This window comes from Equus asinus, chromosome 23 (assembly GCF_041296235.1).
Source record: "Equus asinus isolate D_3611 breed Donkey chromosome 23, EquAss-T2T_v2, whole genome shotgun sequence".
In the NCBI taxonomy this organism is placed as follows: domain Eukaryota; kingdom Metazoa; phylum Chordata; class Mammalia; order Perissodactyla; family Equidae; genus Equus; species Equus asinus.
Window position 1 is genome coordinate 17213208 of NC_091812.1, and position 116003 is coordinate 17329210.

Genomic DNA, 116003 nt, shown 5'->3' on the forward strand with positions numbered 1-116003 from the left:
GCCAGTGGACCCCAGGCTTCCTGGTGACTCCAGGAAAGGCCAACCCTGGGGCTGCTGCTGCTTCTGAAGGCTGATTATTTGGGGCAGAGGAGGAGATGTGAAAAAGGAGAGAGAGCCTGTGAAAGGCAATATACAACTGTGGAAAATGTCAAAAAAGAGAGCTGTACAGCACTATGAGAGCCAGCCAGGAAGATGGGGTGGCTCTGCCCTGAGCAAGCCATGTTTAAGCCGAGAGATGAAGGATAAGTAGCAGTTTCCCAGGCGGAGAAAGATGGGCACAGCATACCACCCAGCAGGAGCAGCTCTTGCCAAGGTCCTGCAGGCACGCGCCAGCAAAACCGAACAGAGACGTGACATCACGGCTGGATTCCAGGGGAAAAAGGTTAAAATTCACATTTTAAAAAACGTGTATTAGAAAAATATTTAAATAACATTAAACTTATACCATTATATTGAGGTTATAGGAAATAACCTCAATGCAAAGGTATATACTTACAATATTTAAAAGTATTCAATTTAGAGACAATATTAGTGCCATGTGATTTATAAGAAATATATAAATTTGATCACTCAGATGGCTGAAATATATTTCTCAGATATATTTGGTCTTCATCCACAGTTCCTGGGTCACAGCTCTCAAAGCCCTTGGAATTTCCTGAGTGATAAGAGCAATGGGAGCATCTTTTGTTATACTATTTGGTCTCGTCTTCAGTTCCCACAAGCTCTTCAGGGCCATAAAGGTGAAATGGGAGTCTTGTTTCCATTAATGAAGGTGACTTTTGGACCCAACCAAGGGTGGGGCTGGTTGCCAGGAGAACCAGCCACGTGATCCGAGGACTGGAACTTTCCAGTCAGTCCCACCCTGATTCCTGGGGAGGGAGCAGGGCTGGAGGCTGAATCAACTGCCATCGGCTAATGACTTAGTCAATCCTGACCACATAATGAAGCCTCCATAAAACCCAAAAGGACAGCTCGCAGCTCCTTCTCAGAGAGCTTCCGTGCTGGGGACCCAGAACAACTCCACGTGCCACCGTGCTGGGCCCCAGCTCCCGAGAACGGGGGGCTTTTTTGGGGGGATCTCGCCCTAGTATCGCTTCATCTGGCTCTTGATCCATATCCTTTGTAATAATCAGTAATCTAGCGAATAAACGGGTTTTTGAGGTCTGTGAGCCATCCTAGCAAATTATCCAACCCGAGGGGGCGTGGGAGCCTCCTGTCCGCACCCGGTTGCGGAAGCGCAGGCAACAACCTGAGGTCTCTCGGGCCTCGGAAGTGAAGGGCAGTCTCCGGGCCTGAGCCCTCACCTGCCGAATCCGACGCCCCGAGGTGGGCAGTGTCAGACTCGGGTTGAATTCTCGGACCCCCTGCTGGCTGGTGGGGGGAAGCCTCTATAGACACGGTGGAATCGGGTTCAGGAACCCTGTGCAATTAGTGCGGATGGTTAAAGAAAACATTTGTTTCCCTATTCACACTTCTGACCCAAAATGTGTGGGGTTTCCACACCAAGTAATTCTCCAGTTCTCTGCAGACACCAACTGGGTGTCTTATCATTTACTTCAGTTCTGACACTAACTACCCGTTAGTGCAGACCCCACAGATGAAGGCTCCACCCCTCAAACCCGCCCCTACTTCATGGACCATCGCATGTCCAGCCGCCCACACCTGTGACCAACTATAAATTGAGGGTTCCCGTGACCCCCTCCCTGGGTTTGATAATTTGCTAAAATGGCTCACAGACCTCAGGGAAACACTTTGCTTATTATCATTGGTTTATTAGAAAGGATACAACTTAGGAAGAGCCAAATGGAAGAGATGCAGAGGGCGAGGTCCGGGAAAGGGGAGGGAGCTCCCGCGCTCTCCAGGTGCCGCCCTCCCAGCGTGTCAGTGGACTCCCCAGACCCTGCTGTTCAGGGTGTTATAGGGAGGTTCCAATAGGTGCACGTGGCTGATTAACTCATCGGCCATTGGTGATTAGCTCAATCTCCACCCCTCCGCTCCCCAGAGGTGGGGGGATGAGACTGGAAGGTCCAATCTTTTAATCACATGGTTGGATCTGGCAACCAGCCCCAACCCAAAGCTCTCTAGGTGGCCCGTCCCCAACCAACAGTCACTTCATTAGCAGAAAGACACTCATCATTTCCGAGATTCCTAGTGTCCGGAACCAGGGACTAAGACTGAATATTATAACCAAAGGTGTTCCTATCATCCCTGTAACTCAGTCAATGGGAAGGGTTTTAGGAGCTCTGTCAGGCACCCGGGGTGGAGATCATGTATGTATCTCTTACTGTGTCACAGATGGCGTGAATACACAGAAGAAAGCAGGCTCGTGACTGTACACGAATGACCGAAGTTCAGGAAATGTAATTCTACTCTGATCATTAGATATAATTTGCCATAGCATTTTTAAAATAAACTTTTATCTTGGAATAATTTTAGATTTATAGGAGAATTGCAAAGACAGCGCAGAGGGTTCTTGTATACACCCCATCCAGTTTCATTTCCCCTAACACCATCTTACATTACGCTGGTACATTTGTCAAAACTAAGCAACTAAGCTGGTAGGTGACTACTGAATACCCACTGCCCTTGCTTCACATTTCCCCGGTGTTCCCATTGGTGTTCCACTACCTCAGCCAGGGCACCATGGTGCATCTCATCATCCATCATGTCTCAGTCTCCTGCGGGCTGTGACAGGTTCTCAGTCCTTCCTTGTTTTTTGTGACTTTGCCCATCTTGAGGAGTACTGTGAGATACTCTGTAAAATGTTCCCCAATCTGGGTTTGTCTGATGTTTTCTCTTTATTGGGCTGATGTTATGGGTTTTCAGAAAGAAATCAGGTTAAACACATTATTCTTCAGTAATAAGAGAATGGTGAAAAGTTCTAACACCATAGTAACAAATGGATGTCTTTATGGCCTTTGAATTAAAAGGGATCAGAAAATGACATCCCCCAATTTTTTATTCCACTTTGGCATAAAGACTATTTTAAGCTGAAGGGAACTGAGAAACAGCAAATGCAGGAAAACTCCCTGCCCTCTCCCTTCTGCCTAAAAGTAGGGCATAAAGTTTCCCTTTGTGACAGTGTCCTTCCTCTCCTTTTTGTACTAGGAAGAGGACATGACGACTCTTATCACTGGAGAAAGCACCGACTTGAGTCTGCATGAGAAACCTTACCTCCTATCTTCCATCAGTCTTCCCCATATACTTACCTCCCAGAATTTACCGCTCCTAGTGATGAGGATTTTTAGGCTGCTTAATTTTAAAACGGTTTAGGATGAGGACTTTTAGGCTGGTTACTTTTAAAACTACAGATGAGAAGCAGGCTCCAAGGAGTGGAATTTGCTTCCTTGTCCCTTTGTTGGGAAAGATTTACATTTCTAAGGGAAACCTCTATCTGTAAAGATGCCTCCCTCTCTGTGCCAGGAAGAAGGGGGATGGCCTTATCTCTAGAAACTCTTAATGCCAGAGGCAAGAACTTAAGTTGGTTGCTGTCTGGCAATCTCATGTAACTGATTTAGGGTGGTGGCTTCTAACCTTTCTAACCTTTGCTTAATCCGATTTGATTCTTGTCTAAAAGTCATGGGATCACCCAACGACCAGACCCCACCTGCACTGATACCATTTTAACTTTTTTCATGTTCTTTCCTTTGTCTTCGTAAAGAGATGGCTCACATACCTATGCCTTAAATTTAGCCCTAACCCTCAACTCGGGGCAGCAGCAGGAGCTCTGACTGCCCGTGGGTCCTGTCCCCACGCACCAGCTCTGCCTGCCCATGGGTCCTGTCCCCATGCCAGTGTGGGCAGCAGGGGCAGCAGCAGGAGCTCTGACTGCCTGTGGGTCCTGTCCCCATGCCAGCGGGGGCAGCAGAAGCGGCCGCAGAAGCTCTGACTGCCCATGGGTCCTGTCCCCATGCTATTCTATACTATTCTCTAAATAAAAGAGCACTACTGCCAGATCTTGAGAGTCCAAGAAATCTTTCTTTCGACTCCTCGGCTCACCGACCCTGCATCACTAGAAGCCAAAACTCCCTTTCCTTTGTCTCGTCACTTCTCCACAATTTATTGCCCTTTGTTAAAATGATATAAAAGCTCCCAGGATTAACCACTTTTAGGGGTTTTCACTTATTTTCTGTGACAGTCCCCATATGTATACAAAGTAAATCTTTTCTCCTGTTAATCTATCTTTTGTCAGTTTAATTTGCGGCCCCCAATCACAAAACCTAAGAGGGGAGAGGAAAAGATTTTTTCCTCCCCTACAGAATCCAATGCACCTTTAAGGAAAATCTTTCAAAGCTTGCTACTGAATCAATTACTATGACAAATAAAAATGGCAAGTAATAGGATATATTGGAATATATGAGGAAGCCATTTGGTGTAAACCTAATTCGGCCTGACCTTGTCTTTCCAAAAGGGCCTGACCGAGGCCGTTGAGCATGCATTGTATATCTGCTTTAGAGATTCCCTATGGCAAGAGCAAAAGGCCCTTGAGATAAAGGTGCAACTTCCCTCCCCCTCCTAACGTTGGCAGCTCCTTAAGGATTAAGCATCTTTCCTTAGGCTAGAAACTGATTGCTGCGCTCACCTGTGACCACCCAGCTTGAGACAATAGACTTGCCTCCTGCTACGCCCACCAAGATAGCCGACCCACTACCTGCTGTGTCCATCAAGTGCTGTGCAGACAGGGCAATCGTGTGACTATTGTGGGAGGGACATTTCAATCATATGTGAAACACCCTGTTTGAGGGTATATAACCACCCTTATACCCCCACTTCTTTGGAGTGCTCTGTTCCTTTGTGGAAAGATTCTCCCAGGTTATAATCCTAAAATTTAAGCTCAGAATAAACTCACCCAAATTTTCATTTATAGATTGGTTATGGATTATTTTCGTCGACAACTACAACTGATACAATTTGGTAACTGTCATTAATTTTCACACTGTTGTTTTGTAATTTTCTAAACAATAATTCACAAGCACTTAAAACAACTAAATCATATAAGAGATCATAAAATGTGTGAAAAAAAGTAAAACTTACAAGTTAGTTTGTTGTTAGTACCATCAAGTCGATTGCAACTCCTAGCGACCCTGTGTCCAGCAGAGCGGAACTCTGCCTGGTCTTTTTGCACCATCCTTTCCCCTTCCAGGGCTATATCACATGATGCCCTGTGCTATTCATAGGGTTTTCATGGCCAAGTGTTTCAGAAGTGGGTGGCCAGCTCCTTTTCCTAGTCTGTCTAGTCTGGAAGCTCCACTGAAACCTGTCCACCATGGGTGACCCTGCTGGTATCTGAAATACCTGTGGCAGAGCTTTCAGCATCACAGCAACAGGCAGCTGCCACAGGATGACAACCGACAGACGGCTGGTGTGGTTCCTTGACAGAGAAATGAACCGGTCCGCGGCAGTGAGAGAGCTGAATCTTGACCGCTAGACCGCCAGGCCTGGCTTACAAGCTCAGCAGCAGCAGGCAAATCCTTACTGAATAATGACTGGAAGGAAAAACATAAGTTCATTGAGGCTTTGTTGTCAGTCTTATGTCTAGGTAGCAAGTGCTGTACTGTTTAGAGGCTATCTCCCATTCTTGAAGAAGAAGCTCACATTTGTGGGGATCGTCCATATGAAATAGGGGCTTATGACCTTTTCTTTCCCAGGGGCGACCAGTGAGGAGGGGTAGAGAGCAAGCATCAGGGACAGAGGGCAGGGGGACCTCCGCCTCCCCCCATGCAGAAGCTGAGGTCAAGGTAAGGGAAAGCCATTTTTATTCAAACCAGTCGTCAGTATTAAGCAGACATTCTGAGACTTCAGAGGTATCAGGATCACCTGGAGGCAAGGACTTGGGAGCAGGTGTTTACCTGGAGGCCATCCCAGGAAGCAGGAGAGAAGGGGCAGGGAGACTGAGACAGGGTAGGACGACCCACAAATCTAAGGGCGGGTTATCCAGATCCCTCAGTTCTCCTGGTATCTCTGGGAAGCTGAATGCCTTCCAGATTTGCCCACTGGAAGGATGCAAGACCTGGCATCGTCCACCAATTAGAGCCCATTGGCTGAGAGTTGTTTTGGGTGTTAACTGTCCTGCACTTCCAAGCCAAGCCAGCCCCTGTGGCCTGTGAGAAGGGCCTGGGGCAGAAGGTGGGTGACTGGGTGGTGATGTTGGTGAGGCTGAGCTCCCTTGGGACTGTCCAGCAGAGCCACAGGAAGGCAGAAGGGGACCCATGGAGCGCAAAGCAGACATCAGAGGTATCTGCCACCTGGCTGCAGGCACGGGTGTGCACAATGGCCAGGCAGGTGCTGCAGGCTCTCCTTGTAGACCCTTAGAAAGAGCTCTCTCTATGTGCACACCCATGTTCATAGCAACACTATCCACAACAGCCAAGAGGTAGAAGCAACCCATGTGTCCATCGACGGATGCACGGATAAACAAAATGTGGCATGTGGAATACTATTCAGCCTTGAAAAGGAAAGAAATCCTGAGACATGCTGCAGCATGGGTGAATCTTGAGGACATTATGCTAAGTGAAAAAAGCCACAAGAAGACAAACGCTGAGTCCAACGACGCACAGTAACCGTCGCTCAGGGTCGAGCGGGTAGTGAGCCTCAAGAGCCCCTTTTCTCAAGTTACATTGTTTGAAGGCACCTAAGATTCCTCTCTTTATAGTTCTTTATATCATATTTAACAAAGCCCCAAAGTGTGGTCCCCAGGACCAACTGCACCAGCAACTCACTAGAAATGCAAATCCGAATCCTTGGGGCGGGGCCCAGGAATCTGTTTTCACGAGCCCTTCAGGTGACTCTGATGGGCCACTGACATTTCTGAAGCCCTGCCTCCATGTCGATACTGGGATATGCATTTGTAAAAGAGACTAGCCCATCGATTTTTCACCGCAATTAAAAAACAGAGCATCATGGTTGCCTGCCATTATATTTACCATAAAATGTTACCATCCTTTATTCAGAATCAGGATGAGTTGCTCTGCTCTCTTTCCAAACCACAGCTAGCAAAAAGTCTCTCCTGTACACTTGCAGGGCACCTCAGCAGACAATAAACCATTTCATAGTATAATCCAAGCCAGGAGGCATCTAGGACAGCTCTTCAGAAAGCCTCTCCATCCTGAATGTGTATTTCTTCAGCTTGTCCTCTGTGCCCCTGTCCCGCTCTCCTGGTGAAAGCCGTGCCTACAGAAAGAGAGACGGGCGGGGCAAAGACGACCACAGGGGCTTCACCCCCTGTCTGTTCACATAGTCCTATGGACCACGGGTCAAGAAAAGCAAAACATTCATGCCCACTGCTTAGTAATTCCCTCCTGAATCTCTCTCCCACTTAGAAATGAAGATAGGATTTATACTCATAATAGCAACAAAATGAGAGACAATCTGAATAGCTGACATTCTGGGAACAGCTGCCTAAATTACGTCTACACAGCCACACAATGGAGTAGCATGACGTCATAAAATGCTGTTTACAAAGAGTTTTAGAAAAGTGGTGAAATGCTTATGACGCAGAGTTAAACCACAAAGCAGAATATGAAGTTGTGTGTACGGCGTTATTTCAGCAACGTGAAAAAGACCAAAGAAGCCCACTGTGTTGAAATGGTAACAAGGGCTGTGTTTGGTGGAGAGATGAAGAGGGTTTTCCAGCGCTTCTTTAAACTTTCTGTACTTTCTCTGGAAGAATAGGCGTAAGTTCCACCCCCTGCAGGAAAATGTACCCTGGAATCATTTCTCTTTTTATCCGTTGATTCAGGAAACCCTCCTGAATGTCGTGAGCCTCTCTGCTCACTGGCTGTGCTTACGCGGTGAACGCTGGTCATGTTGTGTGGCTGCCCAGCATCTCTCAACCCCTCATTCTCTTGGAGGACCCACCCCAGGGAAGAGCCAAGCACCCCGCTGAGGCCAGGCCTTTGATCCGGTCTCTCCAGCTGGAGCAGGAGTCCCTTCAGAAGACAGCAACGCCAGGAAGCAGGCGCTGCTGGACTCCGACTGGAGAGGGCGACAGCAGAGGCGTTAGCTTTCGGCGTGCAAGACTCAAGATACAAATGGACAGTGTCACAGAACTCTGACCCACAACCTCTGCACCACCAGCCCCCAGGAAGCCAAACCACAAACTTCAGCAACTCGGCCCCAAATAGTCAGGACTTGGTCAGTAAGTACCAGCTTCCCCAATTTCTGCCTCTGTTTCCAACTGAGGACCAACCTGAGAAAGCCACACATGCTCCTCTAACCAGTCACATGGGATGTCGCGCAGCTCCAGTGGGAACACCTGCCGCTTCCCTGTTCATCGCCTTACAGCCTCCCCATTCCCCTGACTGCCAAATGCCAGTGATGGTGGCTGATGCCCTTGCTGCAGTGCTTTGAATAGATAGCCCCTGCTTGTTCTCCTTTGCGTGGTCTTCATACATTTCCACCCGGGAGACGGTTGGGATAGTGCCCAGTGACGGCTCTGTGAGATGCAGAGTCTGGCCCAGCAGAGGGACAGTGGCATCTTCATTGGAGCATCCTGTGGTGGGTCCGACCCCTAACTCTCCCAGTCTGTGAGCCACCTAATACTCAGTAATAAATTCCTTTTCTGCTTCCCTCAGCTGGAGGCAACTCTGGTGCTCCACAACCAGGAACTCTGACTGACAAAGTCTAATATCCCAAACTGTCTGCCTTTTGGGACAGACATTTGATGTCTCTGTAAGATCTGAGTAGTGCAGTGACACAGAGCGTGTGTGTGTGTGTGTGCGTGTGTGTGTGAGAGAACATGCTGGACCCACACCCTCAGCAGGCACCAGGCCAGAGAACGCGGCCTGAATGTCAACTGCCAGCAGCTGCGTTGTTTACCTCAGGGCTTCCATTGGGGCAGGCTGGAGGTGTCAGGGATTTTATGTCCCCAGGGAGCAGCTCTCACCCCATGGCTGACAGGGGTTGGTGAAGAAATACCCACCCTGCACTCCCTGCTCCGCGGGAGAGCTCCAAGCCTCCGTCTACTCTCTCCCAGACTTCCCAGGGGCAACAGGCTGGCGTACCTGTTACTGGCTTTCTTCCCTGGTCAGGTTCCGACTCCCTACAGGGTGCCTGGGATCACCTCCCGTTGAACTGCTCCACTCACATCCTATCCTGGGGTTTGCTTCTGGGGACACACAAATCTTCACAGATTTGTAAATTTTCTAATGGTTTCCTCCATGCCAGTTCTAACCTTTCCTAGGAATTTCCCCTTGTTTTAAGTACCAGTAATGTTCAATAAGTGTTATTAACTAATCACTCATGTTATGCACTTCAATTATACCCAGTTTTTCCAATGCACCAGTGATCATTTTGCAGCTGGCAATATTTCTCAACTCCTGAACTTAACCTTTCTTTCTCTCACCACCAGAAGAAGCAGTGGTACCCACAGTACTCTCTAGGTCAGGGATTACAGACTCAAGAACCTTCCCGGATCTTGTGTGGAGAGGGCACATGGAAGATAACAGAGGTGGAGCCAGGATAGCCTGAGAAGCATTCAAACACAAATTGTATGACCCCGCCTTGCTGACAACTGAGCTTGGCCTGTAGGCCACCAGATTCCAGCCACTGGGTTTAGATCTTTTGTACACAGCCTTTGTTTCGGTGTTCACTGTTGTGTATTCCCAAGGGCCATGCCTAACAGCTGTCTTACATCATGGCACTGGGCACACAGTGCCCCGCAAGCATGGATCATGCTTCTGGAACTGCAGTCTTGAATGCAATTACCAATCTGATTTACCCTGAGAGTCAAACATCGTGCTGAATGTGCCCCAATGCCCCTCTTACAAATAGCTCTCTCAGCCCTACAAACACACAGGTGTCGCTGAGGAAGAGGCATGCGGTCAGCAGCCATTTGGGTTTGCCCGGGACTGTGAGGGTTTGGGGTCTGTGAGGCTTTCAGTGCTAAAACCAGAAAAGTTTCAGGCAAACCAGGATGAGGTGGTCATTCTAGATGTGGGCTTCAGCAGGCACATGTGTGTGCATGCCCCGCCCTGCATCCTACCCACAACTGACTGGACCACAGCAGACCGAAGACGAAGCCAACCCCTAGGGTGGGCCGAGTCAACAAGGTTCTCTCTTTCTGGAACTGGAGAGAAACAGCGAATTAGTCAGAGGATGCTGGACCCTTCAACTGAAAGGCCAGGAGGATCGAGGGCTGAGGTGGTCCCGTGGCATGAAAAAATGGACTGAAATCGTGAAGAAGCAGAGAGAGACAGCTCATCTAAAAAAAAAAAACAGTAGAAGCCCACAACTAATATCATCCTTAATAATGAAACACTGAAAGTTTTCCTCGTAATATTAGTAACAAGAGAAGGATGTCTATTGTTGCTACTTCTGTTCAGCACTGTAATGGAGGTTCTCACCAGGAAAGGAAAAGAAATGAGGCATCCACACTGGAGAAAAAAAAGTAAAACTCTCTATTCTCATGTGACATAATCTTGTATATAGAAAAACCTAAGGAATATACAAAAAAAAAATATTAAAACTAATACACAAGTTCAGCAAAGTAGCAGAAAACAAGATCAATACAGAAAAATCAATTGTATTCCTACACACTATCAATGAACAATCTGGAAATGAACTTCCATTTACAATAGCATCAAAATGAATAGAATACTTAGGAATAAATTTAACAAAAGAAGTGCAAGACTTGTACACTGAAAACTATATTATTGAAAGGAATCAAAAAGAAGACCTAAATAAATGAAAGACATTGCAAAGACTTAATATTATGATAGTAATATACCCCAAATTGATCTAGAAATTCAATGCAATCAATCCTTATCAAAATTCCAGGTGGCTTCTTTGCAGAAATTGACCAGCGGATTTAAAAATTCATATGGAATTGCAAGAGACCCAGAATAGCCAAAACAATCTTTAAAAAGAACAAAGTTGGAGGAATGACATTTCCTAATTTCAAAACTTACTACAAAGCAACTATAATCAAGACGGGGTCGAACTGGCATAGGAATAGATACATAGATCAATGGAATAGAATTGAGAGTCCGGATACGCACCTTCACATTTATGATCAATGGGTTTTCTACAAGAGCACCAAGACAATGGGGGAAAACCTGTCTCTTCAACAAATGGTACTGAGACAACTGAGTATACACACGTAAAAGTATGAGGTTGGATCCTTACCTCACATGATATACAAAAATGAACTCAAAATGGATCATAGAATTACATGCAAGAGCTAAAACCATAAGATGGAAGAAAACATAGGAATAAATCTTCATGACCTTGGATTAGGCAGTGGTTTCTCAGATAGGACACCAAAAGCACATGTGACAATGGAAAAGTAGATAAATTACACTTCACAAAAATTTAAAAATCTTTTTGTGCTTCAAAGGATATCATTGAGAAAACAAAAAGACAAATGATGGGATAGGGTAAAATATTTGCAAATCATATATATGATAAATATATGTCTCTAGGATATATAAAGAATTTTACAACTCAATAATAAAAAGTCAAATAACTCAATTAAAAGTGAGCAAAAGATCTGAACAGATATTTCCCCAAGAAACATGTACAAATAGCCACTAAGCACACGAAAAGATGGTCAAAATCACTAGTCACTAGGGAAATGCAAATCAAAACCACAATGGGATGGCTAAAATAAAAAGGACAATCACAAGTGTTGACAAGGATGTGGAGAACTAGGAACCCTCATACACCGTTGGTGGGAGTGTAGTAGGGTGCAGTCACTTTGGAAGACAGTCTAGCAGTTCCTCAGAAAGTTAAACATAGACTTGCCATAAGTCCCAAAATTTCCACTCCTAGGTATGCATCCAAGAGAAATGAAAGCATATGTCCACCCAAAAACTTGCACACACAGAATGTGTACATAGAAGAATTATTCATAATAGCCAAAAAGTGGAAACAGCTCAAATGCCCATCACTGACGAATGGACAAACAAAATATGGTATATCCATACAAGGGAACATTATTCAGCCACAAAAAGGAAGAAAGTACTGATACATGCTACAACATGGATGAACCTTGAAAACACACTAAGCGAAATAAGCCAGTCATAAAAAACCACATGGTGTATGATTCCATTTATATGAAGAACCTCAGAACAGGCAAATCTAAAGAGGCATTCCGTTCAGAAATGAGACTCATGGTTGCCGGGGCTGAGGGGAAGAGGAGGATGAGAACTCACCACTGACGGGTACGGCTTTCTTTCTGGAGTGACGAAATATTCTGAAGTTAGATAGTAGTGACAGGTGTATAAATCTGCAAATGTGCTAAAAAGCCACCTATCGTATCCTTCAAAAGAGTGGATTTTATGGTATGTGAATTGAGCCTAATAAAAATCAGCAGCAGAAGGCCGCCGTTCCTGGTGAAAGGGAAGTGAAGGGGCACGCGGTGCTCGTGCGTGGGCCCCCTCCCTGCACCAGGTCCGGCGGGTTCCCACTCCTAGGACATCGAGAGACTGCATGGCGAGTCCCTTCCATAAAGCCCCTCTGTTCAGATGGGCTTCTGTCTCTTACCCCCAGACCATTTCTGACCAATGCACGCACTGTTTCTGCCTTGCTCTGTGGCCGTGTTGCTCCTCACGCCGGGGAGGCCCAGGCCACGGGGCTCAGGCTTTGGCTTGATAAAGAAGCAGCCAAGTCCCCATCCTTGCAGACCCAGAGCGGGCTTGTGGATATGGTGCAGAGACCGCAGGAGAGACACGACTGAGTCCAAAGGGGTGTTATCAAGCCTTCCCTGAAGATCAGCAGCTTTCAAAAAACGGATGCTCACTTGAAGGCTTTCTCGCATCTACGGGGTAAAATACAAATTGGTGCTACAGATTCCCGATCCGTTTTGCCTTGAAATCCGACGTCCTCCGTCTTTGGTGTTGGGTCCAACCACGAATCATCTAGGTGAACATCTGTCTGATTTCCCGCTATCCAGCAGGACTCACTTGAGTATGACTATGTAGTCTTGTTGCATGTGACCTCCTCAGGAAGAAACCATTATTTGAAGATGTACCGTGTGACTTGGGACAAGGCTCTTTAAAAGCTAATTTAAAATGTTTGGCTTGCAGAAGTAACCTGTAAAGCAAACCCTGAAAAAATACCCCATTTCCTCAAGACCCTCTTGATGACCTTATTTAGTTCAGCATGTCTTTTGTGTTTTGGGAGAAAATCGACTTTATGCTAAAGACAAATCATTTTGCAAATTATGCCTTGATTGTAGGAGACAATGCCTAGTTTTAGGGAGGGGGCTTGTTTTATTCAGACATATTCAATTTAATTAAAATATGAATGCATAGCAGCAGGGAAAAAATCCAAAGCTCCTTTTCCTTTTATTTTTCTTTTATGTGATGAGCTAATCATTCAAAATCTTACTAATATGATGTGCAGCACAGAGGATGGAGGATATTTACAAGCACCCCTTAGGGATGAACATGCCTGTATGTAAGACATGCCTCCCACCCGCAGCCCCAGCCCCAGTTTGTCCACCTGCATTCAGGAGTTGCCCCTCTTAGAATTTACCGTTCCCCATGCTGAGTCAGACACCGCTGAAATCCCCTATGAACAGCTGTGCAGTATCTCTTTTGGTACTTCTCATACTGTGTTGTAACTTATGAGAATGTAAGCTCCGTGAAGGCAGAAAGTATCCCTTTTCTTCCTCTGTGATCCCAACAAGGAACATGGTTTGTGACACAGGGAGGCATTCCATGCACGACTGTTCAATGAATGCTTACATGAAGGACTTACCTTCAAGAAGATTTTCTCTCTGCTACTCCCCAGAAAGGTTTTATTATAGGGCTTTCAGGTGATCTATTTCCTGCTACTCGTGTGCCCCACATGCATGGTGAGATCGGATCATATGTTCTTCACAATGAAGAGCAGCAATCCCAAAGAACAGTGCATGTTCTGCAGCTAGTCCACGAGAGATCATTGACTGGTCAGCTGCAAAATGGGAAAAGAAGGGCATGAGTTGAGTTTTTCATCTTTTTTTGTTTTTTGGTGAGGAAGATTTGCCCTGAGCTAGCATCTGTTGCTAATCTTCCACTTTTTTTTTTGTTTGAGGAAGATTAGCCCCAAGCTAACATCTGTGCCCATCTTCCTCTGTTTTGTATGTGGGTTGCTGCCACAGCATGGCTGACTAGCGGTGTATGTCTGCTCCCAGGATCCCAACCGATGAACCTAGGCTGTGGAAGCAGAGTGAGCCAAACTCAACCACTCCGCCATGGAGCCAGCCCCCAGGGGTTGAGTTTTCATGGAGCTAAACTGACACTTTTTTTTCTAAGATAAGGTGAGACACACACACACAATATAGGTGATATGTACATAACAATATAGGACATTGATACACACTATATTTTTATATGTAATATTAATGTGTATTGATGTTAACATATATTAATATCCTATCTTGTTCAGAGTAATGGCCAACTACTTTTTGTGCCAAGAAAGGCCCCATATTCAATGCCTTGAGGAGAGAAGCTTATTCGTCGCCCACATAATTATCCCGTGGTGAGTAGACCAGGTCAGTGGGGCCGCTCTTCTCCATGCCGTTGTTCAGGAACCCCGGTTCATCTCACCATCTCACCCCCTCTCCCCCTCGGGTGGGATGTCCTGTCTACATGGTCAAACCTGGGTTATGGAAACACCAAAGGAGAGAACTCCAGGGCAGGCCGTCAGTCCTTCAGGTCGGAGACGACTCAGAAGCTGCACTCTCCTCCTCTTTACGGCCGTTAGCCCGGACTTAGTTCCAGAACCACCGCCAGCTGCACAAGAGGCTGGGAACACGCGCTCACTCTCGGCAGCTTTGCAACCGGCTTAAACTCTGCTACTGTGGAAGAAGGAAATGACCCACCATGGGTGACAATCAGCAGTCTCTGCTGTGAGGGCAAGCACAAATCTAAGAAGTAGTTGAATTTCCCCTGGTGCCAAAGGGAAAGAGAGCTCTCACCCTCCCTTTTTCTTAGAGGTTTCTTCTAGGAAACCTGTAACTGTAAGTCCTGTCTCCGTGTCTTTGAGATGGATGCAAATCTTTTAAAAAGCTGCATAGGCCCTATGCCAGTTTTCCATCACAGGAGCGTCTTTCCTGGGGGCCTTGGAGCCATCTGTTTGGAATGCGAACATCAAGGAGGAGGGCAGCCTGTCTTCTGTCTTCTGTCTCTGTGGGAGTCAGCCTTGGTGCTGACTCCAAATTGTAACCTCCTGCTTGTCAGAAAGATCTGAGAACTTTAATCTTTCCTTGGCGAGAGCCAGTTCACACGTATGTAATGGACTGTATCTGCCTGGCTGTGTAGAAGGGTGGGCTTTCTTTCTGTCTTTGCCAGCTCTTTAATGGGCTGCCAGTAATACACCGCAGTCTGGTTTCATCCTTGTTCAATAGTAAAACGGTTTTATTCTTTTTTTAATAACTTGTAGAGAGGATTTTTCTAAGTTGGCAGGAGATCTTATTTTTAATTATTTCCCCAACTCCACTACATACCCTTATCTGGTAAAATAAAAGTTCTCAATCCTGGTCAGTTCTTCAAACCACACCGGCCTTTGACTCCCGAAGCCCGGAAACCCTTCATGGAGGTTAGGTCCAAGTTTTCCTTGACTCGGTGCTGTTGGGGAGGAAAAATGCCTTTTCCTCCTAACCTTCTAAGTTCTCAGCTGGTGACCCTGTAACAAAAGACATATTAACAAGAGAAAAGCGTGCAAATTTATTTAACATAAGTTTTACATGACATGGGAGTCTTCATGAGTAAGCAAAGACCTGAAGAAGCGGTTAGGCCTGAGTGTTTCTAGGCTAGGTTTGCCAAGAGTGGAGGGTGGTGGGAAAACGTGACAGCACAACGGGACACGAGGTGAGTGCAGTGAACTGGGGAAACAGCCAGGCCTGTGGTTCAGCTCCTCCCGGGGGGCCCTCCGTCTGTGGGGGAAGGGTGCCCCTCTTCTCCGGGAATAGGGAGGGCACATCTCACATGGAAGTTGTATGACCTGCTTCAGGTGAAGGCCAGAAAATCCTTCCTGCACACACTGTCTCTCAAATTCCTTCAGCTTGAAATATTCAGTAAGCCAAGGTGCCATAGTTTGGAGGAGCAGGTCTTGAACCCCGGCAGTGCGGAATTCTATATATGTGAATATATTTTGCATGTGTGTGTACATGTATTATCTGCATCTCCAATCCAGCCGCACAGCTACTCCTGTCTGTTCTTCAGCAGCTCCCCCAGGTCCTAGCTCTGGTCATCTTTAGCTTCTTTCTCATTTCCAGATTCCATTCCTGCCATCCCAGAACCTTAGTCTTTGCAGGCCCAGCCAAGGCTCTGAAAATGCCAGGAGAGCAGCTGGCCTCTGGGCACATCCCCAGGCCTTATATGCAAGAAATACACACTTGCGTGTAATAACAATAAACTCATCATTACACGATTATAGTATTTTATTACATAACCTATGACTCTGGGGGAGGGGAAGTGCCCCCCTTCCCCTCTTGGTTCTTAAGACTGGTTGAACAATTAAAATGACATAAGCCAGGTTAACAGGAAAAAAATCAAACAAAGTTTAATATGTGCACACAGGGAAGTCACATACGCATGAAAAATTCCATAGGCGGTCAGGCAGAATCAGACGCTTATGTCATTCTGGACTAAGGGCAGGGGGCAGGATCTGGGCCTTCAAAGAGAAAGGAGGCAATCCACAGGAAGAGGAAAAGAGTGAAAGTTTCATAAACAAGTGTTTGTTGGGCCATCTACGGACAATGGGACACGGACGGGACATTGCTCAGAGGCCTTGCCAGCCCTCCCTGTCCACCACCCCCAGCTCACGTTACACCACAGCTGTCTGTGGGAGCTCCTTCCTGGGACAGGCCTTCAATCTCAAATTCTCTGAAGCAGTTAGGAGAAAGGTCAAAGTTCCTTCCTGAGTCCTTTGTTCTTAAAAATCATCAGCCCAAAATAATCCTCAAGCCAAGAGACATACTGTGGGGTGGCAAATTCTGCTCTCCTGCAACAGACACCATTTATGGCACTGGTGACACAGCAAGAATATCAACTCAGAGCTAGGCGTAATAAGTAGTTGACATTGCTCCTCTAAGAGAGTCTTGCAACCACGAAGATTAATTGTGTTGAGGTTCCAAGGTTTGCCGGGGGTACAAGAGGTTTAAGACACCCTGGTCTGGGGCTTCCTGTGGGGTGGGGTACTTTACCCTAGACCTTCCGACATTGCTGCCACCCCCTCGAGCCTGTCGCCCATGAGGCGACCCTGAAGCGGCCCTCAGTCAGTGCTCTCTTCTTGCCGAAACCTGTGTTGTTAGACTTGATCCCAGTAAATGGAATTTGCATCCCAGCTCTGACTGAGGTTTCATTCTCACCCACTCTGCGTTATCAGTGTGGGCCCTAAACGCAGCCACTAGTATCTCTACCAAAGGGAGGGAAGAGGGAGATGTGACACACGGAGGAGAAGGGGCTGTGAAGACGGAGCAGAGAGACATTTGGGGAGGCTGGCTTTGAAGACTGGAATGTGGCCACAAGCCAAGGAACACAGCGGCCCCAGAAGATGGAAGGAACAAGGAACAGATTCTCCCCTAGGGCCCCAGGAGGGAGCACAGCCCTGCTAGCACCTTCATTTCCACCCAGTGATAGTGATTTTGGACTTTCGGCCTCCAGAACTACGACAGAATAAATTTCTGTTGTTTCAAGCCACTATGTTTGTGGTGATTTGATAGAGAAACCACAGGAAACTAATCAGACTGTCTTAATCGATTTTCTTATAGTCACACAATAAAATACTTTTAAACTCATTATAAACGATCATGGAGAAACACACTTGGTGATGTGAAGATGGTTAATCATATTATTAAACAAAAATGCCGCGCCCACCACTGCAGCGGCCCGGGTTTGCTTCCTGGTCACAGAACCACACCACCCATCTGTCAGCTGCCATGGTGGGGCGGCGTCCCTCATGGAAGAACTAGAAGGACTTACAACCAGGATACACAGCCGTGCACTGGGGCTTTGGGGAGAAAAAAATGCCAGCTACAAAACAGCATAATTAATTTGGGCGCATATACAGCCAATCCCCATTATGTGCAGATTCTATATTTGTGGATTTGCCTACTTGCTAAAATTTATTTGTAACCTCAAAATCAACACCCATGTCATTTCACAGTCATTTGCAACATACATAGAGATGCCAAAAATTGAGGTGGCCAGATGTGCGTGTTCCCAGCTGAGACCAGACAAGGAGACGCTCTGCCTTCCTGTGTCAGCTCTCAGGCTGTAACCAAATGTCCTTTTTGCAGTCTATTTAGGGCCACATTTTTCACATTTCTGTGCTCTTTGTTGGTGATTTCACTGTTTAAAATGACTCCAAAGTATGGTATTGAAGTGCTGTCTAACGTTGCTAAGAGCAAGAAGGCTGCAATGTGTCTTACGGAGAAAATACATGTGTTAGATAAGCACTGATCAAGCATGAGTTACAATGCTGCTGGCCACGAGTTCAGTGTTAGTGAATCAACAGTATATATTAAATAAGTGGTCATTAAACAGAAACACACATAAAACATGGCTATGTATTGACCAGTTGACGAAAATGTTATGCTCAAAGCCTCATAGGAGCCTATCCCTATCTTTCCTCTAGGAGTAACGTTCAGTATTCTGTAATTCAGTGTTTGTGTTGCCTTCATAGACCATAGCCACTGTGAATAATGAGAATCAACAGTACATCCATTTCAGTGAATTTTACATGATGCACACCTATATGCAAATGCATAGAAAAATCTGAAAGAATATGCACAGGCACACAGTCATTATTTCTAGGTAATGAATAGAATTATGGTCATTTAAATTTTCTTGTTTTTGCCAACCTGCATTTTCTAGTTTTTTCATGATAACTGTGTATTACTTGAATCACAAATATTAAAACAGACTCAGCGCATCTTCACACAGAAAATGTCTTCAACATCTTCTAGTATTTGATTGTTTTCATTGTATAATAAAGCATGAAAGAACAAAGAAGTGAGGTTTCTTGTTTTTTAAAAGCCAGAATATGAATTTCCAGGGTAGTAGGCTGCTCCCAAACTTTAACCCACTTCATCGCTACTTCCTTTTACCTCCACCCCAGATCTTCATTGTATGAGCATATCTGGAAGTTTATCATTAACCACTTACGCTGATTACGACTGAACTTGTGATTAAAACCCAAACCACATCCTTCAGTGAGTGAATGGATAAATAAACTGCGATACAACCAGAAAAAGGAATATTATTCAAAGATAAAAAGACACAAGCTATCAAGCCACGAAAAGACATGGAGGAAACTTAAACGCATATTGCTAAGTAAAATAAACAGTCTGAAAAGGCTACATACTATATGATTCCACTACTATAAGACATTCTGGAAAAAACAAAACTATGGAGACAGTGAAAAAATCAGTGGTTGCCAGGGGCTGGGAGGGAGGGAGGGAGGGAGGGACAGGCAGAGCATGGAGCATTTTAGGGCAGTGAAACTATTCTGGATGAGACTACAACGATGCATAACATGCCATTATGCGTTTTTCAAAACCCATAGAATATACAATACCAACAGTGAACTCTAATGTAAACTATGAACTTTAGTTAATAGTAACATATCGATGTTGGTTCATCAATTTTAACAAATGCACCGCACTAATGCAAGATGTTAATAACAGGGGAGAGTGGGAGAGGAGAGGGTTATGGGAACATTTTGTACTTTCCAGTCAATTTTTCTGTAAACCTAAAACTGCTAGAAAAAATAGTCTACTGAAAACAAAATCCTCATTCAGTTTCTTTTGGAAACTGTAAGGAAACGTGTTGGTTTGCACAAAACCAAAAGGTAGCCATGACTTTTATCCCATCAGAAGACTTGGCTACTGAGTTTCCCAGCTGAGGACAGCAACATAAACTTCACAATACTTTTCCTCTGTCTGATGGCCATTCCTTTTTCAGATTGAATATTAGACGCAAGACCTTCCTTTGTTGTTTTATTCCACATTTATGAGATTTTTAAGAATATTTCGTATTTTTCCTTTGTGTTTCTTAAAATTAACATGACTTTGTTTGCCTCAAATAGCCTTCCCATCTTTAACTGTCTTTTTTTTCTAGCTAAGATCTCGTTACGGTTGCTTCTGAATTATTATTTTTTTTAAAGATTGGCACCTGAGCTAACATCTGTTGCCAATCTTCTTTTTTTCCTTCTTCTTCCTCTCCCCACAGCCCCCCAGTACATAGTTGTATATTCTAGTTGTGAGTGCCTCTGGTTGTGCTACGTGGCACACCGCCTCACTGTGGCCTGATGAGCGGTGCCAGGTCTGCGCTCAGGATCCAAACTGATGAAACCCTGGGCCGCCGAAGCTGAGTGCGCAAACTTAACCAATGGGCCGCCCCTTGATTTTCTTTTCCTATCATCCAAAAGGCATTTTTGCCTTTTCATCCAGTTATGGTTTACAGATATTTATAATATTGTAAGTGGACATATGGTGGAGGGGTTTAAAATTTTTACTGCACCAATGAACATTCTAACATTACCGCAAATGAAAAATAGAAAACATCCTGAGACTCTCAGGGAAAAACCTTCCCATTTTCATTTTTCCATGTTACTTTTTATATATTGTAATCATTGCATAAATACAATGTTGCATTTTCCTTACAATAATTTGTACTCATTTTCATGTTTTTATATAGTTTTGACAATTAAAATTTTAAAGGAAACATATTTCAAGTTAAAATAACACAATTAATTATTACTAGAAATGGATTGTTTTTAATTTTTATATTATAAATAAAAAGTATAAAAGTGTTTGTGATGCAGCTTCTCATTTTTTTAAAATGATATTACTTTAGAATAAATGTCTAAAAGGATCACTGACTTTTTAAATTTTCCTGATACTGCAGTCCAAAAATTCATTTATACCCAGAACTACATTTTATCTTGAGGCATATTTTTCTTCAATACATTGTGGACTTTATGTCTCTCATTAGATAAAATTGAAAAATGCCTCACATCAAAAAACTACTGAGATATATCAATGATTCAAGGGTAAAAACAAAAATCCAAAAAGGAATAAAAGTAAACATTGAAGAACATATTAATAATCATGGAGAGGAAGACCTTTTTAAGCCTGAGGCAAATAAATAAATAAAACAATTGATAAATTTGAATCACTGAAAATTAAAATCCTCTGCAGAGCTAAGGAAAAAATGCAAGCTGAGAAAATATATTTGCAACACACAATGACAGTCAATAACCTAACTTCTTTAGTACAAAGAGTGCTCATAAAGCAATGTAAAAGGACAAATAGCCCCATAGGAAAATGGGCAAAAGATCAGAAAAGATAAGAATAAAAGTGATCAGTAAACATATAAAAATGTTCTCACAACACATAAAAACTCATAACTAAAGGTACTCACAAGTCAAAGATCTTTCATAACTAAAGAAATGCAAAGTAAATCAATGAAATTATTTATATTTACCTGACTGACATAGATAAGGTTTGGTCACATTCAGGGTTCCTGTGTAAAATGGTACAGCTTTTTTTTTTTGAGGAAGATTAGCCCTGAGCTAACTACTGCCAATCTTCCTCTTTTTGCTGAAGACGACTGGCCCTGAGCTAACATCCGTGCCCATCTTCCTCTACTTCATACGTGGGACGCCTACCACAGCATGTCTGCACCTGGGATCCGAACCGACGAACCCTGGGCCGCCGAAGTGGAATGTGCACACTTAACTGCTGTGCCACCAGGCTGGCCCCATGGAACAGCTTTTTAGAATGCACGTCTTCTTTGACAAATATCATAGCTTGAATTTCCCACAAAGTTGAAATTTAAACCTATTATGCTAATTACATACATAGAAAACTGCACAGAGAACATCTGGAAGGGCCCAAACCTGGAGTTGAGGTGTTTCCCCCTGAGGCTGGCGCGCGGCGTGGGGAAGACAGCTGGAAGCTTGACTTCAGCACTCATTGAACCTTTTACAACAACATGAGGTAAATTCACCATTTGAAAGAAAAAGGAATAAAGATTAACACACAACCTTGAAGCCTCGAAAAAACAACTAAACCAAAAATCTTTTATATACAACTTACCAACTTGTGAAGAACACATATTTTGTCAAATATTTGCTCTTAAAAAAAGGGAAGAAACACTCAGATGTTACCAACAGAATAAAAACAAACACCAATATAGTTATGATCAGCTTCGGTTTCAAGATCCTGCGTTTGAACCCGAGCTTTATCACTACAACTCCATGACGTTGGCCAAGTTAGGACATTTCTCTGAGCCATGTGTCAACTACAATAGAGGTTAAATAACAAGGGAAGCCTGAACCGAAACCCTTGCTCTGCTGTTCACCATCTGTGTGTCCTTGGGTTAGTGACTCAACTTCCCTGTGCCTCAGTTTCCTCATCTGCAAAACGGAAGTTACAGCCTCCTGGGTTTGTGGTGAGGACTGAGTGAGTTAACACATACAAAGCATTTAGCACAATGCCAATCCCATATTAAGGCCTCAATAAGTGATGGCTATTATTACCTCCCACGTAGTAACTACAAAAATTTAGATTCTGTGCATCAAGCACTTTGCACAGTACCTGGCACATCACTCTTGATACCTGTTATTACCCATCAATTCGAGATTAAGCATATTTTTTTATCGCGGTAAAAAACACGTAACATAAATTTACCACCTTAAACTGTTTTTAAGAGCATAGTTCAGTAATGTTAAGCGTATTCACACCGTTGTGAAACAGATCTCCACAACATTTCCATTTTGCAAAACTGAAACTCTCTACCCATTAAACAACTCCTTTTCTCCCCTCCCCCAGCCCTGATAGCCACCCCTGTACTTTGTTTCTATGAATTTGATTACTTTAGATGCCTCATAATAAGTGGAATCACATGGTATTTGTCTTTCTGTGATTGGTTTATTTCGCCCAGCATAGTGTCCTGAAGATTCGTCCATGTCGTACCCTGTGACAGGATTTCCTTCCTTTTTAAGGCTGAATAGCATCCCCTTGTATGTATGGACCACATTTCATTTATCTATTCATCCAATGGAGGGTGCACTTGCTTTCCTCTCTTGGCTATTGTGAATAGCACTGCTGTGAATACGGGTGTGCAAACACCTCTTCCAGACCCTGCTTTCAATTTTTTGCATATAAACCCAGAAGTGGGATTGCTGGATCATGTGGTAGTACTATTTTTAATTTTGTGAACCTCCATCCTATTTTTCCTAGCAACTGCACCGTTTTACATTCCCACCAACAGCGCACAAGTGTTCCAACTTTCCCACATCCTCACCAACACGTGTTATTTTCTGTTTTTTAAACAGTAGTCATTGTAATGGCTATCAAGTGACATCTCGCTGTGGTTTCAGTTAGCATTTCTCTGATGATTAGTGATGTTGAGCATATTTTCATGCACTTATTGGCCACTCAAATATCTTCTTTGGAGAAATAGCTATTCAAGTCCTTTGCCCATTTTTTAATTAGAGTATTTGATTTTTGTTGCTGTATAAGTTCTTTATATAGTCTGGATATTAACCCTTTTTCAGATAGATGATTTGCAAATATTTTCTCCCACTCCACAGGTTGCCTTTTTGCTCTGTTGATTGTACCCTTTGGTGCGTAAAAATTCTTCAGTCGATGTAAGATTAAGCTTTGACGTAGGCTGACTGCTGGCTCCTGAAGGACCACCACCAACGTAACCTGTTGATCAAGCAAAATCAGGTCTCTTGCTTGTGGCAGTAGAGGAGACTCTGTGACTGCTGCCATAATCACAGCGGCATCTCAGAATGGGGAGGGCAAGCTTACGGTTCTGGAGATCTGGTTTAAGACCTTCAACGCAGGTGTGGGACTTGGGAGAGCTTGCCAAAGTTCGTTATTTAATACACTCAGTGAGATTGGAGTTTGGAACTGAGCCTTAGGGAATAATCAGTAGTTTGATAAACCCAGTTGGTCAATCCACTTTTCTGAACAGGGAGCTATTAGCTTGATAAGAGCTTGGGGAGCCTGTCATTCAGGTAAACGGATTTTCAGGAAGTTCCTGAAATAAACCATTAAGTTATTTGCAACTTTATCTTCCTGGGCTAGAATTTCCTGGGAGAATAAAGTCATATTAATATAGACAGTATTTTTAATTAAGCTGTGAGACTGTGGATGGTTTCAAATCAGTGTCCTTTAGTGCCTTTGTCCTTAATAGTTGGCTTTTAATCAAAGCAACCCTTTCAGGAGCTTATGAAAACCAATTAAACTGAGCTGTATATGTGGATGGCATTGAGGACTCACCTGGACTCTCCTGGGGACCACAGCAAAACCCAACTAGAGAGATGAAAATGTTCATATATCTCAAGAAAAACTTGTGTGTGTGCCCAGAAATGATTTGTCTGTGGTATTTAATAAAGCTAGCAGCTCAAGTGATAAGACACTGGTTGTGGTTTATTAAAGCACAGATGCCACACACCTTTGAGACAAGTGTCCCTGGGAACTTTCCTCCCATTTCTGCCTCAGGCGCAACGCTAGCACTGAGCTGTCTCCCTTGATCTAAAGCCAGGTTTGGGGACCACGTGGCCAGGACAGACCATCTAGTGCACTGCAGCAACAATGCTTGAAAAGACACCCTTGAGGTCTCAAAACAGCTACATTTATATGCCTTGCTCACAGCTCTTCGTTATTGCGTCTTCCTTGTCATCCTCCTGCCTCTCTGGCGAACCTACGAAGACAGTTTCTGCTCAAGCCATCCTTGCAGTTGGCCTTGGTCTGTGAGATTCTGATGTTTTGCCCAGACGCTCCTTCTGCGGTGCGCTGAGTCTGCTCTTGCTCACGCAACAACTTGTCTTATTTTGATGGGTCTCAGCATCCCTGGGTCTTTGCTGTTTTCTTCTCCATCCAAACACAAAACTGTTTGCTCCTTCTCTTGGTTTCATTTCTCGTCACTTGTTCAGTTTTCTCCTCTGCCCCCTTTATGGAGTGCCCCCACCACCCTCAATAACTGTAGACGTGTGTTCTTACAGTGGACATCCATATATCTGATGGCTGGAAACTATACCATACTAATATTTGTAAACACTGATTGATGGAAGCGGGCATTTGAGAGGAAAATTTCCGTCAGTTCACAGAGGGATCACCTTGGTGAGCCCTCTGTGCAAGTCATGCAGATGTAAATAAGACAAGTTCCTACACAAAAGTAGATGCTTCAGACTGAGATAGTTACCATTTCATCTAACTGATCCTGTCCAAAGGCAGTTCGTGTTATGGGCAGAGGGCAGCTCTGCAGAGGTTGTGGGGATGCTAAGTCATTTGGAGGGTGGTCCTGGCAGTGGTGGTGGTGGTGGGGGGGGGTTCCTTGGAGTAAGGAGAGGCACTGGCCCAGCACCGAAGCAGCAGGGAAGGGCAAAAACAGGTGAGCCCTGTACAGAGACGTGGCCTGTGGCCTTCCAGAGCTGAGATATCTGATATATGTGTGAAGTTTCACTTTTCCATATTTTTAATTTGTGGCTGGAGTTGCTTATGACTGACAATCTCGTATTCTTGGTGCCTTGTAGAAAAAAGAGAAACAGAGGGCTGCACCCTGTTAAAAGATAAACTGAGGCATCTTCAAATTTTAGGAATTTATTTGAGCCAAAATCAGTTCAAATAGGGCAACACCAAACCGGAAGTGGTTAGAAGTGCTCCCCGGATGGGAGCTGAGGAAAAACTGTTATAGAGAAAAGGAAACGGGAAGGAAGCAAGGAAGGTACTGATGGGCTGCAGCTTAATGCCGACTTGGCTGTTCGCGATTGACGGTCCGTGGTTTCCCCTTCCTACGCTGAGGCATTTACAGCCTTAGATCTTGGTTGTTTCTGTAGGGGCATCAGAGCCGCCTCAGTCCAACAGCCTCCCTGTTTAATTAATTTAACAGCCGTACTTTGGAACGAAGAAAACCCACAGTATAAATAAGGATTAAGTTCACTTGCAAGTGCTAGAAAGACGAAAATGAGGACGTTTAAACAAGATAGAAATTGTTTTCTCTCTGAAGTAAACAAAATCCAAAGATAAGCAGTTCAGGACTGGGAAGGGGGCCCGGCGACCATCAGGAACCTGGGTCCTTTTACTCTGCTGCTCCACCAACATGTGACACCGACCCCTGGTCGAGAGTGATTGTCTGAGTGGCAGCCACTCTGTTCACATGCCGACTCCCAGGAATGGGGAAGGAGGCGAAGAGAGGCACTCCTCCACACTCTGAGACACCTCCTCAAGCCCCACAGCACACTTCCACCCACGCCTGATTGACCAGAACATACTCACATGACCACACTGCAAGGGAGGCTGGGAAATGTAACTTTTTTTGGGGTGCCCAGGAATTCCGTTAGAGATCAGAAGTTCTATTAGCAGAGAAGGAGGAGAGAGTGATATCGGCGTGTGCTAGGCAGAATAATGGACCCCAAAGGTGTCCACGTCATAATCCGCAGAGCCTGTGAACGTTACCTTACCTGACAAGATGGACTGTGCAGATGTGATTAAGTTAAGAGTTTTGAGATGAGGAGATTACCCTGGATTATCTGGGTGGCCCAGGGTCACCACTTGCATCCTTAAAAGCAGAGAGCCTTTCCTCACTATAGTCAGAGGGAAATGTGACAACAGGAGCCGGGTCAGAGTGATCACCACCACCGGCTTTCAAGATGGAAGGAGCCATGAGCCAAAGAATGTGGGTGACCTTTAGAAGATGGAAAAGGCAAAAGAAACAGATTCTCTCATACAACCTCCAAAAAAAATGCAACCCTGCGGACACCTTGATTTTAGCCCAATGAAACCCAAATCAGACTTCTGACCTAAAAAACTGTAAGGTAATAAATGCATATTGTTTTAAGCCACTAAATTTCGCTAATTGTTTACAGCAGCAATAGGAAATTAATGCAGGCACACAACCAAAATCTCTGCTACAGTCGCACAGACATCAAAGTGGTGCAGAGATGGCTAGAAGTGGGAGAAACCAGAGTGCAAGTGACAGCAAGCTGTGGCAAGCACCACGCAAGGGATTTCCAGAACTTCACACACTCACCCAGAATCCTTAGCAGTGATCCCTGGAGAGGGTCCTGGGCTCTCTGCAGACATGCAGGATGAGACCTGCACAATTGTTATCTAAATGTTGGAGGAAAGCATGACTTCCCCTTCTTGGATAACACAAAGCCAGTTATGTTATCCCCTCTCACCCATCAAAAATCTGCATTCCAAGGAAAAGAACCGTGACGGGATAGAGCCTCGCTCCCTAGAAAGCTTGGGTGATGTGGTAGAAAGTTAAGATTAAAACGTCCGGGGTCAGCTCCGGTGGCCTAGTTGTTAGATTCAGCATGCTCCACTTCGGTGGCCCAGGTTCAGTTCCTGGGTGGAGACCTACACCATTCGTCAGTCAGTGGCCATGCTGTGGCCGCGGCTCACATACAAAAAGAAGGACACTGGCAACACATGTTAGCTCAGGGTGAATCTTCCTCAGCAAAAAAATAAATAAATAAAAATAATAGATAAATAAAAGGCCCAGATTTCATTCATTCATTCATGTGACATACATTCATTGAATACCTATAGGGTGTCCATAAAGTCAGGAAACACAAATGACACTTTGTTTTATTCATTTATTTTTATTTATTTATTTTTTGGTCTCAACACTTTTACTGAGGTCAGAATAGTTTGTAACATTGTGAAAGTTCACTTGTACATTATTATTTTCCAGTCACCGTATATATGTGCCCCTTTACCCCTTATGCCCACCCTCCATCCCCTTCCCCTCTGGTAATCACTACACTGTTCTCTTTGTCCATGTGTTTGTTTATCTCCCACATGAGTGAAATCAGGTGGTGTTTGTCTTTCTCTATCTGGCTTATTTCACTTAACATAATATCCTCAAGGTCCATCCATGTTGTTGTGAATGAGACGATTTTGTCTTTTTCTATGGCTGAGTAGTATCACGTTTATTCATCATCTTGTTTATTCAGTCATCAGTTGATGGGCACTTGGGTTGCTTCCACGTCTTGGCTATTGTGAATAGTGCTGCAATGAACATAGGGGCACGTAAGTCTCTTTGAATTGTTGATTTCAAGTTCTTTGGATAAATAGTAGTGAGATATCCCAATAGTGGGATAGCTGGGTCATATGGTATTTCTATTTTTAATTTTTTGAGAAATCTCCTGTTTTCCATAGTGTCTGCACCACTTTGCATTCCCACCAGCGGTGTATGAGGGGTTTCCCTTTTCTCCACAACTTCTCCAACATCTGTTATTTTTTATCTTGATGATTATAGCCATTCTAACAGGAGTAAGGTGATATCTGAGAGTAGTTTTAGCACTTCCCTAATAATTAGTAATGTTGAAGATCTTTTCATGCACCTGTTGGCCATCTGTATATCTTCTTTGGAAAAATGTTTGTTCATAAACTTTGCCCATTTCTTGATCAGATTGTTTGTTTCTTTGTCATTCAGTTGTGTGAGTTCTTTATATCTTATGGAGATCAATCCCTTGTTGGATACATTGTTTGCAAATATTTTCTCCCAGTTGGTGGTTTGTGTTTTTGTTTTGATCCTGGTTTCCTTTGCCTTGCAGAAGCTCTTTAGTCTGATGAAGTACCACTTGTTTATTTTTTCTTTGGTTTCTCTTGTCCAAGTGGACATGATATTCAAAAAGATCCTTTTAAGACCGATGTCAAAGAGTGTACTGCCTATATTTTCTTCTAGAAGTTTTATGGTTTCAGGCCTTACCTTCAAGCCTTTGATCGATTTTGAGTTAATTTCTGTGTATGGTGAAAGATAATGGCCTACTTTCATTCTTTTGCATGTGGTTGTCCAGTTCTCCCAACACTGTTTATTGAAGGGACTATCTTTTCTCCATTGTATGTTCTTAGCTCTTTTGTTGAAGATTAGCTGTCCATAGATGTGTAGTTTTATTTCTGGGCTTTCACTTCTGTTCCATTGATCTGTGTGCCTGTTTTTGTGCCAGTACCATGCTGTTTTGATTACTATAGCTTTGTAGTATATTTTGAAGTCAGGGATTGTGATGCCTCCAGCTTTGTTCTTTTTTCTCAGGATTACTTTAGTTATTTGGGGTCTTTTGTTGCCCCATATGAATTTTAGGATTCTTTGTTCTATTTCTGTAAAGAATGACATTGGAATTCTGATTGGGATTGCATTGAATCTGTAGATTGCTTTAGGTAGTATGGACACTTTAACTATGTTTATTCTTCTAATCCATGTGCAAGGAATGTCTTTCCATTTCTTTACGTCCATCATCAATTTCTTTCAGTAATTTCTTATAGCTTTCATTCTATAGGTCTTTTACCTCCTTGGTTATATTTATTTCTGGATATTGTATTCTTCTTGTTGCAATTGTAATTGGGATTGTATTCTTTTTTTTTTTTTAAAGAATGGCACTTGAGCTAACATTGTTGCCAATCTTCTTTATTTATTTAAAACCTTTTTTTTCTTTTTAAAGATTAGTACCTGAGCTAATATCTGTTGCCAATCTCCTCTTTTTTTCCTTCTTCTTCTTCTCCCCAAAGCCCCCCAGTACATAATTGTATATTCTAGTTGCAGGTCCTTCTGGTTGTGCTATGTGGGACGCCACCTCAGCATGGCTTGACAAGCAGTGCCAGGTCCATACCCAGGATCCAAACCAGTGAAACACTGGGTGGGTCACCAAAGCAGAGGATGCAAACTCAACCACTTGGCCACGGGGCTGGCCCCCAGATTGTATTTTGAGTTCTCTTTCTGTCAGTTCATTTTTAGAGTATAGAAATGCAACTAATTTTTGTAAGTTGGTTTTGTACCCTGCAACTTTGCTGTAGTTGTTCATTATTTCTAGTAGTTTTCTGATGGATTCTTTAGGGTTTCCTATATGTAAAATCATGTCATCTGCAAACAGCGAGAGTTCCACTTCTTCATTGTTTATTTGGATTTTTTAAATTTCTTTTTCTTGCCTAATTGCTCTGGCCAAAACCTCCAGTACTATGTTGAATAAGGATGATGAGAGTGGGCAGCCTTGTCCTGTTCCTGTTCTCAGAGGGATAGTGTTCAGTTTTTCCCTATTCAGTATGTTGTTGGCTGTGGGTTTGTCATATATGGCCTTTATTATGTTGAGATACTTTCCTTCCATACCTATTTTATTGAGAGCTTTTGTCATAAATGGATGTTGGATCTTGTCAAATGCTTTCTCTGCGTCTGCTGAGATGATCATGTGGTTTTTTTCTTCATTTTATTAATGTGGTGCATCACATTGATTGATTTGCAGATGTTGAACTCTCCCTGCATCCCTGGTAAAAATCCCACTTGATCATGGTGTATGATCATTTTAATGTATTGCTGTATTCAATTTCCAATATTTTGTTGAGGATTTTTGCATCTATGTTCATCAGCAATATTGGCCTGTAATTTTCCTTCTTTGTATTGTCCTTGTCTGGCTTTGGTATCAGGGTGATGTTGGCCTCATAGAATGTGTTAGAAAGTACTCTGTCTTCCTCAGTTTTGGGGAGTAGTTTGAGAAGAATAAGTAATAAATCTTCTTTGAATGTTTGGTAGAATTCTCCAGAGAAGCCATCTAGTCTTGGACTTTTATTTTTGGGGAGATTTTTGATTACTGTTTTAATCACTTTACTTGTGATTGATCTATTCCGAGTCTCTATTTCTTCTTGTTTCAGTTTTGGGAGGTTGTAAGAGTCTAAGAATTTATCCTTTTTTTTTCTAGAATGTCCAATTTTTTGGCATATAGTTTTTCATAGTATTCACTCATAATCTTTTGTATATCTGTGATATCCATTGTAATTTCTCCTCTTTCATTTTTAATTTTATTCATTTGAGGCTTCTCTCTTTTTTTCTTAGTGAGTTTGGCTAAGGGTTTTGACTTAGGGTCAATTTTGTTTATCTTCTCAAAGAACCAGCTCTTTGTTTCATTGATCCTTTCTACTGCCTTTTTTGTTTCAATTTCATTTATTTCTTCTTTAATTTTTATATTTCCCTCCTTTTGCTGAGTTTGGGCTTTGTTTGTTCTTCTTTTTCTAATTCTGTCAGTGGTGGTTTAAAACTGCACATTTGAGATTTCTCGTTTGCTAAGGTGGGCCTGTATTGCTATGAATTCCCCTCTTAACATCACTTTTGCATCCCACATGAATTCATATGGTGTGTTTTCATTTTCATTTGTCTCCAGATATTTTTCTTTCTCCTTTAATTTCTTCAATGATCCATTGATTATTCAATAGCCTATTGTTTAGTCTCCACATCTCTGTCACTTTCCCAGCTTTTTTCATGTGGTTGATTTCTAGTTTCATAGCATTATGGTCAGAAAAGACACTTGATATGATTTCAATCTTCTTAAATTTATTGAAGCCTGCCTTGTTTCCCAACATATGGTCTGTCTTTGAGAATATTCCATGTGCACTTGAGAAGAATGTGTAACCTGCTGTTTTTGGATGGAATGTTCTATATATATCTATAAAGTCCAACCAGTCTGGTTTTTTGTTTGATTTCACTGTTTCCTTGTTGATTTTCTGTCTGGATGATCTATCCATTGATATAAGTGGGGTGTTGAGGTCCCTTACTGTTATTGTGTTGTTGTTAATATCTCCTCTTAGGTTTGTTAATAGTTGCTTTATGTACTTTGGCGCTCCTGTGTTGGGTGCAAAAAATATTTATAAATGTTACGTCTTCTTGGTGGAGTGTTCCTTTTATCATTATATACCACCCCTCTTTGTTTATCTTTATCTGTTTTATCTTGAAATCTACTTTGTCTGATATAAGTATCGCAACACCTGCTTTATTTTGTTTGCCATTGGCTTGGAGTATCATCTTCTATCCTTTCATTCTAAGCCTGTAATTGTCTTTGGAGCTGAGATGCATTTCCTGAAGGCAGCATATTGTTGGGTCTTATTTTTTAATCCATCCAGCCACTCTGTGTCTTTTGACTGGAGAATTCAGTCCATTTACATTTAGAGTGATTATTGATGTATCAGGGCTTCACACTGCCATTTTATTGCTCACTTTCCAGCTCTTCTGCATTTCCTTTGTTTCTCATCTTGTGTATTTTGGATTACCAATTTGGTTAGGTAGTTTTCTTTGATAGTTATCTTAGTTTTCTCCTTATTTACCTTTTGCATCTGTGTTCTAATTGTTTGTTTAGTAGTTACCATTAGCTTTGTATAAAACATCTCATAGATGAGATAGTCCATTTTCTGATAGTCTCTTAGTTCCTTAGATTAAGCCAATTCCATCCCATTCTTCTTCTCCTTCTAAGTTATTATTGTCACATCTTATTCCATCTTGTGTTGTGAGTTTGTGATTAAAATGACAAGATTATATTTATTTTTGGTGTTTTCCTTCCCTTTATCTGTAATGTTATAATTAAGGGTTTGCTAACCTGTTCTGATAAGAGAGCTGCAATTTTCTGATTTTGCCTATCTATTTATCTCCTTACTCAGGGTTTTGTAAACCTTTTCTTTTTTTTTTTCAGGTATGAGGGCCTTCTTGAGGATTTCTTGTGGGGGGGTCTTGTAGCAGTGAACTCCCTTAGCTTTTGCTTATCTGGGGAAGTTTTTACTTCTCCATCATATCTTCACTGGGACATTTTCACTGGATAGAGTATTCTTGAGTGAAAGTTTTTGTCTTTCAAGATTTTGAATATGTCATTCTACTCTCTCCTAGCCTGTAAGGGTTGAGAAATCCGCTGAAAGCCTGATATGGGTTCCTTTGCAGGTTATTTTCTTCTGCCTTGCTGCCTTTAATATTTTTTCTTTGTCATTGACTCTTGCCAGCTTTACTGCTATATGCCTTGGAGAAAGTCTTTCTACGTTGATGTAGTTAGGAGATCTATTGGCTTCTTTCACTTGTATTTCTAGCCTTTTTTTCAGGTTTGGGAAGTTCTCAGCTATTATTTCTTTGGACAAGCTTTCTGCTCCACTCTCCTTCTCTTCTCCCTCTTGAATACCTATAATCCTTATGTTGCATTTCCTAATTGACTCAGATATTTCTTGGAGAATTTCTTAATTTCTTTTTAGTCTTAGTTCTTTCTCCTCCTCCATCTGATGCATTTCTATATTTCTGTCCTCTAAATTGCTAATTTGCTTCTCCACAACATCAGCTCTATTGTTTAGGGAGTTCAAATTTTTCTTTATCTCATCTATTGTGTTTTTCATCTCCAATATGTCTGATTGATTCTTCTTTATAGTTTCAGTCTGTTTTGTGAAGAAGTTCATAATTTCATTGAACTGTTTATCTGTATTTTCTTGTAACTTGTTGAGTTTTTTAATGATAGCTATTTTGAATTTCTGTGCCTTCAGGATTGACTTCTGGGTACTTGTCATTTTCCTTCTTGCCTAGGGACTGAGTAGATTTTTTCATACTGCTCAATGGCATGGATTTGTGCCTCCACATAGTGATAGTATCTAGTCACAGCTTCCACCAGCCACCACTGGGTAGGAGTCAAGAGCTGTGTATTCTGAGTCTGCCATGATCCACGGCATGCTTGCTTCAGCCACTGGCTGCTTATCTATCTGTGCAGCACTCTGGCCTCCTGTTTGAGCTGGAGTGCCTGGTGGGAGAAGGGGGTGCATTCTTTCACCTGCGTGATCCCAGGGCATTCTTGCTCGGTCCTTACTATCTGCTCTTCTGGGGTGCTAGCTTGATGAAGACACCCCCATGATAGCTTATTCACTTCTGTGTGGGGCTTTCCCACAGGCTGTGAGGGAACTTGGAGAGTGAAAGTGTTCCCATCTAGGGCCAACCCTCCTCCCTTTCCTCTCAGAGTCTCAAGCGGTCCCGTGGTTGCTGCCATTCGAGAAGGACAGAAGATTCCCATCACCTCCTTCCACTTCCTGCAGGGGGGTCAAGCACCTCCACCCTCAGGCGTATGGCTGCATGGGTCTCTCAGACATCTTTTGTGTTGTGTGAATGCCCTCTGTTGGTATATGAATGTCCTTTTTGTTGTATCTTAGAGAGGAGAGGTTAAGGGGAGAGCTCACTCTGCCATGATGCTGATGTCACCAGTCATATTGCATTTTTAACAAATTGAAGATGTCCTTGATATCATCATGCATATTTACATATATTCCCAGACTTGTGGACACCTGCCAAGCACCCTAGAAAGCAGTGAACCAGATAGACGTGGGCCTGCTCCCACGGAGCTAGAGTCTATCAGGAAGGCAAACATCTCCACAAGTGATGACGATAGAGAGGGACGAGGGTTACTATGGGTCCACACTCACTAGTTCAAATCCTAGTTCAGCACTCACCACCATCTGACCTTGAGCAGGTAACTTCACCTCTGAGAGCCTCAGTTGTAGAAAACAATATCCAGGGATTTTGCTAGACTTAAATGAGTTCACACAAATATATAAACCACTTAGAATAATTCCCAGCACCAGGAAATGCCCAATACATTTTAGCTACTATAATTATTACTAGCCACTTACTACATAAAAGAAAGACATTTATGGAGGATTAAAGCACATTACAAAATGTACAGTGCTTTTTGGGTTTAGTTTCCTTTGTCTATTGTTTACTGTCTGTCTCTTCTTCGCTACATGTAAACTCACAACGGCAGGAATCTTTATCTCTTTTGTCACCAATATATCCCAAGCTCCCAGAACACTGCCTGGTATATAAAAAACTCAATAAGAGTCGTTGAATTTCTTGAGAGAATAAATAAACGAATGAGTAATCACATCAGTGATCTTAGTGTATTAGTCTGTCTGGGCTGCCATAATAAAATACCACAGATTGGGTGCCTTAAATGACAAAAAGTTATTTCTCACAGTGCTAGGGGCTGGGAAGCCCAAGATCAAGGTGCCAGCTGTTTTGATTCCTGGTGAGAGCTCTCTTCCTGGCTCGTAGACAACTGCCTTCTTGCTGTGTCCTTACATGGCAAAGGGAGGGAGGGCGGGGAGGGAGAGAGAGAGACACTCTCTGGTGTCTCTTGTTACAATGACACTAATCCTATCAGATCAGGGCCCCACCCTTATGATCTCATTTAACTTTAATTACTTCCTAAAGGCCCCATCTCCAAATATAGTCACATTTAGGGTCAGGGCTTCAACATATAAAGTTGGAGGGCACAACCCAGTCTGCAGCACTGAGTGAGTGCATACATGTTTCCTAGATCCCTTGTGGCTTGTTGCCTCTTCCCTGCAAGCTTCTTTGAGCTCTGGCCATCTCATGATGCTTGCACTACCACCATCATCATCCTCACCTTCATCCTTATGATCAGCAAGATGTGGTTTTCTTTCTAGGGAGATTCTGTCAGGTTCCCTTGACTGCAGCCTTAGAGAGTGAAATACCTAGCATGACCAAGAAAGAAGAATCTTCCAGACTTTTACAACAACCAAGAAGAGGCAGATCCACTAAGCCTGAACTTATGTTCTTCAATGACCTAAGTCCTCAGGTAGAGAAAACCTGCTGCTAAGCTTCTGTCTTCTTTGAGTGTCTGCTGAACTGCTGAAGGTCACAAAAAATTCATATTGCATTCAATATGCAGGTACTGTTCATGAACTCCAATAGTTTATTTTGTATTCATGGTGCATTTACTCTTTATAGGGCCTTGTTAATAAATTGTTTCAATGTGCATTTATGTTTATGAATTTATAAATACTTCAAATAATGTGATGATTATTGAAAGGTATATTGCCAAGTCTTATGTACATACTGATTACCAATGTCTAAATATGTCAGTTTTGTTTGAAGGTCAAAAACTATCTGTAATTTATAATTCTCAAAGCTCTTATCTCTAAAGTGGACCCTTGCCTAGAGGAATCAAATAAAACAAGACTCCAAAGACTAAGTAAATCGTCCCTGTTCTTGTGACAGCTACTTAATCGGTAGCAAAACAAATAAACATAAAAGTTAGACAACATATAAAGCTTACCACCAAGAAAATAAGTCACAAACGAGCACAGCACTTTCCTCCAGGCTAGATCTCATAGACACACACAGCATCGATTTCAAAATCATTTCAGAAGAGTCTTGGAAAACTGCCCTGCCTCATCCACAGGTTCATTAGCTTCAGGGTCCCAATCCCAGTGGGAGGCTGACCCAGATCACACCTATTTCACAGCCCTGCAGGCACTCAGTGGGCCAAATCGAAAGCCTCAGGCGTGGTGGCAGCCAGGCCAGGAGACCCGAGGGCCACTCCAGTATTTCGACAGTCAAGCTAACAGTGGTTGTTATGGAGACAGCCAGTGTTCTTCACGAATGAACAGCTGTTCCTTCTCTCTGCCCAAGGAATCGATGCCTGTGTCTGGGGGCCCAGCTGGCTCCTTACAAAGGCCCACACTGCCAAAGAGGGGCCCCAGAAGCAGAAGTGACGCAGCCCTTCTCAGTAGACATCCATTGAGCTCTTCTATAGAAAATGCCTGACACAAGCCTGTTTTCTCCCCTCCTCATCCCCAGCCCAAACATGGCTTGATTGTTAAAATGACCATGAAAAACTACGACTGGATTTTTGCCCTCTCGGTGGCTGCATACACTGATTTCTCCACAACTTCCAAAACCCCTTCTAAAGGAGGTTGTGGAAAAGATTCCAGAAGACAAACACTCTGCAAATGAATCCAAATACAGAGGGGTGTTATCACAGACCTCAGAACAGCCTTTCAAGCATGCAGAGTTTGTCCCTCAGGCACCACTTCTCTAATTGAAAGGATGCTTATTGTTGCTGAGCCTTTGTCGCTTGCTCTACAAAGTTGAAGTTGGTGAATGCAAGCTTTGCACTTTGTTCTCAGTTTGTATGTGCTATTTGCAGAGCAGAACATTACTTTGCTGTGGGGGATCAGCTATGGAGATTGGAGTCCCTGTCCTCAATAAACTCGTAATCTCTTGGACCCACAAAGTCAACAGTAAGATGGGGTGGAATAGAAAAGCGGCACCTATCTGATACTGGGGCTGCCAGGAGCAAGCCTGTGTAACCATAACCTCAGAGCCGAGCAAACGGAGGATGAATCACTCACATGCATGGCTTTAAAGCACTGAGGTCAGGACCGTGCAGCCATTAAAAAGAATGAGGCAGATCCATATGTGCTGAGAGGAAACGAGCCCCAGACACACTGGACACTGACAAAAGTAAAGAGCGGAGCAGTGGGTATGATGTGTTCCCACCTGTGGAGAGGCAGAAGGAGAGGATGGGAATATGTGGAGAATAATCTCAGACACGTTCCCCAGAAACCGGCAACAGAGATTTCCTTTAGGCACAGAAACCGCGTGACTAGGAGTTGCGGTAGAAGGTGGGGAGTGGAGTTTACTTCTCACTTTATCTTTAATTTGTTACAGCATGACATTATCTTTTGAATTTAACTTAAAATAATTTCTAAGACACCTGTAGATAGCTTTCTTCATTTGGGGTAAAGAGAAGCAACATTGTGTGTGTGTGTGTGTGTATTCAATGCAATCCCAATTCAAATCTCAGCACGCTTTTTTGTAGGAATTGACAAACTGATTCTAAAATTCAAAGGGCCTAGAAGAGTCAAAACAAGTCTGGAAAAGAACAAAGGTAGAGAGTAGACATTACCTGATTTCAAGAGTTATTATGAAGCTGCGCTATTCAAAACACCATGATATTGGTGTAATGGCAGACAGATAGATCAATGGTACAGAATAGAGCGCACATGCCTAAAAACTCTGGAAGGCTGTACAAGAAAGTGATGGCAGTGACTGTCTTCTTGCAGGCTGGGAGCTGGCTGAATGAAGACCAGGAGGGGATACTTTTCACTATCTGCACATTCAACGTGTGAATCATGTGAATGGATTACCTACGCAGAAAATGAAATTCAAAAAGCATTTATGCCACTTCTTAAAGTCCAGGCTACGTAACTTTCCAGGAGTAAATTATCAGAAAGCAATACTTATCTTCCATACGGGTAAGAAAAAAAGAAATCGAACTGTCCATCAGATCGATTTAAACCAAGGTTTGCATCCTAGGGCTCTTGGAGTTTCCAAAGACAGTGAGTTATTTCTAACAATATTAGAAAGGTCGTGTCTGAGAAAGGTGGTGTTCAACACTATGCCTCGGTCACATCCAGTCCGAAAGTCAAAACACCATCGAGAGAGGCTGAATTTCTGTTCCCTCTTCCATCTGAGACCTCAGTCTCAGTCTTTTTAAGGCAGCTTTGTTGAGGTTTAATAGGCAAACAATAAACTGTACACATTTAAAGTGTATAATTTGATGTTTGACATACGTACTGAGAACTGCAAAAACTCAACACGAAAGAGTCCATCCGACCCCCAACATTAAGAGACTTGACCAAACTCAGCATGGCATTTAGTAGCCTAGGGCCGTGTCCCTGGGATGACCCAAACCCCCTTAAGATCTTGCCTGGGAAAGCTCAGGCTCCCAAAATAATTTACTGTTTGTTCTAGCCAAGACCTGATAAGCCCCTGACCTCCCTTTTCTTAGAGCATTTACTTTAGAAACTTGCAATTGTAAATCATTTCTCCTGTCCTTTTGACATGTACATATATGCAACGCAGGAATGTCTTTCTCATGGGCCTGAGAGTCTTTCCTTTAAAATGTGACCATCAGGAAAGTCTCTTCAATAAACGGAGTTGGGAAAACTGGACAGCCACATGCAAAAGAACAAAAGGAGACCATTATCTTACAGCACACACAAAAACTAACTCAAAATGGATTAAAGAATTGAATTTAAGACCCGAAACCATAAAACTCCTAGAAGAAAATATAGGCAGTACATTCTTTGATATCAGTCTTAGCAATATCTTTTTGAATACCATGTCTACTCAGGCAAGGGAAACAAAAGAAAAAATAAACAAATGGGACTACATCAGATTAAAAAGCTTCTGCACAGCAAAGGAAATCATCAACAAAATGAAAAGACAACCCAGCAACTAGGAGAAAATATGGGCAAATTATATATCTGACAAGGGGTTAATTTTCCAAATATATAAAGTACTCATACAACTCAACAACAAAAACAACAAACAACTTGATCAAAAAATGGGCAGAGGATATGAACAGATATTTTTCCAAAGAAGATATCCAGATGGCCAACAGGTACAGGAAAAGATGTTCAACATCACTAATTGTTAGGGAAATGCAAATCAAAACTACATTGAGGGGGCTGGCCCCGTGGCCGAGTGGTTAAGTTCGCGCACTCCGCTGCAGCCGGCCCAGTGTTTCGTTGGTTTGAATCCTGGGCGTGGACATGGCACTGCTCATCAAACCATGCTGAGGTGGCGTCCCACATGCCACAACTAGAAGGACCCACAACAAAGAATATACAACTATGTACCTGGGGGCTTTGGGGAAAAAAAGGAAAAAAAAAACTACACTGAGATAGCACCTTGATGCAGGCTCAGTGAGCTAAGGAGTCAAAAGAAAGATTCCTTGGACTCTCAAAGTCTGGCAGCAGTGTTCCTTTATTCATTGAATAGCATGGAGTAGCATGGGGACAGGACGCATGGGCAGTAAAGAGCTGCAGCATGGGGACAGGACCCATGGGCAGTGAAGAGCTGCAGTGTGTTGAGGGTAGGGCTAAATTTATAAGGCATAGGTATGTGAGTTATTTCTTTACAAGACAAAGGAAAGATTATGTAAAAAAAAAAAAATGTCATTAATGGTATCAGTGCAGGTGGGGTCTGGTTATTGAGTGGTCCTATAACTTTGGATATGAATCAGATGGAATCAGGTCAAATTAGGTCAGGACATCCCATACTTCCCAGAGGATGATGCAGATCTTTATGTAAGGCAGGACACCTTGGGCTTTTCTCCCTGAGGCAACCTTGATCCTCATCTACCTTATACCCATCAGAATGGCTATAATTAACAAAACAAAAAATAATAAATGTGGGAGAGGATGTAGAGAAAAGGGAACCCTCACACGTGGCTGGGGGAATGCAAACTAGTGAAGCCACTATGGAAAACAGTATGGAGATTTCTCAAAAACTTAAAAATAGAAACACAATGTGATCCAGTTATCCTACTCGTGGATATTTATCCAAAGAACATGAAATCAACAATACAAAGAAATTTATGCACCCCTATGTTCATTGCAGCATTATTCACAATAGCCAAGACGTGGAAGCGACCCAAGTGCCCATTGACTGGTGATTGGATAAAGAAGATGTGGCATATATATATATACAATGGAATACTACTCAGCTATAAAAAAAAGACAAAATCATCCTATTTGTGACAACATGGATGGACCTTGAGGGTACTATGTTAAAAGAAATAAGCCAGACAGAGAAAGACAAACACTGCATGATCTCACTCATATATAGGAGATAAACACAGATACGGAGAACAGATCAGTGGTTACTAGAGGAGAAGGGGGTGGAAGGAGGGCAAAAAGTGTAAAGGAGTACATATATACAGTGATGGATAAAAACTACACTATTGGGGTTGAGCAAGATGTAGTCTATACTGATATATAATAACATACGCCTGAAATTACACAATGTTATAAACGAATATGACCTCAATAAAATAATTTAAAAAAAAGAAGAAGAAGGCCTGGGCCCCTGTTGCCCAGTCCTTGTGGGAGGGCAGGAGCCCAACTTCAATAAGCCCCAGTTAGCAGACACAGATGCCCAACCACACCCCTAACACCCTCCAGTATTTTTCCTTTGGCTCACCCCAGTGTTGGTTTTTTTTTTCACCCCAGCATTTAAAAGGCCTCCTGCCTTCTGTTCCTACAGAGCTGAGCTCAGGTTATGCTGAGGTCTCTCCCCTACTGCAGTGGCACTGAATAACGTCTGTCTTACCGCCTTTACCTAGCAGCCAACTTTGTTTCTCTCTGACAATACAGATCAGTGACACTATCCTCCCAATCAAGACAGTGAACATAGTCAACCCCCTCGAAAGTCCCCTTGGTCCCCATAGTGGTCCGTTCCTCCTGACCCTCCCCATCAACTCCCCATCCTGATGTGGGCTTGGCGAGTCAAGGAGTTGAAAGAAAGACTTCTTGGACTCTCAAGGTCTGGCAGTAGTGCTCTTTTATTCAGAGAATAGCATAGAGTAGCATGGGGACAGGACGCATTGGCAGTAAGAGCTGCAATGTGCTGAGGGTAGGGCTAAGTTTATAAGGCATAGGTGTGTGAGTTATTTCTTTACAAGACAAAGGAAAGATCATGTAAAAAAGTTGTTAAAATAGTATCAGTGCAGGTGGGGTCTGGTTACTGAGTGGTCCTATAACTTTAGATAAGAATCAGATGGGATCAGGTCAGGACATCCTATGTTTCCTGGAGGATGATATAGATCGGTATGTAGGGCAGGATGCCTTGGATTTCTCTCCCTGGGGCAGCCTTGATCCTCATCACTCCCATGCAACCAATGATGTGCTTTCTGCCCATATAGACTAGATTGCATTTTGTAGACTTTTTTCCCAGTTTTATTGAGATATAATTGACACACGTCACTGTATAAGTTTAAAGGATACAGCACAACGATCTGACCTAGACATACTGTGAAATGATTACCACAGTAAGTTTGTTGCATCCTTCATCTTATATAGATACAATAACAAGAAAAAGAAAAGGAAAATTTTTCCTTTTGATGAGAACTCTTAGGATTTACTCTCTTAACAACTTTCTCATATATCCTACAGTAGCATTAGCTATTGTCATCATGTGGTACATTACATCCCTAGTACTTATTTATCTTTAACTGGAGGTTTGTACCTTTTGACCAACTTCCTCCAATTCCAATTCTAAAAAAAGTTCAACTTTTTTACTATATATTGGATTATACAATATTGATTCTTTTTTTTGTCTGGCTTCTTCACTCAGAAAAATTATTTTGAGATTCATCCATGTTGTTGTGTGTGCCAATATCTTACTCCTTTTATTGCTGAGTTGTATTGCAGCACCTGCTATATAGATACACTGCCCATTGATGGGTAGTTTCTTGTCTTTGGCTACGACAAACCAAGGTGCTATGGACATTTGCATATAGATCTTTGCATGGATGAACATCTCCTTCTCTTGGTTAAATATCTAGGAGTAGAATTGTTGGATCACATGGTAGATGTATGTTTAACTTTTTTAAGAAAGTGCCAAATTCTTGGTTCTAGTAGTTTTCTCTTGTTGTTTTTTGGGGAATTTTTTGCAGATTCCATTAAATTTTCTGATGGAATGACCTGATGGATGCTCATGATCTGATAGATGCAAAGAAAGACAGTTTTACTTGTTCTTTTCCGGTCTGGATGCCTTTCATTTATCTTTCTTGCCCAGTTGCAACCTTAGTACAATGTTAAATGAAAGGGGTGGGGACAAACATCCGTGTCCTCTTCTGTTCTTGGCGGGGAAGGATTCAGTTGTTCACTACAAACGAGGATGTTAGACGGGCTTTTTGTACGTGTCCTCTATCAGATTGAGGAAGTTTCCTTTCATCATCAGTTTGCTGAGGGATTTTATCAGGAATGAATGCAGGATTTTGTCAAGTACTTTTTGCTCATCTGTCAAGATGATCATATGATTTATCTGTTCGGTTTTGGATTTTTAGTTAATACGGTGAATTACAATAATTGATTTCAAACGTTAAACTAACTCTGCATTCCTGGGAAAACCCCACTTGGTTACAGTATTCTTTTAATATATTGCTGGATTTAATTTGCTAAAATTTTGTCAGAAGTTTTGCAACTATATTCATTAAAGATATTAGTTTTGTGGGGGAGGGAAAAATTCCCCCTTCCCATCTTGATTCTACGGCTGGTCCAATAATTAAAATGACACAAGGCAGGTTAACAGGAAAAAAATCAAACAAAGTTTAATACATGCACACAGGGAAGTCACATACACATGAAAACTTCCATAGGCAGTCAGGCAAAATCAGACACTTATGTCATTCTGGACTAAGGGTGGGGGGCAGGGTCTGGGCCTTCAAAAAGAAAGGAGGTAATCCACAGGAAGAGGAAAAGAGTGAAGGTTTCATAAACAAGCGTTTGTTGGGCCATCTACAGACAATGGGACACGGACGGGACATTGCTCAGAGGCCTTGCTAGCCCTCCCCGTCCACCACCCCCAGCTCACGTTACACCACAGCTGTCTGTGGGAGCTCCTTCCTGGGACAGGCCTTCCATCTCAAATTCTCTGAAGCAGTTAGGAGAAAGGTCAAAGTTCCTTCCTGAGTCCTTTGTTCTTAAAAATCATCAGCCCAAAATAATCCTCAAGCTAAAGACACACATTTGGGGGTGGCAAATTCTGCTCCCCGACAGTCTGCAGCTTTCTTTTTTGTGACACCTTGGACTGCTGTCAGTATCAGGTTGATGTTCGCCTTATAGAATGAGTGGGGAAGCATTCCTTCTTACTCCTCTTCAACATTCCGGAAAGAGTTTGTGTAGAATTATTATTTCTTCCCTAAATGCTTTGTAAAATTCACCAGTAAAGCCACTGGGGCTTGTGTCTTAGCCCCTTCAGTTTGCTATAACAAAATAATAGACTGGCTGGCTTATAAACAATAGAAATTCATTTCTCACACTTCTGGAGTCTGGAAGTTTGCCATCAGGGTGCCCTCCATGGTCAAGTTCCAGTGAGAGCCCTCTTCCGGTCGCAGCCTGTCCACTTCTCATTTTATCCACGTGGTGGAAGGGGGAGAGAGCTTTCTCAGGCCACTAACGTCATCCACGAGAGCTTCACTCTCACGGCCTAATCTCCTCCCAAAGGGCCCACCTCCTAAACCATTACCTCGGCGGGTAGGTTCCAAGATGCGAATTTGGCGGGACACATTCAGACCATAGCAGCTTGGAGTTTTCTTTATGGAACAGTTTTTAACTACAAATTCCATTTCTTTAATAAATACAGGGCTATTCTGGTTATGCATGTTTTCCTTCAGTGAGGTAGGACAGTTTATATCTCTCAAGGGATTTGCTCATTTCATACAAGTTGTTGAATTTATTCACATTAAGTTGTTTACAATATTCTCTTACTATCTTTTTAACATCTGTTGCTGACACCCCTCTCATTCTTGATATGAGTAATTCATGTTTTCCCTTTTTCTCTTGATCAATCTGGCTAGAAGTTTATCATTTTATTGATCTTTTCAAAGAACCAGATTTTGGTTTCATTGATTTTATTTTTTTCTATATCACTAATTTCCAATTTGATATTTATTCCCTTTATACTGCTTCCTTGAGTTTAATTTTCTCTCTTTTTTCTAGTTTTTAAGGTGGAATCACATTTGAAATCTTTCTTTTCTAATACAGGCATTTCATGCTATAAATTTCCCCTTTTGCAGCCTCCCACAAATTGGGATATGTTGTGTTTTCACTTTCGTTCATTTCAAAATACTTTCTAATTTCCCATTTGATTTCTTCTTTGGTCCTGGGTTATTTATAAGTGTGTTATTTAGTTTCTAAACAATTGGGAATTTTCAAGAGCTCTTTGTTATTGATTTTTCTAAGTTGATTCCTTTATGATCAAACATACTTTAAATGACTTGAATCCTTTTAAGTTTATTGAGAATTGTTTTATGGCACAGAAGTGATCTATCTTGGTAAATGTTCTGGGTGCACTTGAGAAGAATATGGGGTTTTTTGGTTATTTTAGGTGAGAGAGTAAATTTGGTTCTTGTTTCTCCACCTTGGCTAAAAGCAGAATCTCAACAATTAGATTTTTAAGGAAGATGCACAATCTCCAATTTGCATTTTTCAGCCCAGAGGAATCACCTGAGGAGCTGTAACAGAAAGAGGTTCAGGTCCCCCATCCCTTCTGAGACTCTGATCTCAACGGTCTGGGGCAGGGCTGCCCACTAGAAGCAAAGTCTTGCAAGAGCTGAGAAGCTTAATTTGGTGCTTAGCCCCAGTTTTTATTCCAAGACATGAGGATCTAAAATTCAGCAGGCAGGGGATGGCCTGGTGGCATAGTGGTTGGATTCACACACTCCACTTCAGGGGCCCGGTGTTTGCAGGTTCGGATCCCAGGTCCGGACCTACACACCGACTCATCAAGCCATGCTATGGCGGCATCCTACATACAAAATCAGAAAAGATTGGCACAGATGTTACCTCAGAGGCAATCTTCCTCACAAAATAAATAAATAAATAAAAACAAATAGAATGTAGCAGGCAGAACCGATGCGCTTCTTCAGATTGGGTGCCAGTGCTATGACCAGTGACACAGGGCAGTATGGGGGAGGGGCAGCCCCTAATCAGCCACCCCAGATAAACACACAACCTAAGGAAAAAAACAACAGGCTTATTGTGCAAACACAGGTCAAGATAAGGCAAATCTAAATAAGAACAGTACAGATGATATTAGGAAAATTATTATTAATTTTGTTAGATGTCTTAACAATGACTGTGTGGAACAATTTTTTTTCATAGGCATACTAAAGCATCTGGGGCGACTTTGGGGCTATAATTTATTTTTAAGCAAAAGAAAAAAAAGGATTCCAGTCTTCTTTCTTGTTATAACTAAGTTATAGCTTGCATCAACAAGACCCAAGAAGACTGAGCACCACATGAACACTGAAGCAGGATGGAGGAAAGAGGAAAACGGCACACATCCCCTCCTTGTGAGGACATGTCCAAGGAATTACATACAGCACTTCCCCTTACATCCCACTGGCCAGAACTTAATCACATGTGCAGGCTTTACTGCCAGGGAAGCTGGGGAAATGAAGAATTCATTCAGGGTCATCACACGCCCCACTGATCTCAACCTTCTTACCTCTGAAAAGAATAGAAGAACAAATGACAGGGGACGTGATTAGTCTCCGCCATCTCTAAAACCAGCTGCCTGAACCAGTTCTCAAAAGAATGTATTGCAATGGGGTTAAAGAGATGATTCCAGCAGGATAGGTGGAATCTAGCTGGAAATTCCAGGGAAAGCAAACCCTAATTTCATGAGTTAGGTGTGAAAAGAACACATGTCCTTCTTTATTCAGAACTATTCAGACCTATAACACAGCACTTCTCCAACTTTAATGTGAAGACTAATCACCTGGGTGTCTTGTTAAATGCTGATTCAGGTTCAGTAGTTGGGGGTGCAATCCAAGATTCTGCGTTTCTAACAAGTTCCCAAGTGAGACCACTGCTGCTGGACTGAGGATCATACACAGAATAGCAATGGATAACACGGGTAATGTGTTGAATTGTGTTCCCCAAAAGATATGTTCATTGTCTAACCCTCAGTACTTTTGAATGTGACCTTATTTGGAAGTAAGGTCTTTGCAGATATATTTAAGACATAAATTAAGATGAAGTCATACTGGATTAGGTGGGCCCTAAATCCAACCACTAGTGTCCTTATAAGCAGAGGAGGGGACACACAGAGATGCAGAGGGGAAGAGGCCACGTGGGGATGGAGGCAGGGATTGGAATGATCAGCTCTAAGCCAAGGAATGCCAAGGATTGCCAGCAGCCGCCGGAAGCTGGAAGAGGCAAGAGGAGATCCTTCTCTAGAGGTTTCAGAGAGACCACGGCCCTGCCCACACCTTGAATTCAGACTCTGCCTCCAGAAATGTGAGAGAATACGTTTCTGTTCTCTTAAGCCACTCAGTTTGTGGTAATTTGTTATCGCGGCCCGAGGACACTAATACACACCGCTCGATTTGCCATGTGTTTGGGCTAGAAGATTCTCTCAGGGCTCAGCATTGTCAACATTGTGTCATGCTCCATTTCCTTCACTCCCAAGGTAGCATTTCCCAAAGTGTAGAGCAAACTCAGGATCTCCATTTAAAATCCAGATTTATGGGCACCACCCCACCTACGGAATCAATATTCCTAAAGATTGGACCCAACACTAACTTTTCAAACAGGCACGCCAGATGACAGGTTCTATAGTGCTTTCTTGAAGGTTCTGCCATATGGGCTGCCTCATCGTGTGATGTGGCTTCAAGGTCAAGATGCCTAAAAGCTGCCTCTCCACTCAAGATCTGCCCTGAAATCCCACGGTCAAGACCCCAATCCTTCAGCTATAGGGATAAGGAATAAAAAGCAAGTGCCTCTGCAATTGAGCCAGAGGCTTTCAACCTCTTCCCAGAGAAGAGCTACCTTGCGCTCACCCAAATTCTTACGTCTCTCTCTCAGAGCGCTTCATACAATGACAGTTTGACAGGTCTCTGTCCTAAGAGGTAACGGCAGGACTTGACTTGGACACTGGTTAATGCTGGGACCTACTGGGTGAGACTGTCTGATGCAAGCTCGTGTCAGTCATTTAAACCTTAGTGTGGAAGGGGCAGCTGTGGTGGATGGAAAGACCGGCCGTTCTGTTCACTCTGTCTACCGTCTGAACTCCACTGTCCTCTTCTGTATCACGGGGACTCTAATTCCTGCTCCTCTGGCCTGGTAGGGGCTGTTGTGGCCACCACAGGGCTACAGGGAGTAAGAAGCTACTCCTGAGAAAGGATGCAGGCAGGGAAGATAGAACACTAGCTCCCTGGTGGTCCTGGGCGAGGAGGGCCAGCCTGCTTCTCTGTTTTCTGAGGGCCTGAACTGTCTGGTGGTGTTTTGGAAACTGTATGAATTAACTGGGGCTGACTTAGTTGACTGCTCTTTTTAATCATTTGCTTGGGGGTGAGTCTTTCGTTCTAAGTAAAATTAGTTTAAATACTCAGAATAATCATCTCTATAGATTTTTTAAAAAACACTAAAAAATGCAATTTTCCTTCCCTATCTTTCTTCCTCAATCCCCAGCATCCACTATATTTTGAAGGAGTTTGATAAAGACGTAAAAAATGGCTGAAAGCCTCTGGGAAACTTAACATAAGGGGAAATAAATCTTTTAAAAACCAACCCAAGTGAAAAAAAGATCAGAACTGTTCTTAGCTTTCCGGGATGAGCAGGGGTTGACTGGAAGATTACACGAGGGAACCTCCCAGGGTGACAGTAATATTCTGTATCTTGATAGGGTATTGTGGTTACACAGGCAAATGAATTTGTCAAAACCCAGTGAATGCCACAATGAGTTATCACCTCACACCCGTCAGAATGGTTATTATTAAGAAGACAAGAAATAACAAGTGTTAGAGAGGATGTGGAAAGAAGGGAACCCTCGTACACTGCTGGTGGGAGTGCAAATTGGTGCGGTCACTATGGAAAACAGTACGGAAGTTCCTCAAAAAGTAAAAATGGAACTACCACATGATGCAGCAATCCCACTTCTGGGTATTTATCTGAAGGAAATGAAAATAGGATATGAAAAAGATATAAGAACCCTTATGTTCACTGAGGCATTATTTACAATAGCCAAGATATGGAAGAAAACTAAGTGTCCATCAAGGGACGAATGGAAAAAGAAGATGTGGTATGAATATTATTCAGCCATGAGAAAGAAAGAAATTCTGCCATTTATGACAACGTGAACGAATCTTGAGGATATTATGCTAAGTTGAAATAAGTCAGACCAAGAAAAGCAAATACTGTATGATTTCACTCATATGTGTAATCTGAAAAAACCACAGCAAATGAACAAACAAAACAAAACAAAAAAACAACCTTATAGATACAGAGAACAGATTGATGGTTACCTGAGGAGGAGGGGTTGGGCAGGAAGGTGAAATGGATGAAGGGAACCAACTGTATGGTGAAGGACGGTAACTACACTCCTGGTGGTGATCACTCTAGTGCACACAGTTAGTGAATTATACTGTTGTACACCTGAAAAAATAAAATAAAATAAAAACACTCTTTTGAGGTGGGAAACAAAAAACAAAAACTCAGAGAACGTCTGTGCATTTTGTTGTATCTAAATATTACATGCAAGTAAGAAATTGATCCACTGAAAGTTTCTTTTCTCCCTCATGAAAACACAACCTTTTGGCATATATGAAAGGACACCACGTCACTGAATGGTGGTCTAGTCTTATATTAGAAAGCAGAGCCTGACCTGAATTCATGTTTTCTGGCCACTAAGAGACCTTGGTCAGAAAGGCCTCCTGCTGGGGTCCACGAACTTGGAGGGCCATCAGAATATGAACTATGTCCAGTGCAGCATGACAGTCACCAGCCCAGCTTCTGCAGCCTGACCCATGTGGTTTCCGAGCCCACCTCTACTGCTTCCTATGATTGGAGCAAGTCACTTGACTTCCAGACCTGTACTCACTTATAAAATAGGAATAACAGTCGTATCTGTTTCATAGAGTTGTTACTGCAGGGACTAAGAATTCAGCACAAAGCGTGACAGATGGCAGTCGCTGGAAATCGTTGGCTACTGTCACAGATGTTTGTATTAGTATTTACCAGACTTCAAGGTCTGTGCTCTTTTTAAAACTTCGCTGTTTATTTTTTTTTATAAGAGTAGAGGTAGCAACTACTTGTTTTAGCGTGTAGTGAAGGAATGATGTCTATTTAATTCTCTATTGCCACAACCACTTTTAGAAAGGTGCTTACGAGTAACAAAACAGTCTTTGTTTTACCAACATGTTATGAGCTCAGTTGTGTCCCCCAAAATTCATACGCTGAAGCCCTAACCCCCCAGTGCCTCAGCATGGGACTGCTGGAGACGGGGTCTTTGAAAAGGTGGTTAAAGTAGAATGAGGTCATTAGGGTGGGCCCGATTCCAGCATGACTGGTGTCCTTATAAGAAGAGATTAGCACACTGACAGGGCCAGAGGGAAGACCACGTGAACACACAGGGAGAAGAAGGCCATCTGCCAGCCAAGGGGAAGGCCTCAGGAGAAACCAACCCCGCCCACGCCTCAGTCCCCGACCGCCAGCCTCCAGGACTGTGGGAAAATACATTTCTGCTGTTTAAGCCACCTGATCCGCGGCACTTTGTTATGGCAGCCCCAGCAAACTAATGCAAGGATATACCGACAAATAATTTATAAAAAGATGAAGCGTGATTCACAAACAGTTTGATTACAAGTGTACCACCTGCTATTTTTTTATTATTATTTTTAAGACTTTATTTTTTAAGAGCAGCTTTAGGTTTACAGCAAAATTGAGAGGAAGGTACAGAGATTTCCTCCTCACAACCTGAACAACCTCCCTCATTATAAACGTCCCCCACCAGTGTGATACATTTGTTACAAGTGATGAACCTACAAAGACACATCACACCATGAGTCCAGTTCACCTTAAGGTTCACTCTTGGTGTTGTATATTCTGTGGGTTTGAAAAAACAAATGACATGTACCATCATTACAGAGTAGTTTCACTGCCCTAAAAGTCCTCACTGCTCCACCCATTCATCCTCCCCCTACCCCAACTCCTGGCAACCACTGACCTTTTTCCTATCTCGAGAGTGTTGCCTTTTCCAGAACGTCACATAGTTGGAATCACACAGTGTGTAGCCTTTGCAGATGTCTTCTTTCATTTAGTGATATGCATTTAAGGTTCCTCCATGACTTTTCACTGCGTGATAGCTCATTTCTTTTTAGTGCTGAGTAATATTCCATTGCCTAGATGCACCACAGTTTATTTATCCATTCACTACTGAAGGGCAACTTGCTTGCTTCCAAGTTTTGGCAATTATGAATAAAGCTGCTAATAAACATTTATGTGCAGATTTTTGAGTGGACGTAAGTTTTCAATCCCAGAGAAGAAGTTTCTAATTTTAATGAAGTCCAGCTGATCAATTTTTTCTTTCACGGATCACGCCTTTGGTGTTATATCTTTAGAGTCATCACCATATCCAAGGTCATCTAGGTTTTCTCTTACTTGATCTTCTACGAGTTTCACAGTTTTGCATTTTACATATAGGTCTATGATCCATTTCGAGTTAATTTTCGTGAAGGGTATAATACCTGTGTTTAGATTCATTTTTTTTGTATGTGGATGTCCAGTTGTTCCAGAACCATTTCTTGAAAAGACTATATTTGCCCCATTGTCAAATATCAATTGACCACATTTTTGTGGATTTTTTTAAAATGCAACTTTATATAGAAAATAAAACCAGCTTTTGCTTATGTTTGATGAACAAAGAACAAGTCATGATACAAGCTCAGTTCCCAGGTTATGTTTCATATTATACAATTTATATTTCAATAAGTAGAATTTGTTGGTGTCCAGTGCGTTGTTTTAAATTCCCCCTGAAGATATGTTATTCTTAAATTTGATTAAAAACCTTAATTTTAGCTCAGAATCTACAAGAGTTACAAGTGCTACTGTAATTTCCCAAAGAAATACACTGGGAGGTTTCAAGAGTGTGTGCTGGGGTAGCACACAAGAGAACTCAGAGATTAATGACTGCTGGTATGTGCATTAACTGTTTTCTTATTTTCTGTATTCTTGATACTTTGGATCTGGGTCCTCAGTGACCAAGGAGACACTGCCCCTCCCACGGTTAACTAATTCCTTGAGATAGCAAAGGATTCCTCTTTAAGTGCACTTCAAGGTTCAGTGCAAAGCTGTCTGTCCAGAGCCCATGCCTCTGCCCCTCCATCTGGTTCTTACTCTATCAGCCACTGTCCACCTGCCCTAGTCAACCCAGGACCAGCAGCCAGACCACCAGAGACAATCCTATGCCCCAGGGCCCACTGCAATTACTCAAAATAGCCAGTCCTAAGTCTGCTTACCCGGCCCTGCCTTTCCTTTCCAGGGGAAACCACAATAAAGCCTCTTGTCCACAGTTGCCCCTCACTTCCTCTGCCTTCCACCAACCCTGGCACTTCTCTCTGTGGCCACCCTCCACCACCCCCCACACCCCCCATAGCATGGTGTGCACCCTCCTCTTGGGAATTGTGAGTAACAAACTGTCTTTCCATGGCAGTTGTCTCCTGATCTGTTGGTCTCACCATATCTGAATGAAAACAAAATCCCAGGTACATTTTAAAACAGGATGCTAACTCAGAAGGGTCTACATAGGAGGCCTTTCGTCCAGCCTTAGCCCAGATGGAACCACCTGATTGGTGGGTCTTTCACATATGTCTCTTTCCTCCATACTTCTCGCTCCATCATGCCCCAAATTCCAAGCTGGATCTTCATTCCTTCAATTTAGTTCCTCATTAAATGCAAATCCTAAAAGTAGAAATGGTTTATGCTTTAACATTCATCTCACCCTTCCATGAGAAGTGAGAGCAAGGCTGAGGAACTAGAGAGGAAAGAAGGAAAAGCTGCTGAGGTCGATAAATGTTCTTTTCTAATTTTTTTTCTTCCTGTTTTGTCATTGATGGCTAAGAAAGGGATTCTGGGTATGTGAACCTCAATTTTGACCTTACTTTTCCCCTCTTCTGCCTCTGTTTCTTTCCTGTTGTTTTGTTTCTGGGTTTGTTGGTTACCACTATAGCTAATTCAATAAAGAATTACAAGATTTCATTAATAAGTTGGAAAACAATATTTAATTAGCTACTACTGATCTCTAAATATTAATAATGGAAGTTGTAAAATTGATAAAATTGGTTAAAATCAAACTCATGACATACAAAGAATCAGTGAAATAGGCTTCTAACTCCAATTTGTAAATTATTTCTAGAAATGCATTTATGTATTTCTGACTACTTCTATATTTTCAGATGTTTCTTGTCATGGGAAATGAACGAGAGTGAGAAGGGGAAGCCAGGCCCTCACCACCCAGGAAGCATCCAGGGAGACGGACAATGTGAGCACCACGTGGGACTGTTTAGCCATCCCGGCACCTCTACATGGTGGTGGCCTCTTGGAATCCCAGTCACCTCCTTTGATGAGAGGGCTAAGTGTCTGATTTCACAATCTGAGGTCTTGGTCGATCTGAGACTTCAGGAGAAATGCCTAAATTGGGGCTGTGTTGATGTCATCAAGCATGAAGACAGAACACGGTTGTTCCTAATCCACAGGAGAAATAAGTCCCATTAACCTGGGTCTTAGAAATCATCATTTCATGACTCTGTCATTAGGGATGTCTAAATGAATCATTGAAGCTCTTGCCTTTTTCATTTCCTCATCTGAGAAGTGACCAAAGGGGACAGGACTAGTAACAAAGATTGTCTCCTTGACCAAACTCTGGTCACTCTAGTCAGGCTCTCACAACTCTCTTCTCAACCAGGCCCTGACTTTGGGGCTTCCAAAAGTCTTTGCATTGTCTAGTTTTAGCAAGAATCCTGCTAAGTCAGTTTAGCCGGAATCCGCCATTCTCCACGTCTGGTCACTCTCGATATCTGATGGGGTTCTTCACTCCTCACCACCCCAGGCGATGTCTGATCACCCTCGCCTCCTTCAGCAAGAATCCTGTGAGGTTGACTTAGTCAGAATCCCCGTCACTCCTGATGTTTCCTCTTGGTAATTTCCATTCCCTGACCTCCACTCTGCTCCTCGGCCATAAATGCCCACTTTTCCTTATCGTATTAGAGTTGAGCCTAGTCTTGCCCTCCTACGCAAAACCCGATTGCAGTAGCCCCCTTGAACAAAGTCTTCCTCCCCACCTTTGACAAGTGTCGGGAATAATTTTTTCTTCAACACTAGTCCTGGAATCTTAGACAATTCACACACCCGTCTTTAGGAGCCCCCTCTCCATTCTTCCCTCCTCGTCCTCCTTTGTCGTCTGCGCCTCCTTCCTTCCTTCCCTTTCCCAACTGCTCGATCCCTATGTGAACAGTGCTCTATGCTAGTGGAGAAAAAGAAAAAGATCTTTTATTTTTTTTTTTAAGGATTGGCACCTGAGCTAACATCTGTTGCCAATCTGCGTTTTTTTTTTCTCTCTCCCCCAACCCGCGCCAGTACATAGTTGTATATTCTAGTTGTGGGTCCTTCTGGTTGTGCTACGTGGGATGCTGCCTCAGCATGGCCCGATGAGCACTGCCAGGTCAGCACCCAGGATCCGAACCAGTGAAACCCTGGGCCGCCCAAGCAGACTTAACCACTCGGCAATGGGGCTGGCCCAGAAAAAGATCGTTTTTAAAAAATTATCAAAAGTCTTAGTGCCTTGATATATGTGTTTTTCTCTCTCTGGAGGGTTTGCTTAGAAATACGCATATGTATGAGGAAGAGGACGGTGTAACCACACAAGGAGAAAAAGAACTCATGGTGCTATATCAGGTGTCTGGAACAGTTTGACTTTCTCAGGGAGGCAACTGGGGGTAGGACAAGCTACGTCCGAGCCCCTCCAAGAGGGTCCCCTCTGCCAGCCCCTCTCCTCCCCTGGGTTAAGCTCGCTCTACTAAGGTATTCTTTCCATCATTTACTCAGACTCTCATGTCACTCTACTCTGACTCCTTTTCATATTTCCAACCGTAGCCCTGATTTATCCTTTTATGAAGGTTACTCTTCCTGGCACACTTGAAAAGCCTTCACGGCTTGTTACCACAGCACTAGGAGCACACTGCTGAAATCAGCACTAAGGTGGGGAGCACCCTGCCCCGACACAACACCAGCTCTCTGTCAGCCACCCCAGGCCTGCTAAGGGAGCCACTCTGCATTTCATCACTCATAGACATTAAAAATAGGAAATATTATCTCTTGGGCAAATTACTGCAGACCTCCAGACCTCTTCCCCTCCTGTGTATGATGGTAGTGAGTTTTTCTCTAACTCAGTGCAGTGGAAAAATCTCAAGATGGTTCTGACTAATCTCACTCAACACAGAGGTGCCCCGATATTTAGATCAGAAGGGCCTTCTGTTTCGCAATGCACCACCCCTCTAAGAGCTTAGGCCTACCCTGCTTCTCAGGGGGCTTACATCCTGGGCTATGGAAAGGGGACAGGTGAATTGTTTGGGACTGAACACAATTTCGTGGCTGACACAGCACAGTCCTCCTGGGCAGTGTGTGGGGGCTTCTGGCTGTGGAGGAAGGTGACCCTCACCAGACTCTGAGAAGGAAAACTGAGTGAGGCAGTCTGTGATCTACGCAAGAACAGCTCATTCAGATGGAGAGCAGTTGGCTGCAGACCTGGAGATGCCCCCATGAGCCCGGGTAGAAGTCGAGGAGGCTGATGGCCTCTGGAGGTGAAATCCACCCCCCATATTCTGGACCCCATCTAGACTTCATCAGACTCACCCCTGTGTCCAGTCCCCTCCCCCAACCCAGGGAATCCCTTCTAGATTCAGGTACAGGTACAAGCATTTAGGCTTCTCTCTAGGCATTTCTTCCAAATTTCTCTCTAAGTGCCTGTGGCCCTCTATTTTTCCAGGGTTTTGGAAATTCAAAGACCAATCATTGAAACTTTTTTCATTTCTGGCTTTTCCTGTGCTCTGTGTACCCTTAGGCAATGAACACAGAATGCCTAGATCAGAAGGCTGTAGACCTCTTCTCAGAATAAAAATTTTAAATTCACAAAAACAAAATAAAAAAGAAACCAATCATATTGAAATACAGTTGTCAATATATTAAAAAACAAGTTTGTGATATAGTAATACTTGTGCTTATTTATTTATACTTTAATAAGATCAAGTTCTTTGATTTCAAAGGGTTGATGTGCATAAATGTTATTTAGAGACATTTGATACAAATATAATATGTTATGAAAATATCTGTGTTTTCTGTTGGTTACAAAGTCATGGGTACTGTGCATAGTATGAGGTCTATTGCCTACATTAAAATGGAAGGAAATCCTAGATTTCAGTTAGAGGTTATGTCAAGAACTGTGAAGGGCTGAGATTTTGCCTTAATTGTGAGGACAACAAATTAGTGTGTCACAGTTGCATGAATGTTCATAGAAGACATGAGACTCCTGGGTCAGAGATAAAGGACAGTTTATTACCCAAGGCCATAGCAGTAGACAGAGTATCAACATTTGTGCTGGTCTTCTGAACCCCATTTCCCACAGGGCAATGTGAAGAGGGCCAGATGACACCTGCACACACAGTGGGCTATATTATATAATCTATGTTAACATGTAGTGGACTTACTGTTTTAAATGAGGTAACAAATATTTTTAAAATTTCTCAATTTTAGCTTCTAAAATATTGATAGTGAAACCCACATGATCAAAACCTCTTTGGGGTCATCAACAATTTTTAGGTGTGTTTATAAAAATTTACAGTCCTGAGACCAAAAATTTGAGAACTTCCAGCTTAGCTAATCAAAGAGCAAGGATGGGAGGGTAGGTAGAAGGCAGAAAGAAAAATTGGAAATAAAAAACATATTAGATAACCACCAAAAACATTTAAAAAGAGAGTGTTGAACTAGATGATACCTGAGGTCCCAACATTAGGATCCTGTGACATGGGGGGATAAAACTCTCTTCAAGACCAAAGTCAAAGACACTTCCCTGGAAGATGGCAACAGCACTGGGGAAGACTGGATCCTTTCAACAGCTTGGGGAATCGAAGGCTTAACTCTTCCTTCCAGTACAATACCACGTAAGATCCACCAAACACTCCTAGACCAGAGGAACAAGGAGGAAATCAGAAAGACTGAGCATTTATCCAAAAGAGACTGAAAGAAACATTAACTGGCTAGTTTAGGGTCCTCTCCTCTACTCCCCACCATTTCCTGATGGAAACTCCAGAGGAAAATGAGACCCATTATATAAAAGAAAGCAGCAGCCTTCTTTTTATCCATCCAAGTAACTGTCTATCATCCTGCATACTGTGAAAGGAGTCTCGGTGTCAGAGCAGGTGGAGGAGATGTTGACTAAGGCTCTGCATCTCTAGGAGTCCAGTGATCATCGGGCAACACACTGGTTGCCTGAGCAGAGAACTGAGCACAAACAGAGCCTCTGGAAGGTTGGGGGTGAGGGACCTGGGGAAAACCAAGAGCAGAAGAGCCCCAAAATAGAGACAAAAGTCACTTCCGTTACAATTTTGCATAGGATAAAAATAGAAGACAGGAGTGTATACAATTTAGATTTTTAGATTCTTATCTTTCTCCATTTTTAGTCATGGCCTCTTAGCACACATAAGACATTTTTTCCCCTTTTCCTTGGCTGCCAGCTTCCCCAGTTTTTAATTTACATCATGTGGTTTCTTCTGGAAGTATTGTGTGATAAACAAGAGACGCCAAGGTTGACGGTGGAACAAGATACTCTCAGCGAGGAGGAGCAGCTGCATCTCTTTCCATGCAACATCCTCTCTCCCGAGATCTCCATTCCTGCCCCTGGGCCCTGATCTACTGTGTCTTCTGTCTTTCCTGATTGATTTCCACTCACTGGCCTCAAAAAGGTGCTGGAAAATGAGTCAATACTAAAGTGTCAGTGCCCTGCTGGCTGTTGTGGTTATCTATTGCTGCATAACAAACCAGCCTAAATATAGTGGCTTAAGATAGCAATCATTTGACGATTATCACAAGGGTCCAGCATGCCAACTAGGCTCAGCTGGGCACTTCTCGCTTAGGGTCTCTCTTGCAGTAGCAGTCAGATGGAAAACTCAAAGACTGGGCGTAGGAGACCCAAGAGTTCAAGGGGGAATCACTCATACATCTGGCAATTGGTGGTAGCTGTTGGCTAAGACCACAGCTGGGGCTGCTGCCAAAACACCTCCAGGTGGCCTGGGTTCTCTCGTGGTGGCTGGGTTTCAATAGCGAACATCCCAGAGAGAGCCAGGTGGAAGCTGCGTCACCTGTTGTGACCTACCTAGCCTCAGCCTCAGTTCTGCTGTCTTCTGTTTGTTGGAGCAGTCATAAGCCCCTACCCAGATTTCTGGGGGGGAGACACAGACCCCATTCTCAGTGGGAAGAGCATTAAAGAATTTTGGGGCCAAAGCAAGTCAACGCTTTCTCTGTCCTCTATTTAGTCAAGGCTGGACCATTGAAACACAGCTTTACTAAAATACTACGGCTTCACTTACTATTGATGTAGGTAATCTACACCCGCTTTCTGTATAGTCTTTCTTGATTTTCCTAAATAGCTGTGACTTCTGCCTCCTCCACAGTTCTTTGAATTTCTCTTAGGATATTTGTGGGGAATGTTTGCTAGTTTTTTTTGCCTGCCAGCATTCTACCTCCTCTTTTTATAAGCATCTCAATCTCCTTTTGGGGGAATGTCCCATGGTGTGTAGCCTTGATGAGAATTAACGTCCACATCCCACTACAGAAAGCAGAGGCATTATCCCTGCCAGCCTGGGGGACGGGCATAGAATCAAATTCCTGCACCTGGAAGCTCCCTCCAGACACCGGTCTCTTGAGCAGCGTTGCAAGGACGTGGGGTCAGTTGGAGGTCCTATTTCTTAAAGATGCAGCCGTATGGCAGGTATACCACACCCATTCTTTCTGTTGTGTCACTTTTGCAGTGATTTCTGCTGCCTAGCTCTCTGTAGCATCTAGGTTTTCAAAATTGATTGGAAGTCAATGAATATGATTTCACTGATTCTCACCATTGATTCTGTGAGACACTGACATTTGTCCAATCAATTTCCCCTTTTCCTAAGATTTTTAGAGGCTGTTTCTATTGTCTGCCACCGAGAACTCTGATTCTGCACTGATTATCTCCTACTATGGATTACATTTAGTTCTAGTAAGTTCTAGGCTATGGAGAAAGGCTCAGAATTAAGAATAAACAGAAGAGTCAGGCCTTGGGAGGCACAGGAACCAGCCCTACAGATCTACACATCAAAAATGATGGGTGCCATCATTAAGATGAGAACACATCGATCCTTTCCAGTCCTCGGGTCGTCACCGTGGTCACTCCAGGAGCAGAGTATAATGGACCAGCTGAGGATAGGGGTCTGTGGTAGGCAGAATAATGGCCCCCCAAGACCTTCATGTCTTAATCCCTGGAACGTGTAAATGTTACCTGAAATGGCAAAAGGGACTTTGCAGATGTGGTTAAGTTAAGGACCTTGCAGTGGGGGGAGATCATCTTGCATTATTTAGGTGGGACCAATGCAATCACAAGGGTCCTTGAAAGTAGAGAACCTTTCCCAGCTGGATCACAGAGATGTGACTACTGAAGTAGGATTTAGAAAGATGTCACTGATTTTGAAGATTGCTGGCTTTGAAGATGGAAGAAGGGGTAACAAGCCAAGGATCGCAGGCAGACACTCAAACCTGGAAAAGGCGAGGACAGGGGTCTTCCCTAGAGCCTGCAGGAAGGAACGCAGCCCTGCTGACACCTTCGTTTTAGCCCAGTGAGATTTCTCACTTATAGAACTGCGTTGTTTTAAGCCATTAGGCTCATGATAATTTGTTAGGGCAGCAAATAAAAAATGAATTCAACATCCACCTCTTGAGCTGGAGAGGACATCACTTTGATTGACAGTCCTACCATGGCCGTATCTCTTGGAGTAGGTGGAAGGTTCCTCTGTGAAAATCAGGTGCCACTAGCAAATGGGGGAAAGGAGGCTGAACCGGAAAACATGGGTGCCCACTGCAACCACAACCACAGCCCTCTGCACAGCGTTTAATCAAAGTCTGTCCAAATGAACTTTTAGGGCCAGCAACTGATTAAGTTAAATATTCTGGATAAGAAGCCTTGATGAAATAGAAGGGAACTTTATAAGGAATGTAAATCCAGTATTTATATATGCAATATATATATTACCGCATCTTAAAAATTCCAAGTTTTGTCATAAAGATTCTCATGAAACTTGAAAAGGACTGATCCCCCCTCAAGTCAAGATGTAGTTAATTCAGCCAGCTGCCCCAGTACTTAGACATACAGACCTGTTGCATAAAGTGTTTAAGAATCATTGGCTTAGGGGCCAGCCCCACGGCCGAGTGGTGAAGTTCTCATGCTCTGCTCTGGCGGCCCAGGGTTTTGCTGGTTTGGATCCTCGGCGCGGACATGGCACCACTTATCAGGCCATGCTGAGGCAGCGTCCCACATGCTACAACGAGAATGACCCACAACTAAAATATACAACTATGTACTGGGGGGATTTGGAGAAAAAGCAGAATCACTGGCTTAGTTACTAATTAGTTGCTGCTAAATGGGAGACACTAATGGAGACCTACATAGAGGCAAATGAGATGGAAGTTATGGCCCACCCATCTAAGAAGGCAAAACATAACTAGGAGAGCCAAAAGGCGCAAGAAAGGGAATTTACTGTACCTGTCCAAAAATCCTGATTGTGGTCACTTAAGGTCACTAGAAGAGCAGAGCGAAGTGATGCAAGTCAAGTCATTGGAAAAGCCAGGGCTGATGTCCAACACACCCTTGGCTTTTGAATGCTTGGTCTGACCCGGCAGTGGTTTAACAGTGGGTAACAAATATGTAGGAATATAGTAGAATATTATTTTACAGGGTTCATGTATTGTCATTCATAACTCAGTTAACAGGTTTTGGCTCATAAAAGATACTTTTCCTGCAGTTAAGGAGAGCGGTGCTCAGGTGGCAGTAAGGTATGTTGGTCACCTTTTTCAAGGAGAGTCTTTGTTCTGGTTGAAAACAGTTTTGCCTGTGAGCACTCCCCTGGGAGTTTGTGTATTTACTTGTTTTCTGTTGTCGAGATTTGCGGGGGTGAGAGGATGGGGTTCCTTGCCCAGACACCTGAACTAGGTGCGCTGGAAAGAGATGATTCTAGCACAATTGTTCTCAATCCTGGCCATAAGTTAGAATTATCTGGGAAGCTTTAAAACAAACAAAATACCAATGTTCACACTCAGAACTCACCTTGGCATCTGAATACTCTAAAAGCTCCCAGATAAATTTAACACCTGGTCCATGCTGTCAGCGTTAAGAACCATTGCTTTAGAGTTTTTTAAATTTTCTAAATGGTTACCCTGTAGGTCGTTAGTTTCGTACCATCAGCTCAGGGAGGTATGGCCTAACAACTCTCCAACTTGCGTGTGCCCAAGAGCCACCCGGGCGCTGTTTAAAATTCCGATTCCCGGGCTCCACCCTGAGGGCTCCCGGCAGACCCCGCTTGCGCAGAGCCCGGGAATCTTCACTTTATCTGTTGCAGGTAGTGAGGCTCACAGTCCAAAAAATGAAGGCATAAGACACGACAGCCGTGGGAGATCAGGGCCAACTAGGAAGGGCTGTGGAAAGAAAAAAAGACAATTTTGCGAGTATAGATCCCCCAAATACGTGTTTTTCGTTGGCTCCCCTACTCTGGGCAGTTTGGGCTGAGACCACCGACGGAGGAGACGTGAGGGTAGCAAGGTGTGTGCTTGGCTCTGGGTTCCAGAAAATTCCTTCGGGCCCAGGGTTGCGGGGTGGTGCAGGCGGGGGAGGGGAAGTGTCCCTCCAGGTCCCTTGGCTCTGCCGCCGCCTCCCACCTGTGCGCCCCCTCAGGAAGCACCGCCCGCGCCTTTCCTCGTCCGGGGCCCGCAGAGCCCGGCGTCCGTGGCGAAAGGCAAGGGGCCCGGGGCCGGGGGCCGGGCGCTGGGAGGGCCGCGCGTCCCTGTGACAGCTGCGCCGGGCGCGGGCGCGGCCCCGGCCTCGCCTGCTCGCGCCCGCGGCACCGCCTCCCCCGCCGCCAGCGCTGCCCGGGGGCGGGGACTCGCGCGGCGTTGGCCGGAGACGCGGCGGCGCTGGACGCGGCGGGGGCGCACGGAGCGGGGAGCGGCCCGGGCGGCCTGGGAGCCGGGCCCGCAGCGCCGAGCGGCCGCCGGAGGCGCGGCGGGAGGTGAGTGAGCGGCGCGCCCCTCGCCGCCCTGGCCGCCTTCCTGCCCGCGGCCCCCTCGGCCCGGGCCCCGCGCCGGTCCCCGATCCCGGGCGCGCGCGCGGCTGCAGCCTCTGCCGGAGGCGCCTCGGGGCCGGCTCCGCGCCGCCCCGCCCGCCCCGCTGCACTCCGTCCCGCGGCCGCCGGGAGCAGCTGGGCGAGGTTCTCGGTCCCTGCGGAGGCCGGCCTGGGCGGTGGGGGCCTTCCTTTTTGTCCCTGGCTGTGTCACGCGCGTCGGCATCGGGAGTCAAAAGCGTGCATCCCCACAGTCGCACTAGCGCCGGTCCTGCGGGCGTGATTGGCACGAGGGCGGGGACGGCTGGCCGTGCCGCTCCGCGCCTCCCCCCCCCGGGGCCCACGTTGGCAGCGGGCGCGTCCTGGCAGGTGACCGGGAGCGGCGCCGGGTCCTGGGCCGCGCCGCGGGAGCACATCCCGAGCCGGTCTCAGGGATGCTCCAGGCCCCCTCCGGGACCTGTGTTTCCCACCTTTGGCAGAGTGGAGGATCCACAGAACTTTTGCTCTGGTATACATATAGTCTCTTGGGTTTGTATACTCTATATTTCACATCTCTTTAATATTTTTAATGATTTTTTAAATGTAAAACAAAATAGGAAAAATACCGACTTTGGTGAATGATCTTTTTAGCGGAATTTAAGAATCATTATATTCGGGATGCTATAATGATGCTAGTCATTTTCTGATGTTTGGTTTGCAGATTTGCATAACCGTACTTGTGTGACTTTCACGGTTTTGAGATTTCCTTTGTCTGGTTTGGGGTCTCCAAGAGCCTGTGGCCCTAAATTATGCAAATGTTTGCGTAATGGGGCGGGTTATCAAGATGTTCTACAGCCTGATGAAATATTTAACAGCTCTGGGGTGACTGTGTTTGGCTCACGGCCATCAGATTGACTCAAATTTAGTCCGTTTTAGTATTTCTGCATTTTTTGGAGCAGGAGACCTGGGGAGCAAAGGGACCTCTCCGAGGTCCTCTCCCACAAGGCATTCTAGCTCCTCCTGTGTGTGTTATAAAAGATGAAGCTAAGTTCATGCTTTTAAGGAGGATAATTTTACTTTATTTGTAAATAGAAAGCAACAACTTAAGACTTAATTCTTAGGCCAGAACCGTTTTTAAGGTGTCAGTGTTCAAAAAGACATTGAATTCCTAGGACGTTTAAAGAAAAATGTTCTGTCTTTAAGACGTATTTTTTTCTTCTATGGAGAGGTTGTTACATTTTTGTTATCAGTTTTGGTCAAAAATGAAAGACCAAGGCTGGGAGGAAGGAGTGGGTCCTGTTGCAACATTGCTGTAGAAGCTAGCGTGCTATCTGCTCTCTAACTGCCTGGAGGTCCAGTTATTGATGGGGGATGAAAAGGTTTTGCATTTACATGGTTTTTTGAGGGATGGGGCAGAAGCAGCAGTGAGGACGGGTGAGGGGTCAGGCCCAGGGCTACCTTCAGTCTGTTTATGTGCCCACCTTCCCCCGCCGGGGAGAGAACTGCTGATCTTGAAAATCCTGTGAAAGTGCGGCTGGCTGGCGTTCTGCGCACGAAGCACAAAGGGGAGGACAGAGCCTGGGGACACTGCCTGTGCAGGGAGGAGGGGGAGGGTGGGGGTCTCTGCAAGCAGGTGCGGCTTTACAGGGGAGCAGGGGCCCGGGTGGGCACTGTGGTGAAAGGGAGCGTGAGGACAGCTTGGTCCCCAAAGACCAGCCTGGGGAGGCGGGCGGGGAGGGAGGGAGGTAGAGAGGGAGGGAGGACCCAGCTGAGGGGCCTGCTGCCTTGGGCTTCAATTCAGTTGTGTTATTAGATTTACTTTAGAAAAAAGTAAATTGCCTTAGGAGGAGATTCATTTCTTTTTTAATGACCTCACATGAGAAATAACATCCATAATTGGGATAAGGAAAAAAGCACTTATTTTTTTTGTAAAAAAACAACAAAAAAAGAGCTTTGTTAAAATTTTTCCTAAACCTTTGCAAAAGTGGAAAGGCTGGTCTTGATAGGCTTTTGCTCCACTGTAGAAAAGTGTGAGTGGTATTTCACTTGCCCCTCCAAAAAAGTTCTTAGATTGTGGTCGTTTTCTCGGCTTTTCAGGTTACTGGTGAGATTAAGAGACTTGGCGTGAAGTTTAAGAACTATTTCCTAAATTCTCGGAGAGTCTACTTTGCTTCATTCATAAATTTCTTACACTTTCAGAAAAAAACAAAAAGCATACCTTCTCAAAATTTTACAGCATTTTTATTTTTTTAAACCGTTTAGGGCTATATAAACAGAACTACTTCTAGCTGAGATTTTAAAGATTAGTGCCTAACAGGAAAAAAAAGTGAAAATACTATATAATGTGATTATAGTGATCTGTATTGTTATTTGCTGTGGTTTCCAGACGTTTTTGGTCATTTTTATTAGTAAAGATTTTAGTCCTCCCTGTGGGGGTGTGTGTGTCATGGTTGTCTTGGGTCTCGAGGCCCAGCACACTTAGGGCTGTGTTCGTTGTTAATGACAGTGGAGTTTACCCTGTTCCAAACACTATCTTGAATTTTGAGTATTTGTGGCCCGTTTCTTCTTGGATCTGATTACTCCATCCTAGTTTTTACTTCCCGTTGGGGCTCGTGCACAGTTGATTCAGAATGAGAAGCGTGTGCTTTGCTAGTTGTGGTCTTTGTTTGCCTGTGCTTGCATTCGTTAGTATAACTAATTTGTTCTTTTTATAGGATCTTAAAACTTCATATATTTTGTAAGACTTAGTTATAATTTGTCAGTCTATCCCACTGTGCGTCTGCCAACAAGATACGTGGCATGTGCTGACGGCGAAGAAAAGGGAGCAGGTGGCCCTATCAGACCTGCCCTCCCTGCTGAGGTCCTCCGAAGCTGGTGACATGTGACCCTCGGCAGAGGGACTCAGGATGCAGAGTCAGTTTCTGCTTTTATCAGCACTGTTAGTCTTTTATGGTAGTATAATGTAATTAGTATCATGTAACATAGTGTAAAATAACTAGTATAATTAGTACATACATAATTACACATATTGCTAAAACATAGTTTGTATCCTATTTTTTGGATGAAAGTAAATGTAACTTCCAGGCTTTTCTTCCCCAGCCCTGTGGAGCGGCCTGTACCCGCTCTGGGAGGCCCGTGCCCTGCTGTAGACAGCTGGCCTCTTTCTTCAGCCTCAGACCCTTCTTCCATTTGCTCCTCAGAGGACTCCCATGAAGGCAGGTATAATTGATCCCCGCTTTTTCTTTTTTTTAAATGAGGAGACTGAAGCTAAAAAAGGTCCATGCCACAGAGTGACACCAGAGCAGTCCCTTTCCTTAAGTATTTCCTTGGTGGCAGTTGCTTTCCTGGGTGTTTGCTGAGTTTCACACTGGCCTTGGGAGGCCTGCCCCAAGTTACCCGTGCGCAGGGAGCCCAGGAGGCTGGGAGAAGGGACTGCCTGGCTGCCACCAGCTGGAGCTGGGCCTCACGCTGCACTCTGTCTCCTCTTGGTTACCCGCCGAGGCTCAGGACCGGGACCTGGGTCGGCTTTTTGTCCCTTGAGGACAGAGATCTTCTGGCCACCTCTGTGTCCCCAGTGATGGGGTCCAGCACAGAAGAGAGCATTGGGATGAACTCAGTTTGTTTCTCTACTTCATGGTATATACATATGCTATAAACATTTTGTTTTAGAGGAAGCTGTGAAATGCTATGATTTAATCTGGGAATGCTGGAAATACAGTTTCAAAACTTGCTAATATTACCATTATATACCTTCCTTTCACCGTAATTTTTTTTGTTGTTGTTGGCTTTTGTATTAAAAATATGCTCATTGAAGAAAAAAGATTGTATAGAGTAAAAAATGAAAGCTTCGTCCCTTCTCTTCCTCTCCACAGTATACTCTCACTACGACTTCTGTGTATCGTTCCCTAAAACATTTGCTATACGTTTTCTGTGGATGGAAAGATATATTCATTTATTGAAGGTGTTTCTTCAAAATTTTTCAATGAAAATGGGATCGTATGATAATTACTATTTTGCACCTTTTTTCTCGCAACAGTTTGTGTTTTGATTATCTGTTGCTCCATAGCAAACCATCTCCCAGCTTCAAACCACTGTTTTGTTGTTGCCCCTGCGGGTGGGTGGCGAGGGCTCAGCTGAGTGCTGCTTCTGCTCCATGTGATATTGGGGAGGACTCCAGCCTTTTGAGGCTGTTTTCAGCTGGGACTTCAAGGTGGCTCATTGGCTATTATCAGTTTTGAAAAGTATTGCCTTGGTGAATTCTTAGAAGGGACAAAATTTTAATATGCTAATGATTCATATAGAGAAAAATTAACTATATTTCTCTAATTTAAGTGCTGTCAGAACTGGAGGGTTTAGCCCATCATTTCTTGCTGGCTGTCATTTATAGCTGTGTGGCAGATGGATGACTCCCTATCTTTCCTGTAGTTTTTCTATATCAGTTAGGGAGAGTCCTATATAATGTTGTGCTGCCCTGCACTTAGTGATCATTTCATTCTGATTAAAGAATGAGGTACCTTGTCCACACTCCATCAGTGACTTTGATTGAGATGCTCAAAGGGAGAAAAGAACGTAGACTAAGAAGTTACTTCTAAAGGAGTCCGTTTTGGGTTGCTTTTTTTGTTTTTTTTGGTGAGGAAGATTGGCCCTAAACGAACATCCATTGCCAGTCTTCCTCTTTTTTGCTTGAGGAAGATTGTCACTGAGCTAACTATCTGTGCCCATCTTCCTCTACTTTGTATGTGGGATGCTGCCACAGCATGGCTTGATGCGTGGTGTGTAGGTCTGTGCCCAGGATCTGAACCAGTGAACCCTGGGCTGCCGAAGTGGAGCATGTGAACTTAACCACTACACCACCAGGCTGACTCCCATTTTAGGTTACTCTTTACTTCTTAGAGAAGTAAAAAGAAACCTTATTTCTCCAGGGCAGACAGGAGAAGATTGGTTTAGGAAGACTGTTTGTGGCTGTAGATGGCGGGGTGGGAGACAATCGTAGAATAAAACCAAAGCCGAAAGACCCAGGAAAGAGTGGAGGGGACAAACAAAACTCAGCCCTTAAATGGAAGGGATGAACAAATATTTCTCCAAAGCTCAACTACACGTCCCCTCCGACGTGCCTTTCTGCTTCCCGAGAATCAGTGAGCGCAGCCGGAGCGGACTCCCTGTCTTCGGAGGTTCAGACCCCCGGCAAGGCTCTACATATACCACTCATCAAGCCACGCTGTAGCAGCGTCCCACGTAAAATAGGGGAAGGCTGGCACAGACGTTGGTTCAGCGACAGTCTTCCTCGAGCTAAAAGAGGAAGATTGGCAACAGATGTTTGCTCAGGGCCAGTCTTCCTCACACACACACAAAAGTAAATACTAAGCTTATGAATAATGTACAGAGACAGGTGGCTGCAGGATTCAGCCCTGGAGCTTTGGTTTGCTGACTCCTGAACTGGAGGAAAGATTGGGGAGCTCCTGCCAAAATGTAGTCTTGGCGTCCACGTGGGATGTGGCGTTTCTTTGGAAAATTCCTAGTGCTGGAAAAAACACGATGGAATTTCGTTTTTATTCATTTTCACTCCTCCATCTTGCTTTTTGGTATTTCCACTACATAACACTAGGTGTGTGCGTTAATTAAAAAAATTTTTCTTTTTAAAAAAATTTTTATCAGGGTATAATTGATGTATAACATTCTGTTAGTTTCAGTTGTGCGACTTTATGATTCATTATTTGTATATATTGTGAAATGATCACCAAAGTAAGTCTAATTAACATCTGTCACCATACCGTTACAAATTTTTTTTTTCTTGTGATGAGAACTTTTAAGATCTACTCTCTTAGCAAGTTTCAAATATGCAAGACAGTGTCGTTAACTATGGTCACCATGAACCTTTTTCCTTATAAGCTGTCAGCTTCCAGAATAGGGGAAAACATGGTGTTTATACTGGAGGGTGGGGGAGTGAGAGGAGATTCTGTGTACTTCCTGGTAAATTTTTAAAGCAATCTAAGGGGAATACAATGGATTTGGTCATTTAATCCTCTGGTTTAGAGCAGGAATCCACAGACTTTCTCTAAGGGGCCAGGTAATAAACGTTTTAATTGTCATAATGACCCTCTGAATGGCTGGCTCTCAACTATTCAACTCTGCCTTGTAGCCAGGAAGTCGTGAAGGGGCGTGGCTGTGTTCCGCAAAACTTTATTTAGAAAACAGGCCGATGATGGCCTGTGGGCCTTGGGATGCTGACCCCAGGCTTGGAGACGTTTTTTGGGACAAGGTAGAACATTCTTAAACCCTCAAAAAAATGCTGGTGACTGAGTCCTTCACAGACCCTGATGCTGTGCTTGGGTGTTCCCAGGTCTCTGCTCATTGCAGTGGCTTCTGAATGAAACTTCCTCCTGCACACCTCCGGCTCTGGGCTCTCAGATCCAGATGAGGCCAGTTCCTCTGAGAAGGAATAAAGGTGTGGCTCCCCCACTGTTTGGAAAAGCTGTATTGTTTCAACAGTGGTGACATTGGTCAAAGAAACTAATCTGATTTGATTGCTTGTGTGTATTTGCCTAAGTGATTAAAAGCCCTATGTGAAAATAAGGAAATGAAAAACAGGTATTTAACTAGGAGGGTCAAGGGGCTTGTGGATTTGGCAGGTTGCCCATTTTCTTTTTTTTTTTTTGGTGGGGGAGGAGATCCGCTCTGAGCTAATGTCTGTTGCCTGTCTTCCTCTTTTTTTTCTCCCCAAAGCCCCAGTGCATAGTAGTATATATCCTAGGTGTAGGTCCTTCTGGTTCCTCTATGTGGGACGTCTGAGCGGTGCCATGTTCGCGCCCAGGATCTGAACCAGCGAACCCTCGGACCACTGAAGCGAGTGTGCAAACTTAGCCACAGGGCCGGCCCCTGGGCTGTCCATTTTCATATGCTTTTTTTTTTTTAAGTAGAGGTCTCTGTTCTCTTATAAAGCTTTTTTTTTTCTTACGAGTAAACAGTTTTAACCAATTGGTTGAATTTTTTAAATTAATTAAGCCAGTAGGAAAGAATCTGCAGGATTTTCATGACTTTGCCAATTTACCAAGAAACTTTTAATGCAGAAGCACGCCGCTTAACTCCCACTCCAGGGAGGCCTGGGGTTTCACAGGCTGTCTGGTTTAGGTTAATCATTTTTCAGTGTGTCAGATGCCTATAGTCAGATGAGACGACACACTTTCTGGAGCCTAAATTAAAATGAATATGTCTTTTTGACGCAGTTCCGTCTGCCCCAGTCCACATAAATTCTAAGGTGGGGAAAGGAGAGCGTTTGCGACATCTGACAGCCATAAACTCGGGCCCTGAGGTACTGCCCTTAGTCGTCGTCAGCCTTTGCCATTTTTCACCTGTGTCGTCCCTTTTTACTCAGCAGCAGTGGTTTCTAAATGAAAAGTTGCTCATTTATGCTCATAACTAAAGAAGTGTATTTTAAAATATCGTTAATGCGATTGCCAAATATTAGTTAACATATTGTGTGAGAAAACAGACGTTCTCGTGCTGCTGGTGGGAGGGTCAATTATTGGAGGCGCTTTGGAAGCCAATATGGTATCATCCATCAAAACTTTTTTAGAGTTTAGGTTTATGAAAGAGTTGCAAAGATAGTACAGAAGGCTCTCCTATATCCTTCACCCACCTTCCCCTGATGTTACCATCTCACATACTCAGAGAATTTATCAAAATTGAGAAATTAACTTTGGCACTATCTGATTAATTGAAGTACAGAACTTACTCAGATTTCAGTTTTTCCCCGATGGCCTTTTTCTGTTGGAAAAGATCCTGGACAGGATCCTGCCTTGCATTTAATTGTCATGTTTCTGTAGTTAATAAGTCTGTGACAGTCTTATCCTTGTTTTTCTTGATCTTGACACTTTCTGAAGAGTGCTGGTCAGGTGTTTTATGGAATGTCTCTCAGTTTGGGTTCCTCTGAATTTTCCTGCCAGTGCATCGTATCAGGCAGTACGTGAGGCTATTTGTCTCATTTCTGTGATGTTAGCCTTGATCGTGTGGCTAAGATGGTGTCTGCCAGGATTCTGCACTGTAAAGGTACTATTTTTCCTCTGTAATTTGTGAAATATTTCGGAGAAGACACAATCTGTCCATTTTAAATGCATGTATATTTTGGCCCAGCAATTCCACTTACAGAAATTTATGCACAGCTGTCCGTGATTTATTTCCTCTCCTGCAAAGGGGGGGTGATGATGCCCCTGGAACTGGTGGGAGCACTCAGTGGGCCCTGTACTTGAAGCTCTCCGTCGGTGCCTCACAGGCAGGCAGCTCCCTGCTGGTTCCCCCTCCCGTCCCAAACCCCTGGGGCCAGAGGTGTTTGGAATTCAGAATTTGTTCAGAATTCAGAAGATAATAAAATGCGTTTATTATATATTATGTGACAGCCCCGGTAGGATCTGCAGCAGCACCCCGTAATTAAACACGCATCTTTCCGCAGCAAAATGTGTGAATATTCACATGAGGGGGAAAGATAGAGACTAGGTAGCTTCAGGTGAGTTCTGATCAGACCTTGATCTGAGGTCGGGCCAGGTCTTGTTCCTGGATGAGTTTTTAAAAATCTCTTTGGGTTTTAAAAACTATTTTGGATTTCAGGATTGTGGATAAGGGATGGTACCCCTGGATAAGCATTTGCAAACACAGGTGTGGATATGTGAGAGTGTTTGTGGCAGCATTGTTGGAAATAAGCCTTGAAAACCTCGAAAGGCCCTCTGGGAGATTAAGTAAATCCTGGCAAACAGTGATGCCCTATTCAGGCCTTTCAAGAGAATGGACTAAACCATACTGTGCTGCTAGGAAAAGGGTGACAAGACATATTATTGAGAGGTTACATTACAGAACACTATGCATGATCTTGTTTGGATTAAAATATATGTATCGATGCTTGTATATGCATGCATGAAGAAACATGGAGAATGACGTCTAGAAGCATGGCTGCACATTAGAATCACCTGGGGAGATTAAAAATACCAATGTCTGGGGGCTGTCCTAAACCCACTGAATAGAAGGCGGAGTGGGGTTCACGTGTCGGTGTTCCAGGAAGATGTCCCAGGTGGTTCTGATGCCCTGCGAGGGTTGCCAGCTGCTGGAGGAGGAGGCGGGCTTTGGAGAGAGAAGAGGGGGACTTCTAATTTTACACTTCTGTGTACTCTGTGTGGTTTTTCTCCCTAGTTGTATTTATACTTTTGTATTTTAAAAAAAGTTTAAAAGAATAAAAAGGACTTTTGCAATCAAAATCACATACGATAAATCAGTGGAGACACTTTTTTAGTAGACCTATAGAATCTTCCAGAAGTTTATTATTTCTGAGCATTCCTCTCCTTTAGTATGTACAGTGCCCGCTGATATCAACTAATAATTGAATTTGAAACATTGTTTTCCTGTTTTATCCTGAGAGACCAGAAGCTGGTGAGGAAGGCGCCAGCGGAGGCTGGATTCCGCCGTCTGTTCCATACGTAGGAATTCTGGTGGCCTTTACTGTAGGTGATTCACCAGGTTGCTCGTTGATGCCCCTCTCGGCTGCCACCCTAGTACCGGCTGCTGAGAAAGAAGCCGTCTCCCGGGACACACTTTGACAGGACTGCCGTACGTGGGGTGAGAGCTCTGTCAGCTCTCACAGGTTCTCGGAACTTTGCCTGGAAGGTGCGTCCCTGGCGCTCTCTCCTGCCTCTCCCACTGCTGGCCACACCTGGCAGGAAAGCGTGTGTGTTGTCAGCCTGCTGATTGCGCGGACAGCGTTGATTGCGTGCGCTGCCCTCCCTCTGGTCAGGTCCTGTTTTATCTGGCTCAGCAGAGCCATGTGGAAGAGTCCACTTCCTTGGCCTTAGTGACCAGTGCTGGTATCCAGCCAGGCCTGGTTTGGCTTGAAGCCTGTGAATGGAACTGATAGCAGCTCCTTTCGTGTGAGCTGCGTTTGTGTTTCTTTTAAGCAGCTTGGTGCTCTGCAGCTCTCGAAGTCTCTGCCTACTCGCCGTGCTGTGTGCCATTCTGCGCTGTGCCCACACTGATCCAGGCTCTGACAGGAGGGGGCAGGTGGCACAGGAAGCCAGGGCCAGTCCTTGTTACTGCTGCTGGGCCCTGTCTGAGCAGCGAGCGCTGTGGTAGCTCACAGTACGAGGCCACACTCCTCCAGGATGACTTCTGCTTTGCTCAGGAGACACGTTAATTAGGTGTCATTCCTAATTCTGTCAAAGGGCAAAACCGTCCCTTGTTAGGAATGAAATCACAAAGCCCTCTGGCTAATAAGGAGAAACGGATTGTCTTTAATATGACATGGAAGCGCTTAATGTTTGTTCTTGCTGTTGACCGATAAGTAATTCTCAGACCTTGCGGGGAGGCAGGAGGAGGCTGACGCGTGCGAGAAGTGCTCTCCTGCCTGCGCTCCAGGAGCCTGTCCGGGGAGCCGGCCGGCCGCCTGGTCGGGGCGCACACCACTGCAGCCCACCGTTCTTCCTCAGGGCCAGCTTCACGATTCCAGGAGGAAATGCCCCTCGTGCCTGGGGGCAGGCCGCCTCTCTGTGGCTGTGGTGGCGGCTGTGGCCCGCTTTGGGCATGGTAAGGCTGGCATTGAGGCTTACATATTTGTTTTCTTTTGGCAGCTCCTCAGCCCTGCCTTTGAGATGAGGGGACTGGGCAACGGGCGTCGGAGCATGAAGTCGCCGCCCCTTGTGCTGGCTGCCCTGGTGGCCTGTATCATTGTCCTGGGCTTCAACTACTGGATCGCCAGCTCCCGGAGCGTGGATCTCCAGGTGTTCTGTTTGTCTTGTCTGTGTGGATGTCACGGAGTATGTGATGTTGCTGGGTGGCGGGCCCGAGGGATTTGTCACTTGTCGTGAGGCACCTTGCTCAGTGGTGTGCGACGCTGTAATGCGGGTTCAGGGGTGTGCAGATCCCGCCGCAGCCCCAGGCCTGACGCTCCACACCACCTCTGCTCTTGGCTGGGAAAGGACCCCCCAAGCCTTCTTAGACTGCGCCGGAACATCCCTCTTGGCTTGTCATGTCAGTTAATTTTCAGCCGAGCCATTTGGGCCAGTTCTGGGAAGACAGCTTGCTTACGTCCACTGACCACAGTTCTTTCTGGTCCTCCAGTTCACACTACATACCAAAGAGTAGTGGTGTAAACGTATTTGGATAATGGGTGTGAGAAATGTTTTTAGAGGTAGCAATCTTTATCATCATCACTTAATGATAATTTTAGCTTTCCTATCTATTGTTGCCCGTTGTGGGTCAGGCACAGTGCTGGGCAGTGACAAAGGCCCTCCTTGACCAAACTCAGGCTTCTCTGAGCACTCCTCTCGACCAGGCCTCCGTCTTGGCCCCCAGGTTGTGTGTGGCCTGCCCAGCCGAGCTTAGCAGGGAATCCTGCCAAGTCATCCCCCACCCCTGATACCTGATCAAGCTCCTCATCCCTCATGCTTGGAGTCTAAGCCCTTGGCCTTCAGCAAGGATCCTGTGAGGCCGGTTTAGCAAGAATCCCCTACCCTCGATGGCTCCTCCTAATACTCTGCCCCCACTGGCCCCCGCACTCGTTGGCTGTAAATCCTGCCTTTGCTGTCTTCAGAGCTGAGCACAATTCCTCTCCCTGCAGCCACAGTCCTGACCCCTGTTGCAGAAGTCTTGAATAAAGTTTCCCTTACCGTTTTAACAAGTGTCAGATAACTTTGCTTTAGCGGTACCTTACATACATGATCTTCTTTTGAACACAGACTTTAAGTTTGGGATTTTACTTTTGCCATTTCATAGGCGGGCAAACTGAGGCACAGAGAGGTGAAGTCCAGGGGAGCTGGATCCAACCCAGTCTCTGACGCGGAGCTGGGGCCCTCAGCCATGGAGCTGAGTCCCGTCTGCGGGTTTGGTCCTGCTCTCTGGCTTGGCTACCCGGGGTTCTGGTGCCCCTGTTCCCCGGGCACATGTGGTCTGGTGTCTGGAGTTGGGGAGCTGGATCTGTTCTCAGAAATTTTGTCCAGTACAGAGTTGTCAAGTGCTCTGTTAGCAGGGGAAGGAACTGAGGTTTTGAGCACTGGCTCACACCAGGTAAAGCCTGAGGCATTCATCTGCTTAGCTTGGTTAAGCCTCAGAGAACCCCTCTGAGGGGTGAGGTGTGTTTCCATGGAGACACCGAAGCAGGGGAGACACCGAAGCTCAGAGAAGTGAATTCCTCCACATGTAGCACCATTTCTCTAGAAAAACCTGCGTTAGCTTCTAGACAACTGGCCTACAAGATCGAGCCATGGGAGCACACTGTGGGTAAGGCTTGGTGCTGGCTTTGGGCCCCGATGCTGTCTTTACTGAGGGAGCTTCGGTGGTCTGGTCTCCAGAGGTGGCTCGACACTTGCCCTTATGCTGTGCTGTCCTTGTAGACACGAATCATGGAACTGGAAGGCAGGGTCCGCAGGGCGGCTGCAGAGAGAGGTGCTGTGGAGCTGAAGAAGAATGAGTTCCAGGGAGAGCTGGAGAAGCAACGAGAGCAGCTTGACAAAATCCAGTCCAGCCACAACTTTCAGATGGAGAGCGTCAACAAGTTGTACCAGGATGAGAAGGCAAGACCCGTTTTGTTTTCCTCTTAATTCTGTTCCAGCCAAATTCTTCTCAATGGGAAGATGAGCGGCTGTGGGTATATCTAGGTGATTGTGAGAATTTACCTCTTAATCAAGCCTTGGGCATCTCCCCCACCTCCCATTAGTCTCTGGGTGGGCTTGTTGTAAAACCTTTTGCAGTGGTGATAAATGGGAGAAATGCAAAGTGGATCAGTCTCATCCTCCTTTTGGCTTTTTTTCTTACTTTCTACAAACATGGATTAAGTACCTGCTCTGTGCCAGCCTGTGCCAGATGCTTTATAGCATCTGTGCCCTCGAGTATCTCATGCCGAGAGGAGATGCAGACCTTTAATCAATGCTACCAAAGAATGCACGGGACTCAGGAGTGCTGGTTTTTAAAAAAGTTAAAAATCAGATCCTACATAGATTAGAAAGGGGCATCCTGCTAGTGAACACATCTAAGCTTTCTGTGTCTTGCTTTTTCTGTTAGGAAGGCGTGGCTGCACTTTGCTGTGAATTAAATTGTGTAAAGGTGTGAGTTACTAATATCCTCTATTCTAAAGCACATCACACTCAACGACTGCATGTTACCTAGAAGGGCTCAGCCCTCACTAATGCCTGCGCCTCTGGCCGTGGAATGTTTGATTCATTGGGAGAAGGCGGTATTACGAAGGTGGACTTGGTTTTATTATGAACTGCTGGCTAGCACTTCACCAGAAAATGAATCACTTTTAGGTGGGCCTCAGACTTTTCTTACGTAACTGGTTTAAAATGTGAGAAATACTTTTTTTTTATTTGCAGAGTATTTCCCCATATTCACAAACGTACATTTCTTCTCTGGGAGTTGTTCCAATTTTAATGCTGTTATAGTAAAGTGCTTCCTGATTTGTCATCACTTGGTTTGTACGTGGGCGACACTGTTTGTGCCCCTGAAATCCCCTTTAACTGAGTAAACGAGAACCTAGACGTTTCTCAGTGTGTACACGGACAGAACCCCTCAAAGGACATGTTTTGGAGGAAGTAGAGTTTGTTCTCAAGGAAGAAAGTTTGCACAAGTTCCGTCTGGGATTTGCAGGACGTGCAGAGAGGTCTCTGGCACCCCGGCCTCCTGCTTGGTTAGGAAGGAGGAGTGTGATGGGCGCTGGGGAATGTTGGCTGGGAAAGTGGACCCGGGAGGGACCAGCAGGATCGCCCGCAGAGCCTGGGCTGAGATGGGCTCCCGGGCTGGGCAAGGCAAGGTGGGAGGGCCATCCATGCTGGCTGAGCACTTCTGCTGTGCCCGGCACTGGGCACGGACCAGCCAGAGTGCGGGTTTCCATCTGGAGGTAGAAAGGAAAATAAGGTCTTGTGTGTGTCTGTGTGCCGCCTCTCCTGCCCTGTGTGTGTGTGTCATTATGTGAAAATTTAACTCTCTTTTTCCTTTGGAAGAACTGTCTTTTACTGTGGACCTCTGGCCTGTCTACATTTTTGTTTTTAACTTTTTCATTGTGAAATGGTAGTGATAGAAGATAGTGTGGCCGTGTGTGTGTGTGTGGTGTTTGGTGGTTACTTTTAAGTGTCATTATTGTCTTAACTCCATCAGTCTACTACATGCTTCTGAAATTTTACTGGCCCATGAAACCCAAAATCCTGGGAGCAACTGTCTGTCTCTTCATGCTCCTCCCAGCTTCTGGACATTGTTGTGCGTTGCATGGAAGTGGGTGCATGTTTTGGGTGGAGAGAAGGAAAAGAGGTTGTAGGGTAATTTCTGCTCATGGGGTGTCCTGCCCCGGCCTGGGTGTGCATGCGTGGGGCCCCCAATTCCTGTGAAACGGGCTGCAGACAACCAGGCTTGCGTGTCGTGTGGGCAGAGTCCTGAGGATGCACAGAACCATTCGTTGCAGAGGGGTCACGGTGACAGTCAGTGAAGCATCATCCCCACAGGCAAGTCCTCGAGATGGAAATGCTGGTTCATTTGAGCATAGTCTGTGGTGGAGCTAAGACCACAAATTTGGAATTCTTTGAAATCTGATTGGCTTGCTGTTTGCTAAGAACATCTGCCTCTAAAGGAAGAAACGAGAGGGAACATCTTCCAGCCAGAAACAGGGGACTGGCTCACCTCTGTTCTTTCTTTTAAAGGCAAGCCGTGACTGGGAAGCCAGGGCTACCATCCGCGTGGCTAATGCTCTTTTTTTTTTTTTTTAAAGGTATGCTTTTTGGTGAAGAAGATTGGCCCTGAGTTAACATCTGTTGTCAATCTTCCTCTTTTTTTTTCCCCCCTCCCCAAAGCCCCAGTGCATAGGTGTACATCCTAGTTGTAAGCCATTCTAGTTCTTCTATGTGGGACACCGCCTTGGTGTGGCTTGATGAGCGGCATGTAGTTCCACACCCAGGACCTGAACCAGTGAACCCTGGGCCGCTGAAGCGGAGTGCACGACCTTAACCGCTCAGCCACGGGGCTGGCCCCCTCACCTTGGTTCTTAATGCTGCAGTTTTATGGCTTTTTTAAAAAGGGGGCAAAATGTAAGATCTCTCTCCTCCTGCCCCACCTACAAGTTCAAGAACTATTTGAGGGTCCAAGGGGAGGGCGGCCCTTGTAGTCAGAATAAACAGCTGATCATAGATAATGAAAATCGAGGAGTCCCAGGAAAGACGGTAGACTGCACGTTTGAAAGAGGGTCAAATAGCCACTGGAAAACAGTGAGGGTCCTTGTTCGTTTGGAGTTTTTAACTTTTAGGTTATGTGATACAAAGTTCTTGTCCTTTGAGGTTGGGGGGCTAGTTTCTTAGCTCCAGGAGGCTTTTAGCTGGGCTGGATGTAGTGGTGCAAGGCATGGGGTATCCGGTCAGGCAGACCTGGGTTCCAGTCCTTGTTTTCCTCAGCTCTGTGATTTTAGGCAAGTCTGTTAAATTATTTGGACCTATTTTCTCAGCTGTAAAGTGGAAAAAATAACAGAATCTCGTTAGAAGTGACTGAGGATTCAGTGAGATACTTATAAAGGGTGTGGCATGGTGCTTCACATGGGGTAGAAGCTCAAAAAATGGTGGTTACTATTCTTACAACTAGTTGTAGTAACTAGTAGTAGTAGCAGTCGTCACAGTAATAGTAAAAGCATAGCAGTAGAGGTAATAGTGAGCCACAGCATCAGTAGTGATCGTATATGTGTATTCTTTTGTATGGACTCCTTTTTTTCCTTCCAAGTTGAAACCGTGAAACCAGATTGTCCTAGCTTTAAGAAAGGATGAAGAAGTTGCTGGGGTGTCTGTTAGAACCAAGAGCAAATGGTGCCGCTGGGCCATGGATAGAGTACCAGTGACAGCCCCTGCCCCAGCCAGGAGGGCTCACGTTTACTGCTCTCCGCTCAGCCCGGCGTCAAGCTCAGCATCTCATGGGTTTGTTTCCTGTATTCCTCTCGACAGCCTCATGAGGTTGGCGCTCATCTTACGGGGGAAGGAACTGAGGCCCAGAGGGGCTTAGTAACCGTCCCCCAGGATGAGGCCTGGACCCTCGCAGCTTCCAGGAGCCCTCCCTCCCTGCCGCTGGCTGCCCTCTGCTCTGGGCACGTACGGCTGCTCTGGGCCCCGAGAGGCTCCTCAGAGTTCTCCGTCACCTACGAGCACAGAGGGGCGTGGATGGGTGGGCCACAGCGGAAGCCAGGCCGCCTCAGTCGATCGCTGTTGGAGCTGGGTGGTGGGATTGTTTTTCCATCTCCTTGCTTCGAAGGACTGCCATATTCCACCCAGCTCGCCTTTGTTGCCAACTCCAAATTCTCAGGCAAAAAATGTGTGATTCTCTCAGTATGGCCGGGCAGCTCCCAGAGAAGTAGGGCTGGTCCGTCGCCCCAGCGACTTGACTTTACCTTATCTCGTTTCGTATCTTAGTAGCTTAGCACTTGTGTTTGAATTGGAATGACATTCTTTCTCAGAATTTTGAAGAATCATTTCATGGTCTAGTAGTGATTCTTAGCCATGGGAGGGGGCAGTTTGCAAGTCTTAGATGGCCTGGAGACCTCCAGCCCCCGCCAGCGTCCAGCCCGGGCAGGCATTGTAATCCTCAGGTGGGGGCCTGGGTAGAAGCCTGAGAACCAAACCGAAAGGCAAAATGTGGTGATGAAATTGGCGCTTCGGGTCAGCGCTGTGTCGTAGAATTCCCTGTGATGGAGGAAACGTTCTCTGTGCTCTGCCGTGCAGCAGTCCCTGGCCACGTGTAGCTTTTGAACACCAGAAATACGGCTGGTGGGACTGACAAACTGAATTTTGAGTTTTATTTAATTGTAACTAATCTAAATTTAAAAGCCAAATGTTAGACAGCGCGGGTTTTGAGGAGAGAGGCGGAACTCCGGGAGAAAGCCTGGTTTGGGCCTGTGAGGTGCCGAGTCTGCTCTGCGGAGAAGCCGCTGGGCCCTTCGCTCGCGTCTTTGGCGCCCGCTCCCTTTCTCTGTGGGTTCCGAGTCGGGTGCTGGAGGACGAGGCCGCCTTCTGATTGGGTGGCTGTGCCCTCTGGAAGCTTGCGACTGTTCCGTGATGCGGAAGGCTGGGCTCCGCTTATCCGCTGGCTGGCGTTTGCGCCGCCCCTTGGGCATGTTGACTGCCTTGTTATGGAAGCTGTTTCAGAGCCGGAGCCCTCTGCCAGGCGCGTCACCGTCACCCGGGAGCTCGCCCAGAAAAATACGCCGGCTCAGGATCCCTGGGTGCTGGAGAAAATCCTCAGAGGACAGAGCGTTTCTTGGAGATTACTCGCACCCGTGCACGCGCAGTGTCTTCTGAGCGCTCAGACCGTCGTGACGCAGCCGCTGATCCGGAGACCGGCGTGGGGCCCAGGTGTTTTGTGTTATTATTTTAAAAATAAAGTTGCTTTCTTAGGGTTTTTATTTTCATTTTTTTGGCCCTGCCTGAATGAAACGATTTAAAAAGTAGAGAGCATTATAACTAAGAGCTATAACTCTTTTAAAATAATTTGGCAGTGCTGTTACAAAGTAATGGCCATTAATACTTTCTTTCTGAGATCTTTTCGCATTTTTACCCATTATTATTGGGATCTTTGAAAATGTTCAGAAGACATGTCGGAGACTCGCTGCTCACCGCTTTTCCCCCAGATGGCCGACTCACCCAGAATTGGAACACGGAGCGTCTCCAGTCCTCGGCACTGGGACCAGCTCACTCAGGCGCCCTGCCAGTGTCACCTGAGATGGGTAGGCACGTGGCAAGGTTACAGGAGTGTCTCCGCAGCTGCGCTCCGGTGACGTAATGAGACCCAGACAGTTTTATGTTGAAATAGCTGGACCTGCAGGAAGGTCAGAAGAACAAGCTAACACCTGTGTGCTGCTCACCCAGAAATCTTTTAAAACAAAACATGAATAGAGTAGAGGCCCTCTGTGTCCCCTCTCAGTCCCTTCCCTCTCTCTCTCCTGCCCAGAGATGGGCACTAGGATGGACTTTAATGACGATCCTTCTGGTTTGTATTTCTGAACTTTGACAGCATGCAGCCAAAAGCAATACGTGTTTTTTAAATTTTTGAGTTTTAAATGTGCATGTTTGGTTGCTCCGTTACTCTTTGTAGTAAGCACTGTTTTTGAGGTCTTTTTTTATTTCATAGGTCTGGATCACTCCTTCTAACTGCTGTGCCCTGTTTCTTTGTATAAATGAACCATGGATTCTCAGCCCCATCGGTGAGCCCTCAGGTAGTTTCTGGCATCTCCCTGTTACAGAGGAGGTGACAGTGGCCGTGCTTCCACAGGGCTCCCTCCGCAGTACAAGTGTCTCCAACCCCACGGTGTTTTTCTGATTGTAGCTTAGGACCCATTAGTGAGCCGTGAGTAATAGTTTATTGGGTTATGACCCACAGTAAAAAAATTAAGAATGTTACAGTGTTATTGTACATGGTAAGTATTGTTTAGTGAATCCATTGTGTCAGTTTATATAAAAACTCTGTATATGTGTGAATGTACTGAATTATAAGGTACCCTTTGGCATTGTGGGTCACAGTCAAAAGAGTTTGAAGGATACGGGGATAACCCTGAAAGTTGAATGACTGGACCTGAAGCTGCACATATTTTCATTTTTATTAGCTGTTGCTCATTGAAAGTGGTCCCACTGTTGTCTTTCACTTTTGGCGCCTTCCTGGCCTCTTCCGTTTTCACGAAGCGCAGCCCTTGGATGAGGGAGAAGCCTGGCACAGAGGGAGCCCGTCAGCTGCCCTGCATTTCTGTGTGTGATGTCTCACTCTTCTTTTCTGATTTGCCCCACTCTAAGCCATGTGCCTGATCATTGGGTGTGTCTCATAGGTTTGAGATGGGCACTCAGTAGTAGAAATTCAAGCTTTTGGTGAATGAATAAATGAATGGGAATCTCCCGGAAAGACCAGTACTTGCTAGATATCTAGCATGTGCCTGGGGCCCTGTGTCCTCAGCACCTTGCATTCTGTTTTGGGGGAAGAGGAGATTCCTTCAAATGACTAGAGAATAAGTAATTATTAGCAGCAATAGGAGTTCCATGAAGGGAGAGCTCAGCATTGGCTAAAGGAGTTGGAGTCTTTTCCTGAAAAGACTGGGTTTGATCCTTGGAGGTTAACATGGGATTTAGAGAAGTTTGTGGAGGAAGAATGGCCTTTCAGCGTGTAGAGTAACATAAAGCAAAGGGTTAGAGATGGGAAAGCAGAAGGTGTGACAAATCCCAGCTGGCTGTTTGGGAAGTCCGTTGGGAGATAAAGTTGTGCAGTGGCATGTGTCGTTGCCTGCCCTGTCTAAAGGCCTCCCTTCTCTGGAGAATGGCCCTTCACTGTCGCTGCTGCCCACCTGGAAGGCTAGGTGGTCATGTTTGTTCCATTTTCATGGCCCACAGCCCATTGGATGAGGAGAGAAACCTGGCACAGAGGGAGAGCCTTCATTGGCCAGGGCATTGACCAATCAATCAGATTCTCTGTCTTGATAATTTGAACCACAGACTCTGATCATTTGCTGGCAGATACTTCAAATGAGACTTCAACTGAATCTTGGGGATTGAACTGTCATTTTCATTTACTTTTTTTCCTGCCTCCCTGTCTGTTACAGAAATACGTGTGGTTAGGACGGTTTGACTCCATGAATGCAGTTATGCAAGTTCATGTGTATTTATATAACTTGGAAGCCCTGGTATGGTCACTTCCTAAGCCATATATAAAAAGGGATATCCAGCTTTGTTTTGAAACAGGAAATGATTGTGTGTAAGTCAGCCTTAAGTAATTTTTTAAAAAGTTGTCTTTTTCTTAATTATCAAAAACTTGTTATTGCAGACAGTTTTGAAGATAAAATTAAAATCACCTGTAATCCCATCACTCAGGACAGGTGACTTGATGTCTGAAATGCTCGGGGGACGAGTCTGGGAGCCCTTGGGTTAGTCATGGCGCGTGGTCCAGGGTGTGTCGAGCTTCCCGCCATTGTGTTCATTTTTTGAGCACTGGCCAAAAGTTAGAGTCAGAGCTTCACTTTCCGTATTTGTGTTTGTGACAGTCTCTCAAGGCCAGTTTCTCGCAGCCATTTATCAGTGTGGACATTTAGACTTTTCACTTACTTGTTACAGTATGTGAATTAACCCCGCAGTAGTGCAGAGAAAGTCCTTTGAGGAACATTTCGTTTGTAATGAAAATCCAGCTCCCATGTCATTCTTGAAGGGAAGCAACTGCCCTGGAAAAGGAGAGGTTGCAGAGTGGAAGGGCAGAAGAGGGGGTGCTGGAGATGCATTAACTGTTGTGTGTCCAGAGAGAAAAGCTTATAGCTGGAGGCAGCTGGCAAGGTGGAGAGAGACTGGCCACATTGAGGAGGCCACGCAAGCTCCCAGGTTTCTCCCCTCTCGCACAGTAACGTGGGGCCTGAGGAGGCTCTAGAAAGCATTGTTTCAGGAGTGGGATGAAAACATCCTACTTTTAGAGGGCTTTCCTGTTGTAAGTGACCAGTTAGTTGGAGTTTCTGTGGTTGCTGGATGGTGAGAGCTGGGAGAGCCAAGGTTAGGACCTGGGGGTGGAGCCCCAGTCAGTTGCCGCAGCATTTGCTGCTGTGAATGACTCTCTGAGATTCTGCCCCTTAAAAAGGAGATCACTGACGTTAAGAAGTCTGGGCATTTGTCCCACTTTAGCGTTTTCACAGTGCTTTCCCACATGTGAACACATTAAATTTCTCGAAGTGCCCGACGGGACAGGCGTTGTCACTCTGAGACGGAGGTGAAGACGGAGCCTTGAGAGGTCATGTGCCAGCTCCCGGGACCTGCAGAGCGGCCGGCGGGGGCTGGGCCCAGGCTGCTGCCTCTTCCCATCTCCCCAGCTCCACCACTGAGTCCTCATACAGCCAGACACAGTTCTCACAGTGTTCCAGCTGCTTCTCTCGGGGCCAGCTTTTCTTGCCCACCTGAGAACATGGTGATTTTCTTCTGGAGGGTTGGCTTTCCTGGGGAACTGGAATGGACTTGTGCAGATAAAAGTAGTGTCTTTGATTTTTATCATCTTGTATCCCTGTGAGTGATTCTGAATCAAGGGTTCTAAAACAGCTTTTCTGTTCTTATTACCGTTAGTTTTCCGTGTTCAGTTCTGTCTGTCCGCTGAGTATTTATTCTGCCAGATGCTGTGTTTGTACCAGGCGGTGTCCATTGTCTGTGTATTTCCCATTGAGTGCTGGAGAAAGACTAGTTAAATAGGTCTGTTGGGGTCAATTGTAGACAGAGGAATTACCTATTTTAAGCAGAAAGGATTTAGTACGGGGAAGCAGGTGCCTGTAGAAAGGTGGGAAGGGTCTGGAGGAACAGCCTCGACGGGGATAGCTCACCACAGCAGGCCCGACCCCGAGGCTGGACCAGGAGGCTGTGGCTGCACCCTTGGCTTGGAGCCGGGGGCACCCCATCTTTGCTCCATTCTGCACCTCACCCCCTAACCCTGTTTGGTGTTCCAGTCTCAGCATCTGATTGGAGTCTGAATCCTGCTGGGATTGAGTCTGGACGATGTACTGTAGCATTTGCATCTTTCCCTTCAGGAAGACGGGGCAAAAGGAGCGTGTCACAGACATGAGGACTCCGCCAGGTGGGTGGGGGGTGTTGTAAGTGCTGCATGAGTCACTTTGCGAGGAGAGCCGCCCTCAGGGATCTCACCTGCACACGCCAGGTGAGTGTGTTCCTCCCAGGCATGGCGCCTGGTGGCTGGGTGTGAGAGGGAGCAAGTGGTGTTGGGCAGAGAGTAGAGGAATGCGGAGGCCCATTTGCAAAAGGTCTGTTATGCCAGTGAGTTTGGACTTGAGTTTAAGCTGTGGGTCAAGGCCATCAGATCAGATCTGGGGGTTTAAAAGGCAGGCCCTGGCCCCTGGGAAGTATTTTGGGGCGGGGAGGAGGCAGACCACTCAGGTGGCTCTTGGACTATTTGAAGCAAAAATGATGTTGTGCATTTGAATGGAGGTAGAAGTGGAATGAATTCTGCAGGGTGAGCAGATTGGAGAGTGAGCCCGGGAGGAACCGACAGGCCTGGCGATAGATGGGATGTGGAGAGGTCTACGTAGAGGCAGAAGGTGAAAGCAGGTGCCATAAACCTCACCGAAAATCTGTTTCCCTGAAAAAAGGTGTTTCAGAACACTTTCAGTCTTTTCAGATTGTAAATTCTCTACTTTGCTGATTGGATGTAGCCTCAGAAGACAGCTTTGTAATTAAACTCGAGTAATTTACCTCCCGGGTTAAAACAAAAGTGCTTGTTAGGAAAAACAGCAAAATACCTGATGTTCAGCAGATGCCCTTTTCTGCACTGCCTCTGCGCCAGCGGGCGTGCGTGGCAGGTCTCCACCCTTCCCGTCCCCCCTTACCTCCCACGCTCAAGGGAAGGGACATGCTGGACCTCGGGAGAAAGCTCGGGAAGGCTTGATTCAGACTGCTGTGCTTTTACAGTGCACCTTGGGTAGGTCCACGAGGAAGGTGTCCTCTGGTGGTGTGCGGTGGCCGTGCTCCGTTGAGCACATGTGGCCCACGCAGGTACCGGGCTTCTTGTTTACTCCTGGGCTGGGCTGCTTCCTTCCAGGAGAGTGCTTCCTGTTTCCTGCAGTAGGAGGTCTGATGCCCCTGGGTGTGCTCCTGTGGCTGGCCTTGTCTCGTGCCCTGGTCACTCAGAATCCCGAGCTTCTGTTCACCTGCTGTGAACTTAATCCACAGGACAGGTGTTACAGGTGAAATGCACAGAGACGGTTAGTTGGACCCCGCGCTCTCTTCCTTTGTTTTTTCTTTGGCATTGGCGAGTGGGGCTCTGATTAATTCGTGTTTAAGAACAACGTGGGGGATCTGTGAGGAGCACGGGCTGCAGTCCAGTACACTTGGTTCAGTTTTTGTTTTCTCTTTAGTCCCCAGGTGTCTGTGTACACCTGTTTGCAGAAAGTCAGAATTTGCAAGCTGGGCTTTCCCACAGGTGAGGGCGGAGATCTTGTTAGGATTCCCGTTTGGGAAGGCAAGAACCAGCACCCAGGAGGGGCCCAGCCCAAGGCTTGTCCCACCCTGCCTGCCAGCAAGTTTGGGGTGTGCTTTCCCAGCCACCAGGGTGGGAGGATGTTGTTCCCTTCTGCGTGGCAACATGGGGACCTTAGGGCAGGAGCCGTTTGGGGTGTTGGAGCAGCTGTGCCTGTGTGTCCTGGGTCCTCTGGATAGATGATGTTTCTTTCTTTTTTCTTTAAGCTTTGCATACAGCTATGCATCATCTCCCATCAACCTTCCATTGGAAGTTCAGGACTTGAGCCCATTCTCCTGCCTGGTGCTGGCACCTGCTGGTGGGCACCTTGGCCTCTGACCAGGACCCTCCAGGTGTCTGCCTCTGCCTCCTGAGCGCTCACTCACACCTACTCATCTCTCCTGTTTACACCCTCATAGTCACACTCTCGCACTGACTTACACTCACTCGCTCACGTCCACACCCTCACACACTAATTCACTGACTCACCCACACACATTCTTTGTGGAGTTTTTTTGGTTATTTTTTTATTGTGGTAGAACATACATCACATAAAAATGACCATCTTAGCCATTTTTTTTCCTCCTGAGGAAGATTGGCCCTGAGCTAACATCTGTGCCAGTCTTCCTCTATCTTGTATGTGAGTCGCAGGTACAGATGGCCACTGCCAAGGGGAGTAGGTCCGCGCCCAGGAACTGAGCAGGGATGGCGAAGCCGAGCAGTCCAACTCAACCGCTAGGCCACGAGGCTGGCCCCCATCTTAACCATTTTGAGGTGTACAGTTGAGTGATATTACGTACCTTCACGTTATTGTGCAACTGTCACCACCATCTCTCTCCAGAAACTTATCTTTCCAAACTGAAACTCTGCCCCATTAGCCACCCACTCTGTGTTCCCGGCGCACCGCCCCCGGCACCACCGTTCTCTACCTGGGTGTGGTTGGCTGCTCCAGGGGTCTCACGTGAGGGGAATGGTAGTGTTTGTGCTTTTGTGTCTGGCTGGCTTCACTGCGTACGCTGTCTTCAACACCCGCACCCCGATCCCTGATTCTCTCACTCACTCCTGAGCCCCTACCGCGAGTAACCCAGGCTGCAGGTGCTGACACTTGCAGTGTCCCGGGTTTCTTTCTCTCCCGAGAGTGGGTCTGGGACTGAGCCCGTGCACCTCTCGGCCTGCTCTGTGAGTTGGCCTGTGGCTGCCCTCGCCCTCCCCAGGGAAGCCCCCGGGCCGCGGCGTGGTCTGTGCACCCCTGCCCCTCGTAGTGCGCCCGTCGTGCGGGCTTGCACGTGCTGGATCCGCCGCCCCTCGGCCCAGCTCGGTGCTTCCCCGGGCCTGCCCGCCGCTCTGCGCCTGCGCGGCTCCTGCCGGCACGCTCGCCCCGCCCCGCCCTGCCGCCCGGCTGCCCGGGAGCGCTCCCTCCTGCTGCTGGCGGCCTGCAGAATCGCTGACGGCTGGGGCTGGAGGCATCCTTGTGGTCGTCAGACCAGTGGAGAAGTTTCTCCACGTGGTGGAGAGGCTGGGGGCCGGGCGTGCTGAGCCGGGGCCTGGACGTCTCTCCTGGCTCCACTGTCATTCTTCTGTGTCCGCTGCACGGTTTCTCTTGAAAGAACAATGGTTTGACTGGTTGAACCTCCAGCGTCCGCTCCGGACCACTTGGAAATGTAGGGAGTGGGGCTTTCTTTTTGTGTTGGTGACACACGTTGCAGAGATGCGGGTGCTGCTGGCGTTTAGAGGGGGCGAGGGGAGCAGGGCTACTAAAGATGCTGCCGTGTCGGGGACAGTACGGAAAATAAAGAATCGGCCAATCTGAATGCCCATCGTGTGCCCCTGTTAAAACGCGGCAGGCTTTAGGTTCCAGCTGGGGAAACTGAGGCCGGGAGAAGTTAAGTGATATGTCAGAGGACAAGGAGCAAATTAGCAGACTCCAAACCAGAATCCACGGAATCTTCCATTTCCTTCCCCACTTTTCAAGTCTTTTCATTTTCTTCAAGAAAACCCCCTCCGCCTTCTCTCTTGCTCTCTCTCCTCGTGTCTCCTTTTCTTGCTCCTCCCTTTTATCCCATTAATGAGCCTTAAAAGCTCTTATCGTAGCTGAAAAATTGTTGGTGGAGTTATATATACTGTGATAAGAAAACTGCTTAATTTTACGAGGGAAATTACAGGTAAGAAATAACACACTGGAAGGATCTGTGCCTCTGAAAGATCTTGAACTTAGCCAGAATTTTCTTCAGAAAATAAAAGTCTACCTCAGCATCTTCCAACTCATCTTTCTTTTCCACTAAAACCAGCCTTGAAGTTGATTATAAAAGAATTTGTTCGTAACTTTGCTTTTCAGTTTTAATTATTAGCGCTGTGACAAGATTATCTGTGTGTGTCCGTGTGTGTAGACTAGTTAAAACATGAAAAAGTAGACAGAATGGTCTGCTGGCCCCACATGTGTCCAACATCAAGCTAGTGATGATGACACACACTGTTTCCATCCTGTTTCACTGTGTATCTGTAGAAGGCGGGATCTGCTCTTCTCATAACATTCTCATACCATTATCACACTAAAAACGCCAGTGATCCCTTCATAACAAAGATCCAGCCAGTGTTCACATTTCTGTGTGTGCTTATTTTTAATCACAAAAGTGACTGCTGTCAACCGTAGGGTTTTTGTGGACGGGACTAGTGGCCACACCACTTTGTGCCTGGGTTCTCTGAGAACATGTGTTTGGTGAGCCAGCATTTGGCCCACAGGGGCCATAGGTGTGAAGTGTGTGGCAGGCAGTACTTGTTTTGTTGTGGTTGCTAATGGGTGCTGGTGTGAGTGTATAATCTCAGTGGGATGCTGTAAATAAATAACTAATTGGCAGTTCTCTGCTCCCAGACTGTCCCTCTGTCCGCCTTTCTTATTCCCCAGGGGCTGTGCTTTCCCTACCGGTGAGTGACTGTTGAGTGCTGAAAATGTCTCAAGTGAGATGTGCTGAAAGTGTAAAATATGCTGGGTTGCAAAGGCTTAGTATGAAAAAAAAAAGTAAAATATCTCGTTAATGCTTTTTATGTTGATTACATCTTGACATGATAATTTGGATATATTAGATTCAATAAAGCATTAATACCTAATTTCACCTGTTTCTTTTTGTTAATTGGGATAAAATTTACACAACATAAAACTCACCATTTTAACCATTTTAAAGTGTGTCATTCAGTGGGTTTTGGTATATTTACGATGTTCTGCAACCATCACCACTACCTAATTCCAGAACGTTTTATTGCCCCAAAAAGAAACACATACCTGTTAAGCCGTCACTCCCCGTTTCCCGCTCCCACCAGCCCCTGACAACCACTACTTTACTTTCTAGATTTGCCTGGTCTGGGCATGCATTTGTGGAATCACACATTTTGTGGCCTTTTGTCTCTGGCTTCTCTCACTTAGTGTAGTGTTTTCAGGGTCCATCCATGTTGCAGCGTGTCAGTGCTCCAATCCTTTTTATGGCTGAATAGTCATCCGTTATATGGATATACCACCTTTTGCTTATCCCTTCATCACTTGATGGACATTGAGTTGTTTCCACTTTCTGACTGTTATGAATAATTCTTGCTGTGAACATGTGCGGACAGGTTTTTGTGTGGACATATGTTTTCATTTCTCTTGGATCTATATGTAGAATTACTGGGTTGTGTGATAACTCTAATTTTTTGAGGAACTGCCAAATTGTTTCCCACAGCAACTCCACCATTTTACATTCTCGTCAGTTGTGGTGACGGCTCCAGTTTCTCCACATCCTTGTCAATACCTACTTTGCTTTTTTGGTTTTTTTACTTGTCCCCTTTTGCGTGGGAAGCAGTATCTTCACATTTTGATTTGCATTTCTCTAGTGACTAATGATGTTGAGCATCTTTCATATACTTACTGGCCACTGTGTATCTTCTTTGGGGAAATGTCTATTCAAATCCTTGCCCAACCTGTTTGTTCTTACTGAATGTGAGAACTGAAAATTTTTAACTTTCCATTTATGACTGACGTTGTATTTCTGTTGGATAGCACTGCTCTGGGAGGTTTTGAAGTTGGTGAGGGGTAAAAAGAAGACAAACGACTACTTCCTCTTCCACTCATGCTTAATGTCATTCGCACGTCCCTAAGATTAAGATTTTCATTTAAGGTTCATCTCCCTGAGGCACTGACAGGAATGTCATTGCAAAGAAGTTCCCCAGGCGCCTGATTGCTGGTGGGTTGACAAGGTTAGAGAGTTGGAGGGTCCTCTTGAGCGAGGCTTAAAGGTGGAACCCCACCTTCACAGCAGGTTGATTATTTTAATGAGCCAAACGAATACAGCAGCAAAGGCTGCCTTCTCTTCTTAATGGGATCAGCGTCACACTTCCAGTGAGCTCTTAAAACATTAGTATTTTTAAAATTTAGTCATTCACATCTTATTGAGCTTTCAGAACATGATAATTTGTTGTAGATTTACTGCTTTGAAAATTTCCATGAAATATTGAGCTTATTTTTCTAGGAATCTAATGTAGAAATAGTTGGATCGAATATACTTGTTTCCATTCTTGAATGGTCACAGTAAGTTTGTCCGTGGGTGATGCACCGAGTCCTCTGAGTTTAGTTTCCAGGTAAAGTCTGGTGGCACCTACAGCCTCCCTGTCTCCCGTGAGCGTTCCCAGGGGACAGTTCACGCACACCAGCAAGTACAGCTGCCCGTGATGTGAACAGCAGCTGGGCTGTTAGAGTAGAATATATAATTCATTTAAAAGTAATTTTGTCTAATGCAGGTGTTTTCTTTTGTTTGTACTGAACCCAAAAAGAAGGTAGAAGCATTTTCATAGTTTTCCTGGAAATGAGTCAACAAGATTTTCAGTAAATATAGAACTGCATATAAAAGATCTCGCTGGCATTTTGCAATCCTTTTCTCCTTTTCTTAAGTGGAGACTGTATTTTTCCATGCATAAGTAAGTAGGTGGGGGAAGATAACTAGAATATATTTTCTTTGGAAGAGTGAAGTCACATGGGCGACAGAAGTATCTTCAAATATTGCAGCCTGCAGCAGTTCCTAAACCTTCTTAAACCCTCAAATAGTTGCAGACTCCAGTATGGGTTTTTTTGGGCTCAGGCTGAGGGGAATGCGTGAAGGGACTGGTCACATCGCCATAATTTTTGTAGAAATGACTTACCTGAGAGAGAGCAGCTTTCGAGATGACTAGCGCATAATCATTTCCCTGTTCCTGCCCTTTTTCTGTTTTCTTTCAGCACTGATGTTCAGCGGGAAGGTGGTTTTGATACTTATGTGAGGTGGAAGTCTCAATGTACAACTCAGTCGTGATAAATATGTTCACCTTGTTGTGCAGCAAAACTTTTTCATCGTGCAAGAGTGAAATCTATGCCCTTTCCCCCAGCCCATGGCAATCACCTTTCTACTTTCTGTTTCTATTATTTTGATTGCTTTAAACAATTCATGTGAGTGGAATCATACACTGTTTCTCCTTTTGTGTCTGGCTTGATTTGCTTGGCATAATGTCCTCAGAGTTCATCCATGTTGCGGCATGTGACACTCCTCTTTTTTAAAGGCTGCATAATATTCCATTGTGTGTATGTACCAGTTGTCGTTCTCCATTCGTCCGTTGAGGGACACTGGGTTGCCTCCAGCTCTTGGCTGTTGTGAGTGATGCTGCCGTGAACGTGGGGGTGCAGGTATCTCTTCAAGAGCTTGCTTTGAGTTCTTTGGATGTATACCCGGAAGTGGGACTGCTGGGTCTTAGGCTAATCTTCTGTCTTTTTCATTGAACCTGTGCAGGCCTTTTCTGACTGGAGCAGGAGCTGGGAGCTGAGTCCTCCTGTCACTTCCGGTTCTCTTTGCTCCCTGCCCATGTCGAGCATCTAGAAACACTCCTCTTGATACTCTCTCCCTGAGAGATTAATTATACAGATATTACTACTGTCACTTCTTCCTTGTTGTGCCAGGAAATGTTGTGTGTCCTCAGATCTCCCAAAATAAGCACCAGATTCATTTGGCCAGCTTTCGTTTCTGGGAACACACTCCTGTATTCACTCCTGGCTCTGTCCAGGCCGAAGAGAGTGAGGGCTGGACAGAGAGGGCACAGGCAGACCACAGAGGCGCAGAAGAGCGAGGTGGTGTGGCTGTCGTCGTACACCATGTGCTACCCTCGGACGTTCACCATTCTCGCCCTCTCTTTGTCAGGGTTTACTTGGGTTTAGCACTGGCTGTGTCTGCTAAGCTGGCATCCTGCTTGGGGTCCCCTCCCAGTTTGGAAGTCGTGCTGAGGAGCTCGCAGTCTGGAAGGAGCCACCGGGCTCGGGTCCTGTAGCTGTTAAGAGAGTCACGTGCCCTTGAGCCTGTGCCTCCGTTTCCTGTCCCCTAAAGTGGGTAGCCCTGCTGCCCGTGCCCCTGCAGTGAGGAGTGAACACGGCGTAGACGTGGAGTGCTCGCCAGGGACGCGGCCTTTACAGGCCGCTTGTCACGCTGGATGCCACACTCACACTTCTTCCTTTTTTTCTTTGTCTTCTTGAGCCCTATGTTGCTTCTTCCCTCCTCCATTGTCGGCTTTCCCCGACGCGCCTTGCCCCAGGGGTCATGACTGCGGGCAGGAGAGGACGGGAGTGCAGACAGCTGCCTGGCTGTGCACCCTGCGCCCGGCCCTTCCTTCTGCTGGCCACCTGGGCTCAGGCGGCGCTGTGTCCCGGGCTGCGCAGAGGGCCGAGGGGTCCGTGGTGGAGGGGGAGTGCATCTAGAGCTGGGGCAGCCCCGGCCCCCTGCCCTGCTGGGCCACGTGGCTCAGCGCTGCCCCGGGAGCCCCCGCAGCTGCTGGGCGCGTCCTGGGCCTGCGCATGTGCTGCGGCTCCATCTGTGTGTCTTCCTGCAGGCGGTGCTGGTGAACAACATCACGGCGGGCGAGAGGCTCATCAGGACGCTGCAAGGTGAGTCCGCCTCTGCTCCGCGCTGCGCCTTCTTTCCCCTTCAAAAAGGACATTTAAAGAGCCGTCTAGTAAAGAGTCAGGGTGCAGGCTCCTGCGGGGCCCTGGTCTTCCTTCCAGGGCCACTTCCAAGGCCAACGTAGTGATGACTGCCTGTCTTCTGCCCTCTCCCTCCCTCCCCGCCCCCATGTCCCGCCGCCCATCGTGTTCTTGTCTGTGGGTTTTGATGGTGTGCCCTGTCATGACGGTGTGCCAGTGACATGTGCGATCTCGTGCCCCCCTCTCGGCACAGACCAGCTAAAGGCCCTGCAGAAGAATTACGGCAGACTGCAGCAGGATGTCCTCCAGTTCCAGAAGAACCAGACCAACCTGGAGAGGAAGTTCTCCTACGACCTGTAAGTGCGTGCCCCTAGGGGGCTGACCTGTTCTAAACGGAGGGCGGCAGGCAGGGTCCAGCCTCCGCTCCCCCGCCCTTCCAGTATGGAGCATGCAGGGCCCTGCGGGAAAGCCTCGGTCCCTTCTACAAGTCGTGTCCTTCATGCATTTTACGTTTGAAGTGTCAGCAGTGCTTCAGAAAGCTGTGGAAAAGTTCACCAGTGGGCTCACCATAGACAGTAATAAGAGGGCAGTCCCTTAGCAGGAATGATTTGCTCCGCATGCTTCAGAACTTAACAGAGTTTAAAAGTCCGTAAAGCATAGGTGTACTGGTTAAGTCGATAATCTAAAGCCTTTAAAAATGTCTTCCAGAAGTGCTCAGATGTGACCCAAGTCCAACTCACAGAGTAGAAGGCATTCTGGCATAATATCAGTCTGATTTATCACTGGCTGTTGGCGTTGTGGGCATTTTGTTTTCTTGAGACTTTTAAGGTCTTTCCAAATTTCTGCGGTGAGAGTGGAGTACTTTTATTTTTTTCAGCTTTATTGAGGTGTGATTGACAAATAATCATTGTGTGTATTTAAGTGTAAAACATGACGATTTGGTATAACTGTACATCGTGAAATGATGCCTCCAGTCAAGCGAATTAAGTGTCCGTAATCTCAGGGATTTCCCTTTTTGTGTGTGTGGCGGGAGCCCAGGTGTGGTGCTGTGAGCGGTCACCTGCTGCGCATTAGGCCTCCTGCTCGCAGTTGGGACAGCCTGTTTCCAGCTGATGACTTCAGTCACACGTGAAAGTTCTACACTTTCACTTCTTGGAGTGCTTTTGTGATCAAAAGAGAACAATAAGCTTTAAAAAAGTTACCTTAACCCATTCATGAGAGAATAAAAACCAATTTAGAGGGTGGAGAATGAAGTTGTAGTCTGTGTATTTTTTCTCCTTTTTTTCCTCATAAAAACAGTATAACTCAAGCACAGGAAGTTTGGGATTTGGGGACAACTAGCCCCCGTGACCCCAGCCCTCTTTTCCCTGTGACTGACTTCTCTCTAGTCTGTGTCCAAGTGCGTATGAATTTTTTACATAATTGCAGTTGCCATTAAAATTTTTAAATCATTTTTTCACTTGCATTATGTATATGTAAAAATGCATATTGCTTCAAAATGTTTTATCGTAAAAAATGGCTGGTTAATATTCCATAATGTATAGGTACCACATTTAATTTACTGTTTCCCTGTTTGTTGGATATTTAGGTTACTTCTAAATTTCGGTTATTATAACTTGCCTGACATCAATGCATATAACTTTTAAAAATTATCATTTTGGATTATTTCCTTCTAAAAAAGACTCACCTGTAGGGTTAGTGTGCCACTTGGTATCCATTGCCACATTGCCCTCTGGAAGGTCACCAGCAATGCAGGAGAGTAAGCTTCCTTACGCCCGTTGCCCTTGTAGGGATTCTGATGTTCCTTCCAAAAGATTGTCCACTCACCGAGATATCTTCCTGATTACTTTAAGATCAAATATGTAAATACAGAAAGGACATGCGCAAACAGTCAAAGCAAGGGAAACGCAATGAGAAAATATGCGCATGGAGCCTTATTCGGCCAGCCCATCGGTTCTCCGTGGGTGGCAGTTTTGCCCCCAGGAGACCTTTGGCAACGTCTAGAGAAGTTTTTGGTTATCACAGCTCGGGAGAGGGTGCTACCAGCTTCTAGTGTGCCGAGAACAGGACTGCCGCTCAGAACCTACAGTGCACAGGGCTGCTCCCACAGCAGAGTTCTACCTGCCCCAGACGCCAGGAGTGCCAGGTAAGAAACCCTGAGCTAGGCTGGTAACCACCGAGAAGGAAGTGCCCCAGTCTTACTCATCTTTGAAGGATGCCTTAGCACACGCGTTTCGCTTTCAGTGATTGGAATACAGTAAGCCATCAATGGCCTCCCTTGATAAATGCTGACGCAGAAGATTTTGACCTAGCTGGAAGTCAGCCAGGGCCCAGTGACAGGGCGTGCAGCTCGGCTCCCCGTGTAGGAGCGTTCAGACAGGTAGCGAGCAGAATGTTCTAACCTGGGTTGGCTCTTGTGGGCCACACTCTTCCCTTAGGAGGGTGATAGCTGGGTTGGAAACTCTTGCTAGCTGACCACATCTGTTTCACTAGTTGTCCCTTGTACCACCAGATGCTGGATGCTTCCAGGGATGATGTTCATGGAATGTTGAAAACTGGAAAGAGTTCGTTTTTCTTAACTTTCTTTGGATTATGGACACTTTTTGAGAATCCAATAAAATGTATGGACACCTTGTTAGCAAATTTATAAATGGATATATACACAAAGTTGTGTGTTCACTTTGTGGGACCTCAGAAGCATACCTGCATGCCCTCTGTTAAAACCCCCTTTCTGGTCTAATCCTTTTACAGAGGGCAGTGCTGAGAATGAAAAAGCTGACAGGCCAGATTTCCTGATGCATAAGTTAGTGTTCTTTCTCCAGTATCAGAGTCAGCACTTGTCCCCTCTTCTTATTCCTACACCTGTGGCAGATATCACTAAGCGATCACTGTATGTGAGCCAAACACAACCTTGCAGTCTCTCCCCAAAGTGCTCAGAGGAGGTGTATCAGATGAACTGCCTGCCATCTCATCTCCAAGCCAGGAGGAAACAGTTTGTGAATGCTCTTCCCGGACTGTGAGTAGTCATACTCTGATGATAGCATCCTGGACGGTCAGCTCCCCTGCCTTGGTCAATTGCTGGATTGAGCACATTCCGTTCATAGTACTCTGATTGTCAGTTGCACCAGTTAGAATAGTCGCTGGTGCCCAGTCCTGTATGTCCTACATTTTAGCTCCAGTTGATGCCTGAATATTTGCCATGTGCATGTGGGAAGAAGCCAGCCTGAGGCTCAGGAAGTAACAGTGTCGCCATCTGCTGATCTGTCCGAGAATTTGAGCTTCGTTCTGAGGTGGTTCCTCTTGCTGCTGTTGAGCTCGGGTGTGGACAGCCGGCCTTCATCTGGAGGCTCGGAGAGAGGCTCCTTGTTCTAGATTTTGGCCGGGCTGAGAGTGGGTGGAAACAGCATTTGCCTTTTGTAGGTTTAAAGGCTCAGGAACGCCGTGCCCCTGCTCACTTGCCATCCTGAGCTTCTGCGGCATTGCTCAGTAGCAATGAATCGGTTGTGGTTAGTTCTTTCAGGATACTGGCATCTCTCTGTCGTTCGCTGTATTTAAGGTACTTTGGACCATTCCACTGCCTGGGGCTGGCATGTTTGTGAGAATTTTATTTACATGAATTTTTCACCAAGTCTTCTCCCGATGTGTAAGCTGTCCACGGCCAGGAAGCCTGTCTTTCATTATTTCCACAATACTCGATGCCCCTGTATGTGTGGGACAATGAGACCCAGTCAGTCCTCTGACCAGAAGGCTGTGTCCCAGGGGTGGAGGCTGAGTGCCCTGACGCTTGCTCTGAAATGCCTGTGTGTGGAGAAGACACGGCACAGTCAGGAGCTGACGTGTGGCTCTGGTGTCCGCCTTAGCGCTTTCTGTCGGTGTCAGACAGTCAGCTCACCGCCTGGCTTCCTTACCTGTACAGGCAGGGAGTTCTCTCAGTTTCTTCGAAGCTCTGACATTTGAGGTACACTTAAATTCCAGGCAGAGAGCTGAAGCGATGCCTCCGAATGTCTCAGCTCGTTGGGAGCTCGGGCTGATTAGATTGTACGCACCAACCGTAATTCTCTGACGCCAACCGGGTGTCCTCCAGTTTGTTTCAATTTAGTTTTATTTATTTTTTAAAAATAAATTTTACTTTCTTTTTTTTTTTAAAGATTTTATTTTTTTTTTTCCTTTTTCTCCCCAAAGCCCCCCAGTACATAGTTGTATATTCTTTGTTGTGGGTCCTTCTAGCTGTGGCATGTGGGATGCTGCCTCAGCGTGGTTTGATGAGCAGTGCCATGTCTGCACCCTGGATTCGAACCAACGAAACACTGGGCCGCCTGCAGCGGAGCGCATGAACTTAACCACTCAGCCACGGGGCCAGCCCCAAATTTTAAATTCTTGAACAGTTTAGATTCACAGAATTACTGAAAAGAGAATACAGAGTTCCTGTATACCCCACACCCAGTTTTCCTTATTGTTAACACTTTAGGATAGTATATTTGTCACGATTAATTAACCAATATAGATTCATTATTAACTGAAGTTCATGCTTGATTCAGACATCCTCAGATTTATTCCGGTTCTCCCTGATGTCCTTTTTCTGTTCCAGGACACACATGACATTTAGTTGTCATGTTTCCTGAGGCTCCCCCTGGCTGTGACAGTTTCCCAGACTCTCTTTTTTATGATCTTGACAGTTTTGAGGAGTACTGGTCGGTGTTTTATGGAATGTCCTTCAGTCGTCGTTTATCCGGTGTTTTTCTGGTCGCTCCTCTGGGGCGGCACTTCTGGGAGGAAGGCTGCGGAGTGGAAGCGCGGCTCCCGTCCCTTCCCATGAGGAGGGCTTGTCACTGCGACGACGTTCAGCTGGTCCCCTGCTGGAGGCGTGTTGGTCAGGTTTCCCCAGCAGGAGGTTACTCTGCTTTCTCCCTCTGCTCTGTCATCTTCGGAAGGAAGTCCCTGTGGGAGCCTGCACTTAGAGACGGCGCAGGTTTATGCTCCGCTTCCTTAGGGTGGGGTATCTGTATACATTGGAATTTTCCTGCACGGGAGATTTGACTCTTCTTATCTATCAGGCTACTTATTTGTTTATGTCAGGATGGACTCATGGATATTTATTTTATACTTTGGGTTATAATCCAATTTTTATTTTTTTGCTCAAATTGCTCCAGCTTTGGCCTTTGGGAGCTGCTTCAACTGACTCCCTTATCCAGTCGACATATCCTCAGTATTGTGCCCCTTCCCCCCTTTTTTTTTTATAGCACTTTCTTACACTCTGGCACCAGAAGACGCTTCAGACTTATATATTTCCTGTCCCAGTCCTGGAATCAACCAATCCACCATTTCTCCAGGGAGCCCTGGTTCTTCTTATTAGAGAATGGTATTAGAAACCAAGATCGTGGCACAAGGCGTCTTGTTGCTCCCAGGGTGTCATTGCTGCTAGGCCTTCTCAGATGACAGAGCAAAGAGATACGTGTGTGTATGTCTGTATCTAGATTAAGTTAAGCATGAATTCATACTGCTGTCTCCAGCTCTAATCCATTTAAATTAATGTAGGATGTAATTGGATATGTTCTCAACTTGGGACATGATTCATTTTCGAAACTGCCTGTGGCAAAGACTGGTCAGTGCTTATCCAAATCTATTCATTTTTTTTTCCCAGCAAGAATACTACATTTCTAATCCTTCCTTGCAGTTAGGTATGGCCAGTTGACTAAGGTCTGGCCAGTGGGGAAAGGAAATTGTGGGGTGGGACTTGTAGGAAGGCCTCTGAAAATGAGGACAGGCCACTGCACACCCCTTCCCTCCTCCTTCCTTCCTGCTGCCCAGAACTCAGACAAGATGGCTGGACCACTAGCAGCCATCCTGGATCATGAGGTAATCGTAAGGATAGAAACCAGTGCTAGGATATTGAGACAGAAAGAGAAGCCTGGAGTTTTGGTGACTCAGAGCTGCCATACGGGCCTTGGATGACCTACATCCAGAGCTCTTTTATGTGTGGAAAAGGTAAACTGCTATCTTAGGGCCTGTGTGCTTCATGCAGCCAAACCTGATGCTGACTTATCCACTTTTTGAAAGTGCCTTTTGATATTTTCTCAACCAAATTGTATCATTTTGATGAGTGCCTGTCTGTGACCCAGAGTAAGACTTCTTAGGAAAGGCCGTTTAGAAGTGAGTCTTACAGAATGGGGAGTAGAGAAGGGGGATTAGGACTTGTTCTAGAAAAGAAAGAGAATCTGGGGAGCTCACCGTGATCCGGGCAGGGCAGAGAGTTTATATTGTCATGGGAGGGAGTGAATAAGAGTACTATCTTGAAGACGGGCACGAAAGTGATCAGCTCCGCGGGCCTTGCTGGGGAAGTTGTCTTCTCCTTCTCCCCAGATTCTGATGACACGAAATCAGGCCGTCTTTTAGAGTCACACGTCCCTGCAGCTCTGCTCTTTTTTCCCCCCAGTCTGTTTCCTTTTGTGTTCAGATTGGATAATACCTGTTGTTCTGTCTTCCAGTTGACTGATTCTTTCCTCCACTGAGTTTTTTTATTTTTGTTATTGCATTTTTCAGTTCTAAAATTTCCATTTGGTTCTTATTTGTATGTTTTATTTGTTTGCTAGGACTTTTTATTTCTTTGCTGAGACTATGTAGTTTTTCATTTCTTTCAAGCAAGTTTTAATTGTTCATTGAAACATTTTTCTGGTGGCTGCTTTAAAATCTTCGTCAGATCATTTCAGTTGCTGTCTCCTGTCGGTGTTGGGATCTGTTGATTCTCTCTTTTCATCCCATTCTTGATGTGATGCGTGATTTTTGGTTGAAACCTCTGGGCAGGCGTAGAGCCCTGACTCCTCCCTGACGTCCTCTGACACCGCCCCATGGGGAGGCAGAGGGCCTCATTACTGTTGGGGGCGTGGAAATGCAGGCTTCCTGCGGATTCTGCAGTGACACTGCTGGGTGTCCTTCAGATCCTGAGGTCCCGAGTCAGTCTGCCTCCTTCTCTCCACCTTTCAGAGTTTTCTTGTGTTTGTTTTAAATATAACGTTCAGAGTTTTTAGTTGTGCTTAGTGGGAGGAATAGGAAAAATGCATATATTCCCTCTTCCTGGAAGTGGAAGTCCAGTTCAGTTTTGACACTCCTCAGAGTTAGCACAAAGTCCACAGATTAAGGGGCTCAGTCCCACAAGACTGCCCCCACTTCAGACACCAGCCACAAGTTCCGGGTGTCCCCAGGCCACCTGTCCTTTTGCCTGGCTAGCTCCAAATTCAAGGCTTCCCACAACACCCTCAGATTCAAGAATTCTCTAGAAGAACTCACAGAACTCAGGAAAGTTCCGTACTTAAAATTACAGTTTTAGTATAAAGGGTAGAACTCAGGAGCAGCTAAGTGGTCGAGACTTATAAGGCAGGGTCTGGGGTGAGGGGAAGCAGGAGCTTCTGTTGGATTGGGGGGCCACCTTTCTGGTATGTAGACACGTTCATCGACCAGGAAGCTTGCCAAGCCTGGTGGTCCAGAGTTTGTGTCTAAGGTTCTATGGGCATGGTTGATTACGTCGTTGGCCACGAGACGGAACTCAGTCTCCAGTCCCTTCCTCTCCCTGGAGGACAGGGCGGGGCTGAAAGTTCCTGTCCTCTGGTGCTGTGGCCTGTTCCTCTGACCAGCAGCCTCCATCCTAGATGTGGAGGCCCCTCCCTGAATCAGCTCATTAGCATAAACGCAGGTGTGGTCCACAGGGGCTGCTTATGAAGAACTGAAGACGCTCCTATTGCTCAGGAAATTCCAAGGGTTTTAGGAGCTCTGTGCTAATAGTTGGGGACAAAGACCAAATTTTTTATTATACCAGATTATATTTAAAAAATTGTTTTTTCTAACCAGTAAAGTTCACTTATTTTAGAACAATGTGACATTTTTAGTAAGTTCAATCAACTACGGTTTTCCTGTCATTTAATAACTGAAAACACACATGTAGCTTTGTGTTTTTGGGTGAAAGAAATGTGCTGGGTCTCCTTTTGAAGTGGGTTCAGAGTCACATCAGGGACGTGCTGGGTGTACAGACATATCCCTAAATATTTGTCCTTTCTTTGGCATTCTTTTACTGAAGGAGCCAGTGCATCAATCAGATGAAAGAGGTGAAGGAGCAGTGTGAGGAGCGAATAGAAGAAGTCACCAAAAAGGGGAATGAAGCTGTCGCTTCCAGGGACCTGAGTGAAAAAAAGGACCCAAACCAGCAGGTAATTCTCGTGTTTTTCTGCCAGGGACTTCCAGAAGGTATTCCTGCCCTCTCTTCAGGCATCTTCTTCCCTTGCCCACTGTCTGATTTGCTCTGATCTCTGCCCTTCCTTGTGAGTTTGGTTCCCTGAGACACAGCAGCCGGTCCCCAGATGCCAGGACTCTGACCGAGTGCGCTGGCCTCCAGTCCCAGCCCCACGCTCAGGGCTTACAGGGGTTACCTCACTTAAAGCTCACGGCCGTCCTGGGAGAGACTTGCTATTGCTTTCTTGTTTTGAGGACACTCAGTCCCAAGGAGATGGTTACATCCTGTGGCCACCGTGGTCACCTGGTCACTGATGGGGCTGATCAATGCTGTGCTGTCAGCCTGCCGTGCAGAGCACAGCCTTCTGGGAAAACTTTGTGTTAAATATAGCAGCTTTATTGAGATGTAATTCATAGACCATACAATCGCCTGTATCATATTTACAGTTCTAGTATATTCATAAAGTTATGTGACCATCATCACAGTCAATTTTAGAATGTTTCATTACCCCAAAAGAAGCCCTGTACCCAATAGCTCACTCCCCACTTCCCCCCAGTCCCCAGAGCCCTCGACAGCCGCGAATCTACTTTCTGTCTCTATGGATTTGCCTTATCTGGACATTTCCTATCAGTGGAATCAGACAGTCTGTGGTCTTTTGTGTCTGATGTCTTTCACTTAGTATAATGCTTTCAAGGTTCATCCATGTTGTAGCATGTATCAGTACTCCATCCCTTTTTATGGCTGAATAATATTCCATTGTATGGATATACCACATTTTGTTTATTCATTTGCCAGCTGATGGGGATTTGGGTTATTTCCATTTTTTGGCTACTATGAATAATGCTGCTATGAACATTTATGTATGTGTTTTTGTGTGAACGGAATTTTTCATTTCTCTTAGGCGTATACCTAAAAGTGGAATTATTGGGTCATATGGTATGTTTAATGTATTGAAAACCTGCCAGACTATTTTCAGAAAGTGATCATACCATTTCCCACTTCCACCAGCAGTTTATGAGGGTTCCAGTTTCGCCACATTCTTAGTGGCTCTTGTTATCATCTGTCTTTTTCACTGTAGCCATCCTACTGGGTGTGGAGTGGTTTGGATTTGCATTTTCCTAGTAACTAATGATGTTGAGCATCTTTTCATATGCTTTATTGGCCATTTGGATATCTTCTTTGGAGAGGTGTCTGTTCAAATCTGCCCATTTTTAAATTGAGTTATTTTTATTATTGCATTGTGAGAGTTCTTTATATATTCATAGATATATAAAGATATTGAATACATGATTTACGAATACTTTTTCCCATTCTGAGAGTTCTTTTTTCACTTTCTCGATGGTGTTTATTAAAGCACAAAAGTTTTAGATGACGTCTAGTTTATCTGTTTTTTTCTTTTGTTGCTTGTTCTTTTGGTGTCATATCTAAAAACACTTTGCCTAATCCATGGTCATGAAGATTTACTCCTGTATTTTCTTTTGAGAGTTTTCTAGTTCTTAGCATTTAGTTCTTACACTTAGTCCTTTGATCCATTTTGAGTTAATTTAATTTTTTGTATATGGTATGAGCTAAGTGTCCAACTTCATTCTTTTGCATGTGGATATCCGGTTGTCTTAGCACTATTTGTTGAAAAAAGCCCTCTTCTTTCCCCAGCTGAATTGTCTCGGCAGCCTTGTCAAAATCCGTTTACTGTAAATAAGAAGCTTTATTTCTGGACTCTCAATTCTATTCCATTGACCTCTTTGTCCTTGTGTCACTACCACACAGCCTTGATTACTGTAGCTGTGTAGTAAGCCTTGAAATCTGGAAGTGTGGTTCCTCCAGCTTTCTTCTTCTTTCTCAAGGTTATTTTGTCTAGTGTGCACTGGTTGGCTTCCCATATGAACTTTAGGATCTGCTTGCCAGTTTCTCAGCAAAGCAAGGCAGGATTCTGACAGAGGCTGCCTTGGCTCTGTAGGTCACTGGCGAGTATTGCCGTCTTAGCAACATTAAGTCTCCCGATGTGCGAATGTAGGATGTCTTTCCACTTCCTTAAGTCCTTTGAAAATCTCTTTCAACAATGTTTTATAGTTTTCAGAAGTCTTGCACTTCATTTGTTCAAATTATTTCTAAGTGTTTTTTGTTGCTAGTATAAATGGAATTGTTTTCTTAATTTCATTTTCAAATTGTTTATTGCTAGTGTATAGAAATATAGTTCATTTTTTGTATTGGTCTTGTATCTTGCAGCCTTGCTGAATTTGTTTATTCTAATCGTATTTTTTGTGATTCCTTAGGATTTTCTGTATACAAGATCATGTCATCTAAAATAGGAAAAGGAAGATAGTTTTACATCTTCCTTTCCAATCTGGATTCTTTTGTTTCTTCTTATTGCCTCTTAGTCCTGGCTAGGATCTCTAGTACGGTGTTAAATTGAAGTGGTAAGAGCAGACATCCTTGACTTGTTCTTGATCATAGGGGAAAGCACTAAGTCTGTCACCATTATGTTTGATGTCAGCTGTATGTTTTTCATGCCCGTTATCAAGTTGAGGAAATTCCCCTCTATTCTTAATTTGTTGAGCGTTTTTATCAAGAGGTGTTTTGGATTTTGCCAAATTTTTTTCTGCATGTGTTGAGATGATCGTGTGTTTTTTTGTCCTTTATGCTCTTGATATGTATTACGTTAATTGATTTTTAGATGTTAAACTAACCTTGCATTCCTGGGATAAATCCCACTGGGCCATGGTGTATAACCCTTTCATATGTTGCTGGATTTGATTGTTAGTACTTTCTTGATGATTTTGGTGTCTATATTCATAAGAGATATTGGTTTTTTCCTGAGTCTTTGTCTGGCTTTGATACTAGGGTAATTACTGGTCTCATAGGATGAGTTGGGGGTATGCCTTCCTCTTCTGTTTTTGGAATAGTTGTGAAGATTTAGTATTGATTCTTTAAATGTGTGGTAGAATTCACTAGTGAAGCCTTTGGGCCTGGACTTTTTTTGGGGGAAAGTTTTAAATGACCAATTCAGTCTCTTGTTATAAGTCTACTCAGATTTTCTTCTTCTTGAGTCAGTTGTGGTAGTTTGTGTCTTTCTAAGAACTCATCTATTTCATCTGTTATCAAACTTGTGGGCAAAAGTTGTTCAGAGTATTCCCTTTTTTATTTGTGTAAAGTTGGTAGTGTTGTCCCCTTTCGTTTTCTATTTTAGTGATTTGAGTCTTCTCTCTTTCTTTTCTTGATCTAACTAAAGTTTTGTCAATTTTCTTCATCTTTTCAGAGAATTAACTTTTGGTTTCATTGGTTTTCTCTGTTGTTTTTCTGTTCCATATTTCATTAATTCCTACTCTAATCTCTATTTTGTCCTTCCTTGCTTTAGGTTCAGTTCACCCTTCTTTTTCTGGCATCGGAAGGTGGAAGATTAGGTTATTAATTTGAGATCTGTCTCTTTTCTTAATATACGCCTGTAAGTTTCCCTTTAAGCACTGCCTTAGCTGCCTCCTGTAAGTTTGGTATGTTGTGTTTTTGTTTTGATTTTTCTCAAGGTACTTTCTAATTTTCCTTGTGATTTCTTTGACACATTGTTTATTTAGGAGCATATTGTCTAATTTCCACATATTTGGGAATTTCTCAGATTTCATTGTTATTGTTTTGTAGTGTCATTCCATTGTGATTGGAGAACATATTTTGGGAGATTTCAGTGATTTTAAACTTGTTGAGGGTTAGGGGCCAGCCCCGTGGCCTAGTGGTTAAAGTTCAGCGTGCTCTGCTTTGGCAACCCAGGTTTGGCACCCAGGCATGGACCTACACCACTTGTTGGCAGCCGTACTGTGGCGACATCCCACATACAAAATAGAGGATTGTTTGGCACAGACGTTAGCTCAGAGCAAATCTTCCTCAAGCATGAGGAGGAAGATTGGTACAGATGTTAGCTCAGGGTGAATCTTCCTCAGCCAAAAAAAAAAAAAGGAAAGAAAATTCGTTGAGGCTTGTTTTGTGGCCTGGCATCTCTCCTGTCCTAGAGCATATTCCATGTGTACTTGTGAAAAATGCGTATTTTGCCCTTTTTTGGTCGAGTGTTCTCTGGATGTCTGTTCAGGCTAGTTGGTTTGTAGTGTTGTTCAAATCTTCTCTTTCCTTGTTGATCTTCTGCCTCCTGGGTAATCCAGTGTTGAAAGTACTTCTGGGAGATCTTGACTCAACCTCAGATCCCCTGACTTACGCCAGGTGAGAGGGTGTGATTGGGATAGATCACAGCCTGTCTCAGGTTTCAGTGATCCCGTTTGTCAGAAGAATGTGGTGGTCTGTTGCATGGCTTGGGTTTTTGTAAGTTCGTGGTCACGGAGCCCCTGCCCTGTGGTCCTGTGCTCCTGTTTCAGCTCCGAGCCCTTAGCGAGCCTCAGCCCCGGCCGCAGGACGCAGGCCTGCCGCAGGCAGAGGCTCCACAAGGGAAAGGAGACGTGCCTGGCGACAGCGAGCCCCGGACCCCGGCCCCCAGTTCTGAGGCAGCTGTGGATTCAAAGAGACAAGGTGACAAAGGTAAGTGTAGCTTGGTAATTACGTTTAAGCCCCCTTTGGAGCCCCATTCAAATAAAAAACATAGCAGCAGTGCATGCCGTCCACTCTGCACTAGTCCTCCCAGGGCACAATGCTGCTGGGGACGGGCGCGGTGGGGGCCCGCAGGGGGCAGTGAGTGTCCCCGGGCACCTGGAGTCGGGGCTGCAGGGCTCGTTCTCCATCTTCCTGATGTTTCGTCCTTTGAACTGATTGTCTTGTCCTTTGGGAGCCGTGTGAAAAATGTGCAGGCCGCAGCTTTATTCGGGACACGGGTGGGACTGTGGCTTTGATGGGAGGGGGCTGAGTCCTAGCTGTCGTTGGCTCCCAAGGACTTGTCTCAAACAGATGGGATGGTCAGGTCACCTCAGCACCCTCTTCCTCTTGTAGGTGGTTGCTGTAATTGAGGTAACTTAGTCCAGGCTGTTTGTCTAACCACTTTCCTCTTGCGGTTCTGAAGAGGAGCTGCAGGCGTAGAGAGGCCTAGAGTCTTCTGCTTAGGTCACAAAATACATTACCCAACCGCCTCACCCACCACAGCCCACCCCATCCACCCTCCTTGGAAGGCTCTGGAATGGAGTGGTACTAGGGTTTTTGTTTTAATTAAATTAAATGCTAGTGAGGTCACAGCTAACTGTTCTGTGCACAGAGGAAACCAATGAGGTTCAGGTTGTGAGTGAGGAGGCGCTTCAGAGGGACAGCCCGGGGCTGCCACACGAGCCAGGCCAGGAGCAGGCTGTGGAAGAAGACAGACGTGCGGGTGGAAAAGGTGTTGGAGAAGTTGGCCGGACCCCACAGGTGCCAGCCACCCTGTTGGAGAGCCAGGAAAATCAGGAGATGGAGGGCCCTGCGCGGGACCAGCTCGTCATCCCTGATGGGCAGAAGGAGGAGCAGGATGCTGACAAGGAAGGTGAGTGAGAGGCTCCGGGCTGCCGGCCGACCCCTTTCCACCAAGCACTTGGCCCTCTCAGTCTCCTTCCGGGTGGGTAACCATGAGGTTCACCAAACGGCAGTTCCCCATTTGGGGCTCACTTTGTTCGTCTGGCGTCCATTGTTGAGTCGGAGGCAGGTGGGAGAGCAGTGCACTCCCCACACTTGGCGCTTTCAGAAATAATACTCACGACTAGGCAAGGGGACTTTTCAGGTGGAGGACCTTGAGATGGGTGCTTGGTATCAAGTGAACTAGGCCTCATGGCAGGCAGCCCACATGCCTGCAGCTGTCTGCATGTCCTGCGGCGTCACCGGTCAGCGCCTGGCACATGGAGGGAGGGGGGGCGATGATTGGATCGATGGGATTTGGGGCATATTTGAGCAGTGCGGAAAAGTGACACATGAATCCCTTTCTGGTTTGGTTGAGCTTTTTTTTTAATGGAAAATGTGGGAAACTGAGATCAACAGGATATTCTGGGATGTATTTTAGTCCCTTAAAAACGTGAAAAATTGCAAACCCAGCTGACACAGGAGCCGCTTAAATATAGATCTTTCTCAACTTATGATGGGGTTGCATCCTGCTAAATCCGTGTAAGTTGAAAATATCGTAAGTCAAAAATGCATTTAGTACACCTGACCTTCTGAACATTATAACTTAGCCCAGCCTACCTTCAGTGTGCTCACACTTACATCAGCCTGGAGTTGGCAAAACCATCTGACACAGAGCCTGCTGTATAAGAAAGCATAGAATACCTCATGTAATTTATTGACTACTGTGCTGAAAGTGGAAAACAGAACGGCTCTAAGTGTCTCGGTGGTTCCCCCTCGTGATGGCGCGGCTGCCTGGGAGCTGCTTCTCACCAGCGCTGTCCAGCAGCACGAGAGCATATCCTCCTGCACATCGCCAGCCAGGAAAAGGCCACAATTCAAAGTATGGTTTCTGCTGAATGCGTATCGCTTTCGCGCCATCATAAAATCGAAAAATCCTGAGTTGAACCATTGTCACGTAGGGGACTGTCGGTAGAAGACACCTGTGCTCTGGGACTGAGCAAGTAACAGAATTTGGGGAATGTGCTTATTTGCAGAAGTTATCCTGATTCCACTTAAATCTAATTTTCTCTCAAGTTTCTTTTTCTGAAGAATGTGTTCTCACGAGTTCTCAGTTAAAGAAAGGAAACTCTAGTGGCGGATCAGCGGCACTCAAGTTTCAGAGCATCTGCAGGCTTGTGGGAGACCCCTCGCTCTGGGGCAGTTGTACTGCTCTCGCTGTAGAGTAAAGCCGCAGCTCCCAGGCCTGCGCTTCCTTTCCACGGCAGGCAGTGGGTGCAGAGAGTCTAACTAGAGCGAACTTGCCCGGGCACGCTTTTTTAAAAAAGATGCTGTTTACCTACATGTATACACATATAAAATGCTTACGTTAGACCCTCTGCATATATCTGTGGAATGCATTTTGTCCCAATCTTCTTTCCTGGTCGCTGTTCTCTCCAGGGATGAACGTAATGAAGAATGAACCTAATTCTGTATGTGTGATGGAAAATTTTATCCTTTGGCTCACAATAGCCACTCCATTTTCTTCTTCTGGAGCGATGAGCCATTCTGAGGAGATGCTGTCATTAACTAGAAATCTGTTGTTTCCGAAAAAGAGTGGTGCCTTTCGTTAACTTTGAGTTGATTGTCTCTGTAAAAAACCAGGATTTGGGTTTAGTTAGCTGGTTAGTTGCCCCATTTCCAGCCTGCAGTATATCCCTTTGTTTTAGGGTTATGTTTTGTATAGTAGGTCAGAGTTGAAGTGGGGCATGCCTAAGTAGAGAGCTCCTACAGGGCATTTGTACCGGAAGCAAGCACATGAGCCCCTGTCATTCCTGAGAGGCGGCATGAAGAGCTCTCGGTACCTGAGCTCTGGTGTTCCTGTGGCATCGAGAGAGAAGTGATGTAGCTTATGTTTTATGTGTCTGTGCCAATTTTATAGGGAGAAACCAGCAGAAACCGGGAGGAGATGATGACTACAACATGGATGAAAACGAAGCAGAATCTGAAAGAGACAAGCAGGCAGCCCTTGCCGGCAATGACAAAAGCGTAAATGGTGAGAACTGGGGTGGGGTGGGTCACTTTCATGTCTGCTTGGTGGCCCTTCACCTGTGGACTGACTGTGCGACGACTCCCACGGCGGTGTTGTACGTAATCGCTATTCCAGGGGACTCGTTTTCTTCAGAAGCCTTTGAGTGTAGGGGCAGCGGAGGCAGCGGAGGGTTGAGGAGCCCCAGCTGCAGACCTTTCAGGAGGGCCGCGTGTGTGCGGTGGGCTCGGGCCCTCAGGAGTCGGTGGGGGTTTGTCTTCACTGACGTGTAGGGACTTGATCACTCTACAGTGCCCAGCAAAAAGCCCTCGCGTGCGCGCAGAGCTTCCAGACAGCTTTTTGGAGTAGCGCTCCATATTATTACTGTTTTGATTTCTGAAGAGTGGGGTGGATCAGGTTCTGGACTCGTCTGCTTCCTTGTGACTGCATGCAGGTGGTGTTCCTCTCGCTTCATACCAGGAGCCACGTAATGGCGGGTACTGCCTTGGTTAAGGCGATGCCCACCAGCTGCCTCCATGGCAGAGGCCCATTTTCGCTTGGGAGCCGATAGTCATCTAGAGGGGAAGCTTGGAAAAACCCTGGTCTGCATGGTGACTGTCCGCGTCCTGTCCCCCCTCACTTTTACAGCTGCCGTTCTTTAAGGACCACTCCCTGCCCCCACGCACACTTGTTTTAGCATCACTATGGACTCATGGTTTCCTTTTTTAAAATTGGTTTTTCTGTCAGGTTCTTGGTGTTTTCTTTGTCAGTTTTCAGTAGCTCTTTACACGCTAGAGAGATCGCCCTTTATCTGTGATGTAAGTTGCAAATACTTTCTCCCAGTTTGTGTTGGTTTTGCTTATGGTGTTTTTGCCATGCTAAAGTTTCAAAAATTTTTGTCTTTTTTTCTTTTCTTGCCCCTGGATATTAAGTCGTAGTTAGAAAGCTTTCCCATCTAGAGTTGGAAGGAATTCGCCTGTTTTTGTTCAGTATGCTTTCAGAATTTTCTGTTTTATGTTATGAAGGAAAACAGATTCAGAACACCACACAAAACATGAACTTTGAGAAGGTGAGCACCCCCCTGCCCCCATCAGGAGATAGAGCTCGGCTGGCCCTCCGGAGGCCCCTCTGCTGTCCCGGTCACAGCGCTGTCCCTCCTGCGGTAGAAACGCCTGTCCTGACCTTTCTGCCAGGCATGTTCTTGCCTTTATTTATGGATTTACCAACCACGTGGGCATCCCTGGACACCTTGTTCAGACTTCGCCAGTTTCGTAAATTTGAGCTGTCTTTAAGTCTCTCTTAATCTACAGGTCCCCCCTCCATTCCTTTCTTTTCTTTACAGTCTGTTACGGAGCCAAACCATCTGCCCTGGAGTTTTCCACAGTGCGGGTGGTGCGGATTGTATATTTATGGTGTGGTTTAGCATGTTCTGCTTTCCTTCCTCTTTCCTGCAAATCAGCAGCTGATATTTGGGCTCAGGCCCTTGGAGGATGATGCATAGCGGCGTGTTCTTTCATCAGGACACATGTAATGTGTGTGTCCTTCTTTTTGTGAGGTAAGCAGCAGTTGATGGTCAGTGCCTTTGTGTATTAATTGATTGGTGGCATTCTAATTCAGCCATTGCTATTTCGTTTGTTAGTTGGAATATTTTGTAAATAGTCAGTGGTATTGTTCATGTAGTATAGGCAGGATAAATGCTTGATTCTTTATTTACCATTTTCACAATCAGGAATTATTTCCCTCTCATCCTCTGAAGGTGACATTTTTAAAATATAATTATAAACTTAAGGATTTAAACCTATTTGATGGATCTCACTCAGTTGCATTTATTCTCCTTTTTGAAGTTCACGTGGTCCCATCTTTTGGCCGTCTTCAGGTTCCTTGGTCTGTTGTCGCCCTCCTGCTCAGCCGCTGCTTTACTCCACACCTGGCGCTTTTTCTCTGTGAGGGGCTCCACCTGGGGAGGAGTTTCAGAAGTTCATGGGCCACAGCTTCCACCTGCCCCTTATTAGCGTGGACTGTGTGGTCACCTACTCTGGAAGTAGCAGGAGCTCCCCACTTCCAGCTGCAGTTCACCCATTGGCCCAGGTCGTTTCTGCTGTAAATCTGTTGGCTGTTTGGGGTTCTCTTGCGCTAGGTCTATCAGATGCTCCATTGTTCTCTCTGTTTTCTCTCTAGACGCTGCTATCCTATGGGTGGATGTCCATGGTTTGTCTTTAACTGCTGATGTTTTGGGGTCTGCAAGAGTCCTTCTCGTCTAGTTTTGTTGTAAATGTTGTCCATGGTTTTTGAGTTTTTTAGTTAGCTAAACTTTAGTTGCTTTGTGTAGGGACTCAGAGATTCAAGAACGATGCCACTGTTGCCACCGTCTTTCCAGAATCCTCTTCTGCTTTCATATTTATGTTTAGATCTCTTGATTCATTTGATTCGTTTCAAATGTGTTCAGGTATATGGCACAAGGAGTGGCTCCAATTTTCTTTTTCCAAAGGGCTGCCCATTTGGCCCAACACCATCTCAAATTGCCATCTCAAAGCCAGTGATTTGAGTTGCTACCTTCATCAAATGCTAAATATCCTGTGTACTTGGGTCTAATTTTTGGACTTTCTCTTTCTATGCCATTGATTTCTCTAATGATTCACACTGTTCCAAGTCTAACAGCTTTTAAAAATACCTGGCCGGTCTAGTCTCTCTGGAAGATCTCAGCCGACGTCTCTTTGAATAACGCTTCCTCCCCTTTTGAATCCTTCCTGAACTCCAATGAGAAGTGTGTTGGGTCTTCTCATTCTATTCCTGTTTCTTATTCTCTTTTTCATGTTTTCAGTTTCTGCCTTTCTAGTCTGTATTCAGAATAATTTCCTCAGAAATATCTTCCGGTTCAACAATTTTTCCCTCAGCTATGTCTTATCTATTCTTTAATTCATGCTTTGTTTTTAATTTTAATTATTTTTCATTTCTGAACTTTATTTGGCCACTCTGTGTGGGCCCTTATTCCTCGCTCACGTTTGCAAACACCTTTTATTTCTCTACCTGTGTATCACACACAGTTGTTTATGTTCCCTGTCTTCTAGTTGCGGTATCTGAAAACTTTGTGTTTCTCTTGTCTCTGCACATTCTCTCTTACGATCCCTTGTTTCCTTGTGTGTTTGGTGCTTTTTAACTGTGAGCTCCTGGGTTCCCTGGAACCTCGTCTGTGGGGCGTCTTTGAGGACCGAGTTACAGTTGTTTTCCACTGGAGAACGCAGTTGGCCTCTGCCAGTCTTGAGGAGGGCACTGCAAACTCACAACCTCTTTAATAAAGTAAGTTCTTTTCAGGTTTTTTTGGATCACATAGGAAATGTAAGTTCAAATTATATCTCTACACAGTCATCTCACGTGGTTAAGAATCCCGCCAGTCCACACCTGAGGCTTTCTTGCCGTCCCACTTTCTTTCCAGGTTCATTTCCCATTACCTTTAAGCCAAGGATGGGAGTCTTCAGGGTTTCATCTTCATGTCGGATCCCCTTTCTTGACTCCCCGTCTTGAGTGGAGCCCTAGTCTTGAGTTTTTGGCCTCCAGCACCTTTTGCACCTGTGAAGGGAGAAGCCCAGTGTCTTCAGGCTTCCACAGAATCCTTAGGGCAAGAAGTGGCTTTGATGCTTGTCCCCTTCAGGAGTGGTCACTTTCACTTCATTTTTGGCCTGGCAGATTCCTTGTTTTAACTGCCATTATAGGCAATGCTTTTTAATGTTTTCTTTAATTTTTTAAAAAAATTTTAAGTTTTCATTTTGAAATAGCTTAGATTTTTAAAAAATAGCAAGAATTTCCGTATACGCTTCACCCAGGTTCCCTGATGTTAATGTCTCATGTAACCATAGTGCAGTTATCAAAATGAATAAAGTGATATTGACACGTGCTATTATCTATAGACATGTTTTAAATTTAGTGAATTGTCCTGCCAGTATCCCTCTCTGGTCCCAGACCTCATCCAGGATCACACGCTGCGTTTACCGTCATACTCTTTAGTGTCCTTTAACTCGGAGCCATCTGGCTTTATCATTTATGACAGTGATGGTTTTTGAAGTGCTGTGGCCAGCTATTTGGGAGAAAGGCCCTCAGTTTGGGTTTGTTTGATTCAACAATGTGTTCTTAAAAAATACCTTTCAATTTTATCCAACATCTCAGTTATTACAATTGGCAGAGTTGTTTGGGGTTTCCAGAAGTCTTAACTTGATTTTTAAATTATTTTCATGGGCTGTTTAGGTAATTTTTGTAATGCAAAAGGTGAACACATTAGCAGTCAGAATTTTAAGCATATACAAGGTCTCTGGATCTTTCTGTTCTTTATCATTGACTCCACTCATTTGTGTCCCTCAGTTCCTGAATAGCATGTTTTCTGGTGTGGTTTCTCTCATCTCTTTTGACACATCCTTTTAAATGAGCCTTTTGTTGGTGCCATCGAGTTGACTCTGACTCCTAGCCACCCTGAGTACAGCAAAATAGAACTCTGCCCGGTCTTTCCGCGCCATCCTCTCAGCTTCTGGAGCTCTATCAGACAGTGCTCTGCTGCTCTTCAGAGGGTTTTCATGGCCAGTTATTTGGAAATGGGTGGCCGGGTCCTTCTTCCTGGCCTGTCCTAGTCCGGAAGCTCCGCTGAAGCCTGTGCACCATGAGCGGCCCTGCTGGCATCTGAGATACCACTGGCACAGTTTTCATCACGGCAGCAACACGCAGCCACTACACTAAGACCGACAGACGGGTGGTGTGGTTCCCTGCCCGGGAACGAACCTAGTGTCCCACAGGATGTTCGGCTTTACAGTGACGCTTTGGGATCCCCCACTCCCAGGTGTCCCTCTCAGGATTTGGCCTTGTGCAAGGTTTTAAACAGAGTGAGGGGGTAGGCAAAGTAAAGAAGATAAATGCTCTGCAAGCTCTTTTAAGAAAGAGTTTTAAGTTGAAGTCGTCTCATCAACATCATTTTTAAGATTATGTCATTGAACCGCTTTAAGACCCTGTTTGCTCCAGGGACGGTAGGAGAAAAAGGCATTAGCTCCAATTTTATTAGAGAACTTTAAAAGACACTATTCATTTAAGGCAGTCATTTAATTAATTAAAAAATCATTAACCATTTAATGTGCAGTCATTGTAAATCAGGACATTGGTTTTAGGTTTTATTTGTGCTGTGTCTTTTTACGTCGTTTGTGTGTCAAAGGATAGAGTAAGGATGGTGGAAGCCACAGAAAGACCTCAGCTCTGTCAAGGAAGAGCTTTGGAGTCACGAGCTGACCAATGCCGTACGTGGCACTTAAGACAGTGGGCCTCCTGCTGGAGGTGCACTGACAGAGGGAGCCACGCGGCACACCAGGGGCTGGTCATGTCAAAAATTTGATGAGAGTACATTTTATCGTGTCCATTCTATAGGATATGGGGCATTGTTTCCTTCTTTTAAACAATGAGTTCTTAGCTCTTTTGGCTTTGTTTCCTGGCACCTTGCTGGCCGTGCTGTGGGCTCTTTACTGCCTTGTCCTTGATTAGGAATGCAAATCCACCTTAGGTTGTTGCTCTGGGAGATACTGTCCTCTGTGTGACACAGTTTCTAGACACTTAGGTCAAATGGGACCTGCTTGGGCTGGTTTCTCAAAATGTTTAATATTAGAATATTGTGTTTTTTCTTTCCTTTTTAGTTCTTAATGCAGAAAATCAGAAAAGAGACACAATAAATTTACTTGATCAGCGTGAAAAGAGGAATCACACTCTCTGAATCAAACTGGAATCCCGTGCTGCGTGTCAGGATTGAACAGAGAACGCAACGAAATATTCATGAGGGATTGGATACTGTGAAATGTGCTAAGTCAAACATACATCTAAAGATGATTATTGTGGAGTTTTAGTACCTACTTTATGTAGGAAAATGAGATGGTCTTTAGACAGTTTTGGGGGGTACTTTTGAAGTGTGTATATTAAAATGTCAAAATTTGTCAGCTAATAGGTATTTCATGAGTTCAACACCAAAAGTAGAACCCAAGTTCTTCAAGTATGGCGACGGTGGCAGCTTCTTCTGGAATATAACTTTGTTTAAAAAATAAAAGCCTGCAGGAAGAGTCCATCTTCAGACGTGAAGGAGAGACCTGCGCGCTGGGGAACTCCTTTTTCTCGGTTCCCTCTGGAGTCACTCTCTTCTCCGCATGCTGTGCCGAGTGACCGGTGCCAGCACGTTCTCTCTGTCCTCCCTGGTCAGCACTGAACCATTGTTGGTTTATGCTCTCGTACATGCACTTCTGGTTCTGACAATCAATGGCCTAGAGCACCGACTGTTAACCCAAACATCACTAGCCGCAGTTTTAAATGAGTCTAAATACAAAGGTGTTTTGTGTGAGAGTTTTTAGAAAGACTACTTGCATAATACCCTTGTCATTAATGTACAAAATGCTTTCAAGTGACTTGTAATTTGAAAACTTGTGGCCTATACTTTGCTTAATATGTGTGAGCAAAGCAAATCTTGTGTAATATACCATATTACCAAGAAGAGCCACGAGGGGCTTAGACCGACCCAGCAGGGGCCGAAGCAGAGCGGTGCGGCCGCAGGCACTGTGGGCGACGCGGGCTCGCTGTGGACAGGCTGCCTGCTTCACCACTAGAGTAAGAGCAGAGGCATGCGAGATTAAGGATCCGTGCAGTGTTATAAATTGGGAACGTTTAGAAAGGCAAGACAAAGGACTAGTCCTTTTGTCCTAGTCTACACATTTAGCTTGTGGTAACTATTACAAAACTGATGTAAAAATCAAGTTAGTTGGAAAATGACTAATCATAATTTACACTGACAATAGTGACATTAGGTTTGACTTGCATTGGTTCTTAATATTTAGGGTAGTCAGGCCGTTGCCACTTGTGAATAACTGAAAGTCACAGGAATGACTTTCAGCGAGGCTCCCTAAAGGGTACATGGGTGGTGATGCTTATTAAAGTGCATTTCGAGTCACAGGATGTGAGCTGCAGGGAACTCAGGTCATTTGGTGTAACCCCTTTGTTTTCAGCGAGGAAACAGGGCCCAGAGAAATTGTGGCGCTTATCAGGCCAGAGAGCTGGTGAGCTGGAATCCTGGCCTCACCCCCAGTGTGGACTCGCTGTGCCCCAGTAATCACCCAGTCGGGACCTGGTTTGCATCCAGGTCAAGATCACCAACTTGAATGGTCTTCGTGTATGCTCTCCTTTTACCTAATCACCGAGATTCAGTTCTTCACCCAGAAAAGGCAACTGAAGGGGTATAAAAGTAGCTTTGCAAGATTTTATCTAAGTCCACGTCCAAGCTCCCTTTGTGTCTTAGTGTTGATATTCTCTTGCTTTTTCAAATAATTAATAAAACTTTTATTCATCTCAGTTTAATCTGTGCACAGAGTTGCTGAGAAATAAAATATTCTTTATTAGTTAAACTTTTAAAACTGCTTTCAATTTTCCCTTCATCCCTTATTGGATCTCTAGAGAATTAGCTTTAAATTGGGGATTAAGGATGGTAGTTTGCCTTAAATCTTTTGTGGAGTGAGATGAGATGTCAATACGAATAAAAAATAACGATGATGGTTTCGTCTTCACGTACACAGGCACCCAAAGGCCATTCGTTCAGGGGTGTGTACTGTGAGCTGTTTCTCCAGGCAATCCTGCTTTATTTACCGCTGGCTTCCCTTGGGATCACAGGCACCTATTCCAACGCAACAATTTAGAGGTGTCATGGCTGTTTAAAAAAACCCAAAAACCTGTGTAATAAGCGTCAGGTAGATATCAAACCCAACCTTGGTCTTTTGGTTTCATCCAAAATTAAATTTAGCAGCTATCCAATTTTTAACAGGTGTAAACTCTTTAATTCACACCTTCCTCTGTACTCTCACATGGCGTGTAGACAGGAGTGGATTCGTTTGGTCTTTGTCTCCTACAGATAGGACTGCAGATGGAGATTCCCTAAGCAACACTGGATTAGATTCCACGAGTAATCCAGTCACTGCACATAGTTAATGTACTTCTGTGTGCTGGATTTGAGAAATCGTTACCTGTGAAGTCACTGTGCTGTCATTAAATAACTAGATTGGTCACTAGCATGACTCTTGTTTTAATTGGTAATAGGTGGTTACCATTCCTAGTCGAGTGCTTGAAGAGAATGGTGAAATCAGGGTCATTTAAGGTCCAGGGGGGCAGTCTGCTCCCACTGTGTATTTTAGCCTGAAAGACTATTCATTATAAATAATGGTAGTTTATAGGACAGTCAACTTCTAACACTTGTCTTTGAGATGAATTTTAGAATAAATATGTAAATTTAAAATAAACGTTCTATTAACTGTGGGTTATATTAACAATTTTTGTTCACGTGGTTAGCTTAAGACTTTGAAAATGTTCATCAGTGTCAGAAAGTTGGGCAAATAAGCTTATGATAATTGTGTATTTCAATATTTGTATGTTTGTGTGCCATTTCTCAGCTCGGAGGCAATACTTTCTTCAAGCGTAGTAAGCCACTGTCTCTTAAAAATTGGTTTGTAAAGTTCCGGTAATGTACGCACCGAAGGAGTACTCTAAGTAGATATGTTCCTCTGCACCTGAACCCCAAACTAAATGCTTCTGTCCTTGTTGGTGTGCCAGGGAAACACATCTCTGGGAAAGGTAAATGACTTGAAATATTGTCATCTTTAAACGACATATAAACTTCAGATAATGAGCTTTTTTATAAACCAAGGCCCTAGCCAGTTCTACAGTAGCATAACTGTCCTGATTTGAGTGACAGACCATACCTTGCTTACACACTTTGTACGCCTGCAAAGATTCTAATACTGCGATGGGTGCTTGGTAAATATTTGACAGTTAAGTCCAAATGAATGATTGGGATGGATCAGAGAGGTGGTCCCAGACACTCTGATTTCCCGTATAACTGAAGTTTTGCCTTTGAGAACCTTTATAGAGGTTCAGATGACCAAATGCCTTTTTAGAATGAATGTTAATGACATGAAAATTCGGATGAAAACCAACTTAGCCTTAGAGGCAAGCCAGAGTCTTTGTGGAAGAGTTCCTGATGTTAGCTTGCTTTTTATTAATTTCTTTCAAACCTGTAGTAAAATCTCAGTAATGGAACCCCCAGGCTGATATATCATGTCTGCCTTTATTTGGAACTT

General features: G+C 44.9%; 2 protein-coding genes and 1 long non-coding RNA gene across 7 annotated transcripts; 2 read left to right on the forward strand and 1 right to left on the reverse strand.

Annotated features, from left to right (window-relative positions):
- Positions 1-55420: 55420 nt before the first annotated feature.
- On the reverse strand, positions 55421-59792 carry LOC139041726 (uncharacterized). The gene is made up of 3 exons (XR_011497484.1): positions 59670-59792; positions 59282-59445; positions 55421-56063 (listed from the first exon to the last, which is right to left on the reverse strand). It is a non-coding gene; the product is annotated as an uncharacterized lncRNA (long non-coding RNA).
- Positions 59793-61029: 1237 nt separating this feature from the next.
- On the forward strand, positions 61030-114938 carry GOLM1 (golgi membrane protein 1). Of its 5 annotated transcripts, none has more exons than XM_070495899.1 (11): positions 61607-61747; positions 64318-64433; positions 71823-71972; positions 73584-73763; positions 91048-91102; positions 91392-91494; positions 99207-99336; positions 103715-103874; positions 104539-104799; positions 106789-106902; positions 112536-114938. In XM_070495899.1, the coding sequence occupies exons 2-11, from the start codon at positions 64428-64430 to the stop codon at positions 112610-112612; spliced, it is 1236 nt and encodes a 411-aa protein (XP_070352000.1). In that variant the 5' UTR covers positions 61607-61747; positions 64318-64427; the 3' UTR covers positions 112613-114938. The 5 variants fall into 5 exon arrangements, with proteins under 5 accessions (XP_044612965.1, XP_014682446.1, XP_014682445.1 ...); XM_070495900.1 differs by having other exon boundaries at positions 61640-61767; XM_044757030.2 differs by lacking the exons at positions 61607-61747; positions 64318-64433 and adding an exon at positions 61030-61188.
- LOC139041751 (uncharacterized) lies at positions 74909-79126 on the forward strand. The gene is made up of 4 exons (XM_070496085.1): positions 74909-75085; positions 77160-77537; positions 78047-78560; positions 78836-79126. Exons 1-4 carry the CDS (start codon positions 74909-74911, stop codon positions 78985-78987), a joined length of 1221 nt encoding a protein of 406 aa, XP_070352186.1. The 3' UTR covers positions 78988-79126.
- Positions 114939-116003: the final 1065 nt, after the last annotated feature.

What these genes read in the sequence shown, in the direction of transcription:
- GOLM1 (XM_070495899.1), top strand. An exon ending in GCTCATCAGGACGCTGCAAG is followed by an intron (nt 91,103 to 91,391) that starts GTGAGTCCGCCT and finishes CTCTCGGCACAG; the next exon opens with ACCAGCTAAAGGCCCTGCAG. An exon ending in CAATGACAAAAGCGTAAATG is followed by an intron (nt 106,903 to 112,535) that starts GTGAGAACTGGG and finishes TTTCCTTTTTAG; the next exon opens with TTCTTAATGCAGAAAATCAG.
- LOC139041751 (XM_070496085.1), top strand. Translation starts at nt 74,909, where the DNA reads ATGTTGGCTGGGAAAGTGGACCCGGGAGGGACCAGCAGGATCGCCCGC. An exon ending in AAAAATGTGTGATTCTCTCA is followed by an intron (nt 77,538 to 78,046) that starts GTATGGCCGGGC and finishes GCCAAATGTTAG; the next exon opens with ACAGCGCGGGTTTTGAGGAG. An exon ending in GAGACCGGCGTGGGGCCCAG is followed by an intron (nt 78,561 to 78,835) that starts GTGTTTTGTGTT and finishes CTTTTCCCCCAG; the next exon opens with ATGGCCGACTCACCCAGAAT.